The sequence below is a fragment of the Schistocerca cancellata genome, chromosome 9 (assembly GCF_023864275.1).
Source record: "Schistocerca cancellata isolate TAMUIC-IGC-003103 chromosome 9, iqSchCanc2.1, whole genome shotgun sequence".
NCBI classification, from domain to species: domain Eukaryota; kingdom Metazoa; phylum Arthropoda; class Insecta; order Orthoptera; family Acrididae; genus Schistocerca; species Schistocerca cancellata.
The window spans coordinates 88,556,901-88,701,079 of record NC_064634.1 but is presented as its reverse complement, the minus strand read 5'-3'; the positions used below and the strand labels follow the sequence as shown (position 1 = coordinate 88,701,079).

The window sequence follows — 144,179 nt, the reverse complement described above, 5'->3', positions numbered from 1 at the left end:
ATTAGGGCTTTTACGTAGGCATATAGGCAGTCGTTTTTCCGTCACCCTGTTTACGAGTTGAACAGGAAAGGAAATGGCTAGTGTACAGAGCAGCAACCGACATGCGCCGTTCAGTGAACTGCGGAGTATGTATGGAGATGTAGAGGTACATGTGGATCGAAAGGGCTAAGTAGTCTGCCCTTATTTCCTATGTTTGGGCCTATGCGCTATTTGCCACTTATCTAAATGTAATGCTTTACGTGTGTATCCTGCAGAATTTGTACTGAACTGAGCAACCATCGGGACAGTGGGGCAGTCTCCAAGCAGTTACTGTGCGCTGGTTAACACATCCGTTTCAGTCCCGTTATTTGGGATTTCTCGTTGCTTAGTTAAGCTTGTTGATTTCATAATGCCCATTCTTTAATTTAAAGCCAGAACAGTATTATCTGTTATCTTGTTTATTCTCTTATTCTCAACATATTTTTATGATGAAAGTGTATGTGTATTGGGGACCTAGTAACATCGATTTCCAAGTAGAAAAATAAGGCTTTGGAGTTTGGTTAGTGTATCCGAGGAGATTTCCTAATGTTATGGATTTCAAGGTATTGTGTTCTTGTAGCATACATGAATCTAAATTTGACCTACGTAATAAATAAATGTATGATGGCTATTATGTCCACCGCCTTATCACCCCCAGATCCTGGCTCTCTAGCATTTCAGTGATGGTGCATGTGATGTAACACAACAGAGAGAGAGTCTGTGATCACTGCGTGTATTTTTACTTTTGTATAGTATCTTTCCTCAACTTTGTAATCAAAGACAGCAACAAGAATTAGGCGCCATGTGCTAGAGAAGAGTTTGTTTGGAGACAGTGCCACGGGTTACCCCAAAGTCGTACACACAGCACAGATATCTAGTATTAACTCAAATAAAGCCAACAGATGGTGGAGATTTTAATGTCTGAAACTGGTAACGGAAAGAAAATAAATCTTGACTGGTAACAATAAATTCGTTTTTTCAGTCGATAGCAATAACAATCAAGTTAAAGGCAAACCTAAAAGATCTCTCTCTCTCTCTCTCTCTCTCTCCCTCTCTCTCTGTTCAAATGTCTCTGAGCACTATGGGACTTAACTTCTGAGGTCATCAGTCACCTAAAACTTAGAACTACTTAAACCTAACTAACGTAAGGACATCACACACATCCATGCCCGAGGCAGGATTCGAACCTGCGATCGTAGCGGTCGCTCGGTTCGAGACTGTAGCGCCCAGAACCGCACGGCCACTCCGGCTGGCTCTGTGTGTGTGTGTGTGTGTGTGTGTGTGTGTGTGTGCGAGCGCGCGCGTGGTTTTACACATGTCCGCCTGAACCTCTGAACCGATTTCAACCATACTTGGTAACAGACCTCTTAGAGTCAGCCAATAATCGCTGTGGTAGTGAAAACCACCTTCCTATTGTAAATCAGGAGATATGACGTCGTAAACAATGAGATGTGTGGAAAACTGCGTCATGCATGAATTTTAAATATATTACTTCTGTGCTACTAACTGTATTCGCAATAAATATAGCAGGTAGTATCCATAAATGCTGCTAAATGCACGTACAATAATATATCTTGATACTAAACATAGTTCAGGAGATATGGCATCATAGACACTGATATGCGTGTAAAACTGCCGTATTGTGGGTGACGATTAAATTTTTTATTTCATTTCTACTAACTCCGTTTCCAACATATTTTGTAGACATTATCCGCATGTGGCGCTACAAAATTATATTATTGTTTGACACACAGATCTGGAGACGTTGAAACCTCCCCTTAGAAAAAGTAATGAATTACTGTGCTGATAAACCTCTTACATAATTTGATTTTCAAACAGCTGAGCAGAACTGAACGTTCTCAGACATTTCGCTGTTTACGTATTCTGATCAACGCTAAACTGACAGCCAATATTTTTAGCGCAACGCAATCTGACTTTCAATAATCCCTACAAAAGAATGGCCCTGACTGACAATAACCTATACCTTTCATGAATCACTTACCTCACAAAAATCTTCGTTACTCAAACTACTGCAACACAGCGAGCGCCACTACTGCCAGCTAAATAAAAGATTCAAACTACTGAAGGCACTAACTACTGATAGGCATAGTTAGCAAATGAAAGTTTTGATAGAGAACAAACAATGTATTTACTTTAATAGTGTTCAAAAGTCCTGTCCATGATATCAAATATTACAAATTTACTCTTTCTGACGGACACACGTCCAGATCGTCCGCTCTCAAACTGCGCCATCTCTCTCCCCATATCCACCACTGCTGGCGGCTCACCTCCAACTGCGCAACACTACGCGCTGTTAACAGCCAACTGCCCAACACTGCAATAGCTAAGTCCAACAATGCAAATCAGCCACAGACTGCACACAGCACAGTCAGTGATTTTCATATAGAGCGCTACATGGCGTTATCAACATAAAAACCTAAACAGCCTACTTACAACTTGACGTCTGAAACACTGAGATGCGTGAAAAACTATCGAATCAAGCATGTCTTCTAAATTTATTACTTCTTTGCTACTAACTCTATTAGCAACATACTTTACTGACGGTACCCCCACATGCCGCTGAATGTACCTACACAAATATATCACTGTATGACACATAGTTTAAGAGATATAACGTAAGAAGCATCGGGATACGTGAAAAAGTACCACATCACGCAAGGTTTTAATACATATATACTCCTCATTACTAAGACGCTCCTACCGTGGAGTCAGCTTAAGGAACTCGCCGACATCTAGTAGTGCTTTTTGCAGTTTTCAGCTGCCTAGCGCAGACGACTGCAAACGATAGCTGTCTATACACGTACGAAGAGACGCGTTGAAGACACGCGAAGCAACAGCGTTCAGCATAAAGAAACTGTCCGGCATCATGTTCCTTAATTTGGATAGTTTACTTATACAGTTATAGATGATGCACATTCCTTTGTACGATGTTTAGTAAATTCTGAGAACTTTTGACGAATATGTGGAAATGAACTATTTCGATTGCTCACTACGAACACAGTTCTTTCCTTTGTTTTTTTTCTAATGGAAAATTGACAAAATGAATGCTCATTAAATGCCAAGTTTATCAGATAGTACATGCATAATTTTCGGATAAGTTCTGTAGTGTATGTGGATGGTCTGCAAAATTTGGTGCGAATGGAATTAGTAGTATATAAAATTCTCTCGAGCTTCCAGCTGCTTCCAGTACTTTAAGTCCACAAGTTTACTGTCGAGTGCTCCTCTTAGATCACAACAGTATTTAGGAAAACATCAAGTTCACGGTGGAGGTAGAGACAGGTGTGGTCTTGGCGTTGCTTGACGTTCTCGTCCGCCGTAAAGGGTATGGGTGTTTCAGCCACAGTGTTTACTGGAAACCCACCCGCACGAACCAATATCTGCTCACTAACAGCTATCACCATCTGTAGCAGGAACGTTCTTTTCTGAGGACCTTGGTGCCTCGAGCGAAAGCCAGAAGAACAAAGACGCTTGGGGATAGTTTTGAAGGGATGCTGCTCCAGCAGCCACCAGATTTTGCTGGCCATCTTTCCGAAATGTCCATTATAATTATCCGGGCTGTTATCCCGTGGTCGGTTGATGAATTCTGTGTCGATTCCCAACGTTTCGTCTCCGACTGCGGAAGACATCTTCAAGGGGGTCCGTAGCTCAATGGAAGGTCCAACACACCCACTGGCTCGCTACTGACTGCCGCTAAATTATGTGTCCGCGCGCTCCCACGCCGCGGGGTGATGCCCCGTGTTTTGAAAACATCAGTGCAATTGGCCGCTGTCCGTCGCCGGCGATCGCGGGTGGTACACATCTTCTTTAACACCGGCATCCATATGCCGTTTAATTTCACACCCTCCTCCATACGGTTGAAATTATTTGGGTGTTTAGCGATTTCGATTGCCTCCCTGTAGAGCCTTTCGTAATATCCGCTTGTGGCCACTGGAAAAAGCTGGAGTGCATAGGATCCCATGCAGCTGTGGTGATGTTTATGTGGGTACCACTAAAAGAACTGTTTCTAAACGTTTGGAAGAGCATAAGGGAAATTGTAGAAGAGGAGAAACGGAACGATCAGCTGTAGCGGAGCATGATTTCCAGCCAGGGAACCACAATATTCGTTTCGAGGAGACGCAAGTACTAGCGGCCACAAGCGGATATTACGAAAGGCTCTACAGGGAGGCAATCGAAATCGCTAAACACCCAAATAATTTCAACCGTAAGGAGGAGGATGTGAAATTAAACGGCATATGGATGCCGGTGTTAAAGAAGATGTGTACCACCCGCCCACTACTGGGTGATGGCAACGGCGATCGACGGCGACGGACAGCGGCCAATTGCACTGACGTTTTCAAAACACGTGACGTCACGCCGCGGCGTGGGAGCGCGCGGACACGGAATTTAGCGGCAGTCAGTAGCGAGCCAGTGGGTGTGTTGGACCTTCCATTGAGCTACGGACCCCCTTGAAGATGTCTCCCTCAGTCGGAGATGAAACGTTGGGAATCGACACAGAATTCATCAACCGACCACGGGATAACAGCCCGGATAATTATAATGGACATGATATTTCCGGCCGTGAGAGTCTACATTTTAGTAGCATCTTTCCGAAAACACAGAAGCAGAAGGATGCCCGGCAGGACTTGAAAAGCTTGAATTTTTGCCGTTCTGTAGCTCAGTAACAGGAAAGATCAGTCGGTTCCTAAAAAGGAATAAAATCGATTTGGTCTTCAGAGCTCCACCAAAAATTCACCAACTCATGTTGCCTGTGTAAGAGGATGTAGGCCTGAGAACGCCAGGAGTTATTAACATTTAAAACACCCCGAATTGACATAGATGATGCTCAAACAAATACTGAATATAAGCCACATGTGGCAGCTAATGTTGGAAAATACCACAAAAATGGATGACGACTGTAGACCATGTGACCTCAACAGATGAGGTATCACACCGCATTTTCAGCGGTGGAGTTTAGCGCTCTATCGCTCCCGACCATTTCAGTCCATATCAAGTATTGAGGCCGGTGTGACTCCAGACCTATGTGCGCAACTTCATCGCGTGTGGCTCAGTGTTCATGTCTTGCGTCTGGCAGGAAGTAATTTTTTATTTTTTTTACATTGAGGCAAGATTTATTATTTTATTTACCGCACTCGCGATCTCCACAGGTTAACTGCAAAGTACAGTACAACAAAAACCTGCTGCATTCCATCACAAGTATTCACGTATAAGCTACCGAACTACATCGCTAGCAGTAGATTACCTAAGTGTTCTTTCCTAAATAATGTCTACAAAGAAAAAAAGGGGGCCAAAAGGAATGAAACATAAAATCACAATAGCTTTTGCTTTGTGACAGTGTCGACAGTAATTTCGTACTTTGTACGGTTACAAAAGATGACATTTACATTAGATTTTCGAAAACAGGGTAGCCCAGTTGCGCCTTGTCTCTCATGTTTAACTACTTGTCTCAGCTTCATTTACGTCACTTCAGAGTTTTTGAAACGTTAATAATAATCACCGTGTGTTTGTGGACCAACTGGGAGGACGCTTAGAAAGTGAAGATGATCTACTAAAGAGATTGCCAACACTACGCTTGTCCGCCTCCCATTTAGTATATTACTGAGCAGTGTGGGATCCTTACCAGATAGGACTGACGGAGTACATCGAGAAAGTTGAAAGAAGGGCAGCGCGTTTTGTATTACCACTAAATATGGGAGTGTCACTGAAATGATATAGAATTTGGAGTGGACATCATTAAAACAGAGGCGCTTTCCATTGTGGCGCAATCTTCTCACTTAATTTCAATCACCAACTTCCTCCTCCTAACGCGAAATTTTTTTTTTAATTTTTTTTTTTTTTTTTTTTTTTTTTTTTGCCGCCGATCTACATCGGGAGAAATTCGTCATAATACAATAAGGGAAACCAGAGTTTGTAAGGAAATATATAGGTGTCGGTTTTTAAACCAGAGTTTGTAAGGAAATATATAGGTGTCGGTTTTTTCCTCGTGCTGTACGAAATTGAAATAATAGAGTTTTCTAAAGAAATGGCTCTGAGCACTATGGGACTTAATATCTGAGGTCATCAGTCCCCTAGAACTTAGAACTACTTAAAATTAAGGACATCACACACATCCAAGCCCGAGGTAGGATTCGAACCTCCGACCGTAGCGGTCGCGCGGTTCCAGACTGAAGCGCCTAGAACGGCTCGGCCACTCCATTTGTGAAGATGGCTCGATGAACCCTCTGCCAGATACTTAAATGTGATTTGCGGAGTGTCCATGTAGATGTAGAGATAGATGTGTAGAACAGGGCAGTTGCTTTCGTCTTCGGTACCCTGAGAAATGAGCAGCACAAGAGCACGCTCTACCAAACGGGCATGCTACTGGTTTCTGTCATAGCTTCATAAAAGAAGCGACGTTGATAAAAATTTGTGACATCACCCTCAGTAAAGATGGCGGTGGGATCTTATAGTCTGCGCGGCGGGCGCGCAACGAAAAGATTACCTTCCGTCGAGCAAGTGTGGGCACCAGTGACGTCACAGAAGGCAGCGCCGCTTTTCAGGCACGTAAGCAGCAATCAGAAGACAGCCACCGATTGACGATGGCCGAGCAATAGTCAACTGAAAGCTCGTGGATTTTAAACCACTTCACGCGAATTGAAGCTAGAGAGAATTTTATCAGGACATATTGCCGCAAATTCGTAGAAATGTTGGAACACGTGAGGCAATACTGACTTTACGACTTATCTTAGAAGAAAGATTAAGGAAAGGCAAACCTACGTTTCTAGCATTTGTAGACTTAGAGAAAGCTTTTGACAAGACTGGAATACTCTCTTTCAAATTCTGAAGGTAGCAGGGGTAAAATACAGGGAGCGAAAGGATATTTACAATTTGTACAGAAACCAGATGGCAGTTATAAGAGTCGAGGGGCATGAAGGGGAAGCAGTGGTTGGGAGGGGAGTGAGACATGGTTGTAGCCTATCCCCGACGTTATTCAATCTGTATATTGAGCAAGCAGTAAAGGAAACAAAAGAAAAATTCGGAGTAGGTATTAAAATCCAAGGAGAAGGAATACAAACTTTGAGGTTGATGACATTGTAATTCTGTCAGAGACAGAAAAGGACTTGGAAGAGCCGTTGAACGGAATGGACAGTGTCTTGAAATGATGGTATAAGATGAACATCAACAAAAGCAAAACGAGGATAATGGAATGAATGGAATGAAGTCGAATTAAGTCGGGTGATGCTGAGGGAATTAGATTAGGAAATGAGACACTTAAAGTAGTAAAGGAGTTTTGCTATTTGGGGAGCAAAACAACTGATTATTGGCTGGCAATGGCAAAAAAAGCGTTTCTGAAGTAGAGAAATTTGTTAACATCGAGTGTTGATTTAAGTGTCAGCAAGACGTTTCTGAAAGTATTTGTATGGAGTGTAGCCATGTATGGAAGTGAAACATGGACGATAAATAGTTTGGACAAGAAGAGAATAGAAGCTTTCGAAATGTGGTGCTACAGAAGAATGCTGAAGATTAGATGGGTAGATTACATAAATAATGAGGAGGTACTGAATAGAATTAGGGAGAAGAGGAGTTTGTGGAAGAACTTGACAAGAAGAAGGGACCAGTTGGTAGGACATGTTCTGAGGCATCAAGGGATCAGAAATTTAGCATTGGAGGACAGCGTGGAGGGTAAAACTCGTAGATGGAGACCAATAGATGAATACACTAAGCAGATTCAGAAGGATGTAGGTTGCGGTAGGTACTGGGAGAAGAAGAAGCTTGCACAGGATAGAGTAGCATGGAAAGCTGCATCAAACCAGTCTCAGGACTGAAGACCACAACAACAACAATTGCCGCAAAACCATGCCATCGTATAGCAGTAAATAAGCAATAAACAGAAACGACTCTTGTCTGTGAGACGCTGCTAAATTTCGAAAATGTATTCACGGTGTCTCGTTCAGAAATGTGCTGCGACTCTGCCGAAGATGAGTCTGTTATAAGAACGCTACGCCACAGGATAAGAGATACGTTATTGCATCGCGCTTGAAGCAGGGCGGAAGGCGGAGAAGAGGAGCTGCAGAAGTTGCGGAAAGAAAATTTTCACTCGCGTCGTCATGAACCGCATCCCGTAAATTCCTCAAGCGCTGGCAGGAGTCTGAAAAAAAAAAAGTGATGCCAAAGGAAAAGTTGGCAAGATGAGGTTTCACGTCGCCAGAGCACGGCGGCACGGCTGCGACAGACCTTCGCAGCTGATGCCGCGCGCTGGCCGAGCTCGCGTCCAGACATGCTAATGGGCGAACTTGTGTGTACGCGGCTGCGGCGGCGCCTCGCACGCACTTTGTGGGTCGCCGATCCGGAAAATGTGCGAGCTGGCGGTCCGCCCCATTACTGAAGAAACGGAAGGCGGCGCAGGATAGGATAGGGTTGAGGAGGGGGTGTGGTGGGGGTGCGTCCCGGCTCTGCAAAGGACCGAACGAGAGCGCGGGCGGCGCGCCATGAGAAAGGGGGGGATTCTTTTGAGCAAAGATGCGCCGGCGGCTGCTCGCTTTGATGCTTGGGCGTGCGTCTGAAAGGCGGTGGAAGAAAGCGGCAGGGTCGGTGGGTAGGGGGAGAAAGTTTGCAATATGGAGACGTGGCTGCATCGTGATGAGCGCTGCGCCGGTCTGCCTGCCTGCCGGCCCGCTGCAAATATTGTACCGGCTCGGCCGGCAGTGCGCGGTGGAGGGTGCTTACGGGGCCTATGTGGCCGTCCGTGGCGACAGTCTCCTTCCTCCCACTCGACTGCGACTGAAGCTGCTTGTAGCGCAGAGAGCAGGCGAATTCTACTAGCAAACCTTCGGAAACGCTTCTAGGGAAGTCAGGAGGGACGTTGCGATACGAGGTATTCAGTATTTCGAGCCATAGGATATATTCGCAAAGGACGGTGAAGTGAAATTTTCTAAAGCGCAGGGCTGAGCAAACCCATAGCAGCGCTACGATTGTGTTTCCGCGATACGTCATCGCCGCACGAGATTAGCCGAGCGGTCTTAGGCACTGCAGTCATGGACTGTGCGACTGGTCCCGGCGAAGGTTCGAGTTCTCCCTCGGGCATGGGTGTGTCTGTTTGTTCTTAGGATAATTTAGGTTAAGTAGTGTGTAAACGTAGCGACTGATGACGTTAGCAGCTAAGTCCCATAAGATTTCACACACATTTGAACATTTGATACGCCATCGAGTTCGATGCAGTGTCAAGTGCTGCTCGAATAATCACGTGTCATATGACTCACACGGTGCAGCAGCAAGTAATCACGAGAAACTAGGAAGATGCCACAAGAAAAAGCTATAGCTCTGTTTTACCTCGAAAATGGTAATAATTACTATCATCGTACCAACTCCTGTTGTGCTTGAAAAAATCAGTGATAAGAATCCTATACAGCATTTCTTTGACAGAAGCCCGAACAAGAGGGGACTGATGTACTAGGACATGCACTGATACCGAGAAATACTGCACTGATTATGGCTAGGCACTAACCGAAATCTAGGTTCGCCTAATAAAACCTGAAAGAAAATTACGACTGACTACAGTGCTCTATAATAAGTGAAAGGAAGGGAATATGCGGAAGATGGCGCAGGTATATGAAGAAATTGAAAAACAAGACGGCAGGAACAGATGGTATTCCAGCAGAACTGTTTAAGCAAGGAGGCAGAGAGCTGGAACGAAGCCTTTTGAAAATGGTCACCAGAATGTGGGAAGAGGAGAAAATGCCCTAACAATTGAAAGAGGGTATCATACGTCCCATATATAAGAAAGGAGATAAGATGGAATGTGTCAATTACAGAGGGATCACATTACTTAATTTGGGATATAAAATACTCTCTAATATGCTATTCGACAGAATACTCCCAATCGTACAGAGGGAGATGGGGCCGTACCATCACCAGAATGTGGGAAGAGGAGAAAATGCCCTAACAATGGAAAGAGGGTATCATATGTCCCATATATAAGAAAGGAGATAAGATGGAGTGTGCCAATTACAGAGGAATCACATTACTTAATTTGGTCGACAGAATACTCCCAATCATACAGAGGGAGATGGGGCCGTACCAATGCGGATTCCTTCCTGGGAAGTCAACCATAGATCAAATATTCTCCACAAGACAAATCCTGGAAAAACCAAACGAATACGGAATTGGCACTCATCACCTCTTTATAGATTTCAAAGCAGCTTATGATAGCATAAATAGAGAGCAGTTATATCAAGCTCTAGATGAACTGGGAATCTCTAGAAAGTTGGTAAGGCTGGTGAGAATGACAATGAGGGAAATGATGAGGAATGATGTCCAACACATTGAGTATTAAAAATGGAGTGTGACACGGGGATGCATTGGCATGCCTTTTCTTTAATGCCGCCCTGGAGAAGGTGATGAGAAACGCAAACCTTGTGAACAGAGGAACGATCTTCTATAAATCGGTGCAGATACTGGCCTACGCAGATGACATAGATATAGTAGCAAGAACCCAAAAAGCAATGGAAGAGACATTTACAGCTCTTGAACAGGCCAGTAGGAACAAGGGGTTAATTATTAATGAACAAAAAATAAAATATATGGCAGCTGGAAAAGCTCATAGAGAAAATATGCCAAATGCAATAACATTGGGCAATTATACATTTGAGAGAATTGAACATTTCAAGTATCTGGGCTCGACAGTTACACATCTAAATGATACCTCCTTTGAAATTAAGCAGAGATTAATACTGGCCAACAGAGCCTATTTTGCCCTAACAAGACTTCTGTCCTATTCTATCTATAAATCACTTATACCACCAGTGCTTGCATATGCCTCTGAAGTCTGGACATTAACAACTAAAGATATTGAAACACTGGATGCATTTGAAAGAAAGGTACTTACACGAATTATCGCCCGAATCTGTGAAAGGGGAAGATGGAGGTGGAGATACAACCGTGAGTTGTATACCATATACAAAACCAACCCATCAGAAGGATAGTGATCTCATCGAGGCTGAGGTGGGCGGAACATGTGGCTCTCATGAATGATACAGAAGTACCAAACAGAATATTACAAGGAAAGCCAGGAAGGCAGAGGGCACGTGGTCGACCAAGAGCCAGATGGGAGGATGGAGTAATCGAAGATCTTAGGAAGATGGGCTATGGAAACTGGAGAGTATTGGCAAAGGACGGAGAAAGATGGAAGGAAATTGTAGAAGAGGCCAAGGCTCATCTTGAGCTGTAGAGCCAAGAGAGAAGAAGACTTTGCTCTATCATTTGAAATACAAATTTATGGCTATTTATTTTGTAAAATATGGGGAAAATATGCTCTTTCGAAATTATTGCTCGATTCTGAACCCAATATAATATTTGAGTTGATTTTTAGACACTATAATAAATAATAAATAATTTACCATGTGAATTGCAGATGAGCTTATCGACACCTGTTCACATATTAAAGAAACGAGTACAAAAACTTACCACCTTTTAATCAGCTTCAATACAAGATAGTGACATTCAAATGAAACAAGGCAGAAAATCAGTTGGGAACTGAATGCCTAACAATCGAGAAGCCCTTTCATAAAGTGGAGTATCGAGCCATAATATGTTTTCTGAATTTGGAGAGGAATAACATGACGGAGTAGTTCGGTGGCGCAGTACTTTCTAGCGAGGTCAAACAAGTCTGAATGACTATGAAAGAAGTTTCAGACCGTCTATCTCTGAAGATCCAGCAGTCGCTAGAAAAGGACCCGGCTTTCGAAGACCCGAAGATGGGAGTATCCCAGTCGAGGTGATAGTAGTAAAAGTGTAAGTCAGTCATGGATCAGTTTTCGACATCTCGAACCACATTTCGGGCTTGGCAGAGGTCAAAACTCGCTTGTTGTCCCTGGCTATTTACGCCTAAGCAACGCAACAGCAGAAAAGTTGCAGTTCTCTTAGGCCAATACAGATGACGTCTTCACCCGCATAATCACCACGGACTGTTGCTGGATCTATCACTGTGGCCCAGTGAGCAAAGCAAGCAGTGGAAGTATATAGATTTAGCACCAGTGAAAGGGGCCAAGATCCATCCATCTACATCTAAATCTACATGATTAGTCAGCAATTCAAAATAAAGTTCTTGGTAGAGGGCTTATCGTAACACCTTGAAGCTGTTCCTCTACCGCTCCACTCTCGAACAGCGCGCAGGAAAAACGAACACTTAAATCTTTCAGTAAAAGTTCCGATTTCTGTTATTTTATTATGATGACCATTGCTCCCAACGTAGATGGGTGCAAAAAAAGTATTTTCGCATTCAGAGGAGAAAGTCTGTGATTGAAATTTCGTGAAACAATTCTGCCGCTACGAAAAACGCCTCTGTTTCAATTCGCATATCATATCCATGGCACTCTCTCTCCTATTTTGATATGATGCAAAACGAGTTGCTCTTCATTGAACTTCTTCGATCTCCTCCGTCAATCGAATCTGAAGTGGAGCCCACACCGCAGTAATTCAGAAGAGGACGGACAAGCATGGTGCAGGCAATCTCTTCACTAGACCTGTTGCATTTTCTAAGAAGTCTGCCAGTAAATCGTAGTCTTCGGTTTGCTTTCCCCACAATATTACGTACGTGGTAGTTCCAGTTTAAATAATTCGTAACTGTAATCCCAAAACACTTAGTTGACTTTACAGCCGTGATTTATCGTGTAACGGAAATTTAGCGGATTCCGTTTAGTACCCATGTGAATCACTTCGCGCTTTTCATTATTTAGAGGCAATTGCCAGTTTTCATGCCATCTAGATATCTTGTCTAAAATCATTTTCCAATTTTTTGATCATCTCACGACTTTAGAAGACGGTAAATAGCAGCATTACCTGCAAACAATCTATGAAGGCTGCTCAGACTGTCACCTAAGCAGTTTATATAGAGCAGGAACAGAAGGGGGCCTATAAACTTCCTTGGGGAACGCCAGATATTCTATTTTATATGATAATTAATTGAAACCCTCAGCTGCCGACAGGTGTTGTTGATATACCTCGATGGGGACAGTTGAAAATGTGTGCCCCGACCAGGCCTGGAACCCGGGTTCGAGTCCCGGTTGCGGCACACATTTTCAGCTGTCCCCATCGAGGTATATCAACAACACCTGTCGGCAGCTGAGGGTTTCAATTAATTATCATTTAATCTAGAGAAGATGCTCGGTCATCAATGGTATCTATTCTTGTGAGAACAGTTACTATCTTCACATATACTTCTATTTTACTCCATGACTTTCCATTAATTACAGCGAACTATAAACTTTCTGACGGGAAGTTACGAATCCAGTCGCCCAACTGAGACGATACTTCGTGGGCATGCAATTTTATCCCGTAAGGTGATGGTTAGTGATTTTTCGGAACATCGATGGTGTGCTGCTAACATATTATGCTGGTGAGAGGCAACCGTCACAGGAGAATATTACCGAACTCTCATTTCGAGATCGCCAGAGTTCGATTCTTGAAGTTTTCCTGGCGTAACGCGTATTCCATGAGGTTTCGGGCTGGTAGCGCGATGACGTCGAAACCTTGCCACGATATTACGGCTGACCGACATCCAGCCATCTAAAGACGAGTTCACATTGGGCACTGCTGGTTCAAGTCACTGACGCTGTATTGAAAGTTGGCGCGGTGGTGCATCGCGTAAGTTCTCTGTGAATGGCAGCCCTCTGTCGAGATTAGCGCCCTGTGTCGAATATTACTCCATCTGGCGGACGCAGACGCAGGTGCTAAGGTGCTACTACATACACGTCCTCTGTCGAATTTCGAGCCCACGGAGTTAAAATTTACTGTATCTGGCGTAGTTTTTAGGCATAAAATGTTGTCTGTCATAAGACAGTAGAGAAAATGACCGGATCTCGAGCCTTAAGGTGACCTGGACGTGAACGGGCTGCATTTTTATACTTAGATCTCAATGCACATTACTCTTGATCTACAATGCGGAGGAAGTTGTGGTCTTTTACCAACAATGGCTGACAGTAACTCAAGCTGTAAAAGGATATTTATTGAAATATCTGTTATAGTTTAGGAATTTAAGTATTTTGCCTAATAGATGTTTTTATAATACACTTTCCTATCCTGGTACCATTTTTTGGTCCATCATCACTCTAATAGCATTGAAACTGTGGCAGGCTGCTGTCAACATTCGTAGTGACACATTATGCCTCTGGATTTGTAGTCTGTAGTATATCTGAGGAAACAGAAAAACCCTTACTATACCACATTGCTATTTGCCTAAAAAATACCGCTAAAATTACATACAGAATGACAAAAATAGATAATTTCTGCGATGTATTAGGCATACTACAAAGATATTATCCTATTCTTCACTTGACAGAAACTTTATGAACATGGATAAAAACGTTATGAAGTTATATGTACCTAATGTTCTGAAAATGTAGTTTCGAGGAAATGAGAGAAGAATGTTCACAGTGATTTGGACTCACCGTATGGCCCTTTCAGAACATTCCAGCAGCATAATCTTGCTGGCCAGCTGCTTCTTTATCCTCTCTGAAGACATATTCTGGAACCTTTTCCTTACTCTGGACTCTTTAGTGTTGGCTTCCACAGCGCTTTCCTCTTCCAATAGTCACTGACGTCCTGTGGCAGTCAGAGCAGCTATCATATTATTTCCTGGCTGGATGCCTAATTTGTCTATTAGTCTTGTACTGCTGATTACACCATCATTGAAACAGATGACAGAATCCATCGCATCCATTTTGAGTACTGTCCATCCAACAAACACTGTTTTTGGTTCTCGTTGCCACACGCAGCTGTTGAAACTCTCATTAGGGTTTTGTGTGGGGCCATCTAGAGATTTGCTAAGTAATTTTGTATCTGCAAGGTCCCTGTATATTGGCTTTATTGTTACCATGACTGTGGCAGGCAAGAAATGTTTATGGCGATATTCCTTACCTGTCGCATGAGAGTGGCTGGTTTGCAGACATTTGTTCAAAGAGCGTTTAAGACCAAGTCAACAACTGAAAAGTAGATAAAGAAATACATTTTTTGAAACGGGATAAAATCGTCTTTCAGATGGTGACAAAAAAAAGTTTTCGATAATTTCAGTCATTTCATGTCCAAGTGCCCTTAACAGGTTGAATACATATATATAAGGCAGTCCGCAAAAATTTTATTTCCACGATCTCGTAGCAGTGTAGCCCGTAGAATGTGCTGTAAAGAGTGCTCACGTAAGGCTGACTTCCTGGATTGCGACAGGGGAAAGTGCCGAACATGTTCCACAGACTGTTAATGAGTAATTCTGCGTGGTGTGACTAATGTACCCTTTGCCACCTTGACAATGTGTTGTGTTGACTCCAGCCTACCTAAAACTGAGATCATCCTTTAGCTAGCTGAGAAGAGCACAGGTCTTTGTACGTGGCCAGAAGATTGCTTTAATAGAATATTTCTTTAGGATTCTTCCTAACTTATATGAATTGTAGCCCAGGTATGGCTGGGAAGCTTCAACAGATATTTCTCTCCTTATACTTTAAATTCTGAGAATAGTTATTGTGTTTCACGACGTATAAATACAAGGTGTCCGACCTAACTCTGCCACCTCGTACATTTCCGAAGAGAAACAATATGTGAAAAATGCATTATGTCAGGAGCTCGCGCAATGGGCAAAATGCACAATCAGCACAAAGTCCTTTTATGTTTCATCATGAAGATAAAAAAACTCTGGCTTCAGAAACAGTCACATGCTATCAAACTTGGCCAAGAGCAGTGCAAAATTCGCAGTTTTCTGCAGTGCAGGTGATGGTGTAGAGAAGTATTTATTGGAAGAAATCTATATCATGTACATTTGGCACATATAGAACAACAAACGGCTTGGTGAATTGGTCACAAAAATGAATACCACTAGAGACGCCTAATATTGTGGCGAAACAAGCGCTGTATCATTGGAGAAACACGGAAGCGTGCGAGAGTGCCGGAACTTACCCCAGTTCACTGCTAGTAGCGTCAGGTAACCTCAACGTGACTGTGCACCATAATGTAAGAATGGAAATAAAAGTTAAAGTTGCTTTTCCTAACTTTGTTAGCATTTGCTTTACTATAATAATTTGTAAACTGTCAAATCTCAGAATGATCAGGTCAATATTTTTCCCTGAATACGTCGTTTTAAGAAAACAAATAAGTGTCGCTAAATAATAAAGCTAGAAACCCAAAAATTGGTCAATGTGCTGATATATGTCAAAATTAACTGGCACAAGTCTCAACGTGATTAATCAAGTATGTTGGTCAGAATCCGCGTTTTTAAGAAAAATTGAAGGTGCTAAATATCACACTTATTTATATGAAAATTTGTATGAAACTTCAGTTAAACATAGAAACATTAATTATGTAACCCCATTGAGCTACCTCTAATAGTTTTCGGGTAGTTTGCGAAAAACTAAATTTGGACTAAAACTTCCTTACTTGTAGTAGATAAAGTACCTGTTACATTAATGATACAAAGTTTTGGTTACAGCATGTGAAGAAATCTATTAAATAATAGAAGTATAACAAGTTTCAAGGACTGGAAGTAAATAATAACAGATACAAGGTCTCTTAAAGTTGTGGTTCAGAGGTCTGGTTCTGCTGTCAGTTCCGTTCTGAAAATTCTAGTCGACTAAGTTTAAATGCAGGTGAGCTAAAGCTTTTTCTCTGATTTTAACCAACTTAACTGCATGCATATAAAAATTACCAAGATTATAAATTAATACACAACAGCCTTATAAAATATTATGTGTCCGTGAAAGCGGCCGTTTAGAGGCTGCTACTGTGGTCATAGGGCGGGTGACAGCAAGTGTTCCCTTGGCCGACCGCTACGCCACATAAATAAGTACAGCCCGAGAGGCAAGACGAGGCTTCACTTCGCACCCAGCCTCTGTACGATCCGTGTCAATCAAACGTCGAAGTGCGCGCTGCCTCGGATGACATCAGCGACAGGCTGTTACTGTACGCTTATTGTCAGTAATAATAGAAATTGAACTCGCGAGGACTGTACACCCTCCTGAATCGCTTAGATTTCGCAGAAGTAACTGCTAGTGTGCCGCCCATAAGGTTAACAAATCCGTGTGGCAAGTGGTGAAAATTATTTTCCACTTTTGTGGCGAAAAACAATTTGTTGGAATTTACTGTAGAGGTCCCCTTTGAAGTGCTCATAGTGCTGTTTAGGATAGAGAGATTTATTATCAGTACTAACACAATGCATATTGTAACGTCGTGTGTGTGAATATTTGCCAATATATCTATCAGTTAGAACTAAAAATCCTCATTTACAATCATATTCCTCATTCCGCTGAGCAAATAGAGAATAGAAACATTTCTTTCAGTGGGCTGGACAAGAATGTGGACTTCCAGACTGGGAACTATTGTCAGTATGTTCTGCTTCGCCTTCTGGCTGATCACAGAAATAGTTTTCAGTCTCTCGTAGAAGCTGGTGAACAATGTTAACAGCATTCCAAACATTTCTCAATTTCCAATATGTTATTTGTCAAAATTAGAATCTGATTAGAATTTCAATGATACTGCAAAGTTAGAACCATTTTATGATAACGAAGTAATTGACATACAGGTCAAAAACGAGAAGACAGAAGTAATACAGTTATCAGATCATGAAACTCAGCTTAATATGTCTCAAATTCAGCCAGGTCAGGGAACAATAGAAACTCCTTTAAAATCAGGGGAAGTGCCAAGTGGCAATTTAGAGGCTCCAAACTGGATGCAATTATAGTTTGCTAAACTTGAATTGCATCATAAAGAAGTGAAATATAAGATGAAATTCAATAGTAAACAATTAAGTAGTAAGATTGAGTCTTGTAATAAAAGATTTGAATGACTGTAATAAAGTATTAAAGGATAGTATGACCTGAAAACTGAATAGTTTAAATTATAAAATTTATGCTAATTAACATGATCTACAAATCAAAGGAGGGCAACAATTAAATAAACTGCATAGTACTTTCAAAAGCGGAATTGACAAAGTTCGCAGTAATTTCAAAGACGCAGATGAACTTCTGGGGTGGAGGTTGTCAGAAAGAATGGGCACCGAATCGAAACTTTGCTCTAATCGGTTTGCAGAAGTAACTAGTAGAGTAACTGTTTGTCAAAAAGATATTAAGAAAGTTAAAGCAGACTGTGTGTAATTATGTGCGGATATGGACAAAAGATATTCTGACAGAGTGGAAGCAGTAGAAGTAACAGTAGAAAAGTAGTACTAAGTACTAGTATTACTAACACAGAAAATAGAGTAACCTCTGGTAGTTTTAGTAATGCTATTGTACAGCATGTGGCTTCCAGAAAAACTAATTCGCCCATTACAATTGTGGAATGGTTCTGAGGATGTTTCGCCTAATGCATGGTTAGAGCGAGAAAAAATTTCTTTCATAAGAAGTCATTTGTCGGGAGATGCTTAGCGGTGGTCAGCTGACGTAATGATAAGATGCAAAACTCTCTGTGAATATAAATTTCCATTTCTTAATGAGTAATGGTCACACAACAAACAAACCGATGTTTCAAGAGAGTTTTGGAGTGGCAAAATGTTTCCTCCAGGGCATGAGTCAGTGAGAGAGTTCTCTAGGAAGTGGGTTACGCGGCTGTCACATCTGACAGAAAGATGAAACCGAAAATGATTATCATGGGACTAGAAGGTAAACTGCCTTGGTACTGGCAGAAGAGAATCATTTCCGCACCTAAGGATAATTTGGATGCGTTCACTTAATATAGAGCGAGCAGAAAGATTAGCTGCTGTTGAAGAGCAGATGAAAAGTAATAAATGGTCTTCTAGCAATCACGTAAACAGCAGAAATAATGACAGTGGGAACCTGAATGTTAGATGTGTGGAAGTATGGGTTAATTATTGTGATCGCGGCCGTGGCAGAGGAAGAGGAGGTAGACGGTCACCACGCTTTCGCAACAAATATTATGACGAAAACAGAAATGTAAATAATGTGCCGATGAGACAAGACGGAGAGCAAGATGCTGTTATTGTTGTTGTGCTCTTCAGTCCTGAGACTGGTTTGATGCAGCTCTCCATGCTACTCTATCCTGTGCAGGCTTCTTCTTCTCCCAGTACCTACTGCAACCTACATCCTTCTGAATCTGCTTAGTGTATTCATCTCTTGGTCTCCCTCTACGATTTTTACCCTCCACGCTGCACTCCAACACTAAATTGGTGATCCCTCGATGTCTCAGAATATGTCCTACCAACCGATCCCTTCTTCTGGTCAAGTTGTGCCACAAGCTCCTCTTCTCCCCAATTCTATTCAATACCTCCTCATTAGTTATGTGATTTAGCCATCTAATCCTCAGCATTCTTCTGTAGCACCACATTTAGAAAGCTTCTATTCTCTTCTTGTCTAAACTATTTATCGTCCATGTTTCACTTCCATACATGGCTACACTCCATACAAAAACTTTCAGGAACGACTTCCTGACATTTAAATCTATACTCGATGTTAACAAATTTTTCTTCTTCAGAAAAGATTTCCTTGCCATTGCCAGTCTACAAATTATATCCTCTCTACTTCGACCATCATCAGTTATTTTACTCCCTAAATAGCAAACCTCCTTTACTACTTTAAGTGTCTCATTTCCTAATCTAATTTCCTAAGCATCACCCGACTTAATTCCACTACATTCCATTATCCTCGTTTTGTTTTTGTTGATGTTCATCTTATACCCTCCTTTCAAGACACTGTCCATTCCGTTCAACTGCTCTTCCAAGTTCTTTGCTGTCTCTGACAGAATTACAATGTCATTGGCGAAACTCAAAGATTTTCTTTCTTCTCCATGGATTTTAATACCTACTCCGAGTTTTTCTTTTGTTTCCTTTATTGCTTTCTCCGTATACAGATTGAATAGCATCGAAGAGAGGCTACAACCCTGTCTCACTCCCTTACCAACCACTGCTTCCCTTTCATACCCCTCGACTCCTTTCTGTACAAATTGTAAATAGCCTTTCGCTCCCTGTATTTTACCCCTGCAACCTTCAGAATTTGAAAGAGAGTTTTCCAATCAACTTTGTCAAAAGTTTTCTCTGAGTCTACAAATGGTAGAAATGTAGGTTTTCCTTTCCTTAATCTTTCTTCTAAGATAAGTCGTAGGGTCACTATTGCCTCTCGTGTTCCAACATTTCTATGGAATCCAAACTGATCTTCCCCGAGGTCGGCTTCTACCAGTTTTTCCATTCGTCTGTAAAGAATTCGCGTTAGTATCTTGCAGCTGTGACTTATTAAACTGATAGCTCGGTAATTTTCATATCTGTTAACACCTGCTATCTTTGGGATGGGAATTATTATATTCTTCTTTAAGTCTGAGGGTATTTCGCATGTCTCATACATCTTGCTCACCAGATTGTAGAGTTTTGTCAGGACTGGCTCTCCCAAGGCTGTCAGTAGTTTTGTTGGAATACTGTCTACTCCGGGGGCCTTGTTTCAACTAAGGTCTTTCAGTGCTCTGGCAAACTCTCCACGCAGTATCATATCTCCCATTTCATCTTCATCTACATCGTCTTCCATTTCCATAACATTGTCCTCAAGTACATCGCCCTTGTATAGACCCTCTATATACTCCTTCCACCTTTCTGCTTTCCCTTCTTTGCTTAGAAATGGGTTTCCGTCAAAGCTCTTAATATTCATGCACGTGGTTATCCTTTCTCCAAAGGTCTCTTTAATTTTCCTGTAGGCAGTATATATCTTACCCCTAGTGAGATAAGCCTCTACATCCTTACATTTGTCTAGCAAGCTGCTACCCTATCTGATTAGAGTAGAATTAGATTAGATTAGTTTTTCGTTCCACGGATCCGTGCTGAGGAGATCCTCGTGGATGTGTAACATGTCAATTTATTTTAAGCTGAAATAACAATACTAATAGTAAGAATATATAGAAAACATCGTTTTTTTAAGCTGAAATAACAATACTAATCGTATGTTTATATGCAATACATCATTTGTTTCTATAACAAAAGTTTATCGTTAGCCACTAGTAAGTCAGTCATGCTCCTTTTAAACTGAACATTATTTGTAACTAAGTTTTCTATGTTTGCTGGCAAATTTTGAAGATGAGTGTTCCTGAGTAATGGACCCCTTTTTGAACTAATGTATGTTCTTTTAAGTCCTTGTGCAGATAATTTTGTTCCTGATACTGTATATATGAACTGAGCTGCCTGTTGGAAAAAGAGATACATTATTTAGGACTAATTTCATTAAGGAGTAAATATATTTAGAGGCAGTAGTTAGTATACCCAGTTCTTTGAAGAGGTTTCTACAGGACGTTCGTGAATTTACTCCACAAATAATACGTATTACACGCTTTTGGACTCTGAAAACTTTTGTTTGACTTGAAAAGTTACCCAGAAATGTTATACCATATGACATTATGGAATGAATTAAGTACATTTTCACTGTAGGTGTAAATAGCCTTCTCAATATCAGAACCCTTCAGAAATCCAAACTGTTTTCTTGATAATATGTTATTTGTGGTCAGATGGTTGCGAAGCTGTCTGCACATTACATTTTCTAATGTTTTTGAGAATGCAGGCAACAGTGAAATCGGTCTGTAGTTTGATGGCATCTATTTATCCCCTTTTTTGAATAGAGGCTTAACATCTGCATGTTTTAGCCAGTCATGAAATGTCCCAGTTATAATTGACTAGTTTCACAGGTAACTAAGAGTTGTACTAAACTCACAAGAACATGCCTTAATTAACTTTGTTGATGTTTCGTCATAACAACTAGAATTCTTTGTTTTTAAAGATTTTATTATGGAAGTTATTTCTTTTGGTGAAGTGAGTGACATATTCATGTACCTGAAGCTATTTGTAAAGGCTAGTTTCAGATATTCAAGGGCATTATTTACTGATTCTGACAATCCCATTCTATCAGTAACAGATATAAAGTACTTGTTAAATAGAATTGCCCATCGGTTACTAATGTCTCATCAATCCTTAATGCTATTTGCTCCTGTTCCTTTCTGGTTCTACCAGTTCACTATATCCCATATTGTTTTTATTTTGTTCCCTGACATTGCTATCGTCTTCCTATAGTGCATTTTTTAAGATGTCTGAATTACTATTTTTAATATTTTACAGTATTCCTTGTATTTAGCTAAATCATCAGGATTGGAGCTATTCTTGATCGTCAGATACGTTTTCCTTTTTGTCTTACAGGAAATCTTTATTCCTTGTGTAATCCATGGTTTTATTATAGACTTCTGTTTAATTTGAGTAACCTTTAGAGGTAAACAGTTTCCAAACATGGTACCGACATTGTTCATGAATGTGTTACATTTTTTCATTCATGTCATGAGCACTATAAACATCTTTCCAGTTCATATCTTTGAGCAGTTTTATAAAACACTCACTTTTTAGTTGATTGACTACTCTCCTGTACTCAGATTTAGGAGTCTTGATAATCTGCTTACAATTTACATCTAAAACAAGGAGCTGCGTGTCATGATCTGATAGTCCATTTATTATAGGTTTTATGATAGATTTTTGTTCCTTTGATTTGTCTATAAACATGTTATCAGTGGCTGTCCTTGAGCATTTAGTGATCCTAGTTGGAAAGTTTGCAGTGTGAGTTAGATTGAAAGACAACATTACTAATTGCAGTAAATGTTTACTGGAAGATTGCACGAGAAAATCTGTATTAAAGTCACCAGGAATCAAAATTTTCGTGTTTCTTCTTGTTAAATAACCCAAAAAAGCTTCTAGATGATTTATGAATAGATTATAATTTCCTACAGGTGCTCGGTAAATAGTTACTATTATATAGGATCTGTTACGGAACTCTACTTCTGTTGCACATGCTTCTAGATGCTGCTCTAAACAGAATTTATTAATGTCAATGTTCTTGAATTTATGGCAGTTTTTAATAAATGTGGCAACTCCTCCTCCATCCATATCTAATCTGCAGAAGTAGGAAGCTAGCTTAAATCCTGAAATGTCTAACATATCTATACCAGGGGTCACATGATGTTCAGAGAGGCAGATGATGTCAATTTGGTTAGATGAATTCATTTCATCAATACAAATGAGTAGTTCATCAACTTTATTTCTGAGTCCTGGAATGTTATGGTGTAATAAAGATAACTGATACTGCATACTAATGGGATTATAACTGCTTTGGCGAAGATGAACTGGTAGTTTCTGATTACTTTCTGTTAAACATTGTTTAAATGGAGGCTGTATGATAAAATACGACTCCTGTTCATCTGTTTCCTCGAACCTGAGTGTGTCTCTCTTAAAACTCGTTTTCTTCCCCTGTTCCCTATCCTAAAAAAGGCATCCCTCTGAAACCTGCGACCACTGGTGTTATACCACTTGTGTCAGTGTCCCGCCTTAAGTTTTCTGCAATCAACCCAGACTGTTTTCCCTTCCTTTTCCTATTCAGGTGAAGGCCTCGCCTAGTGTAGTCCCACCTATCGATAGCATCCGCAGGAATCAAACCAATATGGGACCCTATATCCGTCCTAAACAGCCACTCCAAGTTCACCCTCCCAACGGAAGGGTTGAAATGAGGCCGATCATGGCGTCTCAACACAGACACAAATCCCATTCTCGTATCCTTCGTTGGTGATGCTATCTTCACCGGGTCACTCTCTATGCGATATTCAGAGTCTCTGTCAGTGCTATTTCCTCGACCACCCACTATAACCACGGCATCCTCCTTTGTGAAATCCTTGCATAAAGAACCTGCATCCTCTGTTACCTGACCCAGATCTACGCTAGGCTTGAAAAAGTTTGTGACCTGGTACTCTGGACCTAGATTTTCCCGCAGTAGTTGGCTAACACCTCTACCATGGGAACTACCTAACAACAGAACTTTCTTTCTCTTTACAAATTTCCCTACCTTTTTCAAGTCCTTGAAAGCTTGTTGTGCCCTTTCTACAGCTTCAGCTACATGAGGCTCATCCGATTCTGACTGAGGCAACAAGTCAAATCTATTTTCAAGATTTATGACAAAGCTGTCTGATGCTTCTCCTTTCCGTGGTCCCCTTATTACCTGTTGCCACTTCCCACCTCTGTTCACTCTTTAACCTTTCCAGTTCCTCCCTTGCCTTGTCTAAGTCAGCTTGAAGAGCTGCAGTTTTCCCTTCCTGATTAGTATTTTCCTATCTCTACTGCAAATCCTACAATACCACCGGTGACCCTCATTTATGTCTCTATTTCCCACGCCACTACATTCGCTCCAATGAAAGAAACTACAGCATCCATCATACCACACCCCGCAACTAGCGATCCTACGGCATGTCGCACCTTCCTCACTGATTTAAGTACTGACTAAAACGTAAACAAAGGACCCTAGAAACTATTCAGGCAGATATAAATAAATTGAAGGAGTACCGAATAAAGAAAACTGGTGATAAAATACATATAAGTGTAAGTCACTGTTTACTTACGATACGCGAGCGTGAAATGAAGCCCAAAATCCGTGCTACAGGCGCGAGAAGGAAAGTAAACTTCTTACCCCGTTTAATCTCCTTTAACACTTCACTAACACCTCCACTAATGTAACAACACTTATATTTATAGCAGCTCGAAACGTTTACCTATAAGATTAATTCACTGCTTACTTACGATTCGCGCGCGTGAAATTAGGCCTAGGAGTCGTGCTATAGGCGCGAGAAGAAGAATACGCTTCTAACCCCGTTTAATCTTATTTTATACTTCACTGACACTTCCACTAATTTAACAACACTTACGTTATATTTATAACAACTGTAAACGTTTAAAAACAGCTTAATAGCAACGCTTTTTATAATTATTTATTGCAGCAAGTACTCGAAGAGTCGGCGTCGGCGATTCAAAGCTACACACAGGCCAATACATCTGATTCTGGCGCTTGCAAGCTGGAAATAGTAACACAGGCAGTAACAAAAACACAAACCACAGTCAGCCAACACACGCAAACAGAAAACAGGGATGATGAAAGAGGAACAGTCAGTACCAGGGAAGTGTTAAACCACTCTCATAATATAGTTGACAGCATTTTGGATACTTCAGAAAAATGGTTCAAAGATGAGAAAAGAACGATATAGATAAGAGGGATAAACAAATTATCGGATCTGTGTCGCACGAAGATGAGGTAATGACTTATATGTACGACAATGATGCGTAGAGGGAGTAGAGTCAGTTTTGCGAAGTTTCAAAGCGGAGGAATTGATGAATGAAGGGGGTAGCAATAATAATGAGGTCAAGGAGCCTGAAAGCTGCATTGACTTCCCACAAACTGTAAAAGCCGACTACAGTGTTATTGGTAGCAATGTTGCGCAGGGACGCAGTTGCTCCGAGATAGGGAATAGTTTAGTTGATGTGCAGCAAACAGAAGCATAGGATGTTGTCAAGTTCTTTGTTATAAAACTGGTGGACAGGTTGGAAAACGCAACTAACAATGTAGAGATGGATGAAACCCAGAATCTAAGTTTGAATGTACTTGCAACTGAACAAAACTACTTCTGATGGAAAGAAACTGAGAATGATTTATTTGAAGATGTTTATTGGAAACCTGTTTAGATTAAAGTAACGCACCCTATTATAAAAAATTACATCTCAGGAGTAACAGTGCGTTGTCTTCTTTACAGTGGCAGTGAAGTAAGTGCTTTGTCCTAAGCATTTTTTGATTCTATTCCTAATAAGAGTGAACTAACTGTCATGAAAGTAAGTGGCTTCAAAATAATACGTGACACTGTAAAAGTTTCTAGACCAGTACAACACGAGGCTTTGATATCAGTTGATATAGATAACTTAACAATAGATCAGATTCCGGATAAACAGAGAGGCAGTAATAATAAAGCATGGGAACTCTCTTTTACAGTAATGAGAATTAACGGATATTTGCTGGAAGATACTGAATTCAATAGTAAGGTGCCAGATGCCAATGCAGAAGAGATGCTAAGGTACGGGCAACAAATCAGATTTCGAATAAAAGGGTTTTGTATAGAAAAAGAAGGCTTGACGCAAAAGATTCATCCAGTAGTCTTAGCATTGTTGAGCTAGTATTGGTCAAAGCTAAAGAAAAATCTAAGAAACTTTCAGCGGAAACAAAGAAGTTTATGCATGCTTATAAATGACCATTCAGGGTAATAAGTAAGCCTCATGCAAACGCATACCGCTTGGAGTACCCGAAGAGTAAGAAAGAACTAGGTCTGCGAAATATCGTAGATCTGAAGAAATTTAAAAGTAGCAGTAACTAGTTACTGTAGGGAGTCTGCCACTCTTCGGCGGATGCACTGTTTGGCGTACTGTGCGGTCCCAGCTGGATGAAACTTTATTTCCCTTTCAAGTTTCATTCCCTTCTTCTGTTCTATCATAGTAAGTAAGGAATCTATGTCTTCGTCTGGTATATACATTATTAGCTTGTAATGTCTTCAAAGTGAATAATAGTGATTCCCGAATATGACTATGCCCAAATGAGGACTTGGAAAAGAATGTGAGAGGTAGTTTTCAGGGGTAAATTATAAAGGTCTCAATAACAATGGGTAACTTTCGAGCACCAATAAAAGAAAAAGCACGACTGAAATATATAATTTATAAATAAAATCCCTAAAAAAGGGTAGTAGCTAAGAAACCCGGAACATTTGGCATTAACAGAAGTTATTAAAGATGGAATTTCCTAAAATCTTAACCAATAGTCTCTGCATAAATTAATAACTTTCATTTAGGGGTAAGGTTGTCTGAAGTTAAATGAGAATAATAATGTGATGTTATTGCCACAGCGTTTTAATAATAAAGGAGTTGTGTGGAAATAGTGTGATGATCACTCCAAATGTGTACGTAAATAATTAGGTCTGTAGGCTGTTGGAGGTAAAATAGAGAGAGAATCGTCGAAATACATATTTAAAAGAAAATGGAGGGAAACAGGACAAATGAAGTCGGTAGGCTGACATAAATGGTAAAAAGGTAAAAAGTTGATGAGTAATTCCCAGGTGTCTCGTGAAAAGGTTTGAGAAACGTGTGGTCTTGCTTAAGGCAGATTGTCATGTAACAACAAAATACAAATAAACGGAAGTATTAAGAAATGTAAAACGTAAAGTTGATATGTTAAAATGAAAACAGTTTTCTAATGATATAGCAAAGTAACTGCTGTAAAACAAATGATTTCTGTAGCATAACGATCCGTACGATAATTGAGTCAAAGGAAGGAAAAACTTAAAATGGTTACTCAATTTTCTAAGTAAAGCAACACCTAAGTAATAAAACACATTCCAAAATAGCGCTAAAAGTCATTATTTAAGAACAGAAATTGGCCTTCAGTATAAAATAGCTATGGTTTAGATATAAAAGAAAAGGAACATGCAGAGTTTGTAATTCTGGCTTAATAATGATGTAGAATGTCACGTTTTTCTTATGTAACTCACTTCCAATTATTCTTTCTGGTAACTTCTCAGTTATTAGAACTATTGCAAGAAAATAGATTTTGAAATGTGTTTTGTCTTTCCTTAGATGTAAGTTGAGAACAGACGCTTAGGCTATGTTATCTGTTTCTCAGGGACATGGAGGCTTCATCAAAGGCAGCCTGCGAGCTGTAGTGGAGAAGGAAGCAAGGACGACACAAGCTACAGTCAATACCCCCCCCCCTTTTCCATTCTTGTAGTAAGATATAATGGAGAAGTGAATTCCCACCCCCTCCTTCAAATGACTTAGTGAAAGTGTCGTTCGGACGTTCACATTGGTGCCTACGATTGTGATTCAATATGTGAACACTTAAAAGTGAAAGATTTTGTGTATTTCTCTTTCAGGTAAAGACTAAAAATTTTACGCAAAGAGAAAGGAATTTTGTAACTATCGGAAATTTTATTTCATATTCCTATGTATTTTATGTATTTGGTTTTTTAAAAACCGATTATGTCAGTTTTCCTATGTGTATATGAATGGTTATTTTGTAAGTATAGTGTTAAGGAATTTTGCTAAATATCAAGAGGTCAGCTATAACAACAACAAATGTTTTTAATATTCAGTTTTGTTTAAAAATATAATTTTTTCACGAAAATAAATAGGGGTGATGTGGCGAAACATGCGTTGTGTCATTGGAGAAACACAGAGGCGAGCGAGAGTGCCGGGACTTACCCCAGTCTACTGCTAGAAGCGTCATCACAACGTGACTGTGCGTAGTACACAAGTATTGCACCATAATTTAAGAATGGAATTAAAAGTTAAAGTGGCTTTCCCAAATTTTGTAAGCATGTACTTTACTATATAAAATTGTAAACTGTCAAATCTCAGAATGATCAGGTCAATATTTTTCCCTGAATACATCATTTTAAGAAAAAAAGTGGTACTAAATAATTTAGCAAGAAAGCCAAAAAATTGATCGAAATGTCCAGATGTATGTCGAAATACAACCACAATAGAGGGGTATCTGTTCAGAGGCCAGACAAACGTGTGGTTCCTGGCAAGGGCAGCAGCCTTATCAGTGGTTTCAGGGGCAACAGTCTCGGAGATTGACTAAACTGGCCTTGTAACACTAACCAAAACGGCCTTGCTGTGCTGGTACTGCGAACAGCTGAAAGTAAGGGGAAACTAAAGTCGTAATTTTTCTTGAGTACACGCAGCTTTACTGTATTGTTAAATGATGTTGCCGTCCTCTTGGGTAAAATATTCCAGAGGTAAAAAAAGTCCCCCATTGGATTCTCTGGACGGGAACTATACAGGAGGATGTCGTTATCAGCAGAAACAAAACTGGCGTTCTACATATCGGAGCGTCGAATGTCGGGCAGCTACGTTAGAAAATTTAAAAAAGGGAAATGGATACATTAAAGTTAGATATAGTATGAATTAGTGATGTTCGCCGGCAGGAGGAACAAGATATCTGGTCAAGTGAATACATGGTTATAAATAAAAAATCAACTAGTGTTAATGCGCGAGTAGGTTTAGTAATGAAAAAAAAAAAAACAAGGAACTCGGATAAGTTACTACGAACATCAAAGTGTACGCATTATTGTAGCCAAGATAGATCCGAATCCCACGCCTTCGACAGTAGTACAAGTTTATATGCCAATTACCTCCGCAAATGAAGAGATTGAATAAATGTATGATGCCACAAAAGAAATTATTCAGATAGTTGAGGGAGACGAAAATTTAAGTCATGAGGGACTGGAATTCTACAGAAGGAAAAGGCAGGCATGAAAAAGTAGTAGGTGATTATGGACTGGCGATGAAGAATGAAAGCCTCCTGGTAGAATTTTGCAGAGAGCATAACTTAATCATAGCTAACACTTCGTTTCAGAATTATTAAGGAAAGTTGCATACGTGGAAGAGGCCTGGAGGCACTGGAAGTTTTCAGATAGACTATGTAATGGTAAGACCGAGATTTAGGAACCAAGTTTTAAATTGTAAGACATTTCCAGTGGCAGATGTGGACTCTGACCACAATTTATAAGTTATGAAGTGTAGACTAAAACTGAAGACAATGCAAAAAGGTAAGAATTAAGGAGATGGCACCTGGTTAAACTGAAAGAACCAGAGGTTGCAGAAAATTTCAGAGTGAGATTTAGGGAACGATTGACAAGAACAGAAGAAAGTGAAGGAGATTGGGTAGCTTTGAGAGATGTGATAGTGAAGGCAGCAGAGGATCAAGTAAGTGAAAATATGAGGGCCATAGAAAACCATTGGTTACAAAAGAGATATTGAATTTAATTGATGAAAGAAGAATATATAAAGATGCAGTAAATAAAGCAGACGAAAACGAATACAAACATCTCAAAAATGAGATCGATGGGAAGTGCAAAATTGTTAAGCAGGGATGCCTATAGGACAATGCAAGTACGTAGAAACATGTATCATTAGAGATAATATAGATACCAGCTACAGGAAAATTAAAGATACCTTTGGAGAAAAGAGCACAACGTGTATGAATATCAAGAGCTCAGATCGAAAACCAGTCCTAAGAAGAAATGGGAGAGCAGAACGCTGGAAGTAGTATATGGATGGTCTATACAAGGGCGATGTATTTGAAGGCAATATTATGGAAATGGAAGACGATGTAGATGAAGATGAAGATACGATACTGCGTGAAGAATTTGACAGAGCACTGAAAGACCTATGTTGAGATAAGGCCCTGGGAGTAGACAACATTCCATTAGAACTACTCATAGCCTTGGGAGAGCCAGCCACGACAAAACTCTTCCATCAGGTAAGAAAGACGTATGAGGGAGGCGAAATACCCTCACACTTCAAGAAGAATATGTTAATTCCAGTCCCAAAGAAAGCAGGTGCTGACAAGTGTGAAAATTACCGAACTATCATTTTAATAAGTCACGGTTGCAAAATGGTAACACGAATTCTTTACAGACGAATGGAAAAACTGGTACAAGTCGATCTTTGGGAAGATCAGTTTGGATTGCGTGAAAATGTTGGAACCTGTGTGGCGAAACTGACCCTACGACTTAATGTTAAAGGTATGTTAAAGGTATGTTAAGGAAAGGTAAACCTACGTTTCTATCATTTGTAGAATTAGAGAAAGCTTTTGATGAAGTTGACTGGAATACTCTCATTCAAATTCTGAAAGTGGCAGGGGTAAAATACAGGGAACGAGAGGCTATTTACAATTTGCACAGAAACCGGATGGCATTTATAGAGGAAAGGGGCACGAAAGGGACCAGTGGTTGAGAAGGGAGTGAGACAGGGTTGTAGCCTATCTAAGATGTTATTCAGTATGTGTATTGAGCAAGCAGTAAAGGTAACAGAAGAAAAATTTGGAATTGCAATTCAAATTTGAGATTTTCCGAAGACATTATAATTCTGTCTGTGACAGCAAACGATCTAGAAGAGCAGCTGAAAGGAATGGGCAGTGTCTCGAAAGGGAGAAATAAGATAAACATCAACAAAAGCAAATCGTTGATAATGGAATGTCGTCAGATAAAATCAGGTGATGCTGAGGGAATTAGATTAGGAAATGAGACACATGAAGTAGTAAATGAGTTTTGCTATTTGGGAAACAAAATATCTGATGACTGTCGAAGTAAGGAGAATATAAAATGTAGACTGGCTATGGCAAGGAAACCGTTTCTGAAGAAGAGAAATTTGTTAACATTCAGTACAGATTTAAGTGTCAGGAAGTCTTTTCTAAACGTTATTGTATGGAAGTGAAACACGGACGATAACTAGTTTAGACAGGAAGAGAATCGAAGCTTTCGAACTGTGGTGCTACAGAATAATGGTGAAGATAAGATGGGTAGATCATGTAACTAATGAGCTGGTGCTGAACAGAATTGGAGAGAAGACTAATTTGTGGAACAACTTTACTAGAAGAAGGGATAGGTTGGTAGGGCATGTTCTGAGGCATCAAGGGATCACCAATTTTGTATTGGAGGTAAGTGTGGAAGATAAAAATTGTAGAGAAAGACCAAGAGATGAATAATCAGATTCTGAAGGATGTAGGTTGCAGTAGTAATTCGGAGATGAAGGGGCTTGCACAGGATAGAGTAGCATGGAGAGTTGCATCAAACCAGTCCTTGGACTGAAGACAACAGCAACAACAACAATACTTTAATTTACTTGCATTTTGTTGTTAGATGACCATTTGCCTTAAGCAAGACAACAACATCAACAACAAGTCAAAATTAACTGGTACAAGTCTCAGTGTGATTAATCAAGTATTTTGGTCAGAATCCACATTTTTATAAAAAAATATAGGCGCTAAATATTAGACATAGAAACATGAAAATTTGTTTGAAGCTTCAGTTCAACATAAAAATATTAATTATGTAACCTCATTGGGCTACCTCTTATTGTTTCCGAGTAATTTGCAAAAAAACTAAATTTGGAACTAAATATCCTTATTTGTAGTAGATTAAAAATCTATTATATTAATGCTAGAAAGTTTTGATTACAGCATGTAATGAAACCTATTAAATAGTAGAACTACAAAAAATTTCAAGGCCAGGATGTAAATAATAACAAATATAAGGTCTCTTAAAGTTGTAGTTCAGAGGTCAGGTCCTACTGTCAGAACTGTTCTGAAATTTCTAGACGACAGACTTCAATTGCAGGCGAGGTAAAACTTTTCTATGATTTTAACCCACTTAAGTACCTGCACACAAAAATTATGAAGATTCTAAATCAATACACAACAGTATTGTAAAATATTATGTGTCCATGAAACTGGCCTTTTAGAGGCTGATATGTGGACATAGGGCGGAAGGCAACTGGTGTTCCCTTCACCGTCCACTGCGCCACATATACAAATACAACCGGAGAGGCAAGACGACGCTTCACTTCGCACACAGCCACTGTACGATTTGCGTCAGCCAAACGACGAAGCGCGCACTGCTCCGGATGACATCAGAGTCAAGCTCTTACTAAACGCATATTTTCAGAAATAATAGAAAGTGTACTCGTCCTGGATCGCTTAGGTTTCGCAGAAGTAACTGTTAGCGTGCCGCCCGTAATGTTAACAAATCCGTGTGGCAAGTGGTGACAACTATTTTCCACTTTCGTGGCGAACAATTATTTTGATTATCAGCAGTAAGGACGAAAGGCAGTTGAGTAGGAATTTACCGTAGAACTCGCCTCTGAACTGCTCATAGATAGATTTATTATCAGTATTAACATAATGAGAACTATAATGTTGAGCATGTGGAACTTTGCCAAATATATCTGTCAATTAGATGGCAAAATCTTCATTTGTAATCATACTCCTGATCCTGCTGAACAAGTTGAGAACAGAAGCATTTCTTTCAGTGGGCTGGACAAGAATGTGGACTTGCAGACTGGGAACTATAGTCAGTATGTTCTCCATCGCTTTCTGGCTGATCATAGAAATAGTTTTCAGGCTCTCGTAAAAGACGGTGAACAATATGCCAAAATTTACAGTAATTCAAATATTTCCAATTTCCGGCTTACGATTTCTCCCACGATTTACGACTGAATAAAATTATTGTTTAATTATTATTGATTACTAATAATCCGCGTCCCACAATATGAATAGGAGAAATATGTCAGCTACTCAAGAGTAAATCTCAGTTACAAAAGACGGAAGTTTTTTATTGTGTTGTTGTTGTTGTTATGGTCTTCAGTCCTGAGACTGGTTTGATGCAGCTCTCCATGCCACTCTATCCTGTGCAAGCTTTTTCATCTCCCCGTACCTACTGCAGCCTACATCCTTCTGAATCTGGTTAGTTTACTCATCTCTTGGTCTCCCTCTACGATTTTAACCCTCCGCACTGCCCTCCACTGCTAAATTTGTGATCCCTTGATGCCTCAGAACATGTCCTACCAACCGGTCCCTTCTTCTAGTCAAGTTGTGCCACAAACTCTTCTTCTTCTATTCAATACCTCCTCATTAGTTATGTGATCTACCCATCCAATCTTCAGCATTCTTCTGTAACACCACATTTCGAAAGCTTCTATTATCTTCTTGTCTAAACTATTTATCGTCCATGTTTCACTTCCATACATGGCTACACTCCATACAAATACTTTCAGAAACGACTCCCTGACACTTAAACCTATACTCGATGTTAACAAATTTCTCTTCTTCAGAAACGCTTTCCTTGCCATTGCCAGTCTACATTTTATATCCTATCTACTTCGACCATCATCAGTAATTTTGCTCCCCCAATAGCAAAACTCCTTCACTACTTTAAGTGTCTCATTTCCTAATCTAATTCTCTCAGCATCACCTGACTTAATTCGACTACATTCCATTATCCTCGTTTTGCTTTTGTTGATGTTCATCTTATATCCTCCTTTCAAGACACTATCCATTCCGTACAACTGCTCTTCCAAGTCCTTTGCTGTCTCTGATAGAATTACAATGTCATCGGTGAACTTCAAAGTTTTTATTTCTTCTCCTTGGATTTTAATACCTACTCCGAACTTTTCTTTTGTTTCGTTTACTGCTTGCTCAATACAAAGATTGAATAGCATCGGGGAGAGGCTACAACCCTGTCTCACTCCCTTCCCAACCACTGCTTCCCTTTCATGTCCCTCGACTTTTATAACTGCCATCTGCTTTCTGTACAAACTGTAAATAGCCTATCGCTCCCTGTATTTTACCCCTGCCACCTTTGAATTTGAAAGAGAGTGCTCCAGTCAACATTGTGACAAATCATAATTGAAGTTATTATTAGCAACTGAGGAAAATGGCCGTAGATACTAACAATGTAATCCATAAATTGCAACGAACACCGCTTTCAACATAAAGCTAGCTTTTTAAAAATGGCGCACGTATTTTTTTTTTTTTGTACAGAAATGAAAACAGTAGGTACATTTAGCTATGGCAAGCATATTTTTTTCTGTTCTAAGCCTCATATATTCTAAGGTGCGGTAATTTAAACGATGGCAGCAGCGCTGTGGTTTCTGCCTCAATGCGCAGAGTATGAGTTGCCTGCACTGTCCTGCAGCTTGCTGTATACAGACCACAACCACTATTCGTGTCCTACGTACAACGTTCAGTCTACTGTTGTATATTACTCGAACCTGCTCTACTGTTGCCGGAGTCAAACAGGAAAATAAACTTTGATGCATTTCACGTATGTTTCGGACAGAACTTTACCTTTTTTTTGTATAGCTTGTGACGTTTGCGGTCGTTTCGTTGATATGCCGTTCTATAGTAACGAAGAAAAACTAGATGTGATGTTATTTTACAGCGAATGCTAAAGAAATGCTACGGCAGTTGTAGCAGTGTTTGCTGAACGCTACCCTTATCGACGGCATCCTTCACGTAGTACTGTTTCCCTGCAGAAGACTCGTGGAAACAGGCATCTGGCAGCACGGGAAGTGTCAACGTACAAGCACAGTAATCAATATTGACATCAAAATTACAGTTCTGTCTGCCGAAGCGAAGAGTCCTGAGGTGAATGTGCGACATATTGCGTGCTGTTCTGCCGTAGTAGTGTATGTAAGAGTAATGAGAAGTAGCCGAAATTAAACAGCGAGAAACTTAACATCACGATTGATGGTCACAAAGTAGATGAAGGTAAGGATTTCTACTATCTAGGCAGCAAAATAACCAAAGGTGGACGGAACAAGGAGGACGTCAAAAGCAGACTATCACTAGCAAAAAGGGCGTCCATGGCCAAGAGAACTCTACTAGTAATAAACATAGGCCTTAAATTGAGGAAGAAATTTCTGAGAATTGACGTTTGGAGCACAGCATTGTATGATACTGAATCATGGACTGTGGGAAAACCGGTAGAAGAGAATCGAAGCATTTGGCATGTGGTGCTACGGACGAATGTTGAGAATTGGGTGGACTGATAACGTAAAGAACGAGGACATTCTACGTAGAATCGGAGAGGAAAGGAATATGTGGAAAACAATGACAAGGAGAAGTGACAGTATCATAGGACTTCCATGGCACTAGAGGGAGCTGTAGAGGGCAAAAATTGTAGAGAAAGAGACAGATTGGAATACATCCAGCAAATAATTGAGGACGTAGGTTGCAAGTGCTGCTCTGAGATGAAGAGCTTGGCACAGGAGAGGAAATCGTGGTGGGTCACGTCAAACCAGTCAGAACACTAAAAATATGTGTGTGGAGAATTTAGCTTGGGAATACGTTCGATCCGTATCATATTTCACTCCATTAAGAACTGTATGAGTAACTGAATCCTACGTCGAAGTCTGTCGTTTTGCGCTTCAGCGGCTCCAGTGTCATAACAACGTGATACGAAGCTACTTCCACAAATCATTAACTTTACGGAACATACACTAGCGGCGCGTTCAAAGCACTCTTGCTTCGCGCGGTTGGTCATCAACGACTGTGAGGAGTCAATGTATGGTTCGGCACCATTGGTACTTGCATTGTAAGCCCCTATTTTTATCAGGGAACATAATGCAATATGCATCGTTTCTACAAGACACTATACCCCTTCTCAAGGCGGACTTGGCACTGGAAACGGGTCCATCAGTGTCCTTCCAACATGATGGATTCCCCGTACACGACGTATGTGTTTCCAGGGAAGTTATGGGTGCAATGTTTCCAAACAGGTGGATAGGACGGGGAGGTCCTGTGAGCTGGCCAACTATGCATCTCCACATGAGCCTGTGAGACTTCGTTTTCTGGGCTCAGTGTAATAGTGTGTGTACTGTGAACCTCCTACGACATCAGAGGATATGTAATAACATAATACCGCTGTGTGTGGGGCAATGTCTGTAGGAACACTACAATCTGCGCAGCACTCACTTCTTCACCGTCTCCTCAAGAGTACTTATGAAGACGGTGGGCACCTCGAACGTCTGTAGAGGTGACGCAGGTTCACTGGATGTGACATTAGCGGTTATGCACTGTGCAATGCAATGTGCAAGCTGGTGGTGCCTCAATAATGGTAAGGATAGAGTTTACGTGGAATAAATTCGGTGCTCTGGATGTTTGGCTGGTCGGAATCCATTTCCAGCCATTCACAGACATCATGTACCCAAATAACGATGCCGTTTTTATACGTGGCAATGTCTGTAGGAACACTACAATCTGCGCAGCGCTCACTTCTTCACCGTCTCCTTAAGAGTACTTATGAAGACGGTGGGCACCTCGAACGTCTGTTGAGGTGACGCAGGTTCACTGGATGTGACATTAGCGGTTATGCACTGTGCAATGCAATGTGCAAGCTGGTGGTGCCTCAATAATGGTATGGATTGAGTTTACGTGGAATAGATTGGATGCTCTGGCTTTTCGGCTGGTTGGAATCCATTTCCAGCCATTCACGGACATCACGTTCCCAAATAACGATGCCGTTTTTATGCGTGACAATGTCTGTAGGAACACTACAATCTGCGCAGCACTCACTTCTTCACCGTCTCCTCAAGAGTACTTATGAAGACGGTGGGCACCTCGAACGTCTGTTGAGGTGACGCAGGTTCACTGGATGTGACATTAGCGGTTATGCACTGTGCAATGCAATGTGCAAGCTGGTGGTGCCTCAATAATGGTATGGATTGAGTTTACGTGGAATAGATTGGATGCTCTGGCTTTTCGGCTGGTTGGAATCCATTTCCAGCCATTCACGGACATCACGTTCCCAAATAACGATGCCGTTTTTATGCGTGACAATGTCTGTAGGAACACTACAATCTGCGCAGCGCTCACTTCTTCACCGTCTCCTCAAGAGTACTTATGAAGGCGGTGGGCACCTCGAACGTCTGTTGAGGTGACGCAGGTTCACTGGATGTGACATTAGCGGTTATGCACTGTGCAATGCAATGAATGCAATGTGCAAGCTGGTGGTGCCTCAATAATGGTATGGATTGAGTTTACGTGGAATAGATTGGATGCTCTGGATTTTCGGCTGGTTGGAATCCATTTCCAGCCATTCACGGACATCACGTTCCCAAATAACGATGCCGTTTTTATGCGTGACAGTGTCTGTAGGAACACTACAATCTGCGCAGCGCTCACTTCTTCACCGTCTCCTCAAGAGTACTTATGAAGACGGTGGGCACCTCGAACGTCTGTTGAGGTGACGCAGGTTCACTGGATGTGACATTAGCGGTTATGCACTGTGCAATGCAATGTGCAAGCTGGTGGTGCCTCAATAATGGTATGGATTGAGTTTACGTGGAATAGATTGGATGCTCTGGCTTTTCGGCTGGTTGGAATCCATTTCCAGCCATTCACGGACATCACGTTCCCAAATAACGATGCCGTTTTTATGCGTGACAATGTCTGTAGGAACACTACAATCTGCGCAGCACTCACTTCTTCACCGTCTCCTCAAGAGTACTTATGAAGACGGTGGGCACCTCGAACGTCTGTTGAGGTGACGCAGGTTCACTGGATGTGACATTAGCGGTTATGCACTGTGCAATGCAATGTGCAAGCTGGTGGTGCCTCAATAATGGTATGGATTGAGTTTACGTGGAATAGATTGGATGCTCTGGCTTTTCGGCTGGTTGGAATCCATTTCCAGCCATTCACGGACATCACGTTCCCAAATAACGATGCCGTTTTTATGCGTGACAATGTCTGTAGGAACACTACAATCTGCGCAGCGCTCACTTCTTCACCGTCTCCTCAAGAGTACTTATGAAGGCGGTGGGCACCTCGAACGTCTGTTGAGGTGACGCAGGTTCACTGGATGTGACATTAGCGGTTATGCACTGTGCAATGCAATGAATGCAATGTGCAAGCTGGTGGTGCCTCAATAATGGTATGGATTGAGTTTACGTGGAATAGATTGGATGCTCTGGATTTTCGGCTGGTTGGAATCCATTTCCAGCCATTCACGGACATCACGTTCCCAAATAACGATGCCGTTTTTATGCGTGACAGTGTCTGTAGGAACACTACAATCTGCGCAGCGCTCACTTCTTCACCGTCTCCTCAAGAGTACTTATGAAGACGGTGGGCACCTCGAACGTCTGTTGAGGTGACGCAGGTTCACTGGATGTGATATTAGCGGTTACGCACTGTGCAATGCAATGTGCAAGCTGGTGGTGCCTCAATAATGGTATGGATTGAGTTTACGTGGAATAGATTGGGTGCGCTGGATTTTCGGCTGGTTGGAATCCATTTCCAGTCATTCACGGACATCACGTTCCCAAATAACGATGCCGTTTTTATGCGTGGCAATGTCTGTAGGAACACTACAATCTGCGCAGCGCTCACTTCTTCACCGTCTCCTCAAGAGTACTTATGAAGACGGAGGGCACCTCGAACGTCTGTTGAGGTGACGCAGGTTCACTGGATGTGACATTAGCGGTTACGCACTGTGCAATACAATGTGCAAGCTGGTGGTGCCTCAATAACGGTATGGATTGAGTTTACGTGGAATAGATTCGGTGCTCTGGATTTTCGGCTGGTAGGAATCCATTTCCAGCCATTCACGGACATCACGTTCCCAAATAACGATGCCGTTTTTATGCGTGGCAATGCCCCTTGTCACCGAGCCACAGTTTTTTTCGATTGGTTTGAAAAAAAAATACTCTGGAAAATTCGGTCGAATGATTTGGCCACCCAGATCGCCCGACATGAATCCGAATATTTACGGGACATAATAGAGAGGTCAGTTCGTGCACAAACTCCTGCACCAGCCGCACTTTCGCAATTACAGACGCCTTCAGAAGCAGCATTGTTCAGTATTTCAGCAGGGGGCTGCCAACGACTCGTTGAGGCCGTGTCACGTCGAGTTGCTGCACTATGGCGAAGAAAAGGGGGGTACGGCACGATAGTGCGACGTATCCCATGCCTTTTGTCACATCAGTATGCAGTGGACACTGAATGCAAGTCGTGCACGTAATTTCACTGGAACTGATCGAACAGAGTTGGTGGCACTGTACACCACAGAGCAGGCGCGGCTCGTAATTAAAGGCTCTGAAGCGGAGCCGCCCCAAAATATATGTTAAAGTAAATTTCGCAAGAACGTATCACATAATTAAAATTATCAGGACGAATTTCGCGTAATTCCCATTCCCATTAAAATAACGACGGTCAACGTTTTTGGAACTGTTTGTGTCGATGGATGTTTTCCGAACGGTTAGTAGTGTTTAGGCTGCGCCTTGGAACTAGAGATGGGGGATGCACTCTTGAACTGATTCATAGAGTTGAATCTTTCAAAGGAGTGAACAATCAGTGATTCAGAAAAAAAGAACGGTAGCTCCAAACGTTTCCCACGGCAGAGAGAGAGAGAGAGAGAGAGAGAGAGAGACGGAGCATATCAGCAGCGCCTCTGCTGGTCACAGCACAGTGCACGCCACACAACACAGCCAGCGCCGGCCTCTGCCCTGCTTCTACCTTGGCTGCCTCCATTGTGCAGAGCCCCATTGGATTTTGTGTTTCACATATGCCGTGCTGTCTCTGTGCGTCGTTTGCCGCGTGCAGTGTCTGGCGCAGCATAACTTCGCATCGCACTCTGTCGGCGATCGTTTCAGTCTCACGTCCTGCCCTCTGGGCAGTTGATGCGAGCAACAGGACAGAGAGCCACCTAGCAGATAACGTAGGAACTACTTGCAACAACCTGCTCGCAAGGGAACGGACGATTTGTCTCGGAGCGGGTGAGTGGTGGCCATTCACCGCTCCCCCCACCCTCGGAAGTTGCCCGCTCAACGCTCACCCCACCGTTCTCGTCTCTAGCCAGAGCGTTGAGCAAAGCAACTCAGGTGTCACTCTGGTCTCTGCGGTCTTAGCTCACACAGTAATACAGCTCGCGGCTCGACCTGCTCGGCTCAGTGCTTCTGCATCGGAGTTCGTCTCTACTGGATATTGTTCTTCGTAGTAATACCGCTATGTATATTACATTATTATGTTATGTATACATCATTTGTTTTTATTTTATTTTTATTTGTTTAAACTGATCAGATTAGGTTCCTGACGACTCCTCTTACTATAGGATTTTTATTATGGACACTCGAATTTACGCTTTAATTACGAGCGAACCGATAAACGTATCACAAAATGTGATACGCCAATATTTTCCTTGTTTTATTCTGCGTAAGGCTATATGCAGCACTTTCGTTTTACAGCCAAATTTATATATTTTTTTCTTATTCTGGTACGGATTTTGCGATTTCAGGCGTCTTCGGAAGGAAACGTTCACTTTAAAAATATATGGCTTGCGATGTATTTGTATGAGGTTAATGAAATTTTAATACATTATAGTCAAATATATTGTTAATGTAAATCTCAAGTTACAACATTTTCCGATCACCCAAAAAACCACGATAGTGCAAAATAAATCAATAATCAAAAAATTTGTCATATCGTGGAAATTTCAATAAACAATACAAAATTCTTACTCATTATCTGTGTTACTTCAAAATAGGATGAAATAAGATCAAAATACAGGTATAGTACTGGAATAAACCAAGTTTAAAGGGCAATGTGCCTTCCATTTATTTTCTGTTGTAAATGAGTGGTGAGTCATGAAAAAGAGCTAATTCATTTCAGGGAGTGAACAGTTCTGATCCGATCTCTGAAATGAACAGTTTTGCCCATCTCTACTTGGAACATCTGTAAGCTGCATGTAGTAGCGGTTTGGGGGCGTGGCTTCTACTTAGTACTGCTCTTTACGGGCGACCCGAAGGCTCAGAGCTTGCAGCCTAAGGGTGTCATACCAACCACCACACGTTTTTCACGTTCCACTATCTATGTAATAAAGGACTGAAGAGTGGCCGAAACTTCGCTATCCAATCTCTGTCTCTGCACATCTCTACTACGCTTCGATGTGTCATTAATCGACGTTTAGTATTATTGTTTTGATAATCTTTTACGTAGTTGTTTTGTTTCTGCCATTGGCTATTTGATCTACATTTAGAATAAGTTTGCAAATATCCCGCCAGAGTGCACTAGACTACAGTAACATAACAGTACTGCCATCTAGCGAGAGCTTCATAAGTGATTAGAGGACAAAGCGCCAGAAATTTGTCCCATAACTTTACTTTCCTTGCTTGCTGATGCTGACTGCTTTTGTCGATATCGTGTGATATTAGCAAGTTTCTTTTTCGGAGTGTATTTTGCAAGATTTTAGTGAGTTTTACTTGCACAAGACGTGTGACGTCACCAAAACATCACAGTATCGTCATGCGAACTCGTAAACGTTGAGCTTTGGAGGTAAACCACAATAAACGCCTTAAGTTTAGAAGTGAAAACACCTAAAATATTAAGCAGCCGCAAAGTTAACATTCATCGCATTAAAGATCTCTCCGAAACGCGCCTTTTCATATGATTTGCTGCGAAGTGTCAGAAAATGTAATGATGACGTTTAGAAACACTAACCAAAGATTTTAACTCGACGTTAGCTTCTAATGATGTTTAATACTTAATTATAGAAGATACAGTACGTAAAATTATGGGTAGAGAGTGATATGCCCACCCCCCCTCCCCCTGAAATCTTAGTTGTTTATGTCAGACTAATCTGTAGCGTAACCCGAGGTCTATGGTGGCTCCGATCGATAAATACCGCAGCCTTCCCCAGTATATAAACCACGAGCCGCGCCTGCCATAGAGTAAAAGAGTACCTAATTCTGAAGAGCTGAGGAAAATTATAATACAACTGAATCTGTTGTGTAGACAACTGCCGACGGTGTATTATTACTTGCGCTGAAATAAGAGAAGCAGAACGCGGATGCCTGGAGTGAGTCTGGCGGATAACAGTGTGTATCTGAGGCTCCGCTTGTACAGGAAATGAGACTCACCACCTGCGGAGTAACACGCGGAGCCGGTCCTCCGGGTCCCCAGAGAGGCAGGGCCATCGCTATGCGCCGCGGCTCCCTCTGACATGCCCTTCTCGTTAGCCCTGCCTGAGGCCTTCCTCTCCATATCGCGTCTCCCCTCGGTGGCAGTTCCGTTGATGAGACAAACAGCCAGCTACAGCGCTGGAATGCTGGATACTGTGAGCTGGGAAGAGGTGCCTGCCTCTCTAAATACTGGTCTCTATAGTAAACGATGATCAGGCGCTATGCCCCTCATGCCCTTAAAACACCATCAATCTACTCCTGTCCCATGTCTGTAGCTGGTCTCTGATGTTGCTATACTCTCTGCCTCCACGCAGAACTTGGAAGTGTACCGTATCTACGGATGCCAAGTTCCCTGGCGGTATAGCAGACAGTCTACAAGTTCCTCTCTATATTTTTCTGTATGAAATGTAACCCAGACTTACCTCCCACTCTATAAAAGATATACCTATTACCAAAACTACCTACTCACCAGATAATGTCCAACTTAAACTCTTGTACTAACCTTTGACTATGCAGAACCTTATCTGAATCGAACTGTAACTTATCTGCACACAACTTGTCATTATATTAAATGCGCAACGCTTACCTCGTGTCTTGGCAACACTGGTGCAGATTTCTCCAAAGCACAACAGCAAACAACAAGCAGACCGTGGCTAAGTTACATTTTTATTTTTTAAATACAATTTCCAAACAATATTCAAACTGTTGATACCATATGGTGCAATGTGGTAATACGTAACGATAAATCCTCTGTAAATAGTGGGGTGGGGTGAGTAACTATTGCTATGAAACGATATTCCAAGACAACGATTGTAGAACGAAGTATGTATTCAAAAAGACACAGTAAAACTTCACTTGATCCTCACACATAAAATTGATCTGAACAGTGCTATGTTTAACAGTGTGAACAATGATTTAAAATGGGGACAGTGTTAACAGAGAATTTCTCTGAAAACCAGACAGCTTAAACAGTTGATATGTTAACGCGTGAATCAGGGAATTGGGGTGGTCTTTGTCTCAGCTCTGGGCAAGTGAGCAAAGTTAACTAGCTAACAATCATTCTGAAAAACTGATTGCGCAGTGCTGCTTCTTGCGACTAAATTTCTTATATTTTTCACAAAAAAATAACATTATTCAAAATTTAAATTCCTTTCGCCCTTCGTCATATACAACACATCATCTTTGATGTCCTTTACATCTTTCTTCATCTAACACATACAATCGTAAGTCAACACATCGCTACCGAAAAGGTCCATCACCTACCACACTTCAGTTTAGAATGTATCGGACTGCGCAAAGGCAAAGATTCTGCCACAACAAGACCGAAGATTGCTTAACAGTGACATAACTTGCTCTGTCTCTGGTGTGAAAATCGATAGCTTTGCAAAAATACAATGACATGACTACCTTACAGGAGGCAGTCATTGGTGGTTGTGGTGTTGACAATCATGGTAGTGTGAGTTTGTACACCCCCTCAGTCAGAGAAGTTTCGGAACTCGGTTAATAGGAAGTAGAGGAAAGTTAAGTCATAGTGCTTCAGGTGTTCTACACCATCTCACCCCCACCTGAGTGCAGAAAGCAGCACGTTCATACTAGAGATCAGAAATGAGCTCTGTATACTCGCTTTAAACTCGCCAACAGTTCCTCTGACGTCCCGTCCGAACTCACCTTCTCTATACACTTGGAGACACGATTTGCCACTCTTTCTCACTCGCTAGTTAACTCTAAACTCATCGCTTGAGTCTGTTGTGGAAGGCAAGTAGATTACAACGTCGCAGAGAGTACCCAAGGATAAAATCGCGGCTCGTTTTATGCAGCCTCCAATATTATATGTCGTAGGTGGCCTTCATAAAATGCGCGAGGTTTTCATGTTCCCTCGCTCGCTGCCCGGAAACTATTAGTGCTAACAGGATGTGGTTGCAGGAAATTTAATGTAGTACAATTTTGTACTCGGATACGTTTTCGCTAGACGCCGTAGCATTGAGTTATTCAAGAAAACGTACAAAAGTGACCTTCAATCGCACCGCCACTCCCACGCTGCCGGCCGGTGTGGCCGAGCGGTTCTAGGTGCTTCAGTCTGGAACCGCGCGGCTGCTACGGTCACAGGTTCCATTCCTGCCTCGGGCATGGATGTGTGTGATGTCCTTAGGTTAGTTAAGTTTAAGTAGCTCTAAGTTCTAGGGGACTGATAAGCTCAGATGTTAAGTCCCATAGTGCTCAGAGCCATTTTGAACCACTCCCACACTCAGCCCCCAGCCCTTTGCATTTCTGAAGCTGGAGAGGGGAAGGACATCAGAAAGAGAGGGAAAAAAATTCCAGCAAAGGAAACGGCCCAACACCAATCATAGCAGGTGTAGAACTTTCAAAAGCGAAACTCTCAGATGTGAAAAAGCTTTTGGAGCTCCACTTTGGTAAAGACTGAGTGACCAACGACAAACCCAAATTCACCGAGGTGTCGGACGAGCAGGAAGACACTCCTGGAGTTGCTCCTGCCGCTGCCAACTCTCAGAACGAGGAAGAAGCCGGAAGCGATTTTGACCCGATGGACAGTATTGAAGTAGGTGTCATTTAAAAGCAATTTTCAGTCAGTTTCATTTTATAGAAATTTTTGTCGCTGTTTTAACCAAGACGCAACTTTCGCAAATTTTATCATTTTCTAAAATTTTCATGATGTTTTAATAATATGCAATTTGGAGCTTATTTTAGTGTCTACAATATCTTCTGATGTCGGAAGCATGACGGTGTATTTGAAGAAAAAGAAAAACCCCAATAATTAACTTTTATTTCTGTTCTGTTTTCTATGTACGACGGTCATTTCGTCAGTGAGAGAGCACCTCAAATTCCTTCTGCTAATAAGGCGAGCACACCGTTCGTTTGTTATATATATTTTATGAGCTTCAAACAGGAGCGAATTATTTTTAGTTATCTGTGTAGTTACTAGTTAATTTTTGTAATTTCTTGCGTGTTTGAGTGCTGACTAGACACAACCTTTTTTATTTTAATGACAGTATAGTGTACAGTACCACTGCTGTTCTCGACGCTTGTATCGAACGTCGACTCGTACAGGCTTTTGTTTGTTTCGCTTAGTGTAGCTCAGTGCCAGTTAGTGAATTGCCCCCTCTGTTTATTAATTGGATACCAACTGAATTGTTATTTATTTATTTAATGGGATAATACTATTTATTAAAAGGTGGCAATTTTCTCTTTCGATTGTTGCGAGTCAGCGATAGTGCAATGCTGCTCGCTTTGGAGAATACACATTTTATAAGAATTATTTGGTCCAGGAAACACTTTTGTGATCACGGTTGCGATTTAGACGGTATTCGCGTAATTGTACTTATTAACAGTTATCGTTTCCGAAAGACGCTGGTTCGATTAAAGCTGTGTGCACTTTTGCGCGTATAATGAAAATATTCATAACACGTCGCGTAACAAAAAGAAACATGCGAATCACAACCGTGGTCAAACAAAGAAATTATATGATAACATAAATGTTCTTCGCTGTTATTCAGTACAGGCTCAGATTAGACCTTGCAATTTTTAGTTATAGGAAATGACAAGAAGTTGCAGTTAGGAGATATTTGTTTTGAAAAACTTGTATTTACCTTTTCTCTCTCTCCTTTTTACAGCCTTTATACCTTCACATCGATTAAGGAACTTTTCCTTCGCTACCGACCAGTACGAGAAGAAAATTCAGACTCAACAAAATGTCTTACATGGAATTATTACATGCTTAACCCTTAATAATCATATATAGCTTCGTAGTACAAACAATGCTAATGTCTTCCGTGCAGTAGAAAGTCTTTGATACACTGAGCACAAAAATGAAAATAATAAAATTATAATTACATTTTTACTATCATGAATACTTTTTTAAATCATGGAAATAAGGTTTGACATCGTCGTAATGTTAATTTTCATTGTTGTAGCACTACATTAGACAGCCAATGACAGAGCATCTCGACTTCCTACTAGTAATAAGCCAAGCACACCTTTCGATTGTTACATATTTATACGAACTTCAAACAGGAGCTACTTAAGTAATGGATAGGAACTGTGATTGCTGTGTACAGATGCGAGCTGAGTTGGTGACTCTTCGCTCACAGCTCCGGGCAGTGTTGGCTGCTGCCCAGGGGCTGCACTGTGGGGGGTCGGAGGCGGGGATGTGAGGCACGTGGTTCACGTCCCAAGTACGCCCTGATAGATCCACTGCTATAGCCACCCTGGGTACTGCCTGCGCTGAGGTTGACCCCTCACCTGTCGTCGAGTGGGAGATCATTCCAAAGTCTGGCAGGCAGTGAAAGACTTTGAGGGACTGATCATAGGACCTCCCCAGTTCGTTTGACGAACAGGTTTCAGGCATCTGTGGCTGACAAGGTCTCTAAGCTGGATGCAGTTGTCCACCCTGTTCCAGAGGAAGGTTCTCGGCCCACAAGGCGTGGGTATTCACAGAGGGTGAGTTTGCTATTTGTTGGGAACTCCAACATTAGGCACGTAATGGGGCCCTTTAGGAACATGGCTACCAAGGAGGGAAGTCATTTGGGATGTGGAAAAGGTGCTTCCGAATGCCATAAAGGGTACAGGGAGCAGCTAACTGCAGGTGGTGGCTCATGCCAGTACCAATGAAGTGTGACGCTTTGGATCGGAGGAGATTCTCTCTGGTTTCGGGCAGCTAGCATAAATGGTAAAGACTACCAGTTTTGCTTGCGAGATTAAGGTAGAGCTCATCGTATGCAGCATCGTCGACAGAACCGTCTGGTGCAGAGCCCAGTGGAGGATATGAATCACTCAGGCGGTTCTGTGACAGTGTAGGCTGCAGATTCCTTGACTTGCGTCATCGGGTAGTGGGTTTCTGGGTTCCACTTAAAAGGTCAGGAGTCCACTATGGACAGGAGGCGGCTACACGGGTGGCGGGAGCTGTGTGGAAGGGGCTGGGCTTTTTTTTTTTAAATTTAGGTTAGAGGGTCTCAGAAAACCACAGAAAGGGCGTCCCTCTGAAAGGGTGCACGTAAAAGATAGTAAGGCAGTTGTAGAAACAATCGGTATTGTAGGATGTAAGGTCCGCCAGTTATGCAAAACTTCGCTTTTTACAAGTTCCTAAATACGTTTCATCACCACCCCCCCATCACCCCCCCCCCCCCCATGAACCATAGACCTTGACGTTGGTGGGGAGGCTTGCGTGCCTCAGCGATACAGATAGCCGTACCGTAGGTACAACCACAACGGAGGGGTATCTGTTGAGAGGCCAAACAAACGTATGGTTCCTGAAGAGGGGCAGCAGCCTTTTCAGTAGTTGCAAGGGCAACAGCCTGGATGATTGACTGATCTGGCCTTGTAACAATAACCAAATCGGCCTTGCTGTGCTGGTACTGCGAACGGCTGAAAGCAAGGGGAAACTACGGCCGTAATTTTTCCCGAGGGCATGCAGCTTTACTGTATGATTAAATGATGATGGCGTCCTCTTGGGTAAAATATTCCGGAGGTAAAATAGTCCCCCATTCGGATCACCGGGCGGGGACTACTCAAGAGGATGTCGTTATCAGGAAAAAGAAAACTGGCGTTCTATGGATCGGAGCGTGGAATGTCAGATCCCTTAATCGGGCAGGTAGGTTAGAAAATTTAAAAAGGGAAATGGATAGATTAAAGTTAGATATAGTGGGAATTAGTGAAGTTCGGTGGCAGGAGGAACAAGATTTCTGGTCAGTTGACTACAGGGTTATAAACACAAAGTCAAATAGGGGTAATGCAGGAGTAGGTTTAATAATGAATAGGAAAACAGGAATGCGGGTAAGCTACTACAAACAGCATAGTGAACGCATTATTGTGGCCAAGATAGATACGAAGCCCACACCTACTACAGTAGTACAAGTTTATATGCCAACTAGCTCTGCAGATGACGAAGAAATTGAAGAAATGTATGATGAATTAAAAGAAATTTTTCAGATAGTGAAGGGAGACGAAAATTTAATAGTCTTGGGTGACTGGAATTCGAGTGTAGGAAAAGGGAGAGAAGGAAACGTAGTAGGTGAATATGGATTGGGGGTAAGAAATGAAAGAGGAAGCCGGCTGGTAGAATTTTGCACAGAGCACAACTTAATCATAGCTAACACTTGGTTTAAGAATCATGATAGAAGGTTGTATACATGGAATAACCCTGGAGATACTAAAAGGTATCAGATAGATTATATAATGGTAAGACAGAGATTTAGGAACCAGGTTTTAAATTGTAAGACATTTCCAGGGGCAGATGTGGACTCTGACCACAATCTATTGGTTATGACCTGTAGATTAAAACTGAAGAAACTGCAAAAAGGTGGAAATTTAAGGAGATGGGACCTGGATAAACTGACTAAACCAGAGGTTGTACAGAGTTTCAGGGAGAGCATAAGGGAACAATTCACAGGAATGGGGGAAAGAAATACAGTAGAAGAAGAATGGGTAGCTCTGAGGGATGAAGTAGTGAAGGCAGCAGAGGATCAAGTAGGTAAAAAGACGAGGGCTTGTAGAAATCCTTGGGTAACAGAAGAAATATTGAATTGAACTGATGAAAAGAGAAAATATAAAAATGCAGTAAATGAGGCAGGCAAAAAGGAATACAAACGTCTCAAAAATGAGATAGACAGGAAGTGCAAAATGGCTAAGCAGGGATGGCTAGAGGACAAATGTAACGATGTAGAGGCTTATCTCACTAGGGGTAAGATAAATACTGCCTACAGGAAAATTAAAGAGACCTTTGGAGATAAGAGAACCACTTGTATGAACATCAAGAGCTCAGATGGAAACCCAGTTCTAAGCAAAGAAGGGAAAGCAGAAAGGTGGATGGAGTATATAGAGGGTTTATACAAGGGCGATGTATTTGAGGACAATATTATGGAAATGGAAGAGGATGTAGATGAAGATGAAATGGGAGATATGATACTGCGTGAAGAGTTTGACAGAGCACTGAAATACCTGAGTCGAAACAAGGCCCCCGGAGTAGACAACATTCCAACAGAACTACTGACGGCCTTGGGAGAGCCAGTCCTGACAAAACTCTACCATCTCGTGAGCAAGATGTATTGGAACAGGCGAAATACCCTCAGACTTCAAGAAGAATATAATAATTCCAATCCCAAAGAAAACAGGTGTTGACAGATGTGAATATTACCGAACAATCAGTTTAATAAGCCACAGCTGCAAAATACTAACACGAATTCTTTGCAGACGAATGGAAATACTAGTAAAAGCCGATCTCAGGGAAGATCAGTTTGGATTCCGTAGAAATACTGGAACACGTGAGGCAATACTGACCTTACGACTTATCTTAGAAGAAAGATTAAGGGTAGGCAAACCTACGTTTTTAGCATTTGTAGACTTAGAGAAAGCTTTTGACAATGTTGACTGGAATAATCTCTTTCAAATTCTAAAGGTGGCAGGCGTAAAATACAGGGAGCGAAAGGCTATTTACATTTTGTACAGAAACCAGATGGCAGTTATAAGAGTCGAGGGACATGAAAGGGAAGCAGTGGTTGGGAAGGGAGTAAGACAGGGTTGTAGCCTCTCCCCGATGTTATTCAATCTGTATATTGAGCAAGCAATAAAGGAAACAAAAGAAAAATTCGGGGTAGGTATTAAAATCCATGGAGAAGAAATAAAAACTTTGAGGTTCGCTGATGACATTGTAATTCTGTCAGAGACAGCAAAGGACTTGGAAGAGCAGTTGAACGGAATGGATGGTGTCTTGAAGGGAGGATATAAGATGAACATCAACAAAAGCAAAACGAGGATAATTTATTTATTTTATTTATTTATTTATTTATTGATTTATTTAACCTGGCAAGATTAGGGCCATCAGGCCCTCTCTTACATCTAACCAGGCATTCTACTTATTTTACATTCATACGTTTTAGTAGGCATGTTAAACTACATCTAGTACAAAAAGTGAAATAAACAATTAGAAATACATACATATAGAGTTTATATTCGTAGATCATAAGTACTGTTATAATTAGACATTATTGAACAGACGAATTTTAGATAGGAGTGCTGGCATCAGGGAGTATGAGGGAGACTCATGGTGAAGGGAGGAGAAGAATAGAGAGACATGATGAAACATAATTAGGGAAATATAAAGGAAAAGAAGATTGCGTGGCTAATAGAGATAGATGAAGAGGAAGGCATCTCAGGAGCAGGATAGGAGATGCTAGCTTTGCTATTTGACAGATCAGAGGATTGGCCTGGTACATTAATTTTGCGGAGAACTTTATGAAGATGATAGTAGGAAATGCTTCAACTTCTTCTTAAAAGCAGCAGGAGATTGAATTTTGCGCAAGGTAAGGGGCAGTTTGTTCCAGAGGCGGACAGCGGCAACTGAGAAGGAGTTTGCAAAAGTTTTTGTTTTGTGAGTGGGCACAGTTAGGATACCAAATAAGAGTGACCTCGTGTTTCGATTATGATGGCATGACAGGTTTTTAATCTCTGAAGCAAGGTATTGGGGTGCTTGCGCGACGAGGAGTCTGTGAAGTAGACATAGAGTGTGGTAGTCACGCAATTTGTCCGGCCGCAGCCACCCTAGCTCGGAGTATGAAGCACTAACATGATCATATCGGCGAATGTTGCAGGTGTAACGCACACAGGCATTCATGGTTAGCTCTAGCCGTCTTTTGTTTTCACTACTCGTGCCTTGCTGAATCACATCACAATAGTGGAGGTTCGGTAGAACGAGTGCTTGCACGAGCTGGCGTTTCAAATCCTGTGGGAATATGTTCCGAAACTTTTTGAGAGCATAGAGACAAGCAGACGTCTTTCGGCAGACTGCGACTGTATTCTCCGCCCAGTTGAGATGCTCATCCAAAGTTACACCCAAGTTATTCACTGTTTTCTGATATGGTATTGGAGTACCGTCGAGCAGAATAGGAGGTAGCCGTTCGCGGAAATCTGAACTTATTAGTTTCTGATGGGCTATTAAGATTACTTGCGTCTTTTTTGCATTTAGTTTAAGTCCCAGGTTTTTCGCCCATGTCACTACTGAAGACAGATCATCATTCATCTGAGCGATTGCAGTGTTTACGTCTTCAGGTCTGACGCTTAGGTAGAGTTGGAGGTCGTCGGCATAGAAATGATATTTACAGGAGGACAGAACCGACGAAATATCGTTGACATATAAAGAAAACAAAAGTGGTCCTAAGACTGATCCTTGTGGCACTCCCGAGGAAACATGTTTCCAGGAAGATTTTTCATTTAGGCAGACAACACATTGCTGTCTGTCTTTTAAGTAGCTTTCAAACCATCTCATTGCACTATCAGAGAAATTAAGCTGTTGCATTTTTCTGAGCAATATGTCAAAGTTAACAGTGTCAAAAGCTTTGCTGAAGTCCAGTAGCGTCAATACTGTTGCCTTTCGATTGTCGATGGCACGTTTCAGGTCATCAGTTACTTTAATTAGAGCAGTGTTTGTGCTGTGATGTTTATGGAAACCGGATTGAAATTTGTCATATAGGCTGAATTCATGCAAGTGTTCAGTGATTTGGTCATGAACAATATATTCAAGTGCTTTGGAAACCGCAGGCAGTATGCTAATTGGTCGGTAATCACTAGGCAGTTGCGGGTTTTCGATCTTAGGGATGGGTCGAATTATGCTTCTTTTCCATGCAGTGGGGTATATTCCGTTCACGAGGGAAAAATTAAATATGTCAGTTAAGACAGGTACTAAGATATCGGCAACATTCTTAATCATGGTTATACCGATACTGTCGTTGCCTATTGCATCAGAAGAGATTCTCATAATTGCTTTTCTTACCGTATTTGTTGTTACATGTTTTAAATGGAAGGTATCGTTTTTAGTTATCATGTTTGGGGATTCTTGTGGACGGTAATTATCAGCCGTGCTGGTATTCAGAGGTGCAGAGAAGAATTCATTTAATTCGTTAGCTGACACATGAAAAGTAGTTTCCGATTTTGCCTTTCCGACCCCCAAGCTACGGAGATTCTTCCATAGAGTCGTGGGCGTCAGATCGCTGCATACAAGGGAGCGAGCGTGCCTGATTTTAGCATTGCGAATGCATTGTTTCACTCTGTTCCGTAGCTTTCTGTATTCTTCGAAACGCTCGGGTTTCGGATCTGCCTTGAAACGCCTGTGGGCAGCATCCCTATTAGTCATCATTTGACGTAATTCAGCTGTCAGCCATGGAGCAGGAGATTTTCTTACACGGATTGTCCGCACAGGTGCATGTTTGTCATAGAGGGCAGTGAGTTTATCACCAAGTTCATTAATTTTGCCGTCGATTGTAGGTTCTCTGATTATTTGATGCCATGAGATTTCTGAGCAATCGGCTGTTAGAGCGTCAGGGTCAATGCGTTTCATATTCCTACAAGTTATGTAACGCGATTTGATCCTTGGGGGTTGCACAGAGTAGGCCAGGAATATTACATCATGTGCTGAGAGGCCAGGGGCCGATGTTTGACCAACATCTCTTACTTTGTCAGTCTGTTTCGTTGCGATTACGTCTATAAGAGTATGACTGTGCGCCGTATGGTGTGTAGGTTGTAATGGAAGAATGTTCATGCTATTGCAACTAAACAGTCTTCTTAGGTTTGTTGCGGAGGGAGTGTCTCTTAGCAGGTCTATGTTCAAGTCACCCATTACGACGACATGTTCGTATTGACACTGAAGTGAATGTAATTCCGACTGGAAGGAACTCATTGAGTTTATTTTTGGCGGCTTGTACACGACGCCAGTCAAGAATTTCCGACTTTGTATATTTATTTCAATGAACATGAATTCAGCCTCTTTTTCTTCATCAGGATTTGACGTACATAAGACTTTCGCTTTGAGATCTGTTCGTATATACGCGCCGACCCCGCCACCTCGCTTTTTTGATCTGTCTGCCCTAAGAAATGTGTACCCTGGGAGATGAATAGATGCAGAGGATATGTGTGGTTTCAACCACGTTTCGGATAAGAGGATTACGTGGTAGTTTAGTTGGTTGAAGAGGAGGCTAAGTTCCTCGTAATGTGCAGGTAAAGACTGGATATTGCAGTGAGCTGCTAAAAGCTCTGACGCGTTCCGCTGGGCGGCCTGGAACAGGGTGGCAGACTGGTTTGTCCCTTTGTTGGGCACTACCTGCCGCGAGGGGCACTGGCCGGTGCTTCCGCCGAGTGACATAACACAGGGGTGTCCAAGATTTTGCGCGCCCTGTTTGTGACTCCGCGAGTGCCGAAAGAAAGGCGACTGCAAGAGATTTCCTGGGGTTGCGGGAGTATAGAAAATGGATTAGTGGTATTCGGTGCAAGGAGAATATGACCAAAATAGTGACGGCTGTGTGTCAGTGTGTATCCTATGTCGTAAGAGGAGAAATGTAATTAGCGTATTTGAAACAGGTTAGGGTGGAAATAAGGAAAAGGGGAGTGATTTAATAGGCCGATGCTGCCAGCAGAGAGAAGTAGGCTTAATAATTAATAGATTATCGTAGGAAGCTAGAATTAAACTGAAATTTACTAAAGTGATACTGGTAGTGATTATCGTAGGAAGCTACAATTAGAATGAAATTTGCAGAAGTGATACTGATGGTGATTTTTGTTATGAACAATCTAAACCGAAGAGATGGATGATTACTGAGCTAAACGAGAGAGTAATAATTGCAATAGAACTATTACAGAATGGAAGAGAATAAACTGAGAAAATGAAAAAAGTATTAGCAGTAACTAAAAGTAATGGTTAGAGCTACAGACACAAAAAATAGTTACAAAAACAATTTGTTGAAGGTACAAATATGGGTATAATTGAAAAGTTAATACAATTACAAGACTATATCTGAGTATAGGGCTGTTACAATTTGCAAATGGTGTTAAGTTTGCACTTTTGGCTCGAGTAGCTTCACTTAATACTATTCAGTTCTGTCATGTTTGTGACTGTCTTCTTTCCAGCTGCTGTCTTAATGATTACTCTGCCATCCTGAGTCCACACATTCTGAAGACCGAAATGGGATATGGCACTGTTTAAAATCTTTAGCCGGTCGTGTGTCAGATCTTCCCTTATTGTAAGCCCTGTCCTTGCTAACTTCTTCTTCTGGGTAAAGATCTCTGCCCTTTTTCGGTACGAGAGAAATTTAATTATTATTGGACGAGGTTTGGTAGCACCTGGTAGTTTTCGTCCCACCCGATGGCTCCTGTCAATGTCTGCCTTGGTCACTTCAACACCTAATTTTTCACGCGCAACCTCTATAAGCAGGGTGTCTGTGTCTTCTTCCTTATTTTCTACTACTCCAAACAGTCGTAGACTGTTTCGCCTTTGGTACTGTTCTAGCTCGTCTGTTGCGGCAGATAGTTTCACTTCCAACTCTCGTGCCTTTTTCTCGTATTCAGACACAGACTTTTTTAGTGCTGTAATTTCGGCAGTATTAGCCTCAACAGTTTCACGCATTTTGGCCAATACTGCTGCCGTTACAGTATCTGATATAGTGCCTGCTATCAGATCGAGATTGTTTTTATCGCGAAGCGCAGCGTTTACCTCAGAGCGGACCAGCTCCGCTATACCGGGAGCCGCGGCCGCACCTTCCGCCAAGAGCAGACCCGCCGCACCTGCTGCTTCCCCGCTGCTGGACGCGCTGCTGTTGACTCTTCTGTTTACCATTTTCTCGAAGATATTGGCGGAGCACAGAAAAAAATAGCACTACTGCACAGAACACTGTTGTTTACACGATTTCCACTTGTACTAGACAACACCACCTGCGAGAACACCTTCGAAATCAACTAAATTTCGCGAGCCGAACTTAACACGTGTTACACTGCAGCCGCCATGACACTGGAATGTAGTCGAATTAAGTCGGGTGATGTTGAGGGTATTAGATTAGGAAATGAGACACTTAAAGTAGTAAAGGAGTTTTGCTATTTGGGGAGCAAAATAACTGATGATGGTCGAAGTAGAGAGGATATAAAATGTAGACTGGCAATGGCAAGGAAAGCGTTCTTGAAGAAGAGAAATTTGTTAACATCGAGTATAGATTTAAATGTCAGGAAGTCATTTCTGAAAGTATTTGTATGGAGTGTAGCCATGTATGGAAGCGAAACATGGACGGTAAATAGTTTGGACAAGACGAGAATAGAAGCTTTCGATATGTGGTGCTACAGAAGAATGCTGAAGATTAGATGGGTAGATCACATAACTAATGAGGAAGTATTGAATAGGATTGGGGAGAAGAGAAGTTTGTGGCACAAATTGACCAGAAGAAGGGATCGGTTGGTAGGACATGTTCTGAGGCATCGAGGGATTACCAGTTTAGTGTTGGAGAGCAGCGTGGAATGTAAAAATCGTAGAGGGAGACCAAGAGATGAATACACTAAGCAGATTCAGAAGGATGTAGGTTGCAGTAGGTACTGGGAGATGAAGAAGCTTGCTCAGGATAGAGTAGCATGGAGAGCTGCATCAAACCAGTCTCAGGACTGAAGACCACAACAACAACAACAACAACACCACTGTAACATCAACAGTGGGTTCTCTTTTTGTTTAATCTGTAATGAGAACATTTTTACTAAATGATTACAAAATTGATATTTAGTTCAAACAATAATTCGTTTCTTTTTGTTAATACCTTTACAGTTGGTGTGCAAGATTTTTCATGACCACTTCTGTATTATTTATTACAAGTAGCTTCTCATCTGCAGCCAAACAATGTTGATGAGAAATGTTGTTGCGAGTTGATCTATCATTTAAACGTAATTTAATTTGTCGCAATATGTTGTGCCTACATTCGTTTTTACTTACGTTTACATTTGGTAAGCCCTTTTATTCACAAGCATCATGGTAAAGTGTCGTGATGCCCATGTAAATATAACACGTATTTTTACAAATAAGGTCGTAAAAGCACTTTGCACCTCATCAAAACAAAGAAATTGTGATTGATGTGTGTGCGACCCAGGTCAGTGTTAATTTGTTCACCAGTGAGATCGGCGCCAAATTTGACTTTTGTACACATTTTATCATTGTGTGTGTGTGTGTGTGTGTGTGTGTGTGTGTGTGTGTGTTGGTATGTTAATATGTTAAATAGTGTCTCTTGGAGAGTGTAGTGTTTTCCTTCTGTTGTTGCCTTCTGTGTGTGCAAGTTTTCCTCAATGGTCAGTCTGCTGTGTAGGCTGTGGATGGGTTTTAGTATTCCTAAGTCTGTTTCTATGGGTGGTGATTGTGAGCTATAAGATGGTCAGCAAATGTGCTGTGGGAGCTGTTACTTTTTAAAGCTCTGAGATGTTGTGAATATCTGGTTTTGAATTTTCTGCATGTTTGTCCTATGTACACTGCCTGGCAAGTGTGCCATGTGAGTTCATATATTTGTGATCTGTTAAATTATCCGTGTGTGTACATAGGGCAAAGATGCAGAAATTTCAAAACCAGATATTCATAATATCTCAGAGGTTTTAAAAACCAACAGCTCTCATAACACATTTGCTGGCCACCCTATAGCTCACAATCATCACCCAACTAGTACAATAGAAACAGACTTAAGAATACTAAAACACAGCCACAGCCTGCACAGCAAACTGAACACTGAGGAAAACGTCTAAATACAGAAAACAATAGCAAAAGGAAAAAAGGTCATAAATGCACTACACTCAGAAAGGGCACACTATTTAACACATTAAAGACACCTTACAAAGAAGGTAACACAAACAGATAAACTCTACCCACATACACACACACACACACACACACACACACACACACACACACACACACACAAACATACACTACACGCCGCAAAGACTCACCATTTCACACACAAAAGGAACACCATGTAAAAGTCAACACAAACAGCTAACCAGGGAACCTCCCCATCGCGCTCCAACCAGATTTATTTATAAGTTGGCACAGTGGATACTTGACTTACTTGACTTAATTTCTTTGGCCTCTATGGGGGCATAGGGCATCCAGGAGAACTCGCCATCCGTCTCTGTCTTTGGCCATTTGCTTCAATTCTGCCCAGGTCTTGCCAACTCTTTTTGCTTCCCCTTCCACTGTCCTCTTCCATGTGCCCCTTGGTCTTTCTCTCTTCCTTGTTCCCTGGGGATTCCATTCCAATGCTTTTTTCTCGATGGCTCCATCTGGTTTTCTCAAGGCGTGCCCCAACCAGCCCCACTTTCTCTCTCGTATCTGGTCTTCTATAGGTATCTGGTTTGTTATTCGCCAGAGCTCCTCATTATATATTTTTTCTGGCCACCAGATATTCATGATGCGTCGACGACATCTATTTATGAAGCTTTGTAACTGGGTTGTTATCTTTTAATCCATTTTCCAACTTTCACTGGCGTACAGAAGGACAGCCTTCACATTAGTATTAAAAATACGGATTTTTGTTTTGAATGTGATATTTCTATTTTTCCATATTGGATACAATTGTATGAAGGCAGCATTTGCCTTTTTAATGCGGTTTTTCACGTCATCTCCAGCTCCACCATCTTCCGCCACTATACTACCCAGATACAGGAATGAGTTGACAGTCTCCACTCGCTGCTCACCTATTACCAGGGGCATCTCCATGTTACCTGAATTTACTCTCATTTCCTTTGTTTTGCCTGTATTTATCTTGAGGCCAGCAGTCTCTGCTTCTTCTTTCAGGAAGCTTAATTTAGCTTGCATATCAGTCAGCCTTGGAGCTAATAAAACTATGTCGTCTGCAAAATCCAAAACCTCCAGACGTTCGTGGATCCCCCACTGGATTCCTCGTCTCCTGCCTGCTGTGACTCTTCTCATAACAGAGTCTAGAATGGGTAGAAAAAGTGTTAGTGACAAAATGCAACCCTGCCGGACCCCAGTTGTTACTTTTATGGGCTCTGTCATATTTCCCTTGTGGAGTATGCAGCATTCGTAGCCATCATATAGATCTTTTATGATGTTTAAGATCTTCTGTGGTATGCCATACTTCCGCAACACCTGCCAGAGCACTTTATGTTTCACGGAATCGAAGGCCTTTTGAAAATCAATGAATGCCAGGTACATGGTTGCTTGGAATTCTTTGCTTTGCTCTAAGATGATCCTAAGAGTGTTAATAAGATCAACACAGCTGCGTTGTGCCCTAAAACCGGCCTGTTCTTTACGCAGTCGCTTTTCAAGGGATTCTTTAATTCTGTTTAAAATAATTCTGGTGAGGACCTTACTGGGCACTGACAACAATGTAATACCACGCCAGTTGTTACAGTCTGACAAATTTCCCTTTTTTGGGAGCTTTACCACCAAGCCATTTTTCCACTCCTTTGGAGATTTCTCTTCAAGCCAAATATGCTTCAGCAAAGGATGGAGCATTTTAACAGTACTTTCAGTATCGGCTCTTCAGAGCTCCGGTGCTATGTTGTCTAGGCCTGGAGCCTTTGTATTTTTTAGTGTTTTCAAGGCAATCCTAATTTCGTCCATTGTGGGGCACTGCAAATTTATATTTTGTTCTTCTTCGACTTCCTCTGGAACATCTCGTACTTGTTTCTCTTGGTTGTCTTCACAATTTATCAGTTCCCTGAAGTGCTCCTCCCATCTCTGTAGCTGTGCCTGTTGAGTTGTAAGCATCACACCATTCTTGTTCTTAACTGGTCCTTCATGTCTGAAGTTCTTCATTGACAACCGTTTGGTAATGTTGTAGAGGTCTTTCATATTTCCTTGTCTTGCTGCCTCTTCTGCTAATTTTGCTTGCTCATCTATCCATTTCCTTTTATCTCGACGTAGCAATGTTTTCACTTTTTTGTTTGCCTCCATGTATTCTTTATGCGCTTCGCTCTTCTGCGCTCTTGTCTTACAAAAATTTAACTTAAGTTTTAGTTCTTTCCTGTGGCTGATTTCATTCCACGTAGCATCGGAGATCCATTCCTTCCTTTGATGTGCCTTAAATCCTAGGATTTTTTCTCCCACATCTAAATAACAGTTCTTGATTTTTTCCAGCACGTTTCAATTCCCTCTTCCATAAAGTTTTCTTCAGAGAGGACCTGGAATCTGTTTTGTAGTTCAAGGGCAAATGTTTCTTTGATCTGTTGGTCTTTTAATCTTGCCACCTCTATTTTCTTGCACCTATGATTGAGCTTGGTTCTATTTGCCACTATCTTCAGTCTGAATTCCGCCAAAACTAGGTGGTGGTCACTTCCAACGTCTGCCCCTCTTCTATTTCTGACATCTAACAGAGAGTGTCGGAACTTGCGGCTTATGACTATGTGGTCTATTTGATTTTCGGTAACGTGGTCTGGAGAAACCCATGTTATCTTATGGCAGTTACGATGTGGAAACAATGTGCCTCCAATGACTAGGTCATGTTGAGCGCATGATTCTATCAACAGTTCACCATTTACATTCCTGATCTCCATGCCATGCACGCCCATGATATGTTCAAGCCCTTCATTTTCTGAACCAACTTTTGCGTTCAAGTCACCCATTAATATTTTTATGTCCCTAGAATTTATCTGTCTAAGAACTCCGTTAAGCTCTGTATAAAATGCATCTTTTAATTCTCCTTTAGCTATTTCAGTAGGTGCATAGCATTGAATTACAGTGACATATCGCACATTTGTTTTAAAGCGTGCGGTTATTATCCGTTATGAGACTGGTTTCCACTCCAGTAAGCTCTTCTTGCTGCTTTTAGATAGTAAGAGCCCTACACCATTCTTGTGCATCGCGTCCTCACCGGTCTGACCCACATACAGCAACACTCCACCATTTTGTGTTTGGAATTACCCAGATTCTGGCCACCTTACTTCACTTAGTCCCAATATATCTAGTCGATAGTTCTCCATCTCTTTTTCAACTTGTCTTAGCCTTCCTGCCTCTCTCAACGTCCTTACATTCCAAAAACCGATACGGGTTTTCCTTTTCAGGCCAAAGGTCATATCCTTAAGATCCATCCGGCTGTTTCTCCTTTTAGTTTCTGTGATATGTGCTTTTTGATGGTGCGGGTTATCAGCCCTCAGCCCCCGAGTGTCCTGGTGGGGCTGCCACCTCATGGCCTGGACACCTGCCAAGGTTTTATTTCAGGGCCTTACCCCTTAGATAGCTTGCCTTCACCACGACTACAGAACGCTATCCATCCCTTCGCAGTAGGGCCTATGTGCATCAACGTTGTTCTGGTTTCCAAGGATCTTCCGCTGTCCACATTAGGGGACTGTGTCTGCTGCCACACAACCACAAGGAGGAAAAGGAAATGAAGGGAATGTATAGGATGGGACAGAACAGAATAGGATAGGACAGGACACTAGACGGGACGTTGTGAGACACACTTTGTCTGGATCCTCTATGGAGACCTGTCCGGCTTGGAAGGCCCTGCCGGTAGTTACACCACCGCCGGCATAGCCCTCCACTTCATTGGATCACACAAACCCCCTCGCCCACACGGACAGTGTTTCGTTAAGGCGGTGTCTCCTGATGGGGGGCACAGTGGATAGGCCTTGAAAAACTGAACACAGATCAATCAAGAAAACAGGAAGAAGTTGTGTGGAACTATGAAAAAAATAAGCAAAATATACAAACTGAGTAGTCCATGCGCAAGATAGGCAACATCAAGGGAAACTTGAGCTCAGGAGCGCCGCGGTCCCGTGGTCAGCGTGAACAGCTCCGGAACGAGAGGTCCTTGGTTCAAGTCTTCCTCTGAGCGTGAAATTCTATTTTTTATTTTCAGACTATTTACAAAGTTCAGGCACTCACACGTAATCAACTTCGCTCTCCAAAATTCCAGGACATGTTCAAATTTGCTTGGACATATGCAGGATTTGACGGTCTACACACGGAAAAATTTGAAAACGTTAAAAACATATGTCTTGACAGAGCACAGGGAAAAGTGTGCGACTGTGAAACTGTTGGATTCATTTGTTGCAGTTTATGTGACAAACTCTTATGTTTTCATCACTTTTTTTGGAGTAATTCTCACATCCACAAGAAAACCTAAATCGGGCAATGTAGAAGAAGAATTTTTTTACCCATTCGCCAAGTGTACAAGTTAGGTGGGTCGGCAACATATTCCTGTCATTTGACGCACATGCCGTCACCAGTGTCGTAAAGAATATATCAGACGTGTTTTCCTGTGGAGGGATCGGTTGACCTATGACCTTGCGATCAAATGTTTTCGGTTCCCATTGGAGAGTCACGTCCTTTCGGCTACTAATCGCACGGTTTTGCGGTGCGGTCGCAAAACACAGACACTAAACTTATTACAGTGAACAGAGACGTCAATGAACGAACGGACAGATCATAACATTGCGAAAATAAACTTTTCACTCGAGGGAAGACTTGAACCAAGGACCTCTGGTTCCGCAGCTGATCACGATAAACACGGGACCACGGCGCTCCTGAGCTCAAGCTATCCTTGATGTTGCCGATCTTGCGCATGGACTACTCAGTTGGTATATTTTATTTATTTTTTTCATAGTTCCACACAACTTCTTCCTGTTTTCTCGATTGATCTGTGTTCAGTTTTTCAAAGCCTATCCACTGTGCCAACGTATAACTAAATCTGAGGGGGGGTGCGATGGGGAGGTTCCCATGTTAGAAGCTTACAGCAAACACACACACACACACACACACACACACACACACACACACACACACACACACACACAAAGATAAAATGTAAACAAAATTCTAATTAGTAGTCGAACTCACTGGTGAACAAATGACCACTGGCTGGGCTGAGACACACATCAACCACAATAACTGTGTTTTGGTGAAGTGCAAAGTGCTTTTACGACTTTATTTGTGAAAGTACATGTCATATTTACACGTGCGTCACGACACCTCAACAGAATGCTGGGAATAAAAGGGCTTGCCACACGTAAACATAGGTAAAGACGAATATAGACATTTAAATTATAGATTAACTCCAATCAAACTTCCTCATCAACATCGTTTGGTTGTAGATGACAAGCTACCTGTAATAAATAGTACACAAGTGATCCTGAAAAATCATGTACACCAGGTGTAAAGGTATACACAAAATGAAACGAATTATTGTTTGAACTAAATATTCACACAGTTTGTAATCATTTATGAAAATGTTCACATTATAGATTAAATAAAACGGAAACGCACTGATGATGGCACAGATGTTCTGAAACATGTTTGGGAACTTGGAAAAAGCGGTGTTTTGCATAACTGGTGGACCTTACACCCTACAATTTTAAATGCAAACATGGTAAACACAAGGGGCTTCAAATCCAGATGATGAAAATCAGTATTGTAGTTGTTAATTTTTGTAGCTGTCTTGGGGAAGAACCAGAGCTCCAAGCGATAATACAAAGCACTGAAGCTAAAATAATTATAGATACGGAGAGCTGACTAAAGCCGGAAATAAGTTCAGCCGAAATTTTTTCAAACGACCTGACAGTGTTCAGCAAAAATAGATAAAATGCCGTTGGTTGTGGAGTATTTATTGCTGTCAGAATTAGTTTACCTTCTAGTGAAATTGAAGTAGATAGCTCCTGCGTAATAGTATGGGTAGGGGTATACTTGACAATGGAGAAAACTATTAATTGGATCGCTATACGGACCCCCGTCTCAGAAGACGTATTCGCTGAACAGTACAAAGAAAATTTGAGTCCAATTTCAAATAGGTACCCCACTCATACAATTATTGTCGGTGGTGACTTCCATCTACCCTCAATATGCTGGAAAAAGCCGGCGGCAGGCATAAAACGTCATCCCAAATTGTAATGAATGCTTTCTCAGAAAATTATTTTGAACAGTTAGTTCACGAGTCCATTCAAAGCGTAAATGGTTGCGAAAGCATACTTGACTTCTTAGCAACAAATAATCCTGGACAAATAGCGAGTATCATGACGGATACAGGGATTAGCGACCACATGGCAGTTGCTGCTAGGCTGAATACCACGACACCCACAACTACCAAGAAGAAACGCAAAGTACATCTATTTAAAAATGCTAATAAAAACGCTCTTAACGCCTTTTTAAGAGACAGTTTCCACTCCTTCCTATCTGATCTTGTAAGGGTGGAAAATATGTGGAATGATTTCAAAGAGATAGTATCGACGGTAATTTAGAGATATATACCACATAAATTATTAAGTGATGGTACTGATCCCCTATGGTACACAAAACGGGTCAAATCGCTGCTGCAGAAGCAAAGAAAAAAGCATGCCAAATTTAAAAGAACGCTAAATCCCCAAAATCCTTAAAATTTTGCGAAAGCTCCAAATATAGCATGTATTTCAATGCGAGATGCTTTTAACAATTTCCACAACGAAACTCTGTCTCGTAATATGGCAGAGAACCCAAAGAGCGGTGAAATCACAGATGACAGTGCCACTAAAGCAGAGTTAGTAAACATGGTTTTCCGAAAGTCCTTCGCCAGACGCAGTAAATATTCCTGAATTCGAATCAAGAACAACTGCCAAGATGAGAAACATAGAAGCAGATATCCTCGGTGTAGCAAAGCAGCTTAAATCACTTAAAAAAGGCAAGGTCTCCGGTCCAGACTGAATACCAGTCAGGTTCCTTTCAGAGTATGCTGATATAATAGCTCCACATTTAGTAATTATATACAAAGTCTCGCTAATAGAGAGATCTTACCTGAAGACTGGAAGATTGGTCAAGTCACAAAATTCCCAACAAGGGAAATGGGAGTAATCCGCTGAATTACAAGCCCATATCACTACCGTCGTTTTGCAGTAGAGTTCTGGAACATATTCTGAATTCGAACAGCCAGCCGGAGTGGCCGAGCGATTCTAGGCGCTACATTCTGGAACCAAGCGACCGCTACGATCACAGGTTCGAATCCTGCTTCGGGCATGGATGTGTGTGATGTGCTTCGTTAGGTTTAAGTAGTTCTAAGTTCTAGGGGACTGATGACCTCACAAGTTAAGTCCCATAGTGCTCAGAGCCATTTGAACCAATTTTGTATTCGAACATTCTGAGTACATCGAAGAAAACGATTTATTGACACATAGCACGGATTCAGAAAATACCGTTCTTGCAAAATACAAGTAGCTGTTTATATTCATGCAGTAATGAGTGCTATCGACAGGGGATGTCAAATTGATTCCATATTTTTAGATTTCCAGAAGGCTTTCCACGAAGTTCCTCACAAGCGTCTTCTAACCAAACTGCGTTCCCATGGAATATCGCCTCAGTTGTGCGACTGGATTCATGATATCCTGTCAGAAAGGTCACAGCTATTAGTAATAGACAGAAACTCATCGAGTAAAACAGAAGTAATATCTGGCATTCCCCAAGGAAGTGTTAAAGTCCCTCTATTGTTCCTGATCTATATTAACGACGTAGGGGACTATCCGAGTAACCGTCTTAGATTGTTTGCAGATGATGCTGTCATATACCGTCTGGTAGAGTCATCAGATGACCAAAACGAATTGTAAAATGATTTAGATAAGATATCTGTATATTGCGGAAAGTGGCAGTTGACTCTGAATAAAGCAAAGTGTTAAGTGATTTACATGAGTGCTGAAAGAAATCCACTACATTTTGATTACACAATAAGTTACACAAATCTGAAGACTGTAAATTCAACTAAATACTTAGGGATTACAATTACAGATAACCTTAACTGGAACGATCACATAGATACTGTTGTGGGTAGAGCAAACCAAAGACTGCGATTTATTGGCAGGTCACTTAGAAGGTGCAACTAAAGAGACTGCTTAAACCACGCTTGAGCGGTTTGTGGTCCGCATTAGGTGGGACTGACGGATAACATCGAAAAGGTTCAAAGAAGGGCAGCTCGTTTTGCATTATGGAGAAATAGGGGCCGGCCGATGTGGCTGAGCGGTTCTAGGCGCTACAGTCTGGAACCGCGCGACCGATACGGTCTCAGGTTTGTATCCTGTCTCGGGCATGGATGTGTGTGATGTCCTTAGGTTAGTTAGGTTTAAGTAGTTCTAAGTTCTAGGGAACTCATGACCTCAGATGTTAAGTCCCATAGTGCTCAGAGCTATTTGAGAAATAGGGAAGGTAAAGCCACAGGCATGATACCTGAATTGAAGTTGGAAGCATTAAAACAAAAATGTTTTTCGTTGTTAGGGGATCATTTCATGAAATTTCAATCAACAATTTTCTCCTCCGAGTTCGAAATCATTCTGTTGTATCCAACTACATAGGGAGAAATGATCATCACGATGAAATAACAGAAATCAGGGCTCGCACAGAAAAATTCAAGTGCTCGTTTTTTCCCGCACGCCGTTCGAGAGTGGTACGGTAGAGAGACAGCTTTAAGGTGGTTCATTTATTCCTCTGCCAGGCACTTCATTGTGAAGAGCAGAGTATCACGTAGATGTAGAAGTCAGTTTTTCCTGGTAAAATAGTCACTTTCGTATTTTTGTAGAATTTTCAGACTTTTCTTTGAAATGAAACATATTTTGCTTACATTCACAATTATTACATTCCGTCCTTCTGTTATTCCTAACATATGACCGTTTAGCGGGTTTTGCAACCGAATGTTTGTTTCGTAATTGGATCGATATGTTTGGAAGACCTGCTAACTGCATAAATCGGGAGCAAAAACCGCTAAGTCAATATTTCAGTTAACATTTCAACGAGTAAAACATAATCGCATTTTTCTGAATTAATGCCGAGTAATTAATTATTTTTTTACTTATTTTTAAAAAACGAACCTAGCTTTGGTAGCTTGGCTGGGACGAGTTTTACTTGATTATCTCTGTTTCACTTATCATATATTTAGCGGCTTTCGCATCTGGGATACTGAATTATAACATCGCGGATTGCATAAAATGACAGCGGTAGGACCATCAGAATCACACGAAACGTATGTAGTATGATTAACATGGTCATACCGCTGTCACTGTAATGTGTAGCTGATGTCAGTCCAAATAGAAACTGGTCATCGAGCCTTTCAAGCATTTTTGTGTATTTAGAATGAAGCGGCGAGTGAAAATTTGTACCAATTCCGGGAATCGAATCTGGGTTTCCTGCTAACTAGACAGGGGGTAAATGGGGTGATCCAGCGGGTAGCCATAAAAATAAAATTAAACACATACTTTACTGGTCTCAGACAGCTACGTTTGATGCTAAGGTGCTAGCACAGAACATGGGGAGCCTCGGCAGTTCTGTTCGTATGTAAGGGGGAATTCAGAAGCAGACTGGGGTGTTAGTGAGTTGGGATCGAGAAGGGTGGTTTGCCAGGGTAATCCGTGCAGCTGTTTGAACCACTGCTTAGTGGTAGCTTAGTGGCTACCTTCCTACCTTCCGCTTCAGTCTACATACTTAAAATCATATCTGCATGAGACCAGGAAACTCTCAGAAATGCGTCATTTCCTTACATGCGGTGTCGAGTGTGGACGGAATGCATTGCTTTGTCTCCAGTTATGAACAAAACGATTTTTTTTCGCGGAATTTTACGTGCCCTCTCCATATGTGGTCCCATGCGGCATTCCTTTTTGCAACATGTGATCAACAGGTATATTGAAACACGATGCATAACCATACTCTAGCACTGACAGCAATACGACAGCCTCGCCGTCACTGACTGCTACCGCCATGCAACACAACTGCTCAGTCAGTGCTGGAGTATTTATAGTTCTTCACGTTTTTCTGTCCCGACTTAATATGGGTGTCGAATGAAACTGGTGGTGAGCAGTATATGTCTGAGCTGATTCCTGCTACAGATTGCAAAAAATAAACTACAAATGTTTGCCGAAACACAAGAGAAGATGCACAGTGAAGCTTTTATGTTGTTGTTGTTGTTGTGAACTTCAGTCCTGAGACTGGTCTGATACAGCTCTCCAATATACTCTATCCTGTGCAAGCTTCTTCATCTCCCAGTACCCACTGCAACCTACATCCTTCTGAATCTGCTTAATGTATTCATCTCATGGTCTCCCTCTACGATTTTTACCCTCCACGCCGCCATCCAATACTAAATTGGTGATCCCTTGTTGCCTTAGACAATGCCCTAACAACCGATCCCTTCTTCTAGTCAAGTTGTGCCACAAATTTCTCTTCTCCTCAATTCTATTCAATACCTCCTCATTACTTATGTGACCTACCCATCTAGTCTCCTGAATTCTTCTGTAGCACCACATTTCGAAAGCTTCTGTTCTCTTCTTGTCCAAACTATTTTTCGTCCTTGTTTCACTTTCATATATGGCTACACTCCATACAAATACTTTCAGAAACGACTTCCTGACACTGAAATCTATACTCCGTAATAACAAATTTCTCTTCTTCAGAAACGCTTTCCTTGCCATTGTCAGTCTACATATTATATCCTCTCTACTTAGATCATCATCAGTTATTTTGCTCCCCAAATAGCAACATCACCCGACTTAATTCGACTACATTCCATTATCCTCTTTTTGCTTTTGTTGATGTTCATCTTATATCCTCCTTTCAAGACACAGTACATTACGTTCAACTGCTCTTCCAAGTTGTAATGTCAGGCAAATCCAACACCTTCCATGAAAACCCTGACATGATAAGCAAATCCGGCAGTATGTCACATAGCTCTGAATAAATCCTGACATTAAATTAACCAAAGTAATACGAGTAACGAGTGAGCAAATGGAATACCACAGACTAACAAAAGAATGCCTAAATGCATGTCATACCTTCCCACCATGAGACAGACACAGTACCAAGGGGAGAAACGAGAACAGAAGCCGAGAGCAGAACCGTGTTAAGCTATAAGGCCCTACGATAAGGGACGGTCACCCACGTCGCTAGCTAACCACCAGGCCCACCCCGAGCCCATGTTAAAAGCTAGAGCCCTACAGAAGAACAGTATAGATCTTACGATAACACTAAAAGGGCCACACAAGCCGCAAGTTTTAGCGTGAGACTTTTTCGCGTCTCTGTTACGTTGCAAACGTTAAAAACATTGCCCCACCACGAAAACTAACCGTCAGGACCACCCCCAGCCCATGTTAAAAGATAGAGCCCTCCAGAAGAGCAGTATAGATCTTACGTTAACACTAAAAGGGCCACACCAGCTGCATGTTTTAGCGTGAGACTTTTTCGCGTCTCTGTTACGTTGCAAACTTTAAAAACATTACCCCACTACGAAAAGTATGACGTTTCTCATTAGATAGACAGAATTTTTGTAGGCGGAGATTAACCCTAGCATTACCAACGTATTTTTTGTTACATGTAATACCAACGGGGGGGCCTCAAAGGCCCATAAAGAATACCACAATTTATTTTATCATAAATCAAGTTTATTTACTTCTGATACCTCTAATAACAATTCAAAATGCTTAGACATTGTTTTTGTATACTGGATAATAAAAGATGTTATTATAATAGGAATAAAATGAACAAATCACGAGATTCAGTTTATATATTTTTTGGAATAATGTTTCAAAATAGTGTTTTCTTATAAAAACGACTTTTTTAATTCGATACACTACATGAAGCAAACAAAATTTACTGTCTCATTCTGCAACGCATTTTTCACACAACACTGTCTTCCTGCAGTGTTTCCCACAGACGTGTTTGTGGCACTGAGAGCAGGTAACAGTTGACTTTCCCAGCTTGTTGTACTTGATCTTTTTAGATGCAGCTTCTTGGCAGCATAGGTGGCACCGTCCACGTGTTCCTGGTTCTGCTGTTGAGGATGATGGTTCTACAGAGCAGCTGAGCTTCCGTTGTGTGATGCTTTCCATTGCCATTATTACTGGCTTCTGAAGTCCATACAAATTTTGTGCCCGTTTATCTACTTGAGATCTTATTAGTTCGAGACCTAAGTTAGTGATAAAAACTCTTCTGCGGTTTAGCAAATTCTTTTTCCAATTCGGAAAGTTGAGGAGGAAGAGTGAATATGCATTTATTGCTGCTATGTCAATGAGTGTGTAGAAGAGGGACAAAGGCCATCTTCTCGTTCCTCTCTTTGTGCTGTAGTGTCTTGCCATCTGGTCTATGGTGTCCACTCCTCCCTTTGTAGAATTATAAAAAAGATTTATGTTAGTCTTTTTTGAGTCTTCATTCAACACCCCTTCTGAGTGATAAGTTGAAAGCATCAACAGCAGTCGTTTTGGCTTCTCGCGGACTAGCGTTGATGCAAGAGTAACTGGTGGCCTCTGTGTCTGAGGGTCAGTATAAGCAAAGATGGAAGAGTGTAAACTGCGGCCAGTTGTAGTCTTCAGCTCTTCAGGTATGTGTCGTCTGTTAGACTGTAGGGTGCCAACAAGTGTGAGGTGAAAATCATTCCATAGAGTCTCAGCAAGCTCCACTGAAGTATAGTACCGATCTGTGGTAACATTACGGCCTGATTTTTCAATAGGTTTTATTAGTCTCTTTACAATTTCCATCGGTCCATTTGAATGCTGTGTATTTCCTGACTTGCCTGTATAGATGTCCATGCTGATCACATATCTAGTCTCAGAATCAGATAGCATTCGAATTAGAATGCCGTATTTTCCAGGTTTTTCTTTTAGAAACACCTTGAATGGACAGCGACCACGGAACAAAGACAACATCTCATCCACTGTTGTATGTAGACCAGGAATGAAATACAATGGAAGTGAAGAATTTAAGCTTTCAAAAATTTCCCTCATTGGAGCAAACTTGTCAGTCTGGCGACGAATTTCTCTTGTGTTCTTATCATCAAACCTCAATATTTTAGTCAATTCGAAAAATCGGGTCCGACTCATTGACCCATAGTACACTTGTCGGCCCTGAAGCAAAGACCATAAATCTTGGACAGGTATCTTATTGTCATGATTTGAACCCATGATTAGCAAGAGTCCTATATAACAAAATAACTCATCTTCATCTGTGTGCTGAATACCTAGTCGAGAAGCCTCTTCATTTGAGTGTAGTTTTATTAGATTCATAATTTGAGGTGTAAAAAAGAGCTCTATAGCCTCTTTCGGAGACGCAATTCTTCCTTGTTGTCCTAGCCCCATTCTTTCTCGCACTATATTTTGTACAGAACGCCGATATTGTCGAGATGGCTTCGTAATATACTCTCGTCCACTTTTTGCAATGAATTTATCACATTCCGTATCATTATCATCTGGTGGATTGGCTTCAACCTCATCTTCATTCTCAGACGATGAATCAGTTCTAATTTCTTCCACATCATCATCCACTTCACTTTCCTCTAAATCTGATTCGTTCTAAACTTCTTCTAGCACTCTTTCAATGGAACTATCACGTAAACGATGTCTACTCATGTTGCTGGTTCAACAGCAGCAGAAACACTGAAAATAACAATGGTCCGCTTCATAATAATATGTCTGAAGGCAACAATGCCAAAATTCGTTTCATGGTAAGAATTTGAAACGAGAGACTCAACCTCGTAAATCTTTCCTTGCTATTACCAACGGGTGGGCTTCTAAGGCCCACAGAGAATTAAATCAAGTAAATTAATTTTAATTACATTTTTATTCCGAAATTCTGTAATGACTCAATAGTACATTCAATAACGAACAATTACTTTTGCTTTCAAGTTCATATATCAAAGGGTGTGGATACAACATAGAAAAACTGAGTCAGTGGGCCTACAAGGCCCCCCCCCCCCCCCCCCCCCCGTTGGTAATGCTAGGGTTAAGGTTAACATTGAGACCCTGATTGGTCAGATGAAAACACAACCTGATAGTTTTTTTTAAACCAACTTCGGTAAATTGTAGTAAGGAGAAGTTAGGAGAGAGTTGCTTCCGAGACGATGAGCTGTATGGAGCTGCGCCGGCCGCTGCCCCCTGACGAACTCCGACAAGGTAATGAACGCACAGGATGCCGCATAACAGAGCACAAGGCTTCACTCAGAACTGCAGAAGTCTCATCTGTTACATCCGCTATTTACGTAATGCTAGTGTCGATCGTCAATTGAAGCTCATGGTAATCACATTTGCTACGTAAGTTAAAATCTGAAACGCGATGATTTTTCTGTTATATAATTATTGAGAAGCCACAATGAACAATGTTTTGTGAGTAGAATAAAATTTCCAATGGTAAACTTAACTGTTTTTTCGAAGTTATGTTACCAGCTAACTAAAAATAGGAAAGCCTTGAACCCCTTCCACTAAATTTAGTTAGTATTAAGATTCTTTTACAGGGAGTGCAGTGGAGCTGACGCTGAAATCATTAAGTATTTGGTTATATCATCGCTAGTCTTACTAAACTCCTCTGAACTCTACATGTCATATGTGGTCTGGCGTCTCCTTACCAGGAACAGGTCCCAGGTTCAAACTAGTCAATTCCCTAAGAAACACGCTCAGAGCGTCGTTGCGCGAAAGTGGTAGGGAGACACGACATAGAACAGACAGACACCACGCGGAATGTTAGAAAGTCCTTTCCTGTCTCTGACAGAATTACAGTGTCATCGCCGAACCTCAAAGTTTGTATTTCTTCCCCATGGATTTTAATTCCAACTCCGAACTTTTTTTCCTTTAGTGCTCGTTCAATATACACATTGCATAACAATGGGCATGGGCTACAACCCTGTCTCTCTCCCTTCCCAACCTCCGCTTCCCTTTCATGCCCCTCGACTCTTATAACTGCAGTCTGGTTTCTGTACAAATTGGAAATAGCCTTTCGCTCCCTGTATTTGACCCCTGCCACCATCAGAATTTGAAAGAGAGTATTCCAGTCACCATTGTCGAAAGCTTTCTTTAAGTCTACAAACGCTTGAAACGTAGGTTTGTCTTTCCTTAATCTATCTTCTAAAATAAGTCGTAGGGTCAGTATTGCTCACGTGCTCCAACATTTCTATGGAATCAAAACTGATATTCCCTGAGGTCGGCTTCTACCAGTTTTTCCATTCGTCTGTGAAGAAGTCGTGTTAGTATTGTGCTGCCGTGACTTATTAAACTGATAGTTCGGTAATTTTAACATGTGTCAGCGCCTGCTTTCTTCGGGATTGGAAATTATTATATACTTCTTGAAGTTTGAGAGCATTTCGCCTGTCTGATACATCTTGCCCCCCAGATGGTAGAGTTTAGTCAGGGCTGGCTCTCCCAAGGCTGTCAGTAGTTCTAATGGAATGCTGTCTTCTCCCGGGGCCTTGTTTCGACTTAGGTCTTTCAGTGGTCTGTCCTACTCCTCTCGCAGTATTATAACTATCATTACATCTTCATCTACATACTCTTCCCCTTACTTAATATTATCCTTAAGTACATCGCTCTTGTATAAACCCTATACATACTGCTTCCAACTTTCTGCTTTCCCTTCTTTGCTTAGAACTGGGTTTCCATCTGAGCTCTTGATACTCATGAAGTATATATCCACTACTAGCTATTAAAATTGCTACACCACGAAGATGACTTGCTACAGACGCGAAATTTAACCGACAGAAAGAAAATGCTGTGATACGCAAATGATTAGCTTTTCGGATCATTCACACAAGGTTGGCGCCGGTGGAGACATCTACAACGTGTTGACATGAGGAAACTTTCCAACCGATTACTCATACACAAACAGCTTTTGACCGGCGTTGCCTGGTGAAACGTTGTTGTGATGCCTCGTGTAAGGAGGAGAAATGCGTAACATCACGTTTCCGACTTTGATAAAGGTCGGATTATAGCCTATCGCTCTTGCTGTTTATCGTATCGCGACATTGTTACTCGCGCTGGTCGAGATTCAATGACTGTTAGCAGAATATGGAATCGGTGGGTTCAGGAGGTAATACGGAACGCCTTGCTGGATCCCAACGGTCTCGTATCACTAGAAGTCGAGATTACAGGCATCTTATCCGCATGGCTGTAGCGGATCGTGCAGCCACGTCTCGATCCCTGAGTCAACAGATGGGGACGTTTGCAAGACAACAATCATCTGCACGAACAGTTCGACGACGGTTACAGCATCATGAACTATCAGCTCGGAGACCATGGCTGCGGTCACCCTTGACGCTGCATCACAGACAGGAGCGCCTGCGATGGTGTACTCAACGACGAACCTGGGTGCACGAATGGCAAAACGTCATTTCTTCGGATGAATCCAGGTTCTGTTTAAAGCATCGTGATGGTCGCAGCCGTGTTTGGCGACATCGCGGTGGACGCACATTGGAAGCGTGTATTCGTCAACGCCATACTGGCCTATCACTCGAAGTGATGGTATGGGGTGCCACTGGCTACACGTCTCGGTCACCTCTTGCAGTGGACGGCACTTTGAACAGTGGACGTTATATTTCAGATGTGTTACGACCCGTGGCTCTACCCTTCATTCCATCCCTGCGAAATCCTACATTTCAGCAGAATAATGCACGATCGCATGTTGCAGGTCCTGTATGGGCCTTCCTGGATACAGAAAGTGCTCGTCTGCTGCCCTGGCGAGCACGTTCTCCAGATCTCTCATCAATTGAAAATGTCTGGTCAACGGTGGCCGAGCAACTGGATCGTCACAATACGCCAGTCAGAACTCTTGATGAACTGTGTTATCGTGTTGAAGCTATAAGGGCAGCTGTACCTGTACACGCCATCCAAGCTCTGTTTGACTCAATGCCTAGGCGTATCAAGGCTGTTATTACGGCCAGAGGTGGTTGTTCTGGGTACTGATTTCTCCGGATCTATGCACCCAAGTTGCGTGAAAATGTAATCACATGTCAGTTCTAGTATAATATATTTGTCCAATGAATACCCGTTTATCATCTGCATTTCTTCTTGGTGTAGCAATTTTAATGACTAGTAGTGTATATACGTATAACGTTGCCCTAGACTAATCTGTGACCGCTCAATCAAATGGCCACGTAATAATTTAGTCAGTACCGAGAAACACTCTTGCGCTTTCCGTCGACCACGGGTGTCGCATGAAAGACGTAATGAGTAGTATTTGTTTGGGCTGAGTCCTGCTACACAATGAAAAAAATTAATTGCAAATATCTGCCTAAACGCCAGAGAAAATTCACGCGTTCTCTCAAAATTTCTCATCATACGTTTACTAACACGATTACGACGAGAGGGAGAACGTCACTGCAGCGGGAAAGATGGAAATTAGTATAACAAATATGTAAAAGCGATACCTTGATTATTAATGTATGAAGTCCTCAACACTGAACCCCTACTCACCCCATTCCTGATCTCTAGTTCATACAATCATGTTAATCTGTCACGACAGTTCTACTTTGGGATGTTGTTTAACTATTGCATCACAATGGGTTGAATGTTAGTCATGTCGGCAAAGAGCTGTCCCTTCGTGTGTATTTATGCACTTTGTTGTTCTGTGTTAGGTTAATATTGATAAGAATGATAACGTCTAGTCTCATCAGCCATAATGATTTTTCCATTACACAATTTTCCTCATTTAGCGTTTCAATAAAGTCTTGGAATGGACCCAAACCGTCGTTTTTATCTGGATGCAAGACGCACAGGAAAAATGTTTCACTCACTTTTCTCTTCTTCAGAGCGTTCTGGAGAACGTCTCGACCATTTGATTTTGCGAAGTTGCTGGATTGCTATTTGTGCCACAATGACGTTAAGACACTTTGGGTGCACATCCATAACTTAACACTGTGTGCTCGCAAGTCAGTAGTCGAATGCGGACGTGTTGTTTATAGCTTTTAGTTCAAGCTGCCACGGTAATTACAGCGCTGGCGTCTCTTTTACGCCTGGATTACAACCAGTTGCGAAAATTTTTGGACGGACGGTGTAAGTCAATGAGTTAAGAGTTGGGTGGAGAGATTCAGCATTTTAGTTGACGACTCATGTTACTTGGAAAAGTATTGGTGTGAAAACTAAGATTAACTTCTTGTTGAAACTTCCTGGCAGATTAAAACTGTGTGCCGGACCGAGATTCGAACTCGGCGGAAGTAAAGCTGTGAGGACGGCGCGGGAGTCGTGCTTGGGTAGCTCAGTTGGTGGAGCACTTGCCCACGAAAGGTAAAGGTCCCGAGTTCGAGTCTCGGTCCAGCACACAGTTTTAATCTGCCAGGAAGTTTCATATGAGCGCACACTCCACTGCAGAGTGAAAACCTCATTCTGGTAACTTCTTGTTGTTTAGTAATGGGCATTTTCAGTAGGGAAACTTTATCCGTTGTTGTATGATGAAGCATTTTGTTGTATACGTTTCCGAAAAGGTTGGTTTTCCCTGTCACCAGGGACCTTTCGACGTAATTCTCCAGTGCACTAACAGGTATCTGTAGCGATTATTAGGCTCGCGCGAAGCTTCGAGCCTTATTGTTCTTAATGAAGCCTGGCCGGCATAGTTCAAGTTTCACAACTGCTCTGGTTCACTGCAGATCATATAGAGTCTTTGGGAATGTAGTTTCATGATTTGGAGATGCTATGTGATATTTTTAAGCATCAGTGAACACGTTTGGCAAATTATTGTAATATATGGAAAGTTTTTAAAAGAAGAAACATTTTCGTCCCTTCTAGGAAGGAAGTCTGAAAGTTTTTTTAGTAGAATAAAAAATTACTTTAACATTTGTATTTAGAGTAATGACGTGGTTTTTGGGAAAGGAGAACCGAATACTTGTCACCGAAGGGGTTCTTGAGGTAATAAATTCAGTATGGCAAACATCGTCTTCCACAACACCTGTCAACAGGTGGAAGCCAAAGTTAGCGACTGCGATGCGATGATCAGCATCGATAAAAGGAACCCAGTGGTCCACACAAAGAAGATGTGTTCTGTGCAGCAACAAAAAGAATCCAGCACAGACATCCGGGATGTGCAGCACTTGCAGTTGCGACGTTACCTAACGGTTAGTGCTGCTGTGTTGTTTTCCCAAACAGCATCACACAGATGCGTCTTTACTTGTCGTTACTCGTACCTTAGCTACTTGGGCTATGCACGGATCTGTTTCAAACGAATAACTGGATGTAGTCACAGCATCGAGCCGAGCACGTCTGCTTTCGTGCCCGGCAGTTGATTCGCTGCAAATAGTAGTTTTCTGCTGTGATCCTGTAGTCAAATAGTTATGGATGGGCTAGAATTTAGATTTAATAAAATGCACAGAAATACAAAGTAAAAATTAAACGACTAATTTAATAACAGGGGTTCTGTTCTAACATCTGTAATTGATATACACTACTGGCTATTAAAATTGCTACACCATGAAGATGACGTGCTACAGACGCGAAATTTAACCGACATGAAGGAGATGCTGTGATATGCAAATGATTAGCTTTTCAGAGCATTTACACAAGGTTGGCGCCGGTGGCGACACCTACAACGTGCTGACACGAGGAAAGTTTCCAACCGATTTCTCATACACAAACAGCAGTTGACCGGCGTTGCCTGGTGAAACGTGTTCTGATGCCTCGTGTAAGGAGGAGAAATGCGTGCGATACAGTTTCCGACTTTGATAAAGGTCGGATTGTAGCCACTCGCGATTCCTGTTTATCATATCGCCACACTGCTGATCGCGTTGGTCAAGATCCAATGACTGTTAGCAGAATATGGAATCGGTGGCTTCAGGAGGGTAATACGGAACGCCGTGCTGGATCCCAACGGCCTCGTATCACTAGCAGTCGAGATGACAGGCATCTTATCCGCGTGGCTGTAACGGATATTGCAGCCACGTCTCGATCCCTGAGTCAACAGATGGGGACGTGTGCAAGACAACAATCATCTGCACGAACAGTTCGACGACGTTTGCAGCAGCATGGACTATCAGCTCGGAGACTATGGCTGCGTCCACCCTTGGCGCTGCATCACAGACAGGAGCGCCTGCGATGGTGTACTCAACGACGAACCTGGGTGCACGAATGGCAAAACGTCATTTTTTCGGATGAATCCAGGTTCTGTTTACAGCATCATGATGTCGCATCCGTGTTTGGCGACATCGCGTTGAACGCACATTGGAAGTGTGTATTCATCATCGCCATACTGGCGTATCACCCGGTGTGATGGTATGGGGTGCCATTGGTGACACGTCTCGGTCACCTCTTGTTCGCATTGACGGCACTTTGAACAGTGGACGTTACATTTCAGATGTGTTACGACCCGTGGCTCTACCCTTAATTCGATACCTGCGAAACCCTACATTTCAGCAGAATAATGCACGACCGCATGTTGCAGGTCTTGTACTGTCCTTTCTGGATACAGAAAATGTTCGACTGCGGCCCTGGCCAGCACATTCTCCAGATCTCTCACCAATTGAAAATGTCTGGTCAATGGTGTCCGAACAACTGGCTCGTCACAATACGCCAGTGACTACTCTTGATGAACTGTGGTATCGTGTTGAAGCTGCATGGGCAGCTGTACCTGTACACGCCATCCAAGCCCTCTTTGACTCAATGCCCAGGCGTACCAAGGCCGTTGTTACGGCCAGAGGTGGTTGTTCTGGGTACTGATGTCTCAGGATCTACGCATCCAAATTGCGTGAAAAAGTAATGACATGTCAGTTCTAGTGTATTATATTTGTCCAATGAATACCCGTTTATCATCTGCATTTCTTCTCGGTGTAGCAATTTTAATGGCCAGTAGTGTAGACGACAGAGAATAATGATGAATAATGTTTATTCAAGAAAGGTCATGTCCAATGAACGGGAAGCGGTCCTACGATATTCAGTTAAAATACAGGCAACACGCTTATCACATGCAGTATAGTTACGCTGAGAGCATTACGAGTATGGTAACAAAATTCCCAATCTAAAGTCATCATCGACTCCATATTATGATCACAATACACGAAATTTTCACAAGCTGAAAATAGTTCAGAGTTCAACACGATGATTTACAAATTAATTAACGTGGTACAAAGTATAGTAACCCATACTCTGTCCATTCTCAGTTACGTAAATCAAGCTGAAGTAGTTAGTGTCCTATTGTGGAGCACTTTCAGTCTTCTAGAAGTATAAAGTCCTCTCAAAAGTTAGAGTGTTGTAGCAGCCATTCACCGCCCAGAATCAATCACCTGTACGACTGAATCAGTACGTTAGTATAGGCAGCTCTGCCTTCTTCCAGCAGTCCACACAAAGTGTCCAGGATCGCTCCCTCGAGTTAGTCACTCAGTTAGTCCCTGTCTCCACTTGACTCACGCAGCGTTCCGCTTTTGCCTGCCCCTCCATTTCTTGAAGATTGTCCCCATGAAAACTACATCGTCCTTAAGCTCTACAAACATGGTATTACTCATCCTGACCACTTTCCCACCCCAAACATATATACTGCGACAGTAAAGAAATGTTATAATGTCATATTCAGATAATTTACAATAATTAAAAATAAGGGTTTTTCCATAAACAAATAAGCCAGTGTTCTTATGCAGGTGCGTTCAAGATAAATCCCAACAGATTTTCGTTCTATATTACTGAAACAATGAGTAATGACAGAGGTGTGTTTTGGTTTTCTTTTCGATTGTGCGATCTGCTAACATACGCGACTGACCACTTTTAAATTATCAGGCTTGGTGGCCTCCATTACAGCAGTTGGCAGAGAATTCCTGTGATGATATTCTTCTCCACCAGCAGTTGACCATTGGTAGGCACATTTGTTCACAGGGTTATTGTCTGTGGACATTTTGTGGAAGTGTAAGACCCAAAATGCTTATTTCATATTTTTCAAGTTCCCTGTGTTCCATAAAACAACACAGCCAAATGAAAATCTTTTCGAAATTCACAACACCACACTGCAAGTATTTCAAAACAGAGAACAAACAAAATCAGCGATCAAAACAACGCACGTCGACAGCAGCAGAGAAAGCAGCAGAGAAAGTATCGTTATCAATAGTCCTTTGTTTCACGTTGACAATATCTGGCGCAAATATAAACACTTGTATTCTAAAGAACGAAATACAGTTACGTATGACAGAAGAATGCTATGCAAAGGGGCGTGGCGCTGCCACTTAGTACACTTAAGACGAAATAGCGTGCCTTATAATCTCTCAAATATACATGTTTTATACATCAAACCATTCGGGAAGATGTGTGCTACAAAATTGGCATATTTTAAAAACGACATTTTTTAAATTTTTGACTTTCTACCCCTCCCCCCCCCCCCCTCCCTCTTTAAAGATGTTGAAGTATTGTTTATCTGAGTGGGGTCCCAAATGTATTCAGATTTACGTTAATTTTTGATGTGAAGTGCTGTCGAATCTCAAAGAGATGCAACTCAACCATCTTTAAGATTGTTGCACAGTCCACCATTTCTCGGAGCATGATAGTAACAGCCGTCCAGATCACCAGGGATTTTATCCATTTCCGGCCATGCGCTCCTTGTCCCTGCACATCTTGTACATCTTACCTCGTAGCAATTCTGGTGGCCAATTAGCTCGCGTAACGTTACACAGTGTATCGTTCTACTGTGTACTGGAGAAAAGATGGTATCTTTCCTAAAGTTTCACATTTAAATTGAAAATATCAGTTTTGTATTTTGTACACAGCTTCCTGTAAATGTAGTCGTAAAACAATAAAACACTCATTATGACTTTATTAGTAAATATGTGTCTGCTTCAACTGCTCAGTAATACATTAAGTGCATCACCTAGTTTTTAAGAAATGCACAGTACAGAAAACTTGTGGATATTTGCTGAGTTATGGTTAACTGTCAAATTTACTACGGCAGAAGTAGCACAATGCCGTTAATTTCTTACGAGAATAAGCTGCGCTGCAGAAACAGTAGCTCACTAAGGAACAATGTTGTTACTAATAAAAACTAAGGCCACATTTTTGCTAATGTACAGAGCGAATGGATGGTGTTTTGTACCAACTGGTACAGTAGATAAGTAATTCTGAACTGAGACAATAATGAAAAAGAGAAAAGAAATTACATTTTAAATGCTTTATTTTTTTCGAAATAACATCGTTACAGAAGATGTTCGAAATATCTGCCTCCAACATCGAAACATACGTGAAATCGTCAAAGAAATCAAAGAAGTAGTTTAGCTGAGCCAAAAAAAGTGCTGGAGACGCACGAATATGTTCGTTTACTGGACAATCTGTTTGAAGAAAAATGTACTAGATGTAAGACATCTGTGACAATGAAAATTTGAGATGGTCCTCAGGGCATGTTTGGATGATCTAAGTGGTTACTTCAACTGCTAGTGAAGAGCAGGCTCGAACCTTCCTAAATGGATCTCTGTGACTTGTTATTCATTTCATTGATTTACTCCCAAATGATTACAGTTATTCTAGTTTAGCAAATTTAATAGCAGTTAAAAATATAATTAAAAGTTACAAGTGTCTAGCCATGCTAGCCATAAAAACGTTATTCCTAACTTCTCCTTTTCGCTTTTATGACTATAAACTGAAAATTGTTCTGTGCATGCAGATAACCATAAGACACTGTGTGTAGAAAGTTCCTTAGATGAAGTTCAATATTTCTTAAGAAACTTATTGTCTATTCTAAAAATTCTACCTTCCGTACTGTAGCTACCCATTAAGCTCACTCCCCCAGTTTCATACTGAAATAGTACATAAACGTAATTCTAACATTCAGTTTTGAATTTACCTTGCTCATGAGAGGAATATTACCAGATTATTGAAGTTTCATAGATGTATAATGAGTTTCAATCACCCATAAGCTTCCAGGAGAACCCTGTTAAGCTATAAACTACTGTAAATATTTTACTCACATTCAAGTTCAGTACTGGACTCAGCAGATATTTTTTAAGTGATATATCTGTGTATGTAAGTGAGTTTGTGCTCTGATGACCAGTAAAACACATTTCTTGAGACACAATTGCTGCATGTCTTTCCTCTAAACATAATGTGTGATCGACGAGCTGTTAATTGAGCGACGTTGTTTACAAACAGCTTTCAAGTGCAAATATCTGAATCAGTAAATTTCCTGTAACATTTGATTAGGAGAAAAATGCCATTTCTCGATCGGGCGAATCAGCTTTGTAGGCTACAAATCGTGTGACGTATTATCTAACTCCAACAATATCCGAACAAACGAATAGCTTTCACTGATGTTGTTCATCGCATACTAATTTCACAAAATTCGTCTTCGAGATTCGAAAGTTCAGAATGAAGGAAAAGAGCGGAGTATAAAATAAAATGAAAGGATGGTACGTTCTTCCAAATTTTAAACCTTGCTTCTTTAATAACGAACTACTGATTTGACTTCAGAAGAGATACATCTTTTTTTGTAATTTGTGTTGCGGCAAAAACATTCCTTTTTATCAAATTAATAAATACTTCAGTAAAACATCTCTGCTTTTTGACAGTTTTTTTGTAATTTTCAAGTTATTTCACTCAAAAAGTTGGACGTTCGTCGTTTCTTTTCACGTAACGTTTATCAAAGCATTAAGTTAATGCAGTGAGTTTTCTACAAAAGTTGAAACTCTGATGAAGGCAGAAAGTAACACTGGTCCTCTACCGTTAACACTGAAACGCTGTTGGAATTTAAATAACGCTACATAAATTTCTGGAGAAGAATTAATGCGTAGGAGGCAAAAGATCAAAGCTGCAAATACTTACGCAAGAAAGGCTCCCCACCTCTTCAATTTTGTAATAAGTTCTCAGGCGGAGAAGGGAATTCTGCTGTGCGACTATATTCGTTTTGCAGAAACGTTATATTACACTTCAGGTATCCTAGGATGGAAGTCTTTCGAGAATTTATGGTAAATCGAATCACAGGAGAGGACGAACGGTACGTATTATTCGTGCTGCTACATAACACGCTAATATTAAGGGGTTCGTAAAAGTTTTTCTGGAATGAAGATGCAGCTCGATTGTTGCGTTGGTTGAACTGAAGCTGAGTTACGAATAGAATCTGCTTCTACATTTGGAAATATCAGAAACAATTAACTCACCAGCTTTCCAGGAGAACGCTGTTCAGCTATTAACTACTGTAAAGATTTTACTCAAATTCCCGTTTAGTACTGGACTCAGCAGTTATTATCCTGCAATGATAATCTCGTCCACATTTGACGTGACTAAATCTCTGGGTGGTGTTTAAAGCGTTTTCCCAAGGAACAGTTCCCAGACTCTGTTAAAATTATATCTCATTTGATAGGATTTCTGTATTGAGGACCTATTATCCATGTTCTTTTAATTAATAAAGTTTACTGAAATACGTAATTCGTGCTTGTGATAATCTTAAGAACTACGACGTGACTAACGATCGAACACTTAAATAATCATACCATGCTAATATGTTTAGTATACAAAATAGGACATTTCTCTGCAAATTGGAACTAATGGACGACGCACACAGTACTTAACTTCTACGTTTCACACATATATGAGTTGTTCTTGTGGTGCTGTGTACTCAGCTACTGAAAATAATAGTCAAGTCCAACGAAACGTAACCAACTGTTCAAGAATAACTTCGAACCATGGTACTTTATTGCGTACCTTCGTGTTTCTAACTCAAAGCAGTTCTGTCTTTGTTGTCGAGATCAAACAGGAGACTAAAATATGTAAGTTCTTTCCCGAGGTAATGCTTTTTTCCTTTTTTTATGTCCATTGATGCTGAGATTTGTGAAGAATATCATTCTTCAATACGTCAAATGATAATACTTAATTCATTAAATCTACAGAGTACCCCTTGTAAAGGTTTACATGAAACGAACCCTTTCACAGGTAACGCAGAGTTCCTAATAAGAGATGAACCTGATTCAAAATCTATGAGTTCCATATTCTTTGAATTTGATTTTCTTGTATTAATAAAACTGAACTTCTCAATGTCTCTCCTTGGCGTGAGTTTCTTCCATCGAATCATCTGCACTCAATTCTACGACCGTCGACAGTCTATTTCGGAAGTTCCTGGAAAGATTTATCTCTTCAGTGTTCGATCACTTGCACCCGCTACGTTCTATATGCTACACTGTACACTTTTTGCGAAGCTACGTTGGGAAGCTGTGAGATATACCTTTCTGTAAGACCACTTTGCAAAACTGTTTATGTGGTTATGGATTTTTAACCTCCTCCCTCGGTAAGCTTCTTGATGTGATAGTTAATTAAATTAATGTCTTATACGCTGGAAGCTATAATCAAACCCATTAGTTAAACTTGAAATGCTACCTTCTCTCTTTGATTTACTGTTTCTGTAGTGGTTTTATTTTGCAAATGAGACTTTCTGCGCTTCTGCAGCGATTGCGCAATCTGCTACTTTCACGAATTCCGCGCGGAAAGGACAACTCTCCCAGCGATTTCACGATTTCAAAACTTAATCAGATCTCTGCTCGATGAATAATCATTCATACAGAATATAACAAACAAATATTTCCAGTGAAAATCGCCGGCACGAGGAAAGCACAGATTAAAATAATCAAAAATTGACCAGACATATTTATAAAATTTTCGATAATTAAGGGTCACCTGTTCTAAGTCATAAAGTTGAGCGAAATAGGTTAGGTGGATCACTTTTACTTAATCTAGTTTATTTCGTTGATGTAGAATCTACAATATAGCCTGTAGGCAATGATATTCATACAAAATAGAATTTGTTGCAAGACTGATAAACTAAAAATCAGTGAATCTTAACGGTCCACAAAACGCGAAAAGAGTCACAGTCTTGTGTGTGCAATACTATTTAACTAATTATTAATGAAGACTCTTCACGAAGAAGATCGATTTATCAAACCAGATTGTGATTATTTGAATAGCGCACAAGTTAGCATGGATAACACCCGAACTATTTATGACTATTAAAAATAATAACAAGGAAGACTGCTAGCCGATATGCAGGTGGTATTCCAATAAGTCTGAGCAGCTCACAAATCCTATTGAATGAAACTGTTGCATACTAGTCGAACTCTGAATTAATACAAATGCAGCACAGGTTGTGATTTAAAGGACACACAAGTCACGAATTGCTCAAAGGTAAAAGGACTGTCCTGCTGCAAAATTACGGCACTTAGACGAGCAGAGAACGCGTCCAAGGCTGCGGAATAGCGTCTGGGCAGTCGAAAAGCGTACCTAACTGCCGCATGCCACTCTGCTGCACCCTCTCTAGAGTCACATTCCTACGCTCCATATGAGTGGCCACGTTCTCGATGGAGAAATCTGTAACGATTACCAGCCTGACAACTAAGGATTTCTCTTTCTAGCACAAATTGCAAGGGAGAAGCTGGATACTATTCTTTAATAGCTCTCAGTGCATATTACTTAGTTATCTGAAGGTTGGCACACCGATTGCTATATTGCCGCTCATTGCTTACACTAAAAATGGTTGCGGGCGACTATTGGAGCTCCGAGAAAACGAAAAGTTCTCATGTGATACGAGCATAAGATGAAGGAGTCACATACTCGTACGTCAGAGTCTTGCAGGGGGAGCAGATTCCTCACTTCTCAATCTCAACGGAAATTCCTGACTTCAAAAGGCACTCTGTCCTGCGTACAAATAAGAATGGTCACAGGCATCCTGCGAGTTCTTGTAATTTGGCGACCCTTGAGAAGTTTAGGGAAAGAGCCCTATGTGTCGAAGCGATCAGCCCTTCCAGGCAAGAGGATGACTAACCTGAGCTGCCTCATAGAAGAGAAAAATACTGTAACTTGGCTCCAACGGTCACTAGATGTGTCTCTTATCCCACCAGAGTTAAGAAAACACAGATATTTTCAGACACAATTAAGATCACGCGACAACATGCAACAGACTAGTTACGTTACAAAGTAGAACCCATCACTGCGAAACTCTCCAGAGGCGTGATCACAGGGAAGGTGAATTATTATGCCTTTGTTAGTATAAGAGCCATGTACCAAGTTTGAATGCTAGAACAACCAACCGCTTATGGAAAGCATCTCCAAAAAGCAATGGCTTCCGTGTACCCACTTTAATTTCAACTACTCTAATGTACTATACAGCAAATCTACCTGCAGTGCATGCACCAAAAGACAAGAGCAGTAGATAGTACGTATATTAAATACATCTAACATCACTAAGAGAACTAATTTTAGCGTTCAAAACTTTGGAAACTTCAGCTCGTTCGGCATTTACTTGAAGTTGCAATATCATCGTACCAAGACAATTAAGTAACGACAGTTAAAAGCCAGCGTCAAGAGACGTAAATGGTTCTTCTGGCGAACACGAATGCATTTACACTTATCACAACCGCAACATAACTCAGAGCTGTTAGCTTACTCAGGCACTTGCCCATCCGATAGTATTCAATCAGTTCCTGAACAACATGATATCGCACAGTATGGCTAAGCAGGGAATAACTCATTCACATTAACTGAACATGGCATGGTCCGAATGCGTACACGAGATGAGAAGGGTTCAAATCATATTGCCATTTTCTGAGAACCAGGATGGCGGATACTGACGGTATGCTGCAGGAATTAAAAACCCAAAGTAGTAAAGACTAATGTTTAGTCAGGTGCTCACCAAATACAGCACATAAATCCCTACAGAAACAGCACAAAGCCAATCTCTCACAATTCAGTCCTTAGAGCTGTCAGAGTAATTAGAGTCTGAGCTTCAGAACTGCTGACTCCTTCTAGTACAAGCAGCGGATCCTAACAAAGGGCAGCAACCATACTGGAGGTAAGAACGTCTGCTGCACGCCTGCAAGCGAACCCTCTCGCTGAGTCAATCCCTCGACCGCAATGCCGAAGCACAATGCTCACTGCAGACCACCACTGCCTCATTGCAGCGCGGGATCCGCCAACGAGAATAAAGCAGATCTCTCTACTCCTAGGGAGGGCATGCTCACGCCTTTATACCATACTGTAAAAATATCTATGCACTGACCGTTTGGATGCGCAGAACGAGAATTTTGTCAGCAATTTCTGCTCCACCTCATGTCACGTGATTTTGGTACGGCACATTTTAGTCCCTAAAGCGCTTACAGTAATTTGAATGTTATTACTTTGCTCCCACAGATTGACCATCTCCGGAAGTACAGTGAAACCTTGTATACGCCTTTTAAAGATATCTTAAGAATTTGACACTGGGAACTGAAGCTGGCTTAAAAATATGAAGAGCAATGGTATTGTGCTTTTTCGCGGCAGCTTCATAGGTCAGATATCACTTTATTTACGGTTTTTCGGTAACTGCTGAATAGCCAGCAATATTTTTGTACGTTTTCTGTTGCACTTATTTATATTGTGTAATCTCTGTTCTAATTAACAACATTATAATGACACTGTACACGGCACCGAAGTGTCATGAAAAAACAGCGCTCTCTTAACTTGAAATTGCTACAGTAAAAACGGTCAGCGATTTGCACCACCTCCTTGTCCATTAAGATTTTAAATTTTTCTTTATTAACCATTCTGCTTTTTATAGACAAGTAAAATACCCATAACAGTTTTTCGCCATCTCATCATAAAAGTAAAGCCATACACTAAGCACAAAAAAAGGAAAATAAAATAAAAAAATACAAGGTCAAAATGGCTAAATGGCTCTGAGCACTGTGGGACTCAACTGCTGTGGTCATAAGTCCCCTAGAACTTAGAACTACTTAAACCTAACTAACCTAAGGACAGCACACAACACCCAGCCATCACGAGGCAGAGAAAATCCCTGACCCCGCCGGGAATCGAACCCGGGAACCCGGGCGTGGGAAGCGAGAACGCTACCGCACGACCACGAGATGCGGGCAATACAAGGTCAGTGGTCGTATTTTGGAGTGAGAAAAGAAGTTGCAACCAACAATAATTTTTTAAGTAATTAATTGGAACGCCTGCAACCATCGTTATGTTGTCGTTTATTGTGTGGCTAGCAGTTTCGGTCCTTCTGTGCACCATCTTTTGGTCTTAGCTGACGCTGAGATATTAACACCACCCGTGTACACGATGCATCAGTGGCCAACATCTATAACTGGTTTTCGCAGACTATCTGTAGCAGCAATGTTGTCTCTCCAGCCATTAACTATCAACTGACTGGAGAAACATTCCAAATTTAACGTGCAAGATTACCTGCTACAGGTAGTCTGTGAAAACCAGTTACAGATTTCGGCCACTGATGCATCGTGTATACGGATGGTGTTAACCCACTCAGCGTCAGCTAAGGCCTGAAGGTAGTGCTCTGAAGCACCGAAACTGGTAGCCATACAATAAATGAAATCATAAGTACATCATAAGGATTAATTATTTAAGTGAACAGCCGAAGTCCCTCGGACCTCCACTCACAAGGAATTATGTACAAAAATAATTATTGTTTAGTTCTCCTTTTGCACTGATTCATATTGTCGAATCTGTCCTAATTCATTATGCTATAATGAAAATACATAGGAAACTGCCTCATGCCGAAATAATTAGATACACACAATAGTTTGAGAACGTGCATAAACTGCAGGAAATTTATTAGACTATCATGTGTAAATTTTACACACTGGCTGGCAGTTCACTCAGACGCACTTGCAGATTTAGCTAGCACTTCTGCCATAAACACATGACCGTAAAATCACGGAAATTATCTCTACAGTACATGACTTCAGAATACCACGTCTCGCTATTTCTCAACATATAAAGTGCCTCATGTCAATATGCCATTTACAATTACACGTTTTCTGTACATACATACGAAAAGTAACTGGTACTCCTATAACATGCTTCCCTTAGCATTCTTAGCAACGGCAATATTGCACCAAGGCTGTTACTGAACTCAAACGTGCGGAAACATATATGAAACTATGCAAATACAGGGTTATTACAAATGATTGAAGCGATTTCACAGCTCTACAATTAACTTTATTATTTGAGATATTCTCACAATGCTTTGCACACACATACAAAAACTCAAAAAGTTTTTTAGGCATTCACAAATGTGCCCCTTTAGTGATTCGGGAGACATCAAGCCGATAATCAAGTTCCTCCCACACTTGGCGCAGCATGTCCCCATCAATGAGTTCGAAAGCATCGTTGATGCGAGCTCGCAGTTCTGGCACGTTTCTTGGTAGAGGAGGTTTAAACACAGAATCTTTCACATAACCCCACAGAAAGAAATCGCATGGGGTTAAGTCGGGAGAGCGTGGAGGCCATGACATGAATTGCTGATCATGATCTCCACCACGACCGATCCATCGGTTTTCCAATATCCTGTTTAAGAAATGCCGAGCATCATGATGGAAGTGCAGTGGAGCACCATCCTGTTGAAAGATGAAGTCGGCGCTGTCGGTCTTCAGTTGTGGCATGAGCCAATTTTCCAGCATGTCCAGATACACGTGTCCTGTAACGTTTTTTTCGCAGAAGAAAAAGGGGCCGTAAACTTTAAACCGTGAGATTGCACAAAACACGTTAACTTTTGGTGAATTGCGAATTTGCTGCACGAATGCGTGAGGATTCTCTACCGCCCAGATTCGCACATTGTGTCTGTTCACTTCACCATTAAGAAAAAATGTTCCTTCATCTCTGAAAACAAGTTTCGCACTGAACGCATCCTCTTCCATGAGCTGTTGCAACCGCGCCGAAAATTCAAAGCGTTTGACTTTGTCATCGGGTCTCAGGGCTTGTGGCAATTGTAAACGGTAAGGCTTCTGCTTTAGCCTTTTCCGTAAGATTTTCCAAACCGTCGGCTGTGGTACGTTTAGCTCCCTGCTTGCTTTATTCGTCGACTTCCGCGGGCTACGCGTGAAACTTGCCCGCACGCGTTCAACCGTTTCTTCGCTCACTGCAGGCCGACCCGTTGCTTTAAACTGCGCATACCATCGCCGAATGGAGTTAGCAGTTGGTGGATCTTTGTTGAACTTCGTCCTGAAGTGTCGTTGCACTGTTAGGACTGACTGATGTGAGTGCATTTCAAGCACGACATACGCTTTCTCGGCTCCTGTCGCCATTTTGTCTCACTGCGGTCTCGAGCGCTCTGGCGGCAGAAACCTGAAGTGCGGCTTCAGCCGAACAAAACTTGATGAGTTTTTCTACTTATCGGTAGTGTGTCAAGGCCATATGTCAATGAATGGAGCTACAGTGAATTTATGAAATCGCTTCAATCATTTGTAATAGTCCTGTACATGTAATATTCAAGTTTCGCAAATTACCCGAAAACTGGAAACAGACACTGTCGCTTCATAATCACGTGACTAGCCCGATTTGATGCTGAGAAAATACTCTGTGATTTATACAACCAAGGCGAACAGCCGACAGCCGGTCAAAGCCCATAGCCCCACAAAGAAAGTGTTTTGGACCACAGTTAGCTTATTGTTATTTACCCATTACAGTCGAACTCATACATTATCTTAAATTAAAGTTTAGACTAAACAACCGGAAGTTTTTATCACAAACGAAGCAAGCAACTGCATTAACAACACTCTCACTTCCACTATCCTGTATGTTAGACACACACAGGAAATAAGCAGGCAGACTTTTAGTTATGTGCATTAACAAATCTTATCAAAGACCGAAAATATGTCAGCTGCATACGGCTTTCATTCTGCATGTGAATTGAAAACTCCTTGTGTTTCCTCTAAAACTTAAAAACTGTTTAATAAAGAAATTGGCCAAACAACCGTACAAATTTGAAGTTATTTCATTTTCTTTTCGCTGCAAGTTCCGACAATTCACTATGGCATCTTCAGGCCCCTTATGCACCTCTCAAGAGTTATCGATATTGGCATACTGAGACCATCTCTTTCCGGATGTCGTGAATTCTCAAGTACTTCCTTTGAAGACTTTACTGCAGCTCTAAGATGGCATACTGAATTACAGAAACTGATAGCGAAAATAAAATGAAATAACTTCTCAATTTCCTCGGCTGTTTGGCGAATTTCTTTGTTAATTATCTGACCAGCCGCTGTCCCACGTCCACAAGAGATCAACAGAGACTAAAAACTGTTGGTTACGTCAGTATACGAGGAGATTAAATGAGTAAGAAACATACATTTTTGTGAAAGCAAATTGGTTTTATTCATGATTCCTACACACGATGTTATTCCCCACTCTTTTGGCTACAAAACACTATTGTTCAAGATAATATCCTATCCATGCGACCGCCTTACGTCACCTTACTGTGGGGACTGTGTACGCCCACGGTACCACTCTACTGGTCGAAGTCATGGCCAGCGTCTTGCTGTATCAATAACTTCCCCTTTATCCACGTACTGCTGCCCACAGAGTGCATCCTACATTGGGTCGAAGAGACGGAAGTCTTTAGGGGTCACATCGGGGCTGCAGAGTGGATGAGGAAGAACAATCGAATTAATTTTATGAGATCCTCTGGGATGCGCAGACTTGAGTGAAGATTTGTGTTGTCATGGAGAAGAAGAAGATTGCATTTCTGAGAAGCCCTGAATGAGAGTGTCCGCATGTTCCAACGTTCCACGAGTCAAAGTTGGTTGTGGCTGTCTGGCATGTGTGATATCGGATTGTTAGCACAATCTTGTTGCGATGATGAAGGACACCTCACACGACTCACTGTGCTTTTGTTCACTAACAGGACTCCGTAGACATTCTGCAACCACCTATGAATATCTAGAATGGTCTGGTTTTCCACCTAAAGAAACTCAATGTCCGCTCGGAGTGGCCGTGCGGTCTAGTCCGCCATGTCACGGATTGCGGGGCCCCTCCCGCCAGAGGTTCGACTCCTCCCCCGGGCATGGTTGTATGTGTTGTTCTTACCGTAAGTTAGTTCAAGTAGCGTGTAAGTCTAGGGACCGATGACCTCAGCAGTTTGGTCCCTTAGAAATCCACACACAAACATTAAACTGAATGACGGCTACCTCTTTTGGAACACATCTCCACTACCTATTGGAACTTGACGAAACTATAGGGGCCGAAATGGGAATATTTCACGATGTCCGACAGTATATTCTTTATTTTCCGTAGTAGAATGGCCCTTGCAATGTCGTTTCGACGTATGTACAATATTTAGCTATGGTTGACTGACAGGACTGCAAAGTGGATGAGGAAGTAACAGTAAGGCTTGTGGGTTCTGGGGACAGTGTTTTTGATACATAATCAAGATGTCCTCAGGCTCGGAATCGAATCCTGCTACTGCTTAAATTTTGATTAATAATCAGCAATCAGTGCACCTTCAACGCAATGTGTGCGTTGTCTGACCCAAGTAGACTTTGTCACATTGGCGAAGTATTCTGTAGACTGGCCGAGAAAACATTATGTTTCACTGTTTATTGAACGTCCGTTGTACGACTGAGGAAACGCTGGTGTGTCAAATATCCAACAGCCGGCCACAGACCGTAACCCCAAAGAGACAGGAATCGGAAGTACCTACACCAAGGCTGAGTGTTTTGCGCCACAGTTATTTCTATTTGTCCTTTACAACAACTCGTAAATTGTTTTGAAATAATGTTTACACTAAATAAGTGAAATAAGTTCGTCAAAAACTAAGATAGCAATTGCGCTAACAACACTCTCAGTTCCACTTACCTGCATGTTAGACATACAGAAAAATGACAGCCGAATTTTTACATAACAGTAAGGCTTGTGGGTTCTGGAGATAGTGTTTTTGATACATAATCAAGATGTCCTCAGGCTCGGAATCGAATCCCGCTACTGCTTATATTTTGATTAATAATCAGCAATGGCTGCCGAAGACTTCCGGCGTAAGAGGTCACTCTCACTCTGCCAACGACCTTGTTGAAGAGGGCGGAGCAGCGGACAGATGTTAAAGGCACTCTCTTGTCGTAGGGTTGGACACTGCCCCTAAAGGATGAAGTATAAGCAATTATCAACGGCATGAGGATGCAGAAGGCAATTGAAACCACTTAATTAAAGACTCGAAACGTGTATCCACAGGACAGCCTGTAATTGAAAAAGTGTCATGATGATCTCTCCATTGGCAAAAGATTCCGGAGCAGTCTCCCATTCGGATATCCGAGAGGGGAGAGCCAAAAGGGAAATGACCATGAGAAAGAGATTGAATAATCAATGAAAGGATAGCCTTCTACAAGTCGGCGCTTGGAATGTCAGAGGCTTGAAAGTGGTAGTGCAGATAGATAATGTGAAAACGGAAATGCGAAGGCTCAATCTAGATTAGTAGGGGTCAGTGAAGTGAAACGGAAAGAAGAGAAGGATTTCTGGTCAGATGAGTATAGGGTAATATCAACAGCAGCAGAAAATGTTATAACGGGAGTAGGTTTCGTTATGAATAGGAAGGTAGAGAGGAGAGTGTGTTACTGTGAACAATTCTGTGACACAGTTGTTCTTATCAGAATTATTCTTATCAGAATCGACAGCAAACCAACACCGACAACGATAGTTCAGGTATACATGCCGACGTCGTAAGCTGAAGATGAAGAGATAGAGAAAGTATAAGAGCTTATTGAAAGGGTAAACCAGTACATAAAGGGAGATGAAAATTTAATAGTAATGGTGGACTGGAATGCAGTTGTAGGGGAAAAAGTAGAAGAAAACGTTACAGGAGAAAATGGGCTTGCGGCAAGGAATGAGAGAGGAGAAAGACAATTGAATTCTGTAATAAATTTCAGCTAATGTTAGCGAATACTCTGTTCAAGAATCACATCAGGAAGAAGGATAGTTGAATAAAGATAGATTTCATATGGATTACATCAAGGCCAGACAGAGGTTCCGAAATCAGATACTGGATTGTAAGGCGTACCCTGGAGCTGATCACAATATAGTAGTGATGAAGAGTAGGCTGAAGTTTAAGATATTACTCAGGAAGGATCAATACGCAAAAAAGTAAGATACAGAAGTTCTAGGGACTGACGAGATATGCTTGAAATTCTCTAATGCTATAGATATATTAATAAGGAATAGCTTAGTAGGTACAGTTGAAGTGTAATGGACATCTCTGGTAGGGGCAATGACAGTAGTAGGAAAGAAAAAGTAAGTACAAAGAAGGTAACTCCGAAGAAACCATTGGTAACAGATGAAATACTTCAGCTCATTGATGAAAGGAGGAAGTATAAAAATGTTCCGTAAACTCAGGAATACAGACATACAAGTCACTGACGAATGAAAAAAAAAACAGGAAGTGCAGGGAAGCTAAGACGAAATGGCTGCATGAAAAATGTGAAGAAAATGAAACAGAAATGATTCTCCGAAGGACAGACTCAGCATACAGGGAAGCCAAAACAACCTTCGGTGACATTAAAAGCAAGGGTGATACCATTAAGAGTGAAACGGAAGTTCCACTATTAAATCCAGAGTAGAGAGCGGATAGGAGGAAAGAATAGATTGAAGCCTCTATGAGGGGGAAGATTTGTCTGTTGCGATAGAATGAGGCGTAGCGCCGTATAACGATCCAGCCTAGGAGGCAGTTAAGAGGTATGTAACATCCACGAGATAAATTTTAGCTACAGTGCGATGAGAGAAAATTATGCCTCTAGCAGTTATAAACATTATCTATTCGACGTATGCAAAAACAGTGAAAACGAGTGAAAACGATGATAAATGTTAATTATTTATGTAATATTCTATGATGTAATTGGACATATCGATGTGTATCATACAAAGACAATGATAATTGTAAATTCCTTTTACGATCTGCGTTTGTCTTCCTTTTTTTTTTTTTTTTACCTTTTGTTGGTTTGCTTTTGTAGGTTGCGAACGCATATCAAACTGAGATCTGTTCAGAAATTGCAATTATTTGTTAATTGTTACTTGAAAATAGAGTTCATTATTATTATAAATATGAGTGAATAATTATTTGTAACTTTAATTCCTCTCTCAGTAAGCATTATCTGGGTTAATTATTTCTTTCCGCTGCAACAAGCGCAGCCATTGATGATAGCGATTTGTATCGCGTTTTTGTCTGTGTTTTCCTTAGAAACAAATCAAATGTTTGCTTGATGAAGTCTAAATAGTGCATAATACGAAAGTAGAGTTTATAGCGTTTAATAAGCATTTCAAATACTTACTTATTTGGTCTAACAATAGAAAGTCTCTATCAATTGTCTGCCGCCATCTTAACAATTATCTCAGCGGCAAATTAAAATTACGTAACTCTGCAGACATAAATGCCGAAAGGATATGAATGTGTAAAAATAAATGTGCACCGGTGGTCCCGAATTCATGTTAATGAAAATAATTCGAATCAGATTGGTTCTTTAAAAACAGTGCTCATAGCACGATCGTTATAACAGACTTTTCTAGCTGATGTATGGAGCCGAAATTAATTACGCACGAGTTGTGAAGAATATTGTTTCAGGTAACATACGTCAGCGTTGTGCGCGGCTGATATTCAGTGGTTTTAATGATCATTTTGCTGAAGATAACTGTTTCCATCATAATCCACAGTTGTATAGAATCTGTTGCATGAAATGTGATTTAGTGACACTTACACAAGTCACAGACAACACTTTAACACGACGTTAACTTGGAGTTCTTGAGCAGCTTGACCAATTCTTTAGCTGGGAAAAAAATTATTTAGTAATTGCTCAGTGTAATAAAATAAGATTATCATTTTCATTTACAAATTAGTTAAATATCAAACTAATGAATAACGCAGTGAACACCACAGGGAGATGTAACTCAGAGCTGGATAGTGACAGATCGTGACGCTTGACTGGACGCGCACGTAGTTTATGTATCAGCTGATAGAGGACAATAGTGGATAGGGGGACTGTGATTTTAGTTTCGATTGTGCCCACTAGAGTGCACTAAAGTAATAGAACGTTTTTCATAAACTATTCTAGTACTTTCATAAAGTGTTATTATGTCTTTTGTGTATGTAAAATGTTATAAATGTGTTTTATCAGTATGAGTGATGCGTGAGTGTGGTTTAAGGTTAATATGAAGATAATTGTTTAACGAGTTATGTAGTAAGATTAAGTGTGGGAACATGTTGAAGAATTATGGATATGAACAAAGGGGATTTTTGGAGAATAGATTTGTAAAGAAAGTTTAGGGAAAAGGAAAGTTAATTCAGGTATAAATAACAATAGTAAATAACTTTATGCATAAACAAAACTTCACCATATTAGATAATTACATCGGCAAAATGTTCAGTCGTGAGGTTTACTATTTTGCGAATCGTTATGAATGAAAAGCGCGGACTGACGCGGGAGAATGTTATTTTGCTATTGGCTGTTAAGTAAACTGACCAATGGTAAAGCAATATTCTTCGCGCACCTTTCTCTGCTGGTGGAGAAGACTGAGAGTATTCGAGAGAGGAGTGGGAACCTAGCCATGAAACAGTTCGGATGTGTGCAGTAGTAGTAGTTTCGATGGAAATGATAAGTTGCCCGATCTAGCAGTGTTCCATACATCAAAAGTGTGGTGAAGTGACAGCGTAATTATTCCGATGGGCGTGTAGAAATTTCGGAAATTTTAAGTGAATTTTGTGCCGAAAAAAGACATATATTCCACGTGGCGTATTGAGCAGCTCGGTGGCTAAAATCTGTGACTGCATTTGGTACCGACAGACTTAATATTTGGCGAGCGTTCTCAATCAAAAAGTATTTTTGTAGCTATTACGTTTTCGGGAAATGCAACACCATAAACTTGCTAACGTGAGTGAAAGGGATTGTGAGTGACTGTGTTAAGATTAGCACGGGCTTGGCAGTGATACTTGTTCACCTAAGTTTCAGAATATATTAATTGAGGACAAACTTTGCAAACTTTCATTTCGTGTTTCTCCCGAAACGTAGATTAGTGACTTAAATTGCAGACTGGTTCACGTAGAAGTACAGTAGGTTTCACTCGGCTTTCCTACTGATGATCTGCTGAGACAATGTTCACAGGTAGGTGCAGGTACGTCGTAAAGTGACGGAAAGAACCGCGCCGCCGCAAGAAGAAGGAAAAGGAGTCGGTCTAAGGACACAGAGGTTCCAGCATTAGAATCAGAATTTAACAGAGCTTTGAAGGATCAAATAAGGCGGAAGGGATAGATAACAGTCAATCAGAATTTCTAAAATCATTGGGTGAGGGGGTAACAGAACGGCTATTCACGTTGATGTGTTGAATGTATGAGTATGACGACATACCATCTGACTTTCGAAAATATATCATCCACACAATTCCGAAGACTTCAAGAGCTGACAAGTGCGAGAATTATCGCAAATCAGCTAAACAGCTCATGAATACAAACTGCTGACAAGAATAATATTCAGAAGAATTGAAAAGAAAAATGAGGATGTGTCAGAGGACGATCAGTTTGCTGTTAGGAAATATAGGGTCATCAGAAAGGCATTTCTGGCGTTGTGGTTGATAACAGAAGCATGCCTAAAGAAAAATCAAGACACGCACATAGGATTTGTCACCCTCAAAAAAGCGTTCGACAATGTAAAATGATATAAGATGTTCGAAATTCTGAGAAAAATTTTTGTATGCTACAGGGAGAGACGGGTAATATACAATATCTACAAGAGCCAAAAGGGAATAATAAGAGTGGATGACCAAGAACGAAGTGCTAGGATTAAGAGAGATGTAAGACATGAATGTAATATTTCACCCCTAGTGGTCAGTCTGTACATCGAAGAAGCAGTAATGGAATTACAAGAAAGGTTCAGGAGTGGAATTAAAATTCAAGGTGAAAGGACATCAATGATATCCCACTGAGAACATTGCTATCCTGAGTTAAAGTGAAGAAGAGTTACAGGATCTGCGGAATATAATGAATAATATAATGAGTACAGAATTTAGATGGAGAGTAAATCGAAGAAAGACGAAAGTAATGGGAAGTAGCAAAAATGAGAACAGGGAGTAACTTACCACCATGTTTGATGGTCACGAAGTAGATGAAATTAAGTAATCTTGTTACTTTGGGAGTAAAGTAACCAGTGACGGACGAAGCAACGAGGACCTGTACGTCTGGCATGTACGTGCGGTAGTGAAATACGGATTGTGGGAAAACCGGAACGCAGCGCTGAGTGGCCACGCTGTTTGAGGCACCATGCACAGATGCCCCTCACGCTGGAGGTTCGAGCCTCCCCTCGGGCATGGGTGTGTGTGTTGTTCTTAGCATAAGTTAGTTTAAGTAGTGTGTAAGTATAGAGACCGATAACCTCAGCAGTTTGGTCCCCTAGGACTTTAGAGACATTCGAACATTTGAAAACCGGAACAGAAGATAATCGAGGCATTTGAGATACGGTGTTGCAGACGAAAGTTTAAAGGTGGATGGACAGATAAGGTAAGTAATAAGTTCCTGCGTAGAATCAGAGAGGAAAGGGGTATGTGGAAAACACTGATAAGAAGAAGGGACAGGTTGATAGGATATCTGTTAAGACATCAACGAATTACTCCCGTGGATCTAAAGGGAGCTGTAGAGAGCAAAAACTGTAGAAGAAGACAGAGATTGGAGTCCATACAGCAAATAATTGTTTAGGATGTAAGTGCTACTCTGAGATGAAGAGGTTAACACAGGAGAGGAATTCGTGGTCGGCAGCATCAAACCAGTCAGATGAAAAAAAAAGAAAGAGAGAGAGAGGGAGAGGGAGAGAGAGAAAGAAAAAATCAACTCTCATCAAGGAGCGAAAATACGTCAGCTGCATCCGGCTTTCGTTCTGCATATGAGAGAAGACAGCATCGGTTCCCTCAAAAACCTATACACAGTATTTTAGGTCAATATATCTTGCCGAATTACTGTTACATTGATATTGAAGTTTCTGTCGATGAGTTCTCATTTAACTTGCCGCGTCCAATCTGGGAACAATACTATTTTAGCAGCTTCTAGTGGTAGATCGAAAGTCGTCTGCCAACCGGCTCAATGCGTCCTCCATAGAAATGCGGTGTTCCAGCGGTGAGGATATTTCGCCCAAGATTCGATTATTTGACTTAACAATTGTTCGTAAACGTCTCTCACAGTCGGTCAGTGTGAACATCGTATGCCTTAAAATATGTTCCATCAACCTGCGGCGGGGCGGGTTATAAGTTCTCATCTCCAACTTTTCAGTCGACGTACCTTGGTAAGCTTCTTGAAGTCAGTCTCCTTCACTCTGCGTTGGTAGTTACTGAATCAGCAAATAAAAGTTTCGCTGAAGAAAAATCGACTAAATACTAACTAAAGGCCGCATAAATCAAGCTTGGGGGCAGAATCACTAGGTTCGAATAGCTTTCTAGAGCTCTGGGGTCTAAACAACTTATTTGAAAATGTTTTGAAGTTCAAATAATTTTGCTTTATTGCCTGTAAAACATGTTTTGAATGGCTGTCAAGTACATATTCATTGTTAACGTAAAGAAAGCATTATTAAGTGGCGCTAATGTTACAAGTTATCCATATGAAAGCAGCCAGAAGTTTATCAGTCCGACCTGAATGATTTCAGCGTTCTAGCCGGTCTCTGACCCACAGCTATTTGCGAGACACTACATCAACTCGTTCGCTGGTCTTCTTATAAATGTCTCTTGATCTGTACGAAACACGCCACGTGGAGTCTGAGACGACAAGGAAGTTCACTCGCCAATAACTTCCAAACAAAACCACTTAAAATATACAAACTTTCACTGAACTGTTTAATACTGCAGTCGCTTTACATTTACGATGCGAGAAGCGACAAAAAAGCAAAATTTCCTTCATCTTCGCACAAATTTATGTAGCGCTGTCTAACATTGATGAGCACCGTCAGAAGGTTCCCTCACTCTCCCACAGATGCATAGCGGTAGAACAAAGCGTTCCACAGAGCGCGGGATATGCTTCATTCCTATTGGCTGATGATTTAGGCAGCCAATCGGAACAACTCCAGCCCTCAAATACTGGTGGTAATCCCTAAGTTATTTAGTAGAATCACTGACAGCATTTTATAAAAGAAATTATGAATTTACGAAAAGAAATTTGATTCAAATGAAACAAAGATCCGTTTATCATCAGATATGAAATACTAAATGCTGTAATACCTAACTTCTGACTCCTTTTGAGCAAATGCATGCACAGTAGGACGTACGGAACATGATTAATGATTGCACAATATACCTGTACTTCCCACGCATACAGTTTATATAGTTTTTAATAAAAGAAAGCATCCACAATTTACGTATGCCACCTATACAGTCTCTCGCTCTCTCCACATTATTCGCACAGCAAAACGTAATTAAATAATAATTTTGAAATTGATTACAGTTGTATCAGAAATCTGTAGTAAAAAAAAACCGGAAAAATAATTACTATGAACTCATTCTTTTTAGTTATCGTTTCAAACGGTCTTATAAATGAAAACATTACAATCCCTAGTTCAGTTTCCTAGAAGCAGAGAAAATATTACGCGTTTAAATAAATTTCTATATAAGAAATACTGAAGACGCTTAACTGAGATTTTTACAATATTGTTGTATTATCGATACAAGTCTTAGTATACGGAGCATGAAAAAGCTCACATAAAATTAAAAACTAGTTTTTAGATTCATAGACAGTGTGTGTGACGTATCTTCGCACGCGGTAGACAAGCGACGTGCCCCAGCGGCCACCTACAGTTGAACTGATGTCAGAATAAAATAACAAATCTCTCTCTGTGTACCCGGTAAGATGGCAAGGTTAAAGACTCGAAATGATTTGCTACATTACAATCCGATTTTGTTCAATTTGAGCTATAAACTTCTTTCTTCTTCAACTCAATTCAGTGCCTCTTCATTACTTATCCAGTCTACCCATCTAATCTACAGTCGTCTTCTGTAGCTCCGCATTCCGAAAGCTCCTATTCCCTTCTTGTCTGAACTGTGTATCGTCCAAGTTTCACCCCCGTACACGTTTACAGTCCAGACAAATACCTTTGGTAAAGGTTGTCCATCATTTATATTTATATTCTGTGTCATTAAATTTCTCTTTTTCCGGAAATTCTTTCCTTGCTATTGCCAGTCTGCATTTAATATCCTCTCACCTTCTACTATAACAGTGATTTTGGTGCCTAAATAGTAATATTAGACAATTTTTTTTTCACTTATCTTTTAAATTGGCAGTCGAAGACTGATTTTAATACAACAAATATTGACAACTAGGTCGCTGATTACTTCACTGTGATTATGTCACGTTTCATCAAACGGCATAACACATCTGCTTTATTAAGCGTTTCGTTTCTTAATGTAATTCCCTCAACATGGGCCTGAATTAATGCGAGTACATTCTATTATCCTGGCTTTACTTTTGTTCGTTATCATGTTACAATCTCTGTTTAGGACAATATCCGTCCTGTTCAGCTGACTCTCCAAGTCTAGCAATGTCAAATACCGAAACTTTAGTTTTTTCTCTCTGTATCTGCACTTTTAAAGCCTTCCAGACTTGTTCATTGTACAGACTAAATAACATCTGGGAAGTCTACAACCCTATCTGACTTCTAAGTTTTAGCTTGTCGCTCATTTCCTTCGAGTATTTTAACTGTAGTCCGGCGTTTGTTCAAGGTGTAGATAACTTTTCGCTCCGCGTATCTCTGCTACCATCAGAATTTCAAAGATGAGTTCTAGTCAAAACTGACAAAATTTTTATAAATTTAGAAGTGCTGTTAGCATAGGCTTGGCTTTTTTTAAAGTATCTTTTGAGGTAAGTTGTAGCGTTAGTATTACTCCGCTAGCTGCTACACTTTTCCTACACTGAAACTGATGTTTCCTGAGTTCGGCTTCAACCCGTGCTTATTTCATTCAATTTATGTTCGTATTCTGCATACCGTACCCAACGTTTCGATAATATTGATACCTTATATTCTGTGTCATTAAATTTGCCTTTTTCCTGATATGCTTTCCTTGCTATCTTAGTAGATGGTGGTATTTACATTCTTCTTTAATTCAGAGGGTATTTCACCTCTCATATCTGGCAGGCAGGATGAAATAGGTTTCTCATTGTATGTATTCACATGGATTTCAGCAATTCTGAGATAATGTTGTCTGTTCAAGCTGGCATCTTTCGACACTGGTATTTCAGTGCTCTGTAAAACTTTTCACATGAAATGGTATCTCCCATCTCTATTTCATGTACTTCCCCTTCCATTCTCGTAACATATCTTCAAGCTTGTTTCTACTGTTATAGCCAGCTACTTCTCAGCCATCCCTTCTTTGCTTAGTACTGGCCTAGTATCACAGGTATTAATACTTATACAGACGGTTTTCTTTTCTTTTCTTCAGATGACTATTCCTAGTGTAGGCGACATCAATCTTGCAGTTTGTAAGTAGGCTGTTTATGTTTTCTTATTGGGAACGTTACATAGCGCTCTGTATGAAAATCACTGGCTGTGCTGTGTGCAGTCTGTGGCTAGTTTGCATTGTTGTCTGCCATTGTAGTGTTGGGCAGCGGCAGCTGGATGTGAACAGCGCGTAGCGTTGCGCAGTTGGAGGTGAGCCGCCAGCAGTGGTGGATGTGGGGAGAGAGATGGCGGAGTTTTGAAATTTGTAACACTGGATGTCATGAACTACTATATATATTATGACTGTTGAGGTAAATACATTGTTTGTTCTCTATTAAAATCTTTCATTTTGCTAACTATGCCTATCAGTAGTTAGTGCCTTCCGTAGTTTGAATCTTTTATTTAGCTGGCAGTAGTGGCGCTCGCTGTATTGCAGTAGTTCGAGTAACGAAGATTTTTGGTGAGGTAAGTGATTTGTGAAACGTATAGTTTAATGTTAGTCAGGGCCATTCTTTTGTAGGGATTTTTGAAAGTCAGATTGCGTTGCGCTAAAAATATTGTGTGTCAGTTTAAGCACAGTCATGTATTATTTTTCTAAGGGGACGTTTCAAGTTTTGCGTTTCTACTCCATTTTGCACTCTGTGTGAGTCTAATTTTTAGACATCTGCATTCCCTTCAATATGGTTAATATGATGAATTTTCGTATTTTCTTTTAGGGATTTTATCTTTCTTCATGAAATTGAGAACGATTATTTCTATCATTCCCTTGTTTATTTCAGAAGTTACTGAGCTATACTGTCGCTAGATGTTGACTTTTTTCGCAGGAGGGTGATCCTCGTTAGAGGTAGATCGTAACAGTAGATAGCCATTTACCTCGAATTTCTGTAAGCATTAATACGTGTGCCAGTTGTAGGCTAAAGAGTAGCCAACACTAAAGAGTCTCCTTACAATTCTCCATCCAAAGACGTGAAGAAGCATTAGGCCGACAAGGGTATAGTGGGCCAACGGAGCGGAACAATCTTTAGTGATTAACGTGCGATGATTATGGTGAAAGGTACTCTGTTGTGAGTGGTCAACATGCATCGAAACTGCAATCTGCTTCCCGTTTATTCGATTAAGATTAGCGCAATGCTCTGACTCGCCACGTGTCCATGCATCAACATTTCCCGCCACAGAAGCTTTCTCTACATCTACAGCAATACCCCGCAAACTTCTTGACTGTATGTGGCTGAGGGTACTTCTTATACAAGTAACTGATTCCCCCACCACTATCCGTTCCACTCGCGAATGGCGCGTGAGAAGAACGAATGTCGGTAAACCTCTTTATTGGCTCTCATTTCTCGAATTTTCTCCTCGTGGTCTAATCGAGAGAGGTATATACTGGGAAGTATTATTGTCCCTCTCTTACCAGGGAAGTACTATCTCGACATTTCAATTATAAATTCCTCGGTGATGCGCAACGCCTCTCTCGTAGCGTCTGCGACAGGAGTTTGTTGAGCGTCTCTGTGAAGCCCTCGTGCCGACTAAATGATCTCGTGACGCAACGCACCGCTTTTCGTCGGATCTTCTCTATCTCTTCTATCTGTCCTACCTGGTAGGGGTTCCAGGTTAATGAAAAATGTCCAGGTATCGGTCGAACTAGCGCCGTGTAAGCCACTTCATTCCAATTAATTTAGCTAGTCATTCCAATTAAAGATGCTACAGGGTAGTTAGTCCTAGATATTTTACGGGAGATACCGTTTCCAGCAGTTTGTCATCAATAGTGTAATTTTACAGCATTGGTTTTTTTGTGTGCGCAATGTGCTACATTTATTTACGTCCAGAAGCAATTGTTAGTGCCTGCAGATTCATTAATCTTGTGTAGGTAATTTCGCAAATCGATATGGTCATCTATCATTGACGTTTTCTTATACGAGGTGTGGCTAGAAAAAAACCGGACTAGTACTGGTGAAACAATAAAACGAATGCAATAAGGCTGAAAGTCGCGTGGCCTGTCACGTGACAGTCGCTCCGCCTACTGCTCGAGTTTCATCTCCCTCCTGCACTCAGTCTGCCTGTGGCGTCTGTTTTAAGTAGTTGACGTTTTGTCTGTGCGTCGGAAAATGTTGAGTGTACAGAAAGAACAGCGTGTTAATATCAAATTTTGTTTCAAACTAGGAAAATCTGCAAGTGAAACGTTTGTAATGTTACAACAAGTGTACGGCGATGATTGTTTATCGCGAACACAAGTGTTTGAGTGGTTTAAACGATTTAAAGATGGCCGCGAAGACACCAGTGATGACACTCGCACTGGCAGACCATTGTCAGCAAAAACTGATGCAAACATTGAAAAAATCGGTAAACTTGTTCGACAAGATCGCCGTTTAACAATCAGAGCAGTGTCTGAGTTAACAGGAGTTGACAAGGAAAGTGTTAGGCAGATTCTTCATGAATGTTTCAACATGAACAAAGTGTGTTCAAAAATGGTTCCAAAGTGTCTCACAATTGAACAGAAGGAACGCCGAAGAATGATTTGTTCTGACATCCTGGAAAACATTGAAAGTGATCCCACCTTCTTACAAAATGTTATTACTTGCGATGAATCGTGGTTTTTTACTTACGATCCCAAAACTAAACGCCAATCGATGCATTGGAAAACTCCTGGTTCTCCAAGACAAAAAAAAGCACGAATGTCAAAATCGAAATTCAAGGCAATGATGATTTTTTTTGACATCAAATGGATTGTGCACATTGATTGGGTACCAGAGGGACAAACAGAGAATCAGCATTACTACATTAGCGTCCTGGCTATCCTACGTGAGCGAGTACGGAGAAAACGGAACGATTTGTGGAGAAAAAAGTCATGGATCCTTCACCAAGACAATGCCCCAGCTCACAGTGCGTTGTCAGTGAAGACGTTTTTGGCAAAACACAACATTCCCATCTTAGATCATCCACCCTACTCACCTGATTTGGCCCCCTGTGACTTTTTTCTTTTCCCTAAAGTCAAGTCAGCTTTGAAAGGAACTAGATTTGAGACTGTTGAAGCAGTAAAAGAAAAAGCGACGGAAGTAATGTATGGACTTACCGAAAATGATCTGCAGCATTGCTATGAACACTGGAAAATTCGTATGGAGCGGTGTAGAGACCGAGGAGGAGAGTACATTGAAGGAGATAACATGAAATTGTAAATAATTGTAAATAAATGTTTTTTCCAGCATCATTCCGGTTTTTTTCTAGCCGCACCTCGTAGTCAACCTTATCATCAGCGACAGCCTAAAGAGCATCCGACGATTTCTACCATATTAGTTACATACACTGCAAACAGCTACGTTCCTATTACACTTCCTCCGGAAACTATCTTTACAACTTGTCAATTCTGTTCTGTCAAGCGCGATATGTTGAGTTCTGTCTGCAAGCAGGTCTAGAATCGAGTCGCAAATCACGATACGCAGTAATCTCGAATGTTTTGCACTAAACAGCAGTGTAGAATTGTAGCAAATGGCTTCCTGAAGTCGAGGAACACGGCACCAACCTTAGCGCCGTTGTCTACAGCGCTTTGAATCTCATGGAGGAATAGAGCGAGCTGAGTTTCACAAGATCTTGATTTCTGTAGATGACATTTTCGTTCTCCAAAAACCTCACGATTCTTGGGCATAAAAATGTTCCATAATTCTACAACATATTGAACGTCAATGAGATAGGCCTGCAATTATACAGGGTTATTACAAATGATTGAAGCGATTTCCCAGCTCTACAATAACTTTATTATTTGAGATATTTTCACAATGCTTTGCACACACATACAAAAACTCAAAAAGTTTTTTTAGGCATTCACAAATGTTCGATATGTGCCCCTTTAGTGATTCGGCAGACATCAAGCCGATAATCAAGTTCCTCCCACACTCGGCGCAGCATGTCCCCATCAATGAGTTCGAAAGCATCGTTGATGCGAGCTCGCAGTTCTGGCACGTTTCTTGGTAGAAGAGGTTTAAACACTGAATCTTTCACATAACCCCACAGAAAGAAATCGCATGGGGTTAAGTCGGGAGAGCGTGGAGGCCATGACATGAATTGCTGATCATGATCTCCACCACGACCGATCCATCGGTTTTCCAATATCCTGTTTAAGAAATGCCGAACATCATGATGGAAGTGCGGTGGAGCACCATCCTGTTGAAAGATGAAGTCGGCGCTGTCGGTCTCCAGTTGTAGCATGAGCCAATTTTCCAGCATGTCCAGATACACGTGTCCTGTAACGTTTTTTTCGCAGAAGAAAAAGGGGCCGTAAACTTTAAACCGTGAGATTGCCCAAAACACGTTAACTTTTGGTGAATTGCGAATTTTCTGCACGAATGCGTGAGGATTCTCTACCGCCCAGATTCGCACATTGTGTCTGTTTAGCTCCCTGCTTGCTTTATTCGTCGACTTCCGCGGGCTACGCGTGAAACTTGCCCGCACGCGTTCAACCATTTCTTCGCTCACTGCAGGCCGACCCGTTGATTTCCCCTTACAGAGGCATCCAGAAGCTTTAAACTGCATATACCGTCGCCGAATGGAGTTAGCAGTTGGTGCATCTTTGTTGAACTTCGTCCTGAAGTGTCGTTGCACTGTTATGACTGACTGATGTGAGTGCATTTCAAGCACGACATACGCTTTCTCGGCTCCTGTCGCCATTTTGTCTCACTTGCGCTCTCGAGCGCTCTGGCAGCAGAAACCTGAAGTGCGGCTTCAGCCGAACAAAACTTTATGAGTTTTTCTACGTATATGTAGTGTGTCGTGACCATATGTCAATGAATGGAGCTACAGTGAATTTATGAAATCGCTTCAATCATTTGTAATAGCCCTTTATACATCTGTCCTACGACCCTTCTTGAACACTGGAGTGGCCTGCGCTTTTCCAATCAGTAGATACACTTTGTTGCTCCAGCGAACTACAATAAACTGCCGCTCCAAGGACAGGAAGTTCTTTCCATAATCTTTGTAGTATCTTACCTAGTCCTGATGCCATTACACTATTAAGCGATTGTAGTTGCTTTTCTATTCAGCGATTCGTTATCTCAGTATTTGCCATTTCACCGTCGTACGATGATTCCGTAGATATTTCTACAGTATTCCCCATATTCCGCTTGCCCACCTCCCCCCCCCCCCCCCGCCCCATCTTCTTATCGAGGCACATAAATTCTGGAATAACGTACGCCTGAGCAAAGAATTCGTAAAGTGTGACTTGCGGTTTCATCTCAGACTAAGACAAAGACCTACTTTTGCCGGTGGTGTCACTTAGTACCTAACTTTGAGTAGTTCCTTCCCCGTAGAGTCACACACTTCGCACAAAATTGCTGAGAAACTCTATTATAAAGTCTTCCTGCGGTCGTCCAATACAAAGTTTTTGGAAGCCGGCAGTATAAAGTTTCCTCGTTGGGTTCTTCTTTCTAATTAGTGCTCCTCACACACAGCTGAAGTCCCCTGGCGTCGGGTTTACAAAGAGTTTTCTTATGTGTAGATTCCACACTTTTCTGCATTCACAGATGATACTTCGCGCGTTCTTTACAAACTTATACGTCGAAATCGTCACATGAAACCGACTGTACAGTAGTCTACATGCACGTGTGCAGAGTGACGTCACACCACACCTATTTTATCGTTGTGTGTTCACATAAATTCGAATGTAAAGGTGGATGGGAAAAATAAAAGTAAGCCGTGTTTATTACATTAGAGCAGAAATTGCGAAACTGCCGTTGTATTAACAATTTCAAACGTATTGCAGCTGCGTGCCGTTTCTGAGCGTTTAAAACTCTAAAGCAACGTCTTTCGAAAGCGCGTATTCAGCGAAATTGTGGAATTTCTGTTTCTCTCTTTGCAAATTGTGTATGAACGGGCCTCTTAGCTTTGTTCGTGTGTGTTTGTTGGCGTTTCAGCCACGAGTCATAACTCGCTGCCACAAAAAAGACCTTGTGGCGTACTAAAACCTCTCTCTAAATACAAATACTGTGCATTTCAAAACACAGTCTCCAAAAAACCTGAGCTGCCTACCTGTGAATCTCAGTTGATGAATAGGATAAAGGAAAATGCTCGAATGAGGATTAAAAGGGAGAAAAACTGTGCCTTCCGCGACGAAAAGCGGAGACTCGAGGCTACATTTTCGCTGTGTTTTGTAACACCATTATCGATATTACTCTTTTCTTTAACTTCTTTGTCTGTTTTTACTGTGGCTTCTGTATAGCCTTGCTCTTTGATGTAACATTCGTGTAAATATTTTTTTGGTTATTCATAAAAGTTTATGTAGGCATAATTGTAATTAATCTATGGATGTAATTTCAAGGGAAATATACTGTAAGACAATGAAAACGTTGAAACTTTACTTGTAATACTGATTCATGGATAGGGAAAGTAGATCGGTAGTCATGTCAAACTTGGAGGCAAGTCCCTCCTCAACGGAATTGGCTAGACAGGAATAGCAAAGGTGGGTCTGGCGGTCGAACTGTAAGGATATCTGTGCGGCATGGGTCAGTCGGTGGACAGCGGGAAAAACGTGCGCATCTTGTGATCTGAAAGAGGCAGGAGAAACAGCAAGATTAAATAATATACCCTCGTACGTGGAAGTAATTTGGCTTATTATCCATGACATACTCCTCCGGCTCTGTACTACGAAAATCCGACGTTAAGAAGAGAATTTTCATAGCATGGACTTATTTGACTTTTTTTTTTTACCAGCATAGGAGACAAGCTCTTGCACCACCTTCATCATCAATTATCAGTTGAGCGCTACGTAATTGCATGATATAGGTACGTGGTTTCTTTTTCAATAATCGTGTTCCGTATATCTTGTGTTGAGCCACTGTGATTTACCTAGACAGAGCTCTATCACACGCGTTACGATAATTCCGTGTATCTTATTTTATGGAACTTGGAAGTAATTACTAGCCTTAACAACAGTCAGTAAACTTTGTGGAGTTGTAAAGAATATAATTATGCATACATGCATTTCCGGCGCGACTGCGTACTCAGAGATCACACTTGACGATGGTGGCCAGATGAATGGCCGAAATTCGGTAGCATACCTGTGAAAAGCGCCTGGAAATTCTACGGAATTGCAACAGAACAAACTTGTCAGTAGTTGCAGACGACTGTTTACGAATAATTGAGGCACTCCCCACACGACGCTTTACTTCATTAGAGCCAAAAAAATGACAGCTCAGACGAAGAGCAGCTGTGAAAGAAAAAGAACGAATAACAGTAGGTTAAAATCCAGTCTCGGAGTATTTAAAACCCGCCGAAAGATCTTAGAACCGATTAGTGAGCCGGAATGGTCAGATATAGAAGATAGTTAGGATGAGGAAGTAACATGAATCAAGGAATGTGTGACGAAATATTGTTTCGAACAACCAGACGAAGCTGCTTCAAATCACGAACGTAGGTAAACACAGACCCAATAAAAGACGAACCACACTATATACGACTGATACTACCAAAAACGGTCTCAAATCGTAAAACACTTTGAAATACCAAAACCGAAAAGCCTCCAGGTATTGCCAAATGATACGTAGTGAACATCACTTGGGATGAAATTATACCCTCATAAGACTTGTTATGGTAAGACGAGAAAAATATAATTATTCTTTGAACAGTAAGACATATAGCCACAGTAATTACAGGGTGTGTGGCAGGTTTATTTCAAAATTTAAAGTTATTTACAATGGACCTTTTGAAGTGAATGGAACTCCTCACACTAACGCATAGTACCTGGTTTATATTCATATGCTTATTTGTGCAGAATGTGTTTCGTAACGTACGTTATCCTGTTGGGACGTCCTACCGCTATAGTTTTACTGACATATGTCTATAACTTTTCGATTCTCAAAGACGTAAGTGTAATAGAAGAAATTGACATTCTAAAAAAGTGAAATGACATACTAAAAGGCTGCTCTGCGTAATGAGCGCAGCTTAATAAAACAGACGGCCAAAATGTGAAATAGGCAGCATAATTTCTTGCTACGTGAATAGAGCAGGAAGGCTGTTTACAACGGACTGCTAAAAATCTCAAAGGGACTCCTAGTGTTACCTTGCTAAAACAAGGTTTGTAAATAATGATGTTGATTTGGACGCCCTGAAATAATGAAGAGGCAATGAAGAAATATGTGAGTCTACAGAAGATATCGCTTGTCCGTGGAACATCGGAGAAATGTGCATGTACACTACTGGCCATTAAAATTGCTACACCACGAAGGTGACGTGCTACAGACGCGAAATTTAACCGACAGGACGAACATGCTGTGATATGCTAATGATTAGCTTTTCAGAGCATTCACACAAAGTTGGCGCCGGTGGCGATACCTACAACGTGCTGACATGAGGAAAGTTTCCAACCGATTTCTCATACACAAACAGCAGTTGACCGGCGTTGCCTGGTGAAACTTTGCTGTGAAGCCTTGTGTAAGCTGGAGAAATGCGTACCATGCGTTTCCGACTTTGATAAAGATCGGATTGTAGCCTATCGCGATTGCGGTTTATCATATCGCAACACTGCTGCTCGCGTTGGTCGAGATCCAATGACTGTTAGCATCGGTGGGTTCAGGAGGGTAATACGGAACGCCGTGCTGGATGCCAACGGCCTCGTATCACTAGCAGTCGAGATGACAGGCATCTTATCCGCATGGCTGTAACGGATCGTGCAGCCACGTCTCGATCCCTGAGTCAACAGATGGTGCCGTTTGCAAGACAACAATCATCTGCACGAACAGTTCGACGACGTTTACAGCAGCGTGGACTACCAGCTCGGAGACCATGGCTGCGGTTATCCTTGACGCTGCATCACAGACAGGAGCGCCTGCGATGGTGTACTCAACGACGAACCTGGGTGCACGAATGGCAAAACGTCATTTTTTCAGATGAATCCAGGTTCTATTTACAGCAACATGATGGTCGCATCCGCGTTCGGCGACATCGCGCTGAACGCACATTGGGAGCGTGTATTCGTCATCGCCATACCGGCGTATCACCCGGCGTGATGGTATGGGTGCCATTGGTTACACGTCTCGGTCACCTCTTCGCATTGACGGCACTTTGAGCAGTGGACGTTACATTTCAGATGTGTTAGGACCCGTGGCTCTACCCTTGATTCGATCCCTGCGAAACCCTGCATTTCAGCAGGATAATGCACGACCGCATGTTGCAGGTCCTGTACGGGCCGTTCTGGATACATAAAATGTTCGACTGCTGCCTGGCCAGCACATTCTCCAGATCTCTCACCAATTGAAAACGTCTGGTCAATGGCGGCCGAGCAACTGGCTCGTCACAATACGCCAGTCACTACTCTTGATGAACCGTGTTATCGTGTTGAAGCTTTATGGGCAGCTGTACCTGTACACGCCATCCAAGCTCTGTTTGACTCAATGCCCAGGCGTATCAAGGCCGTTTTTACGGCCAGAGTTGTTTGTTCAGGATACAGATTTCTCAGAATCTATGCAAGCAAATTGCGTGAAAATGTAATCACATGTCAGTTCTAGTATAATATATTTGTCCAATGAATACCCGTTTATCATCTGCATTTCTTCTTCGTGTAGCAGTTTTAATGGCCTGTAGCGTACATTGTAAGCATACGAGAGGCGTTCTTCTTCTTCTTTCGATTTCGGCCATCTTTGGACCACGTTCAACAATTCACTTGCCCGGCTTTTTGATCTTTTTTTCTCTCTTCCCAATATTTCCTCATCATTTTCGAGTGGTTCCTCCTCCGCTCTTCCGACCATTTCCTGTTATTATTCTTTAGTTTCGTTTCTTCTGGAAAACACTTAATTTCGTTCACTATTTGTCTAAACTTTTCCCTGTCCCTGATTGACTCACGGGTGACATTAAAATAGGCGAAATCCTTTTTCACCATCTGTATCCATTTATTGTTGGTTTTTTCGTTCCTGTTACTATGTTCAAACACTTTTCTTGTTAGTCTGTTTCCATCCATCCTCGACAGGCGACCATAAAACGTTAGTCTGCGTTTACGCATTGCCTCACTCACTTTCTCAATAGTTTTGTATATTTCCTTATTACTCTTAACTTGTACTCTTCCCCAATCTTTCTCGGTCCTAATATTTTTCTCAAAATTTTCCTTTCTTTCTTTTCCATGTTTTCTATTTCCCCCTTTTTGTTAAGAGTTAGGCACTCCGATGCATACAGGCATTCTGGTCTAATGACAGTTTTATAATGTCTTAATTTAGCTTGAATCGAAATGTTTTTTTTGTTATATATGTCTTTGGTTTTTTGAAAAGCAAATTCCATTTTCCTTGCTCTCGCCTGGTTTGCACTCTTGTCTAAACCATTCACTTGAATTATTTCACCTAAATACTTAAATTTTTCTACTCTCTTAATATTGCCGTATTTAGTAATAATACTGTTCCCCACTCTTCTGGTTTCAAAACCCTGTTTTTCCGCACAGTCTCCGTCCAGTGCGACAGCTTTACGACACCTTACTGGGAGGATCTGTACGCCCGCATGGTACCACTGTACTGGTCGACGTGGGAGCCAACGTCTCGCTGCGTCAGTAACCTACCCATCGCCCACCTACTGCTTCCCACAGAGTGCATCCTTCATTGTGCCAAATAGACGGGAGTCGAAACCCTCAAGATTCGGGCTGTAGGGCGGACACACACCTTCGAGAACACCGAGTGTATCAGTACTGCCAACACACAGCAGCGAGGTGTCTGATTCTGATCCGCCGATCACCTCTATTGAGAGTGTCCGCACGTTTAAACACACGTGAGCCAAAGCTGTGCGCGGTCGTGCTGTACGCAGGACATGAAAGAGGTTCTTGTTGCGATGATGATAGGCGTTTCGTCCGACGATTCAGCGTTCTTTCGCCTACTGATTGGTCTCCTTAGACATTCTGCAAGTTCATTCGAATACCTGCGGTGATACGCTTTTGCGCCAAAAGGAACTCAACAAGAGCACTCTTCTTGGAACACACCTCCATTACAGGCTATGTATACTCCGCCACCTATCCTAACTTCATGATATTGTAGGAGCGGAAGCCAGAATGTTTCACATGTCCCACAACAAACTCGGCGTTTTTTCAACTGAAACTGGCTGAGAAAATAAATGTTTGGCATTTCTTATTGGACGGCCCTCGCATATGAAGGCGAGCACAGAAGAAGCTCGTCAGTCTCCTGTCGATATAAGACTTGCTGCCACAGCTGGTTACAAACCCCCGGCTTACACAGAGAGCGACAGACAATTATAAATTTGGTCGCTACTGATTCTCATTAGACTGAGATAGAGTAGCATTATTGACAGACAGAGTGCGAGACGTAATTAACGAGGGAATTTCCAAGTACTCGAAAGTTAGAATTCATGAGCGGATATCGATACAGCTGAAACTAAACACCGTGATGTTTCTTTATTATAATCTTTAATTGAAACAACTTTTTATTTTGGTGTCATGGAAGAACAACTATTTTATGCAATTTCGTCTATGTTCCATTACCTTCAAACTTCTTCGAGATAAGTAAGATTTCATATCCACGTTGTAACTTTTACGTGCTGCTACAATTTTATCTGGCTGAGTGTCTGTCTGGCGTAACTTCGTGCTTGTTGTTGCCTATGTGTAACCATTAGTTGTAACTGAGTCAAGTTTCCGAGTTTGGAGTTACTACCTACGAGGGTTGTCCAGAAGTAAGTTCCGATCGGTCGCGAAATGGAAACCACAGTGGAAACCAGAAACGTTTTATTGGCAGCAGTTAGGCACAGCATCCACCTACTTCTGTACATAGTCGCCGCTCCAGCTTCGAGTTTTGTCGTAGTGTTGTATCAACTTCTCAGTATCCTCGTCATAGAAAGCAGGCGCTTGTTCTTTCAGTCAGTTATCAGCACTTGTGTGCAGCTCGTTGTCTGTAGAAAAATTTTGTTTTCATAGCCAGCGGTTCTTTTGAGCAGAGATGAGACTCAGTGGGAGCCAATTACGGTGTATATTGTGTGTGATCAAACTCTTCTCATTGAAAACACTGCAGAAGCGTCTTCATTGCGCCTGCAGTGTGCGGCCGAGAATTGGCATGAAGAAGGAACTGTTCTGCAGTGGTGTTATGTGGGCTGCATGACACAGGCGAAATCTCTAACCACGCCCTCATACTTGGCGGGAGACGCTATTCCCTGCGCATCTTTACGTGCTCACTGTTCACTCAAACCTGAAAAGAGGGACGCGACACTATCGACCGCCATACTAGAGACACTGCCCAACACATCTGTTCAATGCTTTACTGGATTTTTCCAGTCGTTTCCATTTCGCGCCCGATCGGAACTTACTTTCTGGACAACCCTCGTATACAGTTACATCTTCTATATCTATATATCTATATGTACATAATAGTATATACCACATGCAACCTCTGTGAAGCCTGCTTTCTAGATTTGGTTGCTGGTTAAAGGCATAAACTTTGTGCATATTCTTTATCTTTAGGACTCTAATGCAAAATATTTATACAACTTTTAACTGTACGTCGTACTGGAAATTCTACGCAGAAATATTGAGTCACGCCGCCTCTATAGCCATATGTAATTGCGAAAATGCTGCCGGTACAGGATTTTGCGTACGGGATGACCTCTCGATTACGTCCCATAATTGTTCGAGTGGGATTCAAGGCGCGAGTGGCTAAATTATACGTTCGAAATATCCAGAATGTTCTTCAAACGAATCACAAGCTATTGTGGGCTCGTGACATATCGTATTCTCATCCATAAAAATTCCACCCTTGTCTCAGAACATGGGGTCTATGAATGGCTGCCAATGGTCCCGAAATAGCCGAACACAGCCATTTCCAGTCGATAATCGGTTCACTTCTACGGGAGCGCCTAGTCCATTGTATGTAAGCATGTTCCATACCATTATGGAGCCACTAACAGCTTGGACCGTGTCTCGTTGACGATTTTGGTCCATGGCTTCGGGTTGGGGTCCAACTCGAACCTTCCATCAGCTGTTATCAATTGAAATCGGGACTGACCTGACCACGCTTTTCCAGTCATCCAACCCCTGGGGTCACGGGCCCAGCAGAGGTGCTGCAGGCTACCTTGTGCTGCAAGCAAATGCACTAATGTCGTTGGTCTGCTGCCGGAGCCCAATAACACCAAATTAACCTGCGCTGTCCTAATGGATCCGTTCGTCGCGCGTCCCACATTGGTTTCTGCGGTTTCTTCAGACAGTGCTCCTTGTCTGTTAGCAGTGACAACTCTACACAAACGCCGCTGCGCTCGGTCGTTAAATGATGGCCGTCGGCCACTGCATTGTCCGTGGTGACAGGTAATGCCCGAAATCTGGAATTCTCGGCACTCTCTTAACACTGTTGATTTTGGAGTATCGAGCTCCCCAACAATTTCTGTTCAATGTTACCTAGTTGTCAAATATGGGGTGTCTGGGAAACCTGCTTTCTTAGATCGCTAGAAAACATTCAAACAAGTCTTGTTAGTAAGTTTTATTAAAAAACGGTAAGGGTTACAATACTTAATTCTGTTCGTTACACAGAGGTGTCGCAAGCAAAAGGCGACCTACGAAATAAACTAACTTCTTCAGTAAGACGATACCTAAGCCGCTGATATAGAAGTGCCTAACCTTGAAGCAGGCTGTTCAACTGGGGCGCGACAAGTCGGGAGCGGTGCTTACGTCCTCTTCACCTAGGGGCCGCTGCTGCCGCGTTGTCGTCCTGGAGGGAGGTCCGGTCACGGTGTGATTGGCTGACTTCTTCTCACAGCCGTCTCTGCTCTATCGTTCCCGACTGGCGTACCGGCGGTTAGCTTTATGCCGTAACAATTTCCGAAATGTGTTTTTAGGAATACCCTATGCGTTTCTTCTTCTGCTTGTCGATGTAAATTTGTTTGTGCCAATTATTAAATTTAATTAAAAATCGTAAGAAGTCATATAACTTGAAATTCACTAGAACTTTTGTCAAATGCATGACGTTCTTTATTATATTACATTTAAAATGTCGTATACATTACATAATGACCAGTGAATAAAAAAATGGAAATTAAAGGTTATCAGTTTGGATACTGTAGAAATGCTGGAACACGTGAGGCAATACTGACCTTACGACTTATCTTAGAAGAAAGGTTAAGGAAAGGCAAACCTACGTTTCTAACATTTGTAGAGTTAGAGAAAGCTTTTGACAATGTTGACTGGAATACTCTCTTTCAACTTCTAAAGGTGGCAGGGGTAAAATACAGGGAGCGAACGGCTATTTACAATTTGTACAGAAACCAGATGGCAGTTGTTAGAGTCCAGGGACATGAAAGGGAAGCAGTGGTCGGGAAGGGAGTGAGACAGGGTTGTAGGCTCTCCCCGATGCTATTCAATCTGTATATTGAGCAAGTAGTAAAGGAAACAAAAGAAAAGTTTGGAGTAGGCATTAAAATCCATGGAGTAGAAATAAAAACTTTGAGGTTCGCCGATGACATTGTAATTCTGTCAGAGACAGCAAAGGACTTGGAACAGCAGTTGAACGGAATGCACAGGGTCTTGAAAGTAGGATATAAGATGAACATCAACAAAAGCAAAACGAGGATAACGGAATGTAGTTGAATTAAGTCGGGTGATGCTGAGCGAATTAGATTAGGAAATGAGACATTTAAAGTAGTAAAGGAGTTTTGCTACTTGCGGAAGTAGAGAGGATATAAAACGTAGACTGGCAATGGCATGGAAAGCGTTTCTGAAGGAGAGAAATTTGTTAACATCGAGTGTTGATTTAAGTGTCAGGAAGTGGTTTCTGAAAGTATTTGTATGGAGTGTAACCATGTATGGAAGTGAAATATGGACGATAAATAGTTTAGACAAGAAGATAATAGAAGCTTTCGAAATGTGATGCTACAGAAGAATGCTGAAGATTAGATGGATAGATCACATAACTAATGAGGAGGTGTTGAATAGGATTGGGGAGAAGAGAAGTTTGTGGCACAACTTGACTAGAAGAAGGAATCGGTTGGTAGGACATGTTCTAAGGCATCAAGGGATCACCAATTTAGTACTGGTGGGCAGCGTGGAGGGTAAAAGTCGTAGAGGGAGACAAAGAGATGAATGCACTAAGCAGATTCAGAAGGATGTAGGCTGCAGTAGGTACTGGGAGATGAAGAAGCTTGCACAGGATAGGGTAGCATGGAGAGCTGCATCAAACCAGTCTCAGGACTGAAGACCACAACAACAACAATTTGAGCGACAGTGGTATCGTCGCCTTAAACACAGTCATCTTGCAAAGCTCGAGCGCTAACCACTTAATCACCACAAACTCTCTCAACCAGCACCTACGCATTGATACATGCACCACATAACAGCCGAGTAAAACTTCTCTTTCGATTTTCAGGGAATTGCCAGGGTAGTGCACCTTACTACTTGCTCATTATATAGTTTTAATGGCCTACTAAAGGTGTACAAAGTTTGAAGTAAAACCAAGGTCCCAACTTGCCTCTCCTCCTCCCCCCCCCCCCAGCCCCCTCATAGTTAAGAAATCTTGTGAATAGGCACGTGGCATGTACAGCGAATACAGTCCTGGAAATGGAAAAAAGAACACATTGACACCGGTGTGTCAGACCGACCATACTTGCTCCGGACACTGCGAGAGGGCTGTACAAGCAATGATCACACGCACGGCACAGCGGACACACCAGGAACCGTGGTGTTGGCCGTCGAATGGCGCTAGCTGCGCAGCATTTGTGCACCGCCGCCGTCAGTGTCAGCCAGTTTGCCGTGGCATACGGAGCTCCATCGCAGTCTTTAATACTGGTAGCATGCCGCGACAGCGTGGACGTGAACCGTATGTGCAGTTGACGGACTTTGAGCGAGGGCGTATAGTGGGCATGCGGGAGGCCGGGTGGACGTACCGCCGAATTGCTCAACACGTGGGGCGTGAGGTCTCCACAGTACATCGATGTTGTCGCCAGTGGTCGGCGGAAGGTGCACGTGCCCGTCGACCTGGGACCGGACCGCAGCGACGCACGGATGCACGCCAAGACCGTAGGATCCTACGCAGTGCCGTAGGGGACCGCACCGCCACTTCCCAGCAAATTAGGGACACTGTTGCTCCTGGGGTATCGGCGAGGACCATTCGCAACCGTCTCCATGAAGCTGGGCTACGGTCCCGCACACCGTTAGGCCGTCTTCCGCTCACGCCCCAACATCGTGCAGCCCGCCTCCAGTGGTGTCGCGACAGGCGTGAATGGAGGGACGAATGGAGACGTGTCGTCTTCAGCGATGAAAGTCGCTTCTGCCTTGGTGCCAATGATGGTCGTATGCGTGTTTTGCGCCGTGCAGGTGAGCGCCACAATCAGGACTGCATACGACCGAGGCACACAGGGCCAACACCCGGCATCATGGTGTGGGGAGCGATCTCCTACACTGGCCGTACACCACTGGTGATCGTCGAGGGGACACTGAATAGTGCACGGTACATCCAAACCGTCATTGAACCCATCGTTCTACCATTCCTAGACCGGCAAGGGAACTTGCTGTTCCAACAGGACAATGCACGTCCGCATGTATCCCGTGCCACCCAACGTGCTCTAGAAGGTGTAAGTCAACTACCCTGGCCAGCAAGATCTCCGGATCTGTCCCCCATTGAGCATGTTTGGGACTGGATGAAGCGTCGTCTCACGCGGTCTGCACGTCCAGCATGAACGCTGGTCCAACTGAGGCGCCAGGTGGAAATGGCATGGCAAGCCGTTCCACAGGACTACATCCAGCATCTCTACGATCGTCTCCATGGGAGAATAGCAGCCTGCATTGCTGCGAAAGGTGGATATACACTGTACTAGTGCCGACATTGTGCATGCTCTGTTGCCTGTGTCTATGTGCCTGTGGTTCTGTCAGTGTGATCATGTGATGTATCTGACCCCAGGAATGTGTCAATAAAGTTTCCCCTTCCTGGGACAATGAATTCACGGTGTTCTTATTTCAATTTCCAGGAGTGTAGTTTCAAAAGTATTGTAACTTGTATGTCTGTGAATTTGCGAATTTGATAATGTGAACATGAATAAGTTGCCGATCAACGTTATTAACTTTAGCAGTAGTTTTCCATATAGTAAGGAAAGTTCGTGAAATGAACAGATAAAACATTCTCCTTCATTCAGTACTTTTAAAGAAAAGGGGTAAAGAGCGATGTGAACCTTTCCAGAGTTCATGAATATTATGAGGTGCTTAAACCGACTGCGTTCTGGCAGCCAAAATACAAGTAACACTATTGAAAAAGCTAAACTAAAACTGCTTCCTAAATGCGAGATTCCATTTCTTGCAATGCCAGCGCACACCGATGCATAGCCAGATACCGAGAAGGGTGACACAGTGGTGAGCACAGTGGACTCCCATTCGGGAGGACGTTGGTTCAAACCCGCATCCTGATTTAGGTTTTCTGTGACTTCCCTAAATCGCTTCAGGAAAATGCCGGGATGGTTCCTTTGAAAGGTCACGGCCGATTTCCTCGCGCTTCCTTCCCTATTCCAGTGGGACCGATGCCCTCGCTGTTTGGTCCCCTACCCCAAAGAAACCAACCGGTTCGATACGTTTCAAACTGCAGCAGTTGTATCCGAAATCAAGCCTCCAAACCAGCACGTCCCGAGTCAAAACTTGTGATTCTACTATCGCTCGACAATGAACAGCTCGCCAGCGCTTGTTGAGTGGAATCCCACCTCCATATACGTACTCCGAAGATACGCTTCCTGTAGCAAATAGTACTAAATAAACCCTCCTCCATCTGGAGGACCCTCGGCATCAAACAATTTTTAATCAGATCCCAAACACAGCCAAAATATGTTTAGTAAATGAGACTTTGTCCGCAGTTTGAGATCAAAAACACAGGTATATATTTACCTATTATCGGGCCGTGGGAATTGTCAGCGGGTGTGTTCAGAATTTTTAGATGGGTTCCAGATGCCCTTACTCTACACGAAACGTATTTTGATAGCTGTTGTTGTTGTGGTCTTCAGTCCTGAGACTGGTTTGATGCAGCTCGATAGCTATGCCACCTAAATAGGTATACAATATTGCACATAATATTAAAAAATAAGCACGTAGAGCGTTAAGAGTTCGACGAGTAAATAAATAAAACTGACAAGTTCGTAGGACCAAATTGAGGAACAAATCTCTGAGATCATGGAACGTGTCAGTACATGAAATTACAACATAAAAGTGATAACAGATAAAAATAAAATGGTTTTGAACTCGAAAAAGTCTAGCCATAATTTTAAGTGAACGCGATCAACAATACAACAAGAATCAGCTTCATTTTCCAATGAACTTCTCGACAGAATATAAGGAGGGACCCATGAGGAAACTCATCAGCTTCGGTTTGAAGGCACGTGCATTGCTACCAAGGTTTTTTTAATTCTAGTGGTAGCTTATTGGAAATGGATGCAGCAGTATACCGTACACTTTAAGGAAGAGCGATCCAAGTACAGGTTTGATTTCTGGCGAGTATTAACTGAGTAAAACCGCCTTATTCTTGGGAATAAGTTAACATTGTTAACAAGAAATGACAGTGAGCAATATATATATTGAGAGGCCAATGTCAAAATACCCAGACTCGTGAACAGGGGTGGACAGGAGAATAATACCATACGACATAAGCGAATGAAAATAAGCCAAGTAGACTAATTTTCATGTCGGATAATCACTCACTTCAGATACCGTTCGAATACTAAAAATGGCAGCATTAAGTCGCTGAACAATATCCTGAACATGGGTATTCCACGACAGCTTACTAACTATCTGAACATCTAGAAATTTCAACTGTTCAGTTTCATTAATCATATGCCCATTCTGTGAAATTAAATCATCAGGTTTTGTTGAATTGTGTGTTAGAAACTGTTAAAACTGAGTCTTAGTGTGAGTTAGAGTTACTTCATTTTCTACAAGCCATGAACTTATGTCATGAACTGCACTATTTGAAACCGAGCCAGTATTGCACACAACAGCCTTTACTGCGACGCTACTGTCTTCAGCAAACAGAAACATTTTAGAGTCACATGTAATACCAGAAGGCTCATCATTTATGTAAATAAAGAACAGGAGTGGCCCCAAGACTAATCCCTGCCCCCCCCCTCCCCGCCTTGACCGTACCCCACTCAGACCCCGCATTTCAGCCATTTTCTACACTGTGAATAATGACCTTTTGCTGTCTGTTGCTAAAGTAAGACGTGAACCAATTATGAGCTACTCCCCGTATTCTGTAATGTTTCAACTTCTGGCGCAATATTTTGTGATCAACACAATCAAATGCCTTAGTTATATCAAAAAATAAGCCTAGATATTGAAATCTTTTGTTTAACCCATCCAGTACCTCACAGAGAAAAGAGAATATAGCATCTTAAGTTGTTAAACGACTTCTAAAGCCGAATTTTACATTTGATAACAAATCGTGTGATAAAAAATGATCAATTATCCTTACATACACAGCCTTTCCAGTAACTTTAGCAAACACTGATGGCATAGAAATAGATCTAAAATTGTTTACATTATCCCTTTCTCCCTTTTTATAAAGCGATTTACAATTGAGTACTTTAATCGTTCAGGAAACTGACCATTCCTGAAGGAAAATTTACAAATATTGCTAAATACAGGGCTAAAATGTGAAGCACAGTAATTTAACATTCCGCTAGGCACTCCAACATATCCAATAGAGTCCTTGGCCTTCAGTAATTTAATTATTGACTCAATCTCTCCATTGTCTGTATCACAGAGGAGTATTTCAGACATCATTCTCGGAAAGGCATTTGCTGAGAGAGTTATATGATTCCCTGTAGAAACTAAATTTTTATTTAATGCACCATCAATCCTCAGAAAATGACTGTTAAATACTGTACATATATCTGATTTATCAGTAACAGAAATATTTTTACTATGAACTGACTTTATATCGTCGACCTTCTGCTGCTGACCACACACATTCTTCACAACTGATCATATGGTTTTAATTTTATCCTTTGAATTAGCATATCCTATTTGCATAACACATACTCTTTGCCTTCCTAATAACATATTTGAGCACGTTACAGTACTGCTTATAATGGGCTACTGTAGCTTGGTTGTGGCTACTTCTAACATTTTGATATAATTCCTTCTTTGTTGGCCGGCCGGAGTGGCCGTTCGGCTCTAGGCGCTACAGTCTGGAACCGAGCGACCGCTACGGTCGCAGGTTCGAATCCTGCCTCGGAAATGGAGCAGGTCTAACACCAACTACTACAGGAATAATACATTCTGAAAATTACTTTTTGAAATATTACACATAATAATTATATGCCTTAGTTTATTTTATGAACATGAAAATCCAAGTAAATGAACCAGTCATTCGATTTAAGCAACGATTTTTATCAGCTGTAGACATTAAAATCAACCACATAGTCATTTACACTTTATGTGTCAGAACTACTCGTAGAAAAAATATTTGGACTGTTTTTTTCTGTTGAATAGGCCTACCATATATCGCACAAACGTTTGTCTAGTTATGGTCAGCGCCTTGCAAAAGAGCACCCCGCTCATTCTATGGCGGCTTCCTCGCAGAACACAGACATCTAACAGACCTGAACAACACAGGAATTATCTAATGATTTCTTTCGTAAGAGGAATAAAATGCCTATTAAGGAGTTGCAAAGAGGGCTATCAGTTTGAACCGTATTGTCGTGAAATGATGTTGTAACTTGTTAGAAGACCAATGAAGACATAGCTGCTGCGAGATTATCATTCGACTTCCATTTGAAACTCTCAGGGAATATCTATCATAATGGGAAAAACTCAAACAATCCGTTTGCTCTTTTGCCGTATAATAACCTGACTTTGATATTAATTTCCTTCAATTCTTCACAAAACTCAGTTAGCAATCGTAAGTAATGAATATGATTCTTTCTTTGATTTTTGCTGTGTGAAGTTGAGTTTAAAGATTGATTTGTATTTCGTATATCTAAGAAGAGACCAAGAAGTAAGTACTTATATTTATGTTTTAGGTTTCTACCATGCAGTACAAATTTATCGGAAGCAGAAATGCATGGAAACTTAAAGTTCTAGAATCCTTCTCAAACATTAGATTTTTTTTACATTGTTTTGTAGCAAGTAACACTTCGTTGTGTCATATAAATGCGTTACAAACAGTGGAGTTATTATGTTCAAAAAGACAAACAATGGTTTATCAAATAATAATCTTCTTATCCACTGACAGTACCTGTTTTATTTTCAGCCGCAATATAAACGCTATATACAATATTCATTTCAAAATAACAATGCGTTTATGTTCATGATGACACCTATTTGCTCTCAATATAAGCCTACAGGCTACATAGAGAGAAAATATTAATGGTAATGGACGTGTAGGCCATGATCTGTCACGAAAATAATCTTCTGAGACCCAATTTTTTCTTTTTATTTTTGAAAAGAATTCACCCTTTTGGCACTCAGAAAGGAAGACAGGAAAAACAAGAACTGAAGAGGCTAAATGGAGGCTCGTGGAGAAAAGATCGATGACGAAGGATTATTTTATCGAATTGTTGAATTTGGATTCAGCGTAAAGATAAGTATTGATGTTGAGACAAAAATACCGGTGAAAGGCCTACTATATGTGATTTTAATGAAGACTTTGACGTGACAGTGAAAAAAAAAAGTGATAAAGGAAGTGATGGTGAGATAATTACTGAGAATGAACGTATTTCTTGAACATCTAAGTTCGACTCCTATTCTTCCAGTCATACTGCACAAAAACCAATACCTCTTCCAGAACATAGCAGAACTGTGATTAGTGAAAAGAGTAGTGAAGCGTATCAGAACAAGTAGTGACCTCTTGGATTTACAAAAAGTCCAGGTGAACACACTAAAGGAACATATTGTTCTCTAACTTCGACATGGTTTTGTTCGCAACTGAACGAGAGTAAACATTTAAGATAATGGATACTATGCTCTCCATGAATAAAGAAACTGTGCTGCATTTCCGGACGATTTTTTTTTTGTCAGAGGGCGATACGAACAGAAACAATTTTTTTTTTCTGTCAGTTGCAGAAACTGAATCCCAGCTTATGAAACCATGAGTCATCGCATGAACGTCTATCAGATTTACGTAAAGGAAAACTCTATATGGGAGCATGAAACTTAACAAAACTTGACAAAAATAGTCAACTGATAGTTGATGATGAAATCAAGAAATGTAGACATATTCTACGTCGACTTTTAGGTGTTGTACTATTTTTAGCCAAGCAGAACCTTGCTTTTTGCGGTCGTCGTGAAGACGTTCCATCGGAAAACACAGGAATTTTCTTAGAACTGGAGCAGCTGATGGCTAAATGTGAGCCAATATTAGAAGAGCATTGTTTAAAACTCGAAGTGTCCGCTGGTAGGCCCAAGAGAGTAACTTCTTTCCTGTCAGAACTGATGCCGCATGAATTTGTTTTTAATCTGGACGAACATGTTGAGAAACTGGTTCAACACTGGTGCAACAGAAGAAAGAAACAAGATTAGAATGTCTCCAACGAAATACGAGAATTAGCTAGGCTACGTATAAGGGAAAGAGGAATAAGCGGTAAATGCATACAGAAGAAGGAAAATAGGAGTCTTAAAAGGAACGATAGAAGACATGAAAGAGCACTACGATAGAAATGAGAGTAGAAAATTTTATAAGAAGTTAAACGGAATAAAAGACTATAGACCTAAAACAATAGACTGCAACGAAGCTGGAAACCTCCTGGCAGAAGAGGAGAAAATGACGAGGAAATAAAGAGAATATTTTAAAGATATCCTGAAGGGTGATCCCACCTATGGGGAACAATGGATATAATGCAAAGTAGGAAAAAAATTAAATAGATTACTCTCAAGGAAGCACAGAATGAGGTGAAATGTAAAAAAGAAAATCACTATTCCCCAGAAAAGAGGGAATAATTGCCGAGCTGTTAAAGGGAGTGGCATTACTTTACAGAAACGGATACAAAAACTTACCTGTTTAATCTGGAATCAAGAAAGACTTCCAAAAAAAGCCTATACATGAAGAAAGGCGATTAGGCATGTTGCTCTAATTGCGGAGAGATCTCTCTGCTCAATGTGGAATATAAGGTTTTATCTGAAATCCTGTACAACAGACTAGTCCCATTTGTAGAAGCTATGGTTTTAGGTCTAATAGCTCAACTGTAGACCATATATTTATACTGAGTAAAATACAGGAAAAAGTGTATAAATATAATGTAGAACTCAACAATATGTACGTGGTCTTCAAGCAGGCCTTCGATAATCTAAGTAGGGAAGAGAAGTTAGAAGATATAAAACTTTTTGGTGCACCATCCAGATACATTTCGGTAACGAAGGCAACCTTGGCTGATTCCAAGGCAATGATGAGAGTGGATGGGCAACTGACAAACTGCTTCAACTTCAGTAAGGGAATTAGACAAGCTGGTGCTCTTTTCAGAATGCTTTTCAGCTTGACCTTAGTAGCAATTATACCAAAATCGCAATATCTGGGTACACAGGTATAAGAACCACACACTTAGGTACATATACTGAAGACGTTGCAGTTTTTAGTAGAGGAAGGATGACATTGGAGTAAGTAGTAGTGGAACTGAAAGAAGCCATACACCACATAGAACTTGCAATTAAAGAATCCAAAACTAAATATATGTAATTCTATAGAACATGGGACAATAAAATGAATAACTTGTTAGCAGCAGTAGTGCATTTTGAATACGTAAAGGCCAATAGTAACAAAGTAAATTCTATTCCCACTGAAACAAAAGCTCGCATTTTAAGTGTTAATAAGTATTAAAATCATGCATTTGAAAAGTTAATGACATCTATGATGGTTAACCAACAGTTCAAAATGGATGTCTTTAAGGTTATAATTAGGCTGATAGATACATACTGATGTGATGCATGGACACTAAACAGTACTGATGAACACCACCTCTGATTATTTGAACGAATAATGGTACGTAGAATTTATGGAATGATCCGATATAATGAAGGACCATGCAGAAGAAGAGCTAATTGCGAGTTAGATCATCTCATACGAAGAACTGGTATTGTAAGGCTAGTTGAAAGTAAAAGAATAGGCTAGCTTGGGGACGGTCTACGGATGGATGACACTTGAACTACAAAGAATGTCTTTGTAAAATGACAGAAAGAAGATTAGAAGGAAGACCACGTGGTGATGACTGGACGACGTGGAAGAAAAGATCAGAGTCCTAGGAATCAGAGGGTGGAGAAGGAAAATAAATGAGGGGGCAGAATGGAAGGAATTTTTTAAGTAGCACCACGCAGTGGTTGAAGCCGCAAGAAGAAGCAGAAGAAGAATAAGAGCAAGAGTATAAGGAAATATTACTGCAAATATAAAAAAGGCTAAATATTTCGGATTAATTTTGTCAGCAGTCACGGTAAAACAAAACTGACCAGACTAATTAAGTAATTAGAGACGTCCATGTAGAAGACAACAGTGCGGACGTCCGATAATCTTTCTTAGGATTTTTTAATGTCGGGAAAGACTGCAGAGGTTACGCCAAAAGATATTCAACAGCAGCTGGCGCAAGACGGACTAGATACGGCGCTGAGCGAGGCCCAAGGTTGTGATAACGCCGAATGAATGTCGAGTGTGCGGGGAGGATCATATCAAAAGATTCAGGGAGTCAATCCATAAGCTCTGTCCAGTCCCTGTACTAATCATTCCTGAAATCTCTGTGGAGTTCGTGCATTATTCTCTTTAGCATCATCTGCTTTGAAACTGTAGAGAAGTTATATTCATTCTTCCCGTCCTCTACATGTAGATAAATTGGAATTATTTCGAGAGAAAAAGAAAACAGGAAAAAAATTTGAAACAGTTGTCTAATACTGACTGGAGTGCTCGTTAAAATTCAGTTAAAGTCATAGAATAAAACGTGAACAGTTTGGAATGTATGGAAGATCCACCCAATGCAAACTTTGGTACTACATCTGCAAAAATTTTGCTTTTTACAGTCATATGCGATTTTATCTTTTTGGCCTACATCAAGTTTTGGTATGCGGAAGTAAATTTAGTCCAACAGTATCTACAATCTCCAAAACTGACTTTGCCAAACTAGAATCCATAAATGAGTTTTTAGTGATGGAACGAAACGCAGCTATAGCAAATGATTTTACTTTTGGTATTGGTTAGAAACAGTCTTGGCTGCAATTTTATTTCTTTTTTATTTTTCAACGACGCGTTTCGCCTTATTTAGGCATCTTCAGGTTATCTGCGTAGAAAACAGAGAACAAATACATCTATTTAAGAATTGCGATCGCGTTGTGCAGACTTGGATAACCTATAAGCGTGTATAAACAGATCAACTATTGAAAGAGCAAATACCTTAATTTGGTATTACTTAGAAGACTCCTTTAGTCAGTGTAGCCAAAAGGAATCGTCAAATATATCAGGCCAACATCGCCTTCGTTAAACTCAGTAAGAACTAGAAATATAAAATAGTAAAATCATTACCTTTTCTAGATGGACGCTAGAGGCACCAAGATCTGCATAACGCTTTCCCGTTCACAGGAGTGAGTAACAGAGTAAGATGGGGGCTCAGGTAGTAAGCATAATGCGCCACAGCGTCGTGTGCTAGTACTGAATCCTAATACAGAATCACCTCAAGAAGTAGCGCTGCGACGCAGCAGTGATAAAAATGATAGATCGTAAACTGAATATACATACCCACTAAAACTTTATAAATGTAATGCACATAAAACGCACAGGTGTTGCCCTCGTAATTCCATATTATCAATTTAGCGTAGCGAATACAAGCGAATGAGTAAGAAAACACTTTGCTTACGTTCATGGTATCTGTAATTTAATTATATGACGCTTAAATCATTGTTATTCGATATGTTTTTTGTGCATTACCAAAGTAAATAAATATCATTTACCAGCTATAAAGCTAATAAATTATACAGCAGATTTTATCAAGTAGTCCATGTACTACAGGTTGTACGTATGTTTCAAATTTCATTAACCATACTTGGGACCTTAATAAAACTCTTGAAATGCTATCAGTGAAGCATTAGGCACCAGGTCAGATATAGCAGCTATTTAAATACGAAACAATAACTAACACAGATATACCCCTCTACTAAAAAATGCTAGCACTTAAATGTTAGCTGTTCTTCAGCTTATATTGATCACCAGTAACTGATAATCTGCTTTTAAATTTGTTCCTCAGTTGCAACAAGAAGTCGGCGAGAAGCGTCAACCGACGCAAGAGCATCTAATTTTACGTTTGTTTCGTAGGTGTCATAGCAAAACAGTGTGAAAATTGTTAGCGCCAAAAGAAAACCACTAACACATCGTTCGTACTGTTGGTATGCTCTGCTGGTTCTTTCGTGTTCCCTTGCGATCCCTTCGCAGTAAACACTTGATCACATTGTGAAAATGAATGGAACTGAACAGTGCCGAAATATCTGCGACTGTTCTATCGGTTTTGTTCGATCCGGTGTAAAGGGTGCTATACAAAATCGTCTTGTTGGAGTTGAAGACTCGTGCTGACTTTTCATCCTTGTCTGCGAATTAAATTTAGAGAGGTAAACTCTGACTTCTGCTAAATACAAAAATGTTTCGATACCTCTGTGCTACCTACTGTGAGTCTTGATCTATTTCTGTAAAAATATTGTACTAAACTGGTAGTAGGTTTCGTATTTTAGGTCTAAAACTATAGCACGTGCTCTTTTTTATTTTCTTTCCGTTTCTTACCCGAAACTACAATGAATGAGGAAGTGGAATTGCACAGCTCGACTTTTCATTCACAAAGCAATGTGAAGAATTTGCTTAAAGAGTTATTAGCTTAGAAATACTTTGCGAGATTTGTAATTGTGTGGGGGGGGGGGGCATTTACGTTTTTTGTCCTTTTGTGCATCTTTGGAGTTTTTCGTTTTCAAACGACCTTTACACAAAAACTGAAATCTGAGAAAACAGATATTCACCGACAGACGTTATGTTATTGTCACTGCTCATTTGTTCATCGGAAGATTTGGCAGCCTATACCAGTGTAACGGGAAAAGCTAGTGGCGAAATTCGGTAGCCTTTGACAAGTGAATAACCTTGGAGACGATGTACTGGATTTCGTCGTTTTCACTTACGCTCTATGTACGTTCTACGTGTGTGCTGTCACAAATACGTTACCCTTGGTACGATTTCTTATACTTAAATGTCAGTTACTGACCTATCGGTGGTAAAACCCTTCAGGAGATCCTGTGATGAAAATGTAAAACGAAATTTTAGTATGAAAGTTGATCAGTGAGTTCACCGTGGTGTAGTGAGTAAAGACACGCGGCTACGAAGTCTAAATAAACATCATCGTATACTGATGCATTCAAATACTTTTCTGTACGTATTCCCGTTTGTAAAATATTCTGCGACTTCCGTATTAAATACGTAGATGTTCTGCAGTATCCAGCGTTATATAACATAACAGAGACTTGTCGTGAATGAGTACTTCGATTTTGTGACAATGGCAGGGAACATACAGAAATAAATTACATGAATGGTCGTCTAAATCATCCCCATTAGCTGCGAAAATTGCAGATATAGCTTGAAAAAGGAATATTAGAAAATAAAGCCTGATATACACTCATGACCGAAGACGTAATGACCAATGCCCAACGCGACTCTGAACGCCGGCTGGTGGCTTTGCAGGTACGTGACGCGGTAGGAAAAGAATATAAGCGGAGCTGGGGCAGACGGGGGATCACCCTAACGAAGATATGAGCTACTAATGTGGAAATCCATTCAAATAAACAAAGGGCAGATTATTATTACGCAGGGCCTGTCAACGAGTGTCTAGAAAACGGCGAAGCTGGTCGAATATTCGCGTGGTACTGTCGTGGGCAGCTATGGAAAGAAGTAGAAAGTCAGTGAAACTACCGCTAGCACTAAACGGCTGAACGCCCACGAATCTTCACAGAACGTGGGGTTCGAAGGCTTGTATGCTCCGTATAGTAATATAGGTCGTTATCTTTGGCATCTCTGCCGGAAGAGCACAATACTGGTACACACGCTTCATTCATCGTACATTGCTGAACAGGGAGATTCGCAGCAGACCACCCCTACGTGTTGACACGTTGAACAACGGCGATCGCAGTGGGTAAGGGAACATCGGGAATCGACCGTCGACCAATGGACACATGTCGGAACTTTGGGTCAATCACGTTATTGATACACCAGGAGCCGCATTATGGTATGGGAGACATTCTCCTACGCTTACATGGGTCCTGTGGTAGCAATAGAAGACACGCTGAAAGCTGCAAATCCTCTGCGTAGCTTCATGCTTTATGTCTTCCCCGACGGTGATGTCTTTCATCAGTATAACTGACCGTGTGTCGGAGCCAGAACCGTGCTATAAAGGAGCATTGTAATAAACTCCCGTTGATGTCTCGGCCACCAAATTCCCCTTATGTAACTGCTATGGACCCATCTGGTTGGCTATCGGGTGCCGTCACCGCGTGAGCAAATCAGCGGCCCATTATTTTCGTGAATTACATGAACTGTGCGTAGACATCTGATGCAACATACCACCGCAAAATGTCGGCAACATACCTCCGCAAAATGTCGGATCCCTTATACGCAGAATCAGTGATGCATTTCGGCCCGAAGACGGACAAAGTATTTTTAAGCAGGTAGTCATAATGTGCTTCTTTTCCTGCCAAAGCTATTATATGCGCTTTTGGAGTCTCCGTGCACTGTTTCTGGAGTACGTGTGCTAACGCACAATTCATCATTCAGGTGTGGACGACACATAATATTCTGGAAATGTAAATGAAAGACATTTATAGAATGCATTTTGTACCACAAATGAATCAACAGAAATAGCATAATTAAATCGAGTACGAATCATCCCATGTAGGCTTTCACGGCCGGCGTCTTCATCAGTAAACACTTTCGGGCTAATTTGCCGTGGTCGATCTGTAGGACTTCTTCTCCCTGACGTTTCGTTCTCAACTACGGAGAACATCTTCCGAGGTGAGTCGACGACTCACCTCGGAAGATGTTCTCCGTAGTTGAGAACGAAACGTCAGGGAGAAGAAGTTCTACAGATCGACCACGGCAACTTAGCCCGGAAGTGTTTACTGATGAAATCGAGCACGAGTTCCTGAGAGACACCCTCCACTCCCTCAAAATTATCAATGTACGTATATACCAGTTGAGGCTTGAATTCTAAGAAATGGTGTCGACAGCAGTTGAGAGATTTGTACCAAATAAATTAACAAACGACGGAGCTTATCCTTCTTCGTACACAAAGCGTATCAGAACATTGTTGCAGAAACAACAGAAAAGTCATCTCAAATTCAAACGAACGCAAAACTTGCAAGATTGGCGATATTTTACAGAACCTCGAAATTTAGCGCTGATTTCGATGGGAGATACTTATAATAGCTTCCACAACAAACCTTGGATCTAAACCTGGAACCAAATCCCAAAAGATTCTGGTCGTATGTGAAGTATGCTAACGGCAAGACACAGTCACTGCCTTCTCCGCGCGATAGCAATGGAAATACTGTGGACGACAGTGCTGCCAAAGCAGATTTACTGAACGCAGCCTTTCGAAATTCCTTCACCAACGAAGACGAAGTAAATATTCCAGAATCCGAATCAAGAACAGCTGCCACAGTGGTATCCTCGGATACTTAACAAAACCAAGTCTTCCAGTCCAGACTGTATACCACTTACGCTACTTTCAGTGTATGCTGATGCAATAGTTCCATTTTGAACTATCATATACAATCACTCGCTCCTCCAAGATTGGAAAGTTGCACTGGTCACACCAATATTCAAGAGAGGCAAGAGTAATCCACTAAATTACAGGGCCATACCATTAACGTCGATATCCAGCAGGGCAATGGAACATATATTGTGTTCGAACGTTATGAAATACACTCCTGGAAATTGAAATAAGAACACCGTGAATTCATTGTCCCAGGAAGGGGAAACTTTATTGACACATTCCTGGGGTCAGATACATCACATGATCACACTGACAGAACCACAGGCACATAGACACAGGCAACAGAGCATGCACAATGTCGGCACTAGTACAGTGTATATCCACCTTTCGCAGCAATGCAGGCTGCTATTCTCCCATGGAGACGATCGTAGAGATGCTGGATGTAGTCCTGTGGAACGGCTTGCCATGCCATTTGCACCTGGCGCCTCAGTTGGACCAGCGTTCGTGCTGGACGTGCAGACCGCGTGAGACGACGCTTCATCCAGTCCCAAACATGCTCAATGGGGGACAGATCCGGAGATCTTGCTGGCCAGGGTAATTGACTTACACCTTCTAGAGCACGTTGGGTGGCACGGGATACATGCGGACGTGCATTCTCCTGTTGGAACAGCAAGTTCCCTTGCCGGTCTAGGAATGGCAGAACGATGGGTTCGATGACGGTTTGGATGTACCGTGCACTATTCAGTGTCCCCTCCATGATCACCAGTGGTGTACGGCCAGTGTAGGAGATCGCTCCCCACCCCATGATTCCGGGTGTTGGCCCTGTGTGCCTCGGACGTATGCAGTCCTGATTGTGGCGCTCACCTGCACGGCTCCAAACACGCATACGACCATCATTGGCACCAAGGCAGAAGCGACTCTCATCGCTGAAGACGACACGTCTCCATTCGTCCCTCCATTCACGCCTGTCGCGACACCACTGGAGGCGGGCTGCACGATGTTGGGGCGTGAGCGGAAGACGGCCTAACGGTGTGCGGGACCGTAGCCCAGCTTCATGGAGACGGTTGCGAATGGTCCTCGCCGATACCCCAGGAGCAACAGTGTCCCTAATTTGCTGGGAAGTGGCGGTGCGGTCCCCTACGGCACTGCGTAGGATCCTACGGTCTTGGCGTGCATCCGTGCGTCGCTGCGGTCCGGTCCCAGGTCGACGGGCACGTGCACCTTCCGCCGACCACTGGCGACAACATCGATGTACTGTGGAGACCTAACGCCCCAAGTGTTGAGCAATTCGGCGGTAAGTCCACCCGGCCTCCCGCATGCCCACTATACGCCCTCGCTCAAAGTCCGTCAACTGCACATACGGTTCACGTCCACGCTGTCGCGGCATGCTACCAGTGTTAAAGACTGCGATGGAGCTCCGTATGCCACGGCAAACTGGCTGACACTGACGGCGGCGGTGCACAAATGCTGCGCAGCTAGCGCCATTCGACGGCCAACACCGCGGTTCCTGGTGTGTCCGCTGTGCCGTGCGTGTGATCATTGCTTGTACAGCCCTCTCGCAGTGTCCGGAGCAAGTATGGTGGGTCTGACACACCGGTGTCAATGTGTTCTTTTTTCCATTTCCAGGAGTGTATATTGAAGAGAATGGTCTATTGACACACAAAAAACATGGATTTGCAAAACATCGTTCTTGTGAAACACAATCAGATTCAAATTGACCCTGTATTTCTAGATATCCAAAAGACTTTCGACAGTGTACCACACAAGCGGCTGGTAGTGAAATTCGTGATATCTTGTCAGAGGGGTCACAGTTCGATGTAAATGATGGAGAGTCATCGAGTAGAACGGAAGTGATTTCTAGCGTTCCCTATGCTGTTCCTTATATATATATATCATATATATCATATATATATATTATTATTATATAATTATTATGTGCGATTGGACCCATACGGATCACGCAAAGCTTTTCCGATTCAATTTTTTAATTCTCCAAACTTCTCTCATTCTTTCCCCATGAATTCTCTTTCTTTCCTCTGTCCATTTTGTCCCCTGTCTCTTGCAAACTTCATTCTCGGGTTGTACTTTCCAACTATTGATTTTTTGCCTGTATACATTTCTGTTTATAACTTCTGAAGAATTTATTTGTGCATTTGCTAGATCTGTTTTGTTTTCTTTTATCCAGGGTATGGTTTTCAATTTTTCAATGTATATTAAAATTTTGTGGGAGAGTCTGGGTGTTGGGAGTCTGTGGATATGACCGTAAAATTTTAGTCTTCTTTTCCGGATGTCTGCGGCGAGGTTAGATAAGTTTTCTGTAGTTTTCCGAGACTGTAACCTGTATCCATCTTCAGTTCTTTTTGGGCCAAGAATCTTTCTGATAATTTTGCGTTCCTCTTTCAGGATGCCTTCCAGGTCGCCTTTTCTATGGAGTGTGAGTGTTTCGCTGGCATATAGTGCTTCGGGCTTGATTACTGTATTGTAGTGTCGTATTTTTGAGTGAATGGAGAGACATTTTTTATTGTAGATGTTGTGGGTTTCCAGTATGCCCTTTTCAGTTTTTGCAGTCGAACTTTTTGTGCAGTTTTCTCTCCCCCTGTGGGTTCTAGGACCTCGCCTAAGTATTTAAAGAATGGAACTCTCTCAATTTGTCCATATTTTGTAGTCAGTTTTTGAGTTTCAAATTTTGAGCAGATGAATTTGGTTTTTTGGAAGGAAATTTGTAGCCCAACTTTTTCGGCGCATTCTTTGAGAATGTCTATCTGTTTAATTGCTGTGGTCTCGTTTTCTGCTAGAATGGCCACGTCATCTGCAAATGCCAAGCATGAAATTTTAATACCATCTTTCGATCTTCCTAGTTGTATAGGCTTCCAGTAATTTTGATTCTTCAGTTCTTTTTCCCAGTGGAAACACTGGACCAAAACTTACAAGCTATCATGATTCGTGAGAGTAATGACAGAATATATATATATATATATATATATATATATATATATATATATATATATATATATATACGACTATATAAACTGTCATTTATCGCCCAGTAAACTCATCAGGAAATGAAAACAAATTGCAAAACGATATAGAAAAGATATCAGGATGGTGTAAAAATTGGCAATTGACCCTAAATAGTGAAAAGTGTGAGGTCAACCACATGAATGCTAAAAATAATCTGTTAGTCATCGGTTACGCGATCAATAAGTCAAATTTAAACGCCGTAAATCCAACCAAATACCTAAGAATAATAATTACGAACAACTTAAATTGGAGGAAACACATATAACATGTTGTGGGGAAGGCTAACCAAAGACTGCATTTTATTTGCAGGACATTTAGAGAATGTATCACATCTGCTAAAGAGACTGCCTACACCACGCTTGTCCGTCCTCTTTTGGAGTACTGCTGCGCAGTGTGGGATCCCTACCACATAGGATTAAAGGTTTGCACCGAGAAAGTTCAAGAGAGGGCAGCACGTTTTGTGTTATCGCGAAATAGGAGAGAGAGTGTCACTGACGTGATACAGGATTTGGAGTGAACATCATTGAAAAAAAAAGGCATTTTTCCTTGCGGCAGAATCTTCTCATGAAATTTCAAACACCAACATTCTCCTCTAGATGCTAAAATGTTTTGTTGACGCCGACCTACACAGGGAGAAACGATCATCACAATAAATTAAGGAAAATCAGAGCTCTCACGGGGAAGATACAGGTGTTCGTTTTCTCCGTGAGCTGTTCGAGATTGGAATTACAGGGAATTACTGCGAAGGTGGTTTGGTGAACCCTCTGCCAGGTACTAGAATGTGATTTGCCGAGTATCCATGAAAATGTAAATGTAGACAACAAACGACTTCATGATGTATCCAAGTATAGGGTACATGTTATTATTTCGGAATTGTGAATTCACACCCTTTACAGATTTATCGTGTAACCGAAATTTAACTGATTCTTTTTTAATAATACTGATGTAGATGATCTCACACTTTTCATTATTTACGGTCAATTGCCACTTTGTCGACATCATTTCGCTGGTTTTTTTGTTCTTTCGACGATTTAATTAGACGGTAAATGACAGTAGCCAAAGAGATCTGCTCAGATTGTATCCTATATCATTCATGTATATTAAGAACAGCAGAAGCCTATAATATGTCCTTGGGGAACAATAGATATCACTTCTGCTTCACCCTATAACTTTACGTCAGTTGCTACGAAAGTATATCTGACAGCAGTTCCCGAATTCAGTCCCCCACCTGTGACGATATTCCAGAAGAACACAATTTGATCAAAATTTAACTGATTCTTTTTTAATAATACTGATGTAGATGACCTCACACTTTTCATTATTTACGGTCAATTGCCACTTTGTCGACATCATTTCGCTGGTTCCAGAAGAACGCAATTTGATCAAACTTCGTTTGTGAGGGACGGTATCAAAAGCCTTCTGGAAATCTAGAAATATGGAATAAATTTCAGATCCGCTGTCGATAGCACATAATTATTCATGAGAATAAAGAGCTCGTTGTGTTGCACAGTAATGGTACTTTCTGGGTTAGTACTACGTCTCACTAGATCCTTTTCTTCGAGGTAAATCATAATGTTCGAACACACTAAATCTTCTAAATTCTACAGCAAATCTGTGATATGAGTCTGTAACTGAGCAGATTACTCTTATTTCCTGCTTTAACAGAACGAGATTTGAGTTAGAATCTCCCTTAATGATTAAGAGGCGCAATGATACTGTCGCTTCTAAATTTTTCATAGTTTTGCTTCTGTTCAGAGTGGAGCAACTTTTGAATGTTTCGTGAGAGCTATTGTGGTGTGTCTGCTGAAGGAGAAGTTACATGATCTCTCTCTCTCTCTCTCTCTCTCTCTCTCTCTCTCTCTCTCTGTGTGTGTGTGTGTGTGTGTGTGTGTGTGTGTGTGTGTGTGTGTGTGTAAAGAGAGAGAGAGAAACGTGGAAAAAGTGGAATGGAGATTAGACGCATATGTTTTTGTATGTTTTCGGCTGTTTGATAAATACATTTTAAGTGGAGAAGTGTCTGCTTGCAATTCACTTAGTGTTGCAATGTTTTGTTGCACAGTGACATGTTTTCGTTCACGACTTACTTTCTTATATAACAGCGGTTTTTACTTGGTTGTTCTCAGCTGTTGTGAATTTTGATAGAGACTGATGCTTTGTCTGAGGATCTTAAGATCAGTCTCAGTGTTCTCTCGGTAGTGGTTTCCTTGTGCGAGATGCCCTGCAAAAGTGGAGTGTGTACTGTGACATTTAGGGCTCCATAGATGTTCAAGAGGACTAAAATGTAAATACACTGACATCCACAATCAACACCCACGTAGAAAATTGTCAAAAATAAATATAGTTCTTCATGACTATTTCGCAGATGACGTACTGTCAAAACGATGATGGAAGTGCATGAAGAAGGCGATCTGTAAAAACCTGTTTTCGCTAGTGTCAGGTGGAGAATCGTGACAAACTAAACGAAACGCACATGTTGTGGTTTTTACACCTAAAGTCGGTAAACGACCGTGGACTTTGTACTACATTTTACAGGAACACATTTGACCCCCGAAACATGTCACATAGGTGGACGGAAAGAACGACGCTACGCAGTATAATAACGAATTTGGAAAATGCAGAGGCATCAGGGTTGTTGCACTCACGGTTCAAACAACAGCGTGCAAATGTTGAGAGGCAAAGTTAGTAGAAATGTGTGTGACCGTAATAAGAGCAATGCGCGAAGCATACAACATCTTTCACTGTCTTAACTTAGAGAAAGATCTTGGCGAGAACCCAACAAAATTCCGGTCGTACGTAAAATCACTCATCAACCATTCTGGGAAGGCAGTGGGCGGGGGGGGAGGGGGGGGGGGCGGCCTGGAGGCAGCAAAAAGAACGCTGAAGTTTAAAATTTCTCGTTTCGAGCAAGAGGATCTACACATATACTGTCGTTTAACTGTCGTAGAGATTGTCGCATGGAGGACAGAGATGTTCCGTGGCGTAGAGAAGCACCTGTAAAAATTAAAAAATAAGTCCTCAGGTCGAGGTTGAATCCCATTTAGGTTTTACGGAATTCTGCGGTATTTATCGCGAATCTCTCGCCCAGCGATAATTCCCAAGCGAACGGAAAAAAGGGCAGGTGACTTCTGCAATTAAGAAAGGTAAATGTAGTGACCCGCTTAATTACAGACAAATATCCTTAATATCGGTCTGCTGCATAGTTCTGGAACTCATTCTGAGTTCGCATAAATTCCCTCGAGGCAGAAAAGATTGTGTCCACAAATCACCACCTATTTACAAAGCATCGCCCGTGCTAAACTCTACTTGTCCTTTTTTCACATTATATCGTACATATTATATCGTACATACCTTGGATGGAGGATAACAGGCAGATTCCGTATTCTTAGATGGCTCAAATGGCTCTGAGCACTATGGGACTCAACATCTTAGGTCATAAGTCCCCTAGAACTTAGAACTACTTAAACCTAACTAACGTAAGGACATCACACACACCCATGCCCGAGGCAGGATTCGAACCTGCGACCGTAGCAGTCCCGCGGTTCCGGACTGCAGCGCCAGAACCGCTAGACCACCGCGGCCGGCGTATTCTTAGATTTCCGAGATTTCCGGGAAACATGTGACACTGTGCCCCATTGTAGATCGTTGACGAAGGTCCGAGCGTACGGATAAGGTTCTCAGATATGTGATTGGCTTGGATATTTTAAGTAATAGAACCCGGAACGTGGCCCTCGACGGCGAGAGTTAATCAGAGACAAGAGTATCGATACAAGTGCCCCAGGAACGTGCGGTGGGACTGCTTTTATTCTCTATATACATAAGTGATCTGACGGACACGGTGAGCAGCACAGCAATTTATGGCTAGTTGTCTATGACGTTGCGGTGTACGGGGAGGTGTTGTAGTTGAGGACTGTAGGAGTATACAACACGACTTAAGAAAAATTTGTAGTTGGTGTTATAGATGGCAGGTTGTTCCAGTGTACAATAATGTAAGTTAATGCGGATGAGTAGGGAAAAGTGGCAGTTTTTTTCGGCATTAGTAGCATGCAGCTTGACATAGTCAAAGATTAGACTAGATTAGATTCAGCTTTCGTTCCATAGACCCAATATTAAGTGAGATGATTCTCGTGGGTGTGGAACATATCAGAAAGTATATCGGGATAATTTTTGGAAAGTGCAGTTCATTCGTAAAGGAGATGGCTTATAGAATGTTAATATGTCCCATTCTTGAGTACTGTTCGAGTGTTAGGGATCACTGCCACGTCGAATTCAAGGAAGACATGGAAGCAATTTAGAGGCATGCTTCTAGATTTGTTACCAATCTCGCAGGTATTAGAGAGATTTTTCCTGTACTCAAGAGGGTATCCCTGGAGGGCAGACAAAGCTCTTTCCGCAAGCCACTAGTTCTCAAATTTAGAGAACCGACATCTGAGGCCGATTGCAGAACGATCCTCCTGGCAGCAACGTACATTTCGCGCAAGGACGACGAAGAACGTACGGAGCCCTGTCGTCACTCAGCTTTCCTTCGCTCTATTTGAAAAGTGGACTAGGAGAGGATATGGCTGATTGTGGTACAAGGTACTCTCCACCATGGCTCCTACGGTGGTTTGCGGTGTATACAGGGTGGTCCATTGATCGTGACCGGGCCAAATATCTCACGAAATAAGCGTCAAACAAAAAAACAACAAAGAACGAAACTTTTCTAGCTTGAAGGGGGAAACCAGATGGCGCTATGGTTGGTCCGCTAGATGGCGCTGCCATAGGTCAAACGGATATCAACTGCGGTTTTTTTATAGGAACCCCTATTTTTTATTACACATTCGTGTAGTACGTAAAGAAATATGAATGTTTTAGTTGGAACCACTTTTTTAGCTTTGTGATAGATGGCGCTGTAATAGTGACAAATATATTGCATGGGGGCTCAATTAAAATAAATATGAATGCAAATATTTTTAGTAGCTGTAAGTCCGATTACGCAAGTCTCGTAAACGGCTGGCCCTGACTAGTATTAGTACGCAATCTGACTGCTTAGAATGACAACAAAGAATGTAAGAAAATTTTCGTTAACACAGTTAATTAATTAAGTCCCCAGCAACTATAAAATCTACGAAGCCAACAAAGCACAAGTGTAGCTGTTCTGTGTGTGGTAGTGTGACTCAACGCACATCTGGCACGGTTCTTCTTCAACAAGACAAGAATTTTTAAATACCAATTATACTGACGTGATAAAAGAAAATTACAAATACTGTAATTGTGCAAGAAAACCAAAATTCCACTCTAATACAAGAACACACGCCAGATGCTTTGTTGACTGAACCTGTAATGACACATTATTCAGGTCACCGAAAGAATAAAAGAATAAAAGAAAATACCTCCATATATATTGACGAAATGCACTCTGACCATTACAATATCTCCATTAGAACAACATCATCTCTCCCATCAAACCACTGCATAAAACATGGAACAACACTCTCCACTACCGCATCTCACTCTGACTTCAGCTACAAGCAGTGTCCACCACAACTTCTCGGCAAGAACTGCCTGTCGCTGCGTCTCAATAATCACTGCCAGTGGAGGCGGCGGAACAATACTCTCTGGCGCGATTTCTGGCGCTGTGGCTCAGTGTAGCCACCTTTCAATATGGCTCACAATTTTAGACGAACAGTTGGTAACAGGTAGGTTTTTTAAATTAAAATACAGAAGTAAGTACGTTAGAACATTTTATTTCGGTTGTTCCAATGTGATGCATGTACCTTTGAGAACTTATCATTTCTGAGAACGCATGCTGTTACAGCATGATTAACTGTAAATACCACATTAATGCAATAAATGCTCAAAATGATGTCCGTCAACCTCAATGCATTTGGCAATACGTGTAACGACATTCCTAGCAACAGCGAGTAGTTCGCCTTCCGTAATGTTCGCACATACATTGAGAATGCGCTGACGCGTGTTGTCAGGCTTTGTCGGTGGATCACGATAGCAAATATCCTTCAACTTTTCCCACAGAAAGAAATCCGTGGACGTGCGGGCCATGGTATGGTGCTTCGACGACCAATCCACCTGTCGTGAAGTATGCTATTCAATACCGCTTCAACCGCACCCGAGCTGTGTACCGGACGTCCATCATGTTCGATGTACAACGCCATTCTGTAATGCAGTGAAACATCTTGTAACAACATCGGTAAAACATTACGTAGGAAATCAGCATACACTGCACCATTTAGATTGTCATCGATAAACTGGGGTCCAATTATCCTTCCTCCCATAATGCCGCACCATGCATTAACCCGCCAAGGTCGCTGATGTTCCACTTGTCGCAGTGATCGTGGGTTTTCCGTTGCCCAATAGTGCATATTATGCCGGTTCACGTTACCGCTGTTGGTGAATGACGCTTTGTCGCTAAATAGAACGCCTGCAAAAGATCTGTCATCGTCCCGTAATTTCTCTTGTGCCCAGTGACAGAACTATACACGACGTTCAAAGTCGTCGCCATGCAATTCCTGGTGCATATAAATACGGTACGGGTGCAATCGATGTTGATGTAGCATTCTCAACACCGACGTTTTTGAGATTCCCGAACTCACGCACTTTGTCTGCTATTGATGTGCAGATTAGCCGCGACAGCAGCTAAAACACCTACTTGGGCATCATCATGTTGCAGGTCGTGGTTGACTTTTCACATGTGGCTGAACACTAGCTGTTTCCTTAAATAACGAAACTATCCGGCGAACGGTCCGGACACTTGGATGATGTCGTCCAGGATACCGAGCAGCATACAGAGCACGCGCCCGTTGGACATTTTGATCACAATGGCCGTACATCAACACGATATCGACCTTCTCCGCAATTGGTAAACGGTCCATTTAACACGGGGAAAGTATCACGAAGCAAATACCGTCCGCACTGGCGGAATGTTACGTGATACCACATACGTTTGTGACTATTACAGCGCCATATATCATAAAACGAAAAAAGTGGTGCAACTAAAAGATCCATATTTCTTTACGTACTACACGAATATGTAATAAAAAATGAGGGTTCGTATTTTAAAATACGCAGTTGACATCCGTTTGACCTATGGTAGCGCCATCTAGCGGGCCAACCACAACGCCATCTGGTTCAAGCTAGACAGGTTTCGTTCTTTGTAGTTTTTTTCGTTTGACGCCTATTTCGTGAGATAATTGGCCCGGTAAGGATCAATGGACCACCCTGTATACACCGCAAACCACCGTACGAACCATGGCGGAGAGTACCTTGTACCACAATCAGCCATTTCCTCTCCTAGTCCACTTTTCAAATAGAGCGAAGGGAAGATGGCTGTCGAAAGGGCTCCGTACGTTCTTCGTGGTCCTTACGCGAAATGTACGTTGCTGCCAGTAGGATCGTTCTACAATCGGCCTCATATGTCGGTTCTCTAAATTTGACCCGGTCACGGTCAATGGACCACCCCTGTATATGTAGATGTAGGGACATGTCTGCTAAACTAACAACAAACTAAGAAGAAATTAGTCTTTTGCCTAAGACGAAATTAAATGGCAATCGCGAAAGAAAAAGCCGACAGGAGCTTCCATCCCTAGCAACGCGCTGCGCTTCAATAGCAAGTGTCTTTCGCCGGTTGATACCCCTGCCCAGTCGCCGTGACCAAGCCGCCACGCCGCCGCGGCCAGCGCAGTGCCAGGCTGATAGCCGCGCCAGCAGGTGGCGCTCGGCGGCTCGCTGTGCTGAGCCGTGCTGCGTCTGCGTCCCATCGCCCCCTCACCGCCGCCCCCTCACCCAGCACCACCACCGCCGCCGCCGCCACCTCCTCGCCGACGCTGCTAGCCGGTCCGGCGCCGATCGCTCCGTTCGCCCGGCCATCAATCAATTGCCTGCCAATCGCCTCCCAATCGCTTCCCCACACCCTGCCGATACGTCCCTTCCGCACGGCGCAAATACCTCCCACCCATTTTACTGCCTGTATACAGACGAAAAATACTTCCCCGAGACATATCTTCTGTCTCATAATCACGCACCTTAACCCTCTTAGCTGCATCGCTACTACTTAAATTTAATTGCGTGCATTCGATAAGATTACCGAAGGATTCACAGGAAATAACGAATGCTAATCGAATTCCGATAGCCTATACGCAGTATCCGTGAGGACTGCTGGATGTTCCTCCACTATTACAGTTAAGCACCTCCCCTTTACGGTCTGAGGGGTGGAGAGCCTCGCTGGGGGAGGGAGGAACTAGCTAGCGGCCGCTGTTAATTACGTGAACCACAAAGTGATGCCAATTACCCAGTCCACCACTAACCTGTATTTCCGATCGCCTTTGCATCTATAGCTCCATAGGGGGGTTGCTGTTTTGACAACCTACAAGCAGATTATGCGCACAAGAGTCAACTTCAGTTTTTACTTTTGCCTTTTCTCTAAGATATTTTTATTATTCTCCACCTGCTAACCGCATGCTATTATTTCTCGCCCTTCCTTTGACCACTGAAATTCTTACAAAAGTTCATCACTGTATAAGTTATCCTTATTTCTTTCTTCATTTTACAAAGTAAAGAAATTTGGGAGTTGGTTCAATGGTTTCTCCCTTCTTACTCTAGCAAATCATGAATTTACTATGTTTCTTCTCACCATTGTTTGTCAGTCTTCTTTCTTAAGCTTCTCTGTGGTTTTGTGCTGCACGATTAAGTGTTTCAACGACTGGACGATTTATTTATTAATCTTGCTTCTGTGATGTTAATGCCTTGTGAATCTTCCATTATTCTTATTATTATTGCTGCTATTATTCTTATGAACTGTTCTTGTACTATGCATGTTGACTCATTAATCACGTCTGGTCACATGAAAGACAAGGAACGAAGGCCCAAATGTATCAGCATGAAATAAATGCTTAAATAAATTATTAAAACCCGAAATAAACAACGTTAATGTTCCACAGTAATATTAAAGTTATAATTTGTTGTGAACTGTCTTTCGGTTTTTACGCCATCGTCAAACAATTTAAGACTGAATAGCTTGTAACTGTACAAAGACTGATATTTTCATAGACGTATAAAATTAGCACCTTGTAGAGCTACACTTAAATTCTTGTAGATTATCACTTAGAACTCAAATTTATATACACTATAAGTAATGAATATATGCATGCCTCCAAGCACTAAAAAATTGGGTAATTGTGCTTTAAAAACCTTCAAACATGCATAAAAAATAAAACACATAATTCCAGCTTTCTCATATTTATTGACTTTAATGAAGTAAACAAATCTAAACTGGTTCTTAAACTCAGTCATTAACAAACTTAGTATTTATTTCCCTCTCCGTCTCTGCTTCTCTTAATTTACTTATTAGTTGTTTCTACTGCAATAAAAAAATATTTTACACAGTTTACTGGAAGAAATGATTTCCTTCTGTCGCTTAAAACGTTTTCGTATGAAGGGAAATATTTCACTGCTTCACACCAAGTCACAGGACATTGCCCCTAGGAGACCCTGTCACAGTACGAACATTGTTTTTCAGATTCTCCTTCCAGCACCTTATTCACATCCCAAATAAACATTTAACCTGGTTTCTTTTCTTAATTTTGTTACGAGGACTCTTCCTTCTGTACCCTGGATTGCCCCTGGCGACAGCTGCTTGCTATTATGTGCAGGCCAGAAGATAGAAACACACCTTTTTTCCAAATGTATGATTCCAGCCTCAAGTTAATTAAAATAGGTCTTAATATACCCTTATTTACTGTGAAGACTATTGTCATTGCAAGCACTAACTGCAGTACGAATGCTTGCTGCTTTATTTTTCTCTATCACGTCGAGCGCTTTCTTCATAACTTCTAAATCATCACTGCGATGTAAAATGGTCCAATCCATGTTTCCCATTTATTGAGGAGTAAACGTGGTTCGTGCTTCATGTCAGTAAATAATTTCACTCTTTATGGCGCCTCCACAAATGCTTCTTTCGGAGAGGAAATTAAGGCCTATACGTCAGGAAAATTCGGACGAATTTTCTCTGTCAACCGGTGAAGAGCATGTGCTTAACAGGACATATAAACTACCTTCGGTTACAATACCGGCTAAGCCTTAGCAGCCCCGAATCATGCATGCTGCTGCATCTGTAAAAGAACAAGGAGTTTATCTTCATTTTCTTTAGATGCCCACAAAACATTAAGGCGTCACGCGTAAACTGTAGCAATCGAATTGTTTGATTCTTCCCGTACGCTGGAGACAATGAGATTGTAATTCCTGGTTCAGATTTCGTAATTTTTACCACGACGACGTTGACTATATATCTCCCGCAGAATTCAGTTGTCTCATCTAAAGATAAACGTAATTTTGAGTCGCCACTACCATCAATTATTTTTTGTATTACCTGAATAGAATTATGTTATTGAAATTTAATAAAAATCAGGTCTGACTTTTAGGGGGGAAAGAAGATTTAAAAATTTAGAGAAAATATATCCCTGGATTTCGTGAATTCAAACCATTTCACAAGTGCTTCATTCGAAGACTTGGTAGCAACTCAGGTCTTTGAATAAAGCACTTGTGAATCATTGTCAACTTTTCGCGGCGTAGTGAATAGACCATTAACTTTTGGGCATGCAGCCGCGCATGTTTGTGGAAGTATGTGCCTTTACATGTCTATGCAAAGACATCTAATTCGCGTAAATGACGAGCTACTGATTTTCGTACGCAGTGATGGTGTCAGATAGCGACAGGGATAGTTACTTAGGATTTAGATCAGGCAAATCTGTTTGCCCAAACATCAACGTGAGTTCTGTATGTTGTTGTTGTGGTCTTCAGTCCTGACACTGGTTTGATGCAGCTCTCCATGCAAATCTATCCTGTGCAAGCTCCTTCATCTC

The 144,179-nt window shown here is 41.5% G+C and overlaps 1 protein-coding gene across 1 annotated transcript; it reads right to left on the bottom strand.

Moving 5' to 3' along the window:
• Nucleotides 1-36,421: 36,421 nt before the first annotated feature.
• On the bottom strand, nt 36,422-141,080 carry LOC126101204 (uncharacterized). Its single transcript, XM_049911898.1, has 7 exons — nt 140,955-141,080; nt 37,935-37,987; nt 37,635-37,709; nt 37,335-37,409; nt 37,026-37,100; nt 36,726-36,800; nt 36,422-36,500 (listed from the first exon to the last, which is right to left on the bottom strand). The coding sequence occupies exons 1-7, from the start codon at nt 141,078-141,080 to the stop codon at nt 36,422-36,424; spliced, it is 558 nt and encodes a 185-aa protein (XP_049767855.1).
• Between the last annotated feature and the right edge of the window lie 3,099 nt (nt 141,081-144,179).

Bases quoted from the DNA above. Each gene is read 5' to 3' on its own strand.
- LOC126101204 (XM_049911898.1), bottom strand. From the start codon at position 141,080: ATGGGACGCAGACGCAGCACGGCTCAGCACAGCGAGCCGCCGAGCGCC. The intron at 37,410-37,634 runs GTGAGTGCTGCG...TGTCACATCCAG, and splicing joins CTTGAGGAGACGGTGAAGAA to TGAACCTGCGTCACCTCAAC. The intron at 36,801-37,025 runs GTGAGCGCTGCG...TGTCACATCCAG, and splicing joins CTTGAGGAGACGGTGAAGAA to TGAACCTGCGTCACCTCAAC.